The 144,179-nt window shown below is 38.5% G+C and overlaps 1 protein-coding gene across 2 annotated transcripts; it reads left to right on the top strand.

The window, feature by feature from the left end:
• Positions 1 to 18,286: 18,286 nt before the first annotated feature.
• On the top strand, positions 18,287 to 100,792 carry C2H1orf87 (chromosome 2 C1orf87 homolog). 2 transcript variants are annotated; one of them, XM_037827073.1, is made up of 12 exons: positions 18,287 to 18,428; positions 19,473 to 19,605; positions 32,649 to 32,868; positions 50,799 to 50,939; positions 51,639 to 51,899; positions 53,170 to 53,291; positions 59,298 to 59,463; positions 67,331 to 67,428; positions 78,577 to 78,641; positions 87,918 to 87,997; positions 91,291 to 91,495; positions 98,482 to 100,792. In XM_037827073.1, the coding sequence occupies exons 2-12, from the start codon at positions 19,499 to 19,501 to the stop codon at positions 98,640 to 98,642; spliced, it is 1,626 nt and encodes a 541-aa protein (XP_037683001.1). In that variant the 5' UTR covers positions 18,287 to 18,428; positions 19,473 to 19,498; the 3' UTR covers positions 98,643 to 100,792. The 2 variants fall into 2 exon arrangements, with proteins under 2 accessions (XP_037683001.1, XP_037683002.1); XM_037827074.1 differs by lacking the exon at positions 18,287 to 18,428 and adding an exon at positions 18,533 to 18,664.
• Positions 100,793 to 144,179: the final 43,387 nt, after the last annotated feature.

The raw sequence follows: 144,179 nt of genomic DNA on the forward strand, positions 1-144,179 counted from the left end.
ATTTTATGCATGATTGTTATGCATGACTTTTCTGTGAACCCACATCTATATGTCAAAAGCAATTCTACCACACACTCAACAGATTGAATGCAAATTAAAATTTTGATAATATGAATTTTTGGTGAGTATGTAGTACTAGCAGAACTCTCATTCTTTTCTGATAAAAGAATAAAATGGTTGAACTACACTGGAAAACCCTTAGGCTGTATCTGCTGAAGCTAAAGATACATGTACTCTATGATCTGGCAATTTGTTTGATATCTTTATCAAAAGACAAACACAAGAATTCATAGCATCCCCAACTGAAATGTCCATTAATGGTACCAAGGATAAAAAAGAACCCTATAAAGCAACAAGAAGAAACAAACTTTTGCTACAACATGGATGAATCTCATAAACATGATTGAGTTCAAATAAAATAAAGTTCAAAAACAGACAAAACTAACCTTTAGAAGTCAGAACAGCAGTTATCTTTGACTAAGAAGAGGCACTTACAGGATTTCTTGAATTCTGAAATGCTGTTTTCTTGGTCTGTATGCTGGTTTACAGATGTGCATGTACTTGGAAAAATTCATCAATCACTTATGATGCATGCACTTTTCTATGTATAAGTTATATGTAAATAAAAATATATTAAAATAAAACAAAATAAATGAACATGAAAGTAATTTGTAAACAACTTTTAATTACTCAGCTGCAGGAACATGGCAGAGGTTCAACAAATGTTTGGTAAAGATAGAAAGTGGGAAAGAAATATGAAAGGTGGACTGAAAGATTGGTGGAAAGGAAAGGAGAAAGGGAAGGAGAGGCAGACACTGCCAGTATAGCCAGGGATGGATACATTTAGGCAACTTCTGCCCTGCTAGCTATCTGATTCTCTAGCATACCCTGTGCCTAAACAAAAACGATACAACTAAAGCAGTCAAGTGACCCCTAACTACTAGCAACAGGCTCTTCGTCAATCCTTCTAGGTAAGTAATTTTACATCCACTACATAGGTGAGGAAAATGAGGCTTACAGAGGTTAGATTACTGTGCAAGGTCACAGATGTAGTAGGGACTGAAGGAAGGATTTGAATCCATGTCTATGTGCCTAAAGAGACCCTATTAACTGCCACCCTCTACTGTTAATACTGCAGTCAGTAGTTACCTATTTAGACATACGCATTGAAAGGCTACATCAATAACAAGGTCTAAGGCTCTCCCACTTCCCAGACTATTTTCCTGATACTTATCTTTTTTGTCTTTGAAGAACAGTGAAGATGTTACTCAGAAAAAGAAAAGTGATAAAACATAGCAACAACTTGATTTCCTACACAACTCTCTGGAATTGGATCACCAGAAGTGTCTTCAGAATTCCCACTTCAGGTGCAGAAGACAATATGGCTGTAAAACAGTGTTCATACATATTCTGAGAGCTATTCACTAAGAAAAATATTCCTTTGCTGTCAGAACAAATTGAGTTCCTTCCATCCTTGAGAAAGACATCCTTATTCTCAACCTGGCATTTGCTTCAGGTTGATCCGACACCGAGACCATACTGAAAACCCTTCCCTGTAACACATGCAGTCTCTTAAGCATGTCTTGCTTTGAGGCAGCACTCAAGCTTTCATTCAAATCATTTTAACTCTCTGGTATTCAGTTTCCCACTTTTCCAAAAATCTCATTAAAAGGATGTATGTTGCTGTTCACATCCTGGATGATTTTTATGGTCTTATCTCAATTAATCCTCATCTCACCTCTATGGGTAGCTTAATGGTTTCTCACTTTGCGGATGAGGAGAGTGAAGGTCAGAGACGTTAAGGCGTGCGTTCAAGGTCACACAGACGTTAAAGGGCAGAGTCGAATCTGTCAGATACTAGAGGCATGTTTTTCCTTTCTACACATGGCCTAAACCAGGGCCACAGTCATAGGTTGGTGTGAATACACAGAAGCATGAAAAAGAGGGAGGAATGTGAAAAACTATAAAAAATAGACAGAAACAAAAAAGCATAGCTATCTGTGACGAAGTGAAGTACTGAAGTAGTCCATAAAACATTAGTAATTGAATTACGTTATAATCATTATCCAGGTCCATTTTGCAATTATTCACATCCATTTACATGTCCACTAAATAATCAGATCTTTAGTTAGCAACTACTAAATATCAGGCAGTGGATAAGAACTGGAAATTCGGAAGAGATGATTCTCATGGCAGTATGATACCTGCCCTCATGGACCTTACAATCTAAGGAGAAAGAGAAGCAATTGAACTAACAACACAATAAAGTGTGCTGTCTGATGTGAGAGGGAAATGGTGACCCAGGTCATCAAATTGAAAGTCAAATCATGATCAGAGTTTTATTGCCAAGAAAGCATAAAAGTGTGAAATTTATTTTTTATTTAAATCAATATATTATTAAAATAAGTTTAGGACTTGGGTGCATGTTCCTTAATAACTAGAAAACATTTGTTAATATTTTTTTTGGATCATGTTTAATAAATAAAAGATTACTCTAATATGATTTATTACCTGCTTTTGTTTTAGAGTTTTACACTAATCAAGCTCATTGGCATCGCTATAAAGGTCTCTCTGGTCTGATTCCACTTTTCCTATCAAGCAGGATATTGTAGTAGGAACTAGGGCTTTGGAGGCTCAATCCCTGAGTATGAAAATCAAATGTCACTAAATTTTCTAAATTTTTATTTTATGTCCATAAAAAGTCATTGATAAGAGTACCTACCCCTAGTTGTTGTAAGAATGGAGGAAGACAATGTATATGAATGTTCCTTGCTACTTTTATATTAGTCAGAATCTATTTGGTTGTTTAAATGTCAAAAGACTAATTCAACATAGCTTTAGCGATAGTAATATTTATTGACTCCTATGACTGGGAGGGGTGGAATAGATCTCACTTCACCCACTGCTGGATCTAGGGGCTTCACTGATGCAACCTGAGTGCTCTCCATCTCTGCCCTGTGACATTCTGTTGACTTTGTTTTTATCTACTATAAACAGTCTTCACAAGGCTTCCCTTATCCCAGCTACCAACTCAACAGAAAAGAGAGCAGGTCTCTCGCTCCACTTTAGTATATGTACATCTCATGGATCCTTCTTGGTCAGGATCTCATACTGCACCCACCCCTTGAGTCAATTAATGAGACTTGAGTGAGAGAATTATTGCAACAGGCTAGGCCTGGTCTCACTCCACCCTGTGGTCAGAGGGAAGGGTATGCAGGATTAGCAGCCTATCAGAATCCAGTGGAAAGTGTTCTGAGGGAGAAGCAATTCTTCAAAGAAGAGGGCCAATAGTAGAGCATGCTTGAAAGTCAAATCTATAACTACACAATCCACTGCAAACAGTGCATCTAAAGCTAAGATTTGTGAATTTGACAGATACATTGCAATTTTCTAGGCTTATATATTTCACTGCTCTGTGGCTCATTTTCCTTATCTATAAAATAAGACAGCTGTGAGCACTGAATAAAATGATAAACACAGGATGCCTTGTACCTTGGACATGGAATTGATCTGTAAATGGTAGCAATTATTAATTATATTAATCCCCATCTCAAAGACATGGTCACAGGAGCCCAGAGAGGTTATAACTTATCTTTGGTCTTATCTGTTGACTGTCCAATTCAGAGATCACAAAAAAAAGTATAAGTGCCTAGAGGCCTTTACACTTTGGGAATTACAGAAGTGATTGATCAATGATGATACTTGGTCCTGAGGGACAGAGAAGACCACTTTTGGCTGTGCTTAAGGATAATCATATAATAATTTTAATATCTTGTGCTGCATGATGCTTTTATTTTTCAAAGTGTTTCGCATCAATTACATTATTTTACTCTTAAATATCCCTATGAGTCAGGGAAGACATTATCACCATTAGATGTTGTTCTTATAATTGATTTTTTAAAATGCTTTGCTTTTTATAGAGCAAACACAGTCATATCCATTTTTAAACTGTTTCTAATATATTTTTTCAATGAATTCTGGTGCTTAAGTTTCTCTAGCTAAAGATGTCTCTAAATTGAAAACGGCAGATTTCTTTGACAAGTGCTGAGAAAGATGGCTTAGGAAGAAAATCACTAAGTAGGAGAGCTGGAGAATGCACTTTAAATGCAAACAAACGGATTACAAAATCTATGTTTCCCAATGCTGAACTTCCTCAGCAACTCAAGTGAGGAGGAACAAGGGATCTGTGAAGTAGCTAACACCACAAGTTTAGCAGCTGTTCACACAGGTCCCAGGCAATTGCCAAATGAATGCATTTCTCAATGTAAACAGAACCAATGGAAAGTCTGGGCCCCATGAAATCATGAAATCTGCCAGATAACTCCAGTTTCATGAAAATGAGCTCTTACCTTCTTTTCTCATTATACAGAGTAGAAAGTATGATCTTGAATGGAGAGTTGTCATTTAGATAAAGCTTAGAAGTCCCCAATTCTCCCACTCAGCTTGTGCCGGTTTGAATGTATTATGTCCCCTAAAATGCCACTATCTTTAATGCAATCTTGTGTGGGCAGATGTATTAGAGTTGATTAGATTGTAATTCTTTGATTGAGTGTTTCCATGGAGATGTGACCCACCCAACTGTAGGTGATAACTCTGATTGGATGATTTCCATGGATGTGCAGCCCCGCCCATTCAGCTTGGTCCTTGATTAGTTTACTAGAGCACTACATAAGCTCAGAAAGAAGGAGTGAGCTTGCTACAACCAAGAGGGACACTTTGAAGAATGCACAGGAGCTGAGAGAGTAGCTGCAGCTGAGAGACACATTTTGAAGATGGCCGTTGGGAGCTGACACTGTCATTTTGGAGAACGCCATTTTGAAACACAACCTGGGAGCAAGTGGATGCTAGCCACATGCCTTCTGAGCTAATAGAGGTTTTCCTGATGCCAATGGTCATCCTTCAGTGAAGGTACTCTATTGATGCCTTCCTTACCTTGCACATTTTATGGCCTTAAGACTGTAACTTTGTAACCAAATAAACCCGCTTTATAACAGCTAATCCATCTCTGGTGTTTTGCACCCCAGCAGAATTACCAAACCAGAACACAGCTTTATCACTTACTAGCTGTGTGACTTTAGAAAAGTCACTGGGTCTCTGAGTCCTTTTCATATCTGGAAAGTGGAAATAACCAACTGAAGAAGTCAGGTCTTGTCATGAATCCAGTTTTCCTTCATTCTGACTGCATGACAGGTTAATTTTCTGAGTTTTAATTACATTATTTTAACTGCTTATTTTTGAAGATTAAATAACATCAATATGTAAAAAGATATAACACTGTGCCTGACCTATAGCAGAGGGTCAATATTTATAACTTTTTCTTTCCATAGAATGAAATAAACTGCATCTATAGATACTTGAAAGACACATATATAATATATATAATTATATATACACATATATAACTATGGTGATATTTCTTAAAAATAAAAATTTTCAGTTACTTTAAATGTTTATAAATGTATGTGACATATAATATGCAGTATATATTACACATGTTATACTCTGAGTTATTTAAGATTCTTGAATATTCATTTTTGAAAAAAGAGTGCCATTATATAAAGACGGGTAGGATCACTTCTTTCTTCATACAGTAATTATGTATTGAGGATCTCCCATATGCCATTTCCTCACTACACAGAAATGGTCTCTGCACTACGTTTTAGGCAATTTTAACACAGGGTTGCACCTCCCTGGGGAAAGTACCTAGGGATAGTATTTGGGCAATACATAAAAAGTCGACCAGACCTAGCCTCAATAGAATTTAGCCAGGTAAAACAAAACAAACAAAACAAAATGCAAAACAGAAAGCACAAGATCCTAAGTAAAGCAAAAGGACTATATGCAGCAGCTTTGAGGATGAGCTGAAAGATGCCTCCTAAGTCAGAATTTGTGAGAGCTGATTGACAAGAATGAGATCTGAGACAAAGCATCCACCAGATGATGAAAGTTGGTCTTTCCAAGGAGTTTCACCTTTTCTTCTAACATGATCAGTGTGTGCATCTTCAAAAACAAAGCAAGAAGGGCTTAGCTCCCTCCTTGCTCTGGTAGCCAAGAAATTCTTGGCTTGGTCTCTAAAGATAAACAGTTCCTTGTGGGAGCTCTGGCTTCAAAGGCTGGCTAGGTCACTCACCAGTCATATGTCTTTGGGCAAATTGCTTAACACCCAGGCCTCAGTTTTCCCATTGTTAAATGTCAACAGTCATACTCCAGTTCAGTCTTCTCTTCCACCAAGTGAGACCAGCTTTTGGATGAAAGGAGCATTTTGATGTCACCTCCCACCCTAGGATTTTATATGTTTATTGTAAATTCCTGATTTTATCATCAGTCAGTAACCACTTTTAAAAAAAACGGAAACATCCCTGCATAATACGACTCTTGTGGAAATGGTAAAGGAATTGTAACTCACTTATAAAAATCAAGCAGCAAAACTGATTTAGCTGTTGGTTAACTCCAGCCTGGGCTGTGCTTTGCATGGGAAATGAGCTCAGCTTTGAATTCAGCAGATTTTGCTTATTTGGGTGGTGCTTCTAATCGAGGCATTTATATTTTTCCTCAATCACAGGAAAACAAATCGACAGTGGCATATTGCTTTGATATTTCAAACATTTGCTGGATTTCCAGTCCTCCAAAATGTCTTAAACAGAAGCATGAAGCATGAATAGGCCAAACTGGAGAACCAGTATTTATGTGTCTATTCGAACCTTGTAAAGATTTGATCAGCAAATATGCCAATTGATACACCATAATGTTTTACAACTGCAGTTGTCTTGGTCTATAAAATGCATCATAATTCTGAAGGGATTTCTACTTTCTTAGCATTCATTTCTGTTTTACTGCCACCGAGTGGCCTAGATTAGAACTGGCAGTTTTGCTGCTACAGTTTCAGGTTGCAAAAGAAAGCAATACCGTTTTGTTTCAAGTATAGAAGGCAAATGAATAATCCTGATAGGCACCTTCCACTCCATGCTCATTTATTCTGCCTTCTCCCCTCCCACCTCACCACACACACGCAATATTCCAGCCAGAATCCATAAGGCTCTCATATGAATTATAGCCTATGGGAATCCTAGCCTTGTGACCTTAAATAATTCATTCCACTTTCCTGGGCTTCAGTTTTCATTTCCAAAAAGGATATTTGGTGAAATTCCATGTAACGTTCTTTCAAGCTCTAATGATTTTTTGCTATCCACACCCATATGGTATTTCTGATATTTAAACACCATTCCATCTGAAGCAAAGATATAAAATAATATATAATGTACATATTTTGAAGCAAACATTGGTATCTCATTAAAGAGTCCATGGAAGGAAACTGTCTTCATCCCCAATCCTAAGAGGCATCAAGAAGATTGAAAACTAAAAACTACACATGTGCAACCGAATAGAAAACAGAGAAGCATATGTATGTATATATGTTATAAGTTTATAGATAGATTGGATAGATAGATAGATAGATAGATAGATAGATAGATAGATGACAGGGCTTTGGCAAAGAGGCAAACTTGAGTTGAAATCTAGAAACTACTAGCTGGGTGACCTAGGCAAGATATTTACTTCTCTAAAACTCTGTGACTCTGTTTTATAATTAACAAATTGGAAAACAGTAAGGTGTGATGATACAATGAAGTAATACGTAAAGTAAAATAGGGAGGAGTCTTCTACCTCCTTAACCTGTAGTTATACCTCAGACTATGGAGGAAAGAATTCCCACCTCTCTCTCTACCCTTTACTTGTATCTCCCCAAGGGAGGAGCACTTAATGCTAATGACGAAAGCTGACATTTACAGAGCCATGTTTTTACCAAGGGGAGATGACACAATATTGAAAGGGAAACTCTCTTTCACACTTTATATTCTGCTGGTCATCTGGTATATGCTCCTCCTAGCCCTCCAAGTACATGAACTCGGTATAATCTCAATTGGGGGATGTAGAAAAGATCCGAAATCTATTTTTTCCAAAGAGCCCTGATTTTTAATATCTACTGAACACTAATAAAGCTGATATTTTGCCCCTTATTTGATTCCTTGTTCTAAATCTGTCAGATGGAACCCAAAGGAGAGAATTCCAGAAAAGCAGCCTTCTGATAACAAGAAACAAGAAATGGGTATTGTTGAAGAGCAAGAATCAGCCTCTCAGGAGCATTCTGGGTTGACATTGGTAGAGATTATTGTCCTGGACAAGCACACTAGGCTGTCAAGTAGAGCTCCCTTCTTGGAGATTCCAAGAGTAATGAGCAGAGGGAGCAAGAGAAAAATCCCAGCCACAACGTACTGGGCATAAAGAGAGAAGAAAAGTTCCCATTCTACAGAGACTCTGTGGGTTCCTGGAGTTTACAGATAACTCACTAAACACTGATTGTAAGGCAGTAAAGTGATGTTGAGTCCATTAGATAAACAACTTTCAACCGGAAAGAGTATCACCCCCACATGGGCATTTGCAATGGGATGATGTATTTTTTGATTGCCACAATGTCTGGAATGCACTCAGGGCATCTAGTGTTGCTAAATGTCCTGCAATGCTCAAGACAGTCCTTACACAATGATAAACATCCCACACAGACATATGGTCCCACTGAGAAACACAGCACTAACTTGGAGGATGAGACAATTATTCATCCCTTCTTTCACTCTTACATAAACCATTTTCCTAACACCTTTGTGTCAGGCCCTGAGTTGGAATCTATGGATTTCATATTAGAGATACAGCCTACCATGAATTTCAAAGAATCACAGTGGGTAGTCCATGCATTCTCACCAACCCACCACACCGTCCTTTTGTTGTTTTTATTTTTCTTCCCTTGTGTATATGGTAACTGCCCAGGAAGCCACTTGAGGATAGCCTCTTGCCACAGTCAGAGGGGAGGGTGCCCTCCAGGAGAATGTTGATTACCTGCCAATGATGTTGTGGTCCAGAGCTCTCAAAGCATTGAACCCTCAAGAGACTATAACAGAGCTGCATGCTTGATGATTTTCATAGTGCTGAGGCAACAGTGGGCTTCATAAGGAAGTAGAGGAAAATACCCTCTATTTTCCCTTTTGTGTTACACATTGTCATCTGTTCACCAAACAAATGCTTTGTGTCCCTGTGTCAAAGTCTCCACACATTATCTCCTTTATCATCTTTAATAGCTACGTATAGACTTGGGTATGTAGTCATCAATTTCAGGCAAACATTATAATGTCCATCCCTTTTCAGACTCAGTCCTAGATACCCACACAAAACCAGTTTATTATTTTCCTCCAGCCACCCCTCTCCACTCTTGGTAAAAACCTTCACACAACCACTCTCTGAGGCCTGACTCACCAGTTCAGTTCATCAGATACATGTAAATTCCAGTTTAGACTTAAGCTGGAACATTCTTTCCCACTATCTATGAACTGAATCAACTGTATTTCTTACATAAGTTGATAGATAGATGATGTTTAGATATTGGTACGTAGATGATATAGATAGAGATAGGTAGATAGAAGAGAGATATAAATGGATAGATAAATGATAGATGATAGATAGACAGATAGATACGCATACATCCATAGAATATCACATGTAGTGTTTGGCATACACCAGGCTCTTAATTTTAGCTATTATCATTAATATACTTTCCAACAATGGTTTTTATTAATGTCATTTTTTAAATGAAGAAACTGAAGTCACAAAGCATATAGTTTATAGAGATATAATTCAAACTCATCTATGTTTGACTTCTGAGGTCAAATATTTAGGTATACTGAGGTCAAAAAATATATGGTATTTTGAGGCCACATAACAATGGATCCAATATGGGAGAATATGGGTATGTACATTTTGTATATGTTCTCAATTACCTAGGTATGGGTTTCTCTGTCATCACATCCTGACAAGAAGGTGTTCCTCTGGAGCTGTGGTTTATAATATTAGACTGCAACTTGCAGCTGAAGCCAATTGAGGTGTCTGCTGTGTGTCGGCAAAGCTTACATCACACACAAAGTACACCAATTGGTGCTACTCTAGAGATAATAACAGGCATATTACAGAAATAAGTACGTATCTTTCTTTCATTATGTGCTGTGGGTGGATAAACTGTAAACAGCATTTCCTTCATTGGTAAGTGGTAAAGGCAACAGATGGGAAAATTTCTGTTAATAGTATAGTAGAAATCTTACATATCTGTACTTTGTAAATACAACCTTGCTTTGAATCAAGGCAAGTTTTTTAAAAGAATGGGTATGGTTGGACACTACTAGGGCTTATCATTATTCAATCCACCTCTCTTTACAGGCACTTGTAGAGACTGTACTTCCTAACCTCCTTTCTTTTTTTCTTTTTTTTTTAGCTCAGTTTTATTGAAATATATTCACATACCTTACAATCTTCCATAGTATACAATCAACTGTTCACAGTATGATCATATAGTTATGCATTCATCGCCACAATCTATTTCTGAACATTTTCCTTACATCAGAAAGAATCAGAATAAGAATAAAAAATAAAAGTAAAAAAAAGAACACCCAAACCATTCCCCCATCCCACTGTATATGTCATTTAGTTTTTATCCCCATTTTTCTACTCATTCATCCATCCACTAAATAAAGGGAGTGTGATCCACAAGGTTTTCACAATCACACTGTCACACCTTGTAATCTACGTTATTATATAGTCACCTTCAGGAGTCCAGACCACTGGGTTGGAGTTTGGTAGTTTCGGGTATTTCCTTCTAGCTATTCCAATACGTTAAAACCTATGAAGTGTTATCTGTATATTGCATAAGAATGCCCACCAGAGTGACCTCTCGACTCCGTTTGAAATCTCTCAGTCACTGAAACTATTTCGTCTCATTTTGCATCCCCTTTTTGGTCAAGAAGATACTCTCAGTCCCAGGATGCCGGGAGTCATATCCTGTGTTGCCAGGGAGATTTACACCCCTGAGAGTCAGGTCCCATGTAGGGTGGAGGGCAGTGAGTCCTAACTTCCTTTCTTAATAGGTAGGACCATATGACTCATTCTGGTCAATGGGCTGTTAGCAGTTACAATGTGTGTGTTGCTTCTTAGGACAAAGCACTTAGTTCCAGGTGGGTAACTTTCCAGCACTTTCTTCTCTTGCCGCAGCAATCACAGAAGCATGTGTTGAGATGGAGGTGCCATAGGGTCCAGGTAGACCAGATTGTCTCCAAGAGTTGCCCAAATTCACAGCAGAATTTGCATTAATGAAAAATAGGCTTTTATTTTGTTAAGCCACTGAGATTTGTTTCCACAACATACTCTCCTGGCTAACACTATGGGTATGGTAATTTTATTCATGCTATAAAGTAACACATACATCTCTCTGACCTAAAAAAAATAATATATCCAATTTAATCTGGTACTCAAAGATTTCCATAATCTGGCCCAAACCTACTCCCCCAATTTGTCTTCTAACAATCTCCAAATGGAATTAGATGTTTCTTGACCACATCTCAAAATTTCTTACATTTTGTGTCTCTACTTATGTCATTCCCTTTGTAAAAATGTTTTCTCCTCTCTTTTCATATGTCAAATTACTACCTTTTTTTACAGGCCCAATTCATATGCTAGCTCTTCTGTGAATTATTCCCTAATTCCATATTCTGAAGTGATCTCTCTTTCCTTCAAATTTTTACATTTACTTTTTTTTAACTCTTTCTTGTGTTCTTCCTATATTATGATTATTTAGGCACATGTTTAACCTCTCCTGTTGGTAAATCATGAGGGGCATTCAAGTCTGATTCTCGATTGTATCTTCAACAACTTACCATAGTGTCTTAAAATTATGCTCAAAATACACAATAAAAATATTACTGATGCTAATATAGTAAGTTTTATTATAAAATTAATTTAGGTCACTTGGGAGCCCTATCAAGAGGTGTTACTTCTTTCAACCACTTTCTTACTTTTCCCAAAGAGGATGGAGAATTATTCTAATCAGGCCACGCTTAATAATTGATGAAGATGTTGGGTATCCTGCATATACAAGAGAGACCTCCCCCTCTTCCAACCCATGAAGCAGTATCAGGAAATGGAGCAGCATTCCTTTGCCAACAAGCACTCAAGAACTGGGGAGTTTATGACACTTCAGGATTGGTGGCCGGAAGTGAAAAGATTGGGACTGGGAGGAGAGCAACAGTCAACAGCAAGCAGAAGGAGCAGCCTCGCATTAATAGTCATTGAGCACATAGAGTGTGCCAGACACTGTGCTAAGTCATTTACTTATGTTATATTGCTTGTTCTTCCCAAGAACACTAGAGCAGTAGAGAAATGGTATGATTTGGTGGATAGTATACAATAAGCTTTATAGCCAGATTGTAGGTTTTTGCATCCCCTCCCCACCATTAACTAACTGTGTGACTTTGGACAAGACACTTAACTTCTCTCTGACTTAGTTTCCTTGGCTAAAAACAGTACTGTCCACCTTATGGGATTATTATGATAATAAATGTCTGGGTAAATATAAAACACTTAGAACAGTGCCTTTCACATGAGAAGTACACGATGAATATTACTTTGAAGAAAGAATGATATAGTTACTGTTATTATCCTTGCTTTACAGATTAGGATACTGAAGCAAAAATATCACATCCATTGCCCGAGGACACATAGGTAATAAGTGGCAGAGCCAATATCTGAACCCAAGCCTTCTGGCCTCAGAGTCAATGCTCTTAAATACTCATCAGGTTTTCAGAGGGCTTCAGAATCACTGGGCCAAAATGTAAGAAATGCTCATCTCTATTTGGCTGGGTGGTCAAATAAGATAACTCGTGAGTTTCCTATCAACCTAGAGATTCTGTGATTCTCCTTCTAAATCTTAAAACATAAAAGTAGGTAAGGTTACCAATAATCCACGGCAGAGTAAATGAATGACTGGGGTAACCAGAATTATATTGTCATCTGATCTGTCTGTGGTTTAGAATTTTCTATTTTGCAATTATTTTCTAGGGCCTTTTATTACAACCACGTTTATCCAAGCCTCTTTTATAATACTGTAGAGGTTAAAATTATGAGCACAAAAGAAAAAATACAATGCTTTAGAGTCAGACCTGAATTTGAATCATTGCTCTGTCATATATTTCCTGCATGACTTTTGGCAAGTTATTCAACCTCCTATCAAATTACCTGTATTAGGTTCCTGCACCTCATTATTTTGAGGATACTGTCTCTTCCCCACAGCTAAGGGCTCTTAGCAACAGTTTTGTACATAATTCTGCCACCACCTCCCTTCCTCCAATGCAACAACTGATTGGTTCCTATATCTCCCGATCCAAATTAGGAAAACCATAATTTCTTCCCTAGTATTGGCAAATGGGACTAAGAAATTCTAGCTTTTGCTGTTCTCTTGAATGGAAACGATGTAAGTTCATGAACTGTGATTGGCAACTTTCTTTCCTATGGCCTGGTGGATCAGAAGACACTACTGCTTAATGAAAAGAAAGAAGAAATAAAGAAAGGAGCAGAGAAAAAAGTCATAAAAAAAAAAAAAAAGATGCTACTCCATGGTTCCTGATGTTCCAGAGGCCTGGGTACATTTCTGTACTTGGGTTTCATGAGAAACTCCCCTTTTGCTGGAGCTGGCTCTCATGGTGCTTCTGCTATGTACAAACAGGAGCCCTGGGTAAGTCAATACCTCAAGATAAGCTTCCTCATCAGGAAAATGAATTAAATAATATATTCCTCAGAATCATTATTGAAATTAAATGAAGTACCATATGTAAGGGACCTCACACAGTGACTGGTGTATAGTAACCCTTTGATAAATAGTAGCTGTTATCCTTTGTTAAGCTCTACTTACTTATCATAATCACTATTATTATACTATTACCAATTATACAACATATGTTTATTTTCTTTCATTTATTTAGTAGACATTTATGATCACATGCTGTGTTCAAGCACTGTGCTTGGAACTGACTATATGATGAATAAGATATAGTATTTACATCAGCGGAAGCAATAGAGTAGAGGAGAAGGAGATATAAACCAGTAATTACAATTAAAAATGGTAGGTGCTAAAACTGCTTGTTTACTGAAGACAGAAGACCCAATTGCCTGGGGATGTTTGGAATAGAAAGCTTCACAGAGTGGATCACATTTGAGCTGATCTTGAAAGTTAGAAACAGAGCCATGAGGAAGACGTAACAAACAAACAAACAAAAAAACCCCACAAAAACAAACAAAAAAAAAGAAAGCCAACAAAAAATACTAAGCAAAGACATGTAAAAGTTGACAGAAGGTTTGGGAAACCACAGGTGATCGTGCAGCTGGAATATTAGGTGGAGAGAGAAGGAATGGGAGATGAGACTTATGCTGAATAAAGGAGGTCATAATAAAGAATGTGTATATTATCCTAAGGAACTAACCCTAACAGCAGGAAACACAATATACCAAACACTACTCTAAAGCAGTTTATATCTAACTCATTTTATCTTTTCATTACAGTAAATGTTGGTATTATCCATTAGGAAATAAAGTTACAGAAAGGCAAAGTAGCATGCCAAAGTAACATAATACTAAGTGCAAAGCCTGGCTCTGGGCCCCTCAGTCAGGGGGTCTGCTGGTTTAATCACTATGCTACATGATCTTGTGTTTACAAACCCATGAAAGGTTTTAAGGCCAAAGTAACTTGACCATTTGCATTCTATCAGCTTGCCCTTGCTCATCTTTTTACCTGCAATCCTTTATTAGTCAGAAAGATCATCGACTTGGGCCCCATATGTTTCTTGGTGGTGAGAGGCTGAGGGTAATACTACTCCATATTTTCCACAATACAGCTCAGTTTAATATCAATATTTGTCCCTGTCCACCCTCTATTTGGATAGATTTCTCTGCAAAATGCTTCGTTTTGATAGAACTATGACTAAGCTGTTCAAGAGAGCATTTATTTATTGCTCCCTGTTTATTGGACTCACTATACTTTGACTTATCTGGGCAAAAACAACATTAGAGACTTTTTTCTCCCCCTCTTCCTTATTCTGTTTGACGGTGAAAGTAAAACCATGAAGGTTTAGGAGGGGACATTCTTTGGTCCCCTTATTGCAGCTGTTCATCTTTCTTTAGGGAAAAAAGAGAGAGAGAGCTGACTCTATTGAATGGAGATGTTTTTGTGGAATCTTTCTCTGGTGACTCATAATCTAAAGCTGTTGAATCCAAGGAAGGCAGTTTTAGCCACAGTATTTAATCTTATGGAGACATTTATTGCATAGCTTTTTGTTTTTCCTTGTTTAATATAAACCACTGGGGAGATGTTCTGCAGTTCTATCATTTCATAAAGCAGAGTGTGAATTAGAAAATCTCAGATAAGAAAGGGCCACCCCTCTTAAGAATTCTGTCATAGAATCTGCATTCTGTAAGGACATAGAGGCTTAAAACGATGACAATAAAAACATTAGCATTAATAATAATAATAACAATGGCAAACCAATAGCCAAGAAGCAGTGTAGAGTAGTGACTATGAAAGCTACTTCTGGAGTCCCAAGAGCTGGATTTTTATTGCAACTCTGAGTATTCATACCTACATACCATTGAACAAGTTACTTATCCTTTCTAAACCTCAGGTTCCTCACCTATAAAATGAAGATATTAATAGTCTTTTTTCATAAGGCTGATGTGAAGACTAAATGAGATATTAAATGCAAACCTCTTAGCACAGTACATAGTCACAAAATGTTAGCTGCTATTGTTATAAACAAGAATACATTTTATTGGAAGCTTATTACATATCAGAGGCTCTAAATACATTATCTCTAATCCTAGAAACAATCAGACAGGTTAACTATTGTCTCCACCTTACAGATAAGAGAATTAAATTACTTGTTCAATGTCCCTTGGCTAATAAGGGGCAAAGCAGAAGTTCTCTTGGGTCTGAAAAATTTATCAAATTTCATCTGAATACCTTCAAACTGGTAGAAGAACTGACCAATGGAAAACCTTACTTTAATGTCTTTCTGTTTCAAGTTGGCATTTATAGAGTACTGCCTTTAGTAGAATAGCTGATTTGATCAAAATCAATTTACTTCTTCAAGTTCTATCACAGAATTTACAATGGAGCTAAAAATGCCATTCAATCGTCTAACTGTATCTCATATATAAACCATAACAGCGTGAAGTGTAAAAGTCTTGTATTAGTCAGAACTCTTTGGGTAAAGATTAATAAAGCCTATATCAAAATATCTTAAGCAAAGGGGGAATTTATTGACTCCAGTGTTTGAGAAGTCCAGAAACCAGAATCAGGCATAGCTGGATCCAGACTCCTTGCTCTCTTTCCCATCCTCCCAGTGGCTCCATTTTAGCACTGTTTCCCTTAGTTGTCAGGCTTTCCCCCTTTTTTATTGAAAAAAAAAAAAAAAAAAAAAAAAAAAAAAGCCTTATGTGTTGATATAGATAGTTTCCAGAGCCTCAGCAACTTTCATCACAGTTTATTAGCCTCATCAGACAGAAGATATCTTTTTCAGATAAAAAAAAGATATCTGTTTGGTCTCCCTAAGCACAGAGTATTGCTAGTTCTAAAGAAGTAGGATAGTAGCGACACTTTGATTGACAGCCTCTAAAAGGACTCCACAGAATGTCAAAGGGAAGGTTTCCATTCACAGACAGGAAGAATGGGAAAGTGTGCTAAGTAGACAAAACTCCAATAAGTACCATACTCAGTCTATTCAGAAAGAAATGTTAGTGTTTAATTTTTGTTCTATTTTCCTTCATTCACTTATGTAAAAAATTGTTGTGGAACGCTTATTATAATCTAGACCCTGTGCTGAATGTTTAAGAAATACAGAGAAGAAAAAGAGAACAGAATCCTTCAGTAGCATTGTAGTATTAGTTTTCTATGGCTGCTATAAGAAATTACCACAAAGCTGACAGTTTAAAACAACAGAAATTTATTCTTTTACCATTCTGGAGGCCAGAAATCTGAAATCAGTTTCACTGAGCTAAAGTCAAGATGTCAGAGGATGTGCTCCTTCTGGGGGCTCTAAGGAGAATCCACTTCCTTGCTTTTATAGCTTCTAGAGGCTGCTTGCATGCTCTGGCTCACAGTCCCTTCCTTGAATCACTCCAACTTCTTGCTTCCATCATCACATTTCCTACTTCTTCTGTAATCAAATTTCCCTCTGTCTCCTTCTTATAAGGATACTAGTGATTATATGTAGGGCCCATCCAGAAAATCCAAAACAATCTTCCCATTTCAAGATCCTTAACTCAATCACATCAGCAAAGTCCTTTTTGCCATATAAGGTAACATTCACCTGTTCTGGGGATTAGGACATGGACCTCTTGAGGTGTCTCAAGACTACCACAAGTATAGGACAGGTAGGTGTGACAACCCAAGCAAACAAGTGGGCATTCTAGCAGGCTAAAAGAAAGAAAGCACAAATTATACAAAGGATAAAGAAACCACTTTCAGCTTCTGGGATCTGGTTTGGCTTCTTGAAATATAATGATAATAATGATGATAGCAAACATTTACATTGCTTATCATGTGTCATGCGTTGTCCTAAGAGCTTTGCTTATAGAAACTCATTTAATCCTCATATAAGTTCATTTTTATTTTATAGAAGAGGAAACTGAGGCATAAAGATGTTGAGTAACTTGCCAAGATCACGTTGCATTAGCAGATCTAGGATTTGAAACTAGAGAGTCTGACTCCCAAGGGTAGTGCATACTCCTGACCATTGAGATGAATTTGGGATATGCAGATCTATATTCAAATCTTGTCTCTGCCACTTGTCTTGGGTAAATTCCCAACAGCCCAGGCCTCCATTTCTTCAACTCTAAAATAGGAATAAAATCATCTTATGATAATTGCTATGTTGCTCAAATAAGAGAGCATCTTTAAAGAATCTGGCAGACGGATACAAATCCAAACTAGTTATAATTATTACTACATATTTTTTATTTGATTCGGTCACCAACTTCCTTTTCGATCCGTGTTATTTTTCCCCATTTTACAAATGAGAAAACTGAACTAAGGGATAAAGAAGAGATTTACCCAAAGTCATAGAATGGAAGAGTCTGGATTTTTAACTGGCGGTGTAAGATTCCAAATTGTGTGAAAATCTCACAAAGGGGAATAAAGCTTAACAGTGGGATAAGTGTGACCCCACAGGTGAGAGCATGGGCTTCAAGAAAGATGCTCCCAGCTCCTGAGACTGCGCCAAAGCACAGATTTAAGAACACCTCGGCTCTGCTGGCAGCCACGCCCCGGGTACGGGGCCGAGGAAGCCCCGCCTGCCTCCCGGAGGTGGATAGAAACCTGGTCCCCGCCCAGCAACAGTCCTCTGCGTCCTTAACGACCAAGGCCGGAACAGCCTCCGCCCGCTAGTCATGGCCTGTGATTGGCTCGACTCCCGGACTCCAGTCGCTTGCCCCTTGCCCCGACGGGTTTCCCCGGGAGAAGCACCGACCGCACATCTCTGAGCTGCCTGGGTGGGGGAAACGCCGCCTTAGCGGTAAGGCCGCCCTCTATTCTTTACCGGGAAAGGTCGTCCCTGGGCTGACCCGCAGCTGCAGGACAGAGAGGTGACTTGACTATCACAAATTCTGGTCCTTGCAGCTTCCAGGCGGCTTCAAAGAGGTTGCAAGCCCCGCTGGATGGCGCTTCCCTGGCAGAGCTGTTTTAGTGCTGACCACACACCGAGTGAAGCTGGGGTCTTGGGAATGATGGTGGTCTAGCTACCAGACCGCGGTAATGGAAACAGCTCTACCAGTGTCAAATAGCACAGCCTCTCTGGGCCTAGGTTTCCCAATCCGTGCAGCAAGGGTTTGGATTAGACTCATTTCTAAATAGCCTTTTGATCTCTGAAAGGCTCTGAAAAGGAGTGGTCAGCCTGTGGCGAGGTTTGCAGAATTTCTAAGTTTCTGTTGGCATCAGACCTGTTCAAACACCCAGTGTTTATCTGGTTCAGAATCTCAATTTCGTATTCATTGGACTGTGGAGAAACCGCAGAGGGATACAATAAAAATCCCACTTTTCCAGTGTGCAATGCTTCTTTGGACTCATTTTCTCACTGATTTACTCTAAATGCCTGAGAGCAGAACTGGAATTACCCTGTTTGAAAAATGGTGACACTGAGGATCAGAGCTGAATATGGATTGTTTACATGTCCCTCTAAAGCCCTGATTTCCTCTCTGATCTTACAAGAATACAATCTGATGTACTGTAGCACAGGAAGGTAGACTCACCTAATAGATCAGTGCATGGGTTTTGCAGATATTTTAGGGGAGATTCTCAATTCTGCTAATCCCTAGTTTTGAGACTTTAAGTTACATCACTGCATTATGCTTGTCCCTTCAACTGAAAAACAAGAATAATGATAGCAGATAAGAGTATCTTCATGCCTTTATTGAGAGTGTTAAGTGAGATGATGCAGGTAAAGTGCTTCTAGCACCACTTAATTCTGGTATTATTACTGCTATCATTATTGTTGAGATGGTTGCTACAGTCACCTAGTGGAAAATCAAGAGGAATGATTTCTTTATTCTCCACCCCCAAGGATTTGAAGGGATTTTGAGAAGTATCATGTCTTTGGTTTGGAAAACTCCCCATGGATCAGATGCAATGCCTGAGACAGTGGTGAAAATCATTGGAAGTAGACACTTTCGATATCTCGTGGAGAAGCCAAAGATGTAAGTTTGCCATTTGAAAAATATTTGTGCTGCTTGGATGATAATGAGGTTGTTGGTTTTTTTTAACCCAGAAATTTAAATTTTAAAAATGCCATCCAGGGAATATTAAGTCATTAAGATGTATCAGTAGGAGTAAAATAGTGTTGCTAACTTCCAGGCACACTGTTTTCATCTTATAATTCCCCATACTCTTTAATTACTTGAGCTGATTTTCCAAATAGATGGGAAATATGAGCATTGCAACATTTATAAATATTAATGGAGTATTGCTGCTTCTCCTCATCAGGTTTGTAATCTACCACAGGTAGTAATTTCTTTGGGGGAGAGGAGGATTGTTAGACAATTTGCTCTGAATTAGAGAAGTGGGATGAATAATGAATCATAAATTATAAGTTTTTCACTTTCTCTTGTTCTTAGTCAATACTCCTCTAAGCGGGGGCTTGTGAGAGCATAGGTAAGAGGGCTTTCTCCCCTGCCAAGCTCATCACAGTCACATTTGAGGGACACCACTCACATCTGCAAAGACCACTGCATGTTTGGCACAGAAGGTTATGACTAGCTCTTCCTTCCAGAGTTTTGGGGATTCACACAATAAAAAAAGGTGCTAGACCCACCTTTCATACAGTAGGCATTCCATAAATATTAGCTAGTCAATGGTTGCCTTTCGCTTCCAAGATTATTTCCTTAGCTCCTTCCTCTATTTCAGAAACCCACAGACCAAACAAATAGACAAACAAGAAGGACCTGACATCATTGAACATAGGTGCGTAAAGCAGTGGTTACTAAACCTAACTATAATCAGAATCATCTGGGAAGACCTTAAAAATAAAGATTTGGGGTCCAACCTTACTGAATCACAGTCACTGAGGGTGAGGTCATCAGAACCACTGTTAAATGGAGTGTAAGCTTTAGAAGGACGAATTGGTTTTATCTCCCCCCAGCAGTAGTGTCAACCCAGAGATTCTAAAGTGCTATAGTCAGTTAGTACTATCTGCCATGGCACAGGAAGTGGGCTTTGCAGCACATGAGATGCAGCACATGGTATTCCTACAGAGCTAAGATGTGAGTTTGAGTCCTGGTTCTGTGCCTTATTAGCCTTTTGATATTTTGAAATTTAATTACCACTTCTGACCTCAGTTTCTACATCTGTAAAGTAGAGATAAAGCAAAGTAGAGATACTTTGAAATTTAATTACCACTTCTGACGTCAGTTTCTACATCTGTAAAATAGAGATAAAAATAAAGATTTAGGCTAGGCCCAAAATCTTTATTTTTAAGGTCTCCCCAGATGATTCTGATTATAGTTAGGTTTAGTAACCACTGCTTTACGCACCTATGTTCAATGATGTCAGGTCCTTCTTGTTTGTCTATTTGTTTGGTCTGTGGGTTTCTAAAATAGAGGAAGGAGCTAGGGATAGTGTGAGGATCAAATGAGAAAAGTATGCAAAGCACCTTTCCAGTGCCTTGTATATTCAACATGTTTAATAAATGGTTCAGCTATTATTGTTGATGCATACATTTCAAAGGATATAAGATATTTATTGAAAAATCAAATCTCTTTCTATGAAATGCTTGCTATCTTTTTTATATCTATACCTTAAAGGCAGTTCATCTCTGTTTTGTAGATGAGGAAACTAAGACACTGTGATGAGGTAAGTGACTTTCAGGAAACATATATGGTGTTAGTTTGGATGCCACCCTCAGTTCTCCTTCTACCTGGAAGACTATACTGCTATTCTACTATTCCATTCCTTCCTAAGATTGTTTACATAGCCCCTTCTATACCAAACACTCTTTTTCCAGGGATATCAGAATTTAGGTTGTTCCTAAGAGGGAGCAGGGAGGAGTGGAGCAGTCCTTGTCATTTTAATAGAGGGGAAATTTTTTTCCCTTATCTTATAAGAAGGTGCCTCTATTTATTTTCTTTTTTATACTTCAGGAACCAGGACATAAAAGAATACATGAAGTCACCTACTTTAATTGTGAAATAACATAGTTCTATTTCTTCTATTACAGTGTAAAAAAAACTGTATTTTAAAGATATTAAGACAGATTTTTTGTTTCTGTTTTTTATGGAATTGATGTTACCATTGATGGAATGAGTAGGACAATTTAAATATTTTGTTAAAATATCCTTGAATGACCCAAAAATAAATAATTCTCAAAATGCTTCTCGATGCTTAAATGCAGAAAGCTCCACCACTACCATGTCCCAAAATATATATCCCCAAAGCATTTTAGTCATCTTCTACTACACCCTTAGGCCAGGGCTAAGGTGAATCATTTGATCCCATTAGTAAAAATCTAAATAAGAAGCATAAATAAGTAAATACTCAAAAAGGAAGAAGTCTCTAAAAGGGCAACCTGAATTCAAAAGAAAATCACAAATTAAAAATGAGTAAGAAAAACAGATGTTTTGCGGTGTAATCACATTTAGCTCAGATTTCCTAAAAGCCATATTGAAAGATGGAAGTAGTTGTGGATAAATTGGGATGAAAGAGAAAAATATATATATGCATATGTTTATAATCTAAAAGTAAGCCAGGCTGTTTCTACTAACCAAAGCTGGATCAGAAGAACAAGAAAGATTACCTGCTTGAAACAGGTATTCATAAAAAGCATAGTATGCCAGAACTGAAAGTGACCCTAAAGGTGTCGGCCAGCCTCCCATTTTACAGATAAGATAAGGTAACTGAGGCCACAATGGACTTAAAGCAAGCTGCTGAAGTTCCCAGCCAATTTTTAAGAACTAAGATTGGAGTCAAGCTCTCCCTCCATCTTTCCTTGTATATCATGTAAAATTGTTGACAGGTAATGGGAAAATACTCAAAACCTACTTGGTATACATACTTCTCACGAAGAGGATTAATCCACAGGCTGCAAAGAACGAAGCAAGTATCCCCTAGAGTGTGCCATCATCATTTTCCTCTCAGATCACTACAACAGCCTTTCAACCCAGCTCCCCACCTTTGATCTTATTCTCCAGTCCACTCTCTAAAGCCTTGATCTTCAAAGTATAGTCAGTGGACCATCAACATCATTCTCACTTGGGAGCTTGTTAGAAATACAAAATCTCAGGCCTCAAGGCAGACATACTGAGTTAGAATCTGCATTTTAGTCAGATCCCCTGTGATTCATATGTACACTATGATTTGAGAAGCCCTGTTCTCAGGTACAGCCACCAAGATCTTTCTAAAATATAAACTGATCATGTCCCACCACTAAGCACTGCAGATTTACCTGTTTCACGTATGGGCTCCTCTGGCACCATTAGGGATTATTATACTCTGTGATGATTTCCTATGTATTTGTCTGTCACCTCCATTGATCTAAATTTTATATGCACAGCTATATCCTTTGCACCATGCACAAAGTCTTATACATGTTCAGAGCCTAATAAATGAATTAGAGCAACATGATGCTAATAGAAGTGAAGATCCAGAAAGGCAATACTTAGTTGCTTCAAATAAATCCAAGTCTGCAGAAACCTTGCTTTGGATGCCACATTTTGGGAAGAACACTGGCACACTAGAGGATGCCCAGGAGAGGGCATTTTGGAATATCAAGGTTCTGAAACTGTGCCCTGTGAGACGAATTTATAGAGTCTGATTGTGTGTCTCCTGGCACTAGAACTTTGGACACACTGCTATATATTGCTATATCTTCAAGGCCTGGCACTCAATAGGTGCTCAATAAATGTGGAAATTATGTTGATGAAATTCTATATGTGCATTAATTTCTAAAACTTTTAACATTAACATTTTAAGAAGCTTCAACAAACTAAGTATAAATACTTCCAATGAATAAAGGAAGACTCGGGTTTACCATTAGGAAGAATTTTGTAGTGATTAGAGATTCCAAAGTTAAGTGTAGGCACTTGTCAACTTTGTTAATACCATATCTCCACAGTCTTGGACATTTACTGAGTGATCAAGAAATGTCTGTTGAAAGAATGAAAGAAGGTAATAGGTCCTCTTAGGGCAGTGAGTTCTAAATCATTAGAAATGATCAAATGAAGATGGAACAGCATCCATCAAGGACGGTTCTGTCAGGATGCTGTCGGCAGGACTTTTGCACTGGCAGAGAATGGACTTGCTGACCTTCCTTCCAATGCCAAGAGTTAATGACCTAAACCATCACTGTTGGTATAGCACTATTAAGCTCAGGGAAAGCTGACTGAAAGGTTTTAGGAGAGAGTGTAATAAATGTTCATAATAATTTACATTGATATACCAAAAAAATGAGAAATTATGATATTTTTGTGTGTGACTCCACTGAAGCACATATTTTGTCATATTCTAATTCCCCCAAAGCCTATTTTTATAATCAATTCTTTTTTACTTGGCTTGAACTTTTTAAGCACTAACGTTAAAAGCTTTAGAAATTAATGAATTTAAAATTTAAGCATCAACGTCCTTTCCACAGCATTTATTGAGCATCTACTGAGTGCCAGGCCTTGAGGATATAGCAATGTGCTCAAAGTTCTAGTGCCAAAAAACACACTAAAAAACAAACAATTACCTTTCAAGTGGGGATAGGTACAATGAGGAAAAACAGAGGAGGATTATAAGGGCATATCAAGTCACAAGTGTTTTTCCCAGAAGTATCTCCAAGCAAGTGACATTTGAACAGACCATGTAGAGACAAGCAGCCAGAATTATTCAATGAGAGTCCTTATTCAATGAGAATCCTTTCAGGATTCAGTAGTGAGCTGGTTGGCCCATCCCAATGGGTTGGACTCTGCTAAAACCCAACTTTACATAAAACTAGTAGCTTTTTTGTGAGTCCCCTCCCCCAGCAAAAGAAACTACAACTTTCCACAGACCCCAAAGTCTCCAGATACAGGACATTTGTCTTTCCTCAGAAAAGCTACAATTGGAACCTAAGTTTACTACCTGGAGCCCAAGTAGATTTTTAATATAAGGCCACATAATGCTTGCCTTGTAGAAAAGTAGGGCAGTGTCCTTTTTCTGGACCATAGTGCCCAGAGATGAGGGCACCATGTAGCCACTGCTTTCCTGCCCATGAGTTCCAGCCTGCACCAAGTGACACCACAGGTACTCACCTCCATCCTCATGGCTCCACTGACCTACACAGAGAGAATGAATTGTGCAAATACCTGAACAAACAGCACTCCAGGCAGAGGTAAGAGCCAATATAAGGTGTGTTAAAGGAAGTATAAAAAAGCCAATGTTGGGGGAACACAGTGAACAAAGGTGAAAGGGGTTGGAAATGAGATCAGAGTGGTCAACAGAGTTGAGACCTTGAAGGGACGCATGGGTCAGGGTAGGAACTTTGGATTTAGTTCTGTGTAGGATAGGAAGGCATTGGAAAATTGAAAGCAGTGGAGGACATAATCTAATTTATGTTGTTAAAATATATATGAGGCTACTGTGAAGAGGATAAACTGAGAGTGATAAGAATAAAAAGGTAGAGGCCATTTAGGAATCCATTACACTAATCCAGGTGAAAAAAAAAAAGATGGTAGCAATGACAAACTATAGTCCCTATATAAACCCTGTCTAAACTTCATGATTCACAAATTCAAATACCCTACTTATCCTTTTCTTTTCTTTCCTTTTTTGTTTTCTTTTTCTTTTCTTTCTTTCATTCTTTTTTTAAATAACTGACTATAATATTACCTTTGTGTATTGGTTTTCTTGCTACATAATACTTTAATACCCATGAACTCAATATCTCCTTAAAACCAAACAGTATCAGAGCAGACACTATTATTTCCATTTTCAAATGGGTTTATTGTGATGAAGTAAAATACTAAAATCATACTTATCTCATTCTCTTTCCACTACATTATACTGTTTCTTAATCTCCAACCAACAATGGGTTTATTATTATCATAGGCACTATGGGAAGTAAAAATAAGCATGAGATACTGTTCTGGGCATATGTCTCTAGCACAAGACAAAGACATAAAACTTTAAATAAGAGAATATGGCATTATATGAGTAAGTGCCAAATGAATGTTATAGAAAATTGATCCCCACTGATTACAAATATTGAGAGTAGGAAGTAAAAGTTACTTTAGCAAGTGAAATTCCATATTTCAAAAATATTATTAAAGGCAAAAGCAAAATGTTATTTATAATACAATGACAGAAAAAAATAATCCTCTTAATGTATAAAGACCTCTTACAAATCAATAGGAAAAGATGAACAGCACAATTTCAGAAATTGGCAAAAGACCTAGACAGGCAATTCAGCAAAGAAGAAATAAAAATGAATGACAAATATGTAGGAATAAAATTCAACCTGACTTGTAATAAAAGAAATTTAAACAGCAGTGAAATATTTTTTCACCAATCAAATCAGAAATGTTTCTATAGTGGAAAGACCCAGTGTTGATAAGGGTTTAGAGAAAAGAACACTCATATGCTACTGGTTTTTTATGTAAACCTATCAAAAACCTTAAAAGTTCATGTAATTTGGCATAAAATCTACATCCATGAATCAATTCTGTGGAAACAATTATGGATGGATATAATGGTTTCATTTGAAATATGTTCACACCAGTGTATAAGTCTGGATCCCAGTAAGAAACAGATGATACTCTGTTTAGGATTGTTCAAGGAGAACAATATAAAAGGACTTAACTATACACCATACTATACTGCCCTAAATCATAGGTAAATTCTGCAAAATTTTGAAAAAGCTCTTCCTTTTTCATTCTGTTTACTGTGGTTTCTCAAACCTTAGTATACCTAGAAAGACTCACCTAAGATGTTTGCTAATAATACAAATTTTCTCATCCTGTTCTCAGAAATTCCAATGCAATAGGTACAGAGTGATCCAAGTATCTGTTTTATCATCCTGCATGATTATGAAACAGATGATCTGAGGTTCAAAGTTTAGGAATCACTGTCATTTTCTCCAAGAACAAGGTTTTCATCATATATGGAATGCTCTTCCTCCTCTTATTTTCTCTTTGAGCTGTTATTTTATATGTCAATTTCTTCATGGAATCATTTCCAACTCTTTTAAGTAGATTTGGTTTCAAACTCCTCCATGGTCCTGTCCTAGTTTGCCAGGGCTTCTATGACAAATACTATGCAATGAGTTGGCTTAAGCAACAAGAGTTTATTGGCTCATGATTTTAGGGACCAGTGTCCAAAATCAAGGCATCAGTAAAGCCAAGCTTTATCCTCTAGTTGATAGTGTTTTAGCAATGGTTGTCTTCCATCACTTGGCAATATCTCTCTCCTTGTGTCTGTCTTCTGGTTTCTATCTGTGGCTTTCTCTGATTCTGGCTCTACAACTTCTGACTTCCCTGACTGCATCTAAATTTCCTCTCCTTATAAGGCCTCCAGTAATATAGATTAAGACCCACCCTCATTCAGTCTGGCCACACCTTAATGAATAATAACATCTTCAAAAGGTCCTGTTTTTAAAAATGAGTCTACACCCACAGGAACATGGGTTAAGATTAAGAAAATGTCTTTTGAAGGGTACATGGTTCAATCAGCAACAGATCCCATTCCTGTTTTTATATAATTCTGTTTTTGTTTGCAATTATCACACTATCTTATAATATTGTGTTTTAATGTCTGCTTCCCTCCTTGTATGAGATCTTTAAAAACAGCACTGCTTGAAGACCATGGGTAGATTAGATGCAAACGAAGACTTAGAAGGCAGACGAGAATAGCTAAAAGATTCAAGAAAGCTGGTTTAAACCAGATGATATTTATTGGGGTAGTATTGCATATTAAGTGAAGAAAGAAGGTTGCAAAAGATTAGGTATGTTAGAATACCTTTTATGGAAATTAAAAATAAATTGTATCAAAGAACAGTTGCTGATTGAATTGGTTATTAATTTTGCAGGCAAATGGCCCTAATTTGAGAATATATTTTTATTCTGTGAGATTTGTGAATGCCATGAAAAATAAACTTTGATTGTTTTCATTAATGTCAGAATATGACTCAATGTTGTGAAGAATAAAAGAGGCAGGGGGTGGGGGATGTAGTGAATTCCCTGTCCCTGGAACATTAGAAACCAGGACTGAATGGCCACTTAGGTATTCTGCAGAGAAACTTTAGGTCCAGGTTGGAAAATGGATCGGATGTTATTTTTATTCACATTTTAAGAGAGAATCAAATGCCATCATTTAATGATAGATAGTTTGTATATCATGGGTGTGAAATTAATAAGTAATGCAGAGGACAGAGCGTAAGATTTTAGAGCCATAGAGAGCTAGTTAAAAGTCCTAGATCTCCATATTCTCACCTGTTCAATGGTAATAATAATACCTATTTCTCATGAAGTTTAGGATAATCTGAAAGAATTTATATTAATTTATGTATGGTGGCTGATACATGCCGTCATTTAGAACATTTATAATTACAATGTATACTTACAATGTATAATTACAGTGCTGAATAAATGATTCAGGCATACATTTGCGAGTTGGGTTAAAGGACTTTTAAGGTCTTTCTGAAGAACTAAAAATCTATGATAATCATACATGTCCTGAGAAAAAGAAAAAATAATAAACCTCACACTTCATCACAATAACATTTGCTACATTAGCACAGGCTTCACATTTCAGCTTCCCCATGGAGTTTGGTGAGATTTTCAGCTGCACACTCTTCCCAGTCCCATTTTATTTTTTATTTGGTTGTTGTCTTTTTGAAAAAGAAAAGTCTGGTTGTGTTGATTATCTCTTATTACTTTCAAATAAGAGCATGCTTTCATTTACTGAAATTAGATCCCCATTCACTGCTTTGGCACACTCTGGTCTGTCTTCTCCGGGGGGTTAGGGGCTGTTATATGGTGCACAGTTGGAAATTGGTGTCATTGAGTCGATGCCAATGCTGGCAGACCTTTAAGATGGCATCTGGTGACCTTTTTGCTGAGCCCTCTGGGTCCTCCATTTGAGATTTTATGTTCTCAGTAGGAGTGTAATCCAAATCAAATGTGAGATCTAGTAAGTTGGAACTACATAGGAGGTGGGGCAATAGGGGATCCCTACATTGCTTTGGGCAGAAGATGCTACTAGATGCCCTTCCAATGATTTTTTTTCTAAACCTGAGTCTCTGAGCTCTTGTAGAGGGTGGCACTAAAGGGCTGGTTTGCAGGAAGAGCCCAGTGTGAGAGAGGGAACAATTGGACAGTTTTCTCCTCATTTATTTATCATCCTGCAATGCAGTAATCTTCCCTAATTGCTCTAGTTCTTGGATGGCACTAAACTCTTTGCAGCCTCCCTGGGAGCAGCAGCTGAGGTCAGAAGTACATATATGAAGCTAGCTGTGTCTTGCTTCAAGATAGTACTGATGGCACTTTTTCCTTCTTTTGAAATGGCAAATTTCTATTCTCAGTAATGTAGGTAGATAGTACACTAAATAGAAGAAAGAACTGTGAGTTTGTGAACAACATAACAACCAATGTGTGTTGTTGTTTGTGCTAACGACAGACACATGCTGTTTCTCAGCTGGGGAGTCATTTTCATGATAATTTTTAAAGTGCTATGTATTTTTTTAAAAAAACAGCTTTTATTTTGAACAGACTTAACAGATTATTTTTGGTTTTACATCTACTGTGGCTGTTTTAACAGACAGGCAGAAACATTTCCCATTTCTTGGGCAATTCTGTATTGAGACACCCCACAAAAGAATTCTGAAGGTGATTAAAGCAAAGGTAATAATAAATCTCCCTTGCCTTCATCTAGAGGACTTAACTCCCTGCCTCATGACAATTTTTGCCTTAAAATCCTGCATTTCCTGCTAAGGTTGCCTTTTTCTCTACTTTCTGCTCCTCACAAAGTCCAACACTTCCATGTATCCTTTTCTGATTCTACATGGAGTAGGGTGAGTGCTTAGGATCTGAGGTTCTACAATCCAGTAGGCTTTAAATCCTGGCTCTGATACTAAAAAGCTATGTAGACTTCGACAAATCGCTTGATCTCTCTCAGCCTTAATTTCCTCATCCTATAGAGTAAATGGCTTATAGTGTGGCTGTCACAGTTAAATGCTCAATAATGCTATTATTTTTGTAACCCTTGCAGATCACACTTATTTCTCTTTCATACGAGCTTCAAATAACATCGATTCTTTATAGCATTCACTTTTCCATTTATTTATATGCTAATTATGTTTTATATTATTTATGTAAATTTTATACCAATTTATTTTAACACTGTAGAAATATATCCATATATACAGAAAAGTGCACAGCAAAATTACACAGCTCACTGAATTTTCACAAATGTGATTCACCCATGGAACAAACCCCCAGATCAATTAACAGAATAGTAGCAGTATTGCAGAACACCCCCCTCAGGCTCCATTCCAGTCTTTACCTCACCCCCTCTACCAAAGTTAACCACTCTCCTGACTTCTAGAAGCAAGTTTATTCCAGTTTTTAACTTTATAATTTGTGTTATTTTTGGACAGCCAAATGAAATTTAAGTATCTTGAGGGCAGAGACCATATATTATATCTCTTTTTTCTTTGCAAGGACTATTTGTTATATACCTATACTCTTACTCTAGTATCCCATCTTTTCGTGATCATTGAATTGCACTTGTCTGGCAAAGCCCCAGCCATGGATGAGTGCCACCATCTTCCTTCTTTGCCTCTCCACTGGGGCTATTGGGCACTACTAGAGGAGAGCACTGATGTTCCAAACATTTGTGGTCTCCAGCTTTAACTAGCTACTCAGTTGTGTCTGGCCAAACTTAATCCACATCCTTAACACCAAGATATCAGCGAGGCTTGCTTTCTTTCCAAAGACTACAGCATTCTGGTGTTGCTGCTGGCAGTCTTTGGGGGTCCTTGGCTTTCTGGTCACAGAGCAATACCCTCTCTTTCTTCTGTTCTTCCAGTTTTCTGCTAACTTCCTCCTTCTCCCTATGGCCTGCTCTCACCCTGGCTTCCAGTTCTTTTCTTTATAAAGCCTCTAGTAATCCAGATTAAGGCCACCCTGCTTCAGTTAGGCACACCTTAACTTAAAATAACATCTTCAAAAAGGCCAATCTACAATGCAGTCACACCCCCAAGGATGTGAATTAAGATTAAGAACATGTCTAAATTGGGATTTAAAATTCCAACTACCACAACTACCCAGAGGGTTACTTATATGTTCAAATCATTGCCTATGGTTTGGTTTTATTCAAATCAACAAATATTGTAGCAGTTACATTATACTCAGATAATATGACGTGCTTTAAATTGGATCTTTTCCATTGTGTCAGCAATGCAATGATATAAATAAATAATGTAAACAAAGCATTTACAGAATGTCTTCTAGGCATGAGGCATAACTATTTTATTTTTCTCATACAGAAAATTTGGAATATAGTTTTATAAGGTCAATATGATACAATGTAGTATAATACAATGTAATATAATATCTTGACTTCTACCACCGAAAGATACTTAACTGTTAACCCCTGACATACTTACTTTTAGTTTTAATATATATTCTCACATGTAAACACACACATTACATACATGCATTTTAAATAATTGAAATCATTAAAAGTATTCATAACTATTTTAATGGATTCATAACATTCCATCATATGAACATAGAATGAGATAATCAATCCATCTATTACTAGATATTTAGAGTTTCTAATTTTTCTTCGTTTGCATGTTTCCTTTGTAGGCATTCTTAAAAATTGATTTACTAAATTAAATAGTTTGAACAACTTCCTGGCTCTTAATATACATTGTCAGGTCACCCACTTTAAGAATTAGAAGTGCCTTATTATTTTTATTTGCAATCCTTTAGTTATTAAACAAGGTTGAATAATTTTTTGTTTACTGTTTTTATTTCTTTGAATAATTTTTATATCTTTGAAGCATTCCTGTGGAGTTTTTTTCTTTTCTTTTTTTTCTATTTAACACAAAACCTAAATGGAGGACCAATGATGAAAAAAAAGGTCTCAAGGTGAGGCAATTGAGGAAGGACAAAGAGAAGAACTGAGACTGACATGCTAATTTTATTTTCCTCCTTTTCTAACGGGAAAGGCTGAAAATACTGGTTAGGTTTTGTTTTGTTTTGCTGTCAGAATGCAATAAACTGGAAATGGATTGGCTTTTACAATGAGGGTTTATTAGTTCACAAATTTACAGATTCAAGGCCATGAAAATGTTCAATTAGGGCATCAAGAGTAAGATACCTTCTCTGAGTAAAGACCAGTGGCATCTGGGGTTTTCTGTCACATTAGAAGGCACACGGCGATGTCTTCTGGTCTTTCTTTTCCTAGAGTATGGTTCCAAAATGGCTTTCTCCAAAATATCTCTGGGCTTCTGTCTCTCTTAGGTTCTCTTGGCTCCTGCTTGTTTCTTCAGGGGTGTTTCTGTCTAAGCATCTCTCATAGCTTCTCTTGGCTCCTGTGGGCCCTCTTTGCATCTCCCAGGGGCAAACTCTGTGCTTCATCTCTTAGCTTAGCATCTCCAAATGTCTTTTTGTCTGCATCTCCAAGCATCTGGCTGGGTCTGTGTTGGCTCTGAGCACTCTCTCTCTCTCTCCCCCCTAGCTCTTTTATGGATTCCAGTAAACTAATTAAGACCCACCTGAAATGGACAGGGTCACATCTCCATGGATATAATCTAATCAAAAGGTCCCACCCACAATTGGGTGGGTCACACCTCCATGGAGACAACCTAATCAAAAGATCCCACCCATAAGAGGTCTGCCCCCACAAGAGTGGATTAAAAGAACATAGTCCTTGATGGGGTACCTGACAGATTCAAACCAGCACAGGTTTGTAATTAAGAAAAGTGATAACCTTTAGTGTTCAGTTTTGACACTGCCATTACTCACAGTAAGGGTTGTGGGGCAGAAGAGTAGATTATCATTATGAGTATGAGGAAGAGGGTAGGGGAAAGATAAGGGCCAAGAAGATCACAGCCTCTCTATGACCAATGATCTCCAGACAAATACCCAATGTTTACTTGTGCATTCCACCATGCTGAATTACCACTATTCATTCCACCAGACTAACATCTTCCTTTTCTTAGGCCAGCCTAGAGCATGCATAGTCTGCCTTGTGAGTAACGAAATGCAAAACTATTTCTTCACAGCAAGAAGAATGAGAACTTGAAGACAGAAACTCAAACAGCTCTCCAGAAATCAGTGACTGGTAAATCAAGGCAGATGAGCAAAGATCCCTCTGCTCTCATTGATTCCACCCATCACCAAATTGATTATAACCCAGATGCTGTAGGGAAAAGCAAGAACCCAGGAAACAACCAAAAACCCATCCTAACAGGAGCAGCCAGTAGTAGACTTCTGGATGGCAAAGTGAGTGACAAAAAACACCAAAACTTTTCTTGATAATTTGCTAGGAAAATTCTGAGTCAGGATGGAAACACAGTTTCACCCAAACACACACTTTATAAATGGTTATTAATATATTCTGCATAAGATAGAAATTGCAATCAAAGTTTTTCATCCTGAAAAGGAAGTTTAAGGTCATTTTGTATGTTGTATCTTTGCTGACCACCAACTGAATTTGTCAATCTACTGTACCTGTGGCTACTTCACCACAGAAAAATGGCTCAGTGAGATAATAAGTGTCACTGTATATGCAATTTTGGGGTGTGTTTGTGAATGGAGCTGTCTGCTTTAACAGTACAGTAAGAGATCATTCAGTTTCAAAATCCAATGCAAACTTGTCCAGATATCAGAAAAGTATAAGCCCAAAACTCTTTTGATAGAAATATATATCATTGCATTCTAAGAATCAGCCAAACAATCCATAACAAACTAATTTGATAATGATGAATCTAAATGATCAGTAATTTGTAATTAAAAAGCAAGAACAACAGCAATTGAAAGCTAGATCCAAATCAAGACAAACCTTATGATTCATTGATAACAAAGTACCATTTGAAAAAAATTGCTGAAATTGCAATTAAACAGATACATAGAGTAGGAGTTTTGCGTTGCTGCCAAGCATTAAGTGACAGCCAGATATTTTAGTAGAATACTGAATTAGAGTCTGCAGCAAACTCTAACGTAACTATTTTTAGATTATAATTTTAATAGTCCTTACTAAATCACTCGCATATCGGCTAGTGTTTAGTCATATGAGGAAATGAAAGCCTATGGATTTGCGATCTTTTGCCTGTAAGAACTATGGAAAGTTTTGCAATTTGGGAGCAGTTAGCAGGCAACCAATGGACCCTAGATTATACTCTATAAAGTATAGTTGAACTCTGAGGTCCAGAAATAAAAGTGACTTGTCCAAAATGTTAGTGGAACAGCTTAAAGTGGAATTCTGCCTAATCCCTACTTAATGAGTTCTTTCTTCTTGCCCATAGGTGAGTTCTTGAATTTAGGGCCTGGAGGAGCAGGAGTTAAGGAATCTACAGATGTAAAATAACCTATTATGAACTTCTAAAGACCTCTGAATATTTCCCCTAATTTCGACTCTGGCATTAACATATTTGTCATCCTTGTTGTTGCTCTCTTAGGATAAACTTGTCAGTAATATTAGAGTTAGGAAACACTATTATTGATTACTTGCTTTCAGATAAATGTTTTTATTTGCCCCTTGAAATAAACCTTGTGAGGTAGGTGACATTGTTATTTCCAGTCACGAATGACAAAAGTTTGATGGTGTAACCCTATACTACTAAGTGTGGGGATAAGATGTTTATCTAAATTTTCTTTCTGTTTTTCTGTGTTTAAATATTTTATTGATCTTTCAAAATATAAAATATTATATAATCATGTAGAAATCTTGGAAACAGGGGAGAATATAAATAAGAGGAATATAAGGCACAGCTAAAGAAAACTGTTAGCATAGTGAGCTATTCCTTTCCCTTCTTTCCTCGCTGCATAGACATACAGAATGAAATACCCTCCATTATCCTGCTTGATTCAATTCATATCAAGAACTACCCCTTGGCATTAAAAAATTCATCCTAAGCCTCATTGTTTATGGTCTTGTTCTAAGCACTTTACACGTTTTAAATAATTGACTACTTCTAAGCACCCAATAGATAGGAACTCTTATTATCTTCAGTTCATGGATGAGATAACTTAGAAACAGAGAGGTCATAAAGCTGGGAGGTGGCAGAGCCACAATTCAAGCCCCAGCTCTAAGTACTTCATCACCAAACTGTATTCATTCCTTTACATGCCTTTAAAATGATGAATTTAAAAAAAAGCCCTTTTTGATGGACATTTAGGTCATTTCCAGTTTGTCTCCTGTAAGCAGAAATCTGTTTCTTGACACTCCTCCATCAAGATGCCCTTTTCTGCCATGACTGTGCATTAACCATTATGATGGGTAGAAAGTTCGTTGGGTAAAGGGTTCTCGGACCTCATGACAGAGCTGGCTTCTTTGCTAGCTCTGTGGTACCAGGTGGAGATGATTTGCCCTTCCCCTCACAGAGCTCAGTGAGGTTTCTTGTGGGAGCTCAGTAGGGCTAACACCCAGCCACCAAACACAGGAAGGCCTCACGGGATGTGTGAGGCCTGACTAATTAGTTCTGTCTGCTGGGTGTATGATGCTGGCCTGCCAGATGGCAGCCACAGTTGCCTGGTACAGAGACCCTCATTACCACCTTGACTAAGTGGTAAATGGACTCCTGCTGCAGATAAAGAAGCAACTGAAGCAGAACTCCTACTAGGTCCTTATCCCTCACACATAGATGAAAATAAGCTTTCCTGCCTAGGACATAGCAGGCAATCTGGGCTGGCTGAATCTGTTCCAAAAGGTTGCTGGTAAAGATTGAACCATTGTGGGTGAGGATGAGCAAGTGTGAGACTCTTTTCCAAATTACAGATCAAATTTGAAGAGTATGCTCAGTAGGAGGTAAATAAAGCTGGAAAAATTAAGAAAATCAATAGTTTCATGTTATTTGAAATCAGTAAGAGGCCGTAGAAATTTATAAGTACAAACCTTCATTTCATAAATCCAGAATGAGAGGCCAAGAGGTCTTAAATTATTTGTCCAAGTCCCCACAAGAAAAAAGCCTGGGTCCTCTGACTACTGGCCCTACTATCTTTCTGCTTCCAAAATCCACTCCTTAAGGGTAAGTTTTTGAAAATACAAATGGTGTTTATATTGTTTCCCAGAAGCATCCGCTCTGCCTTCTCTCAGAAAATAAAAATGAATGTGTGACTAGCAACAAAGCCAGTAGCACAGTTTCAAAAATAAAATTACAGTGTGCTTTTTGCATCTGGCAACATGAAAATGAAAGTGTTAGTGCTTTAATTTTAATAATCGTGACAGTTGATTAGTACAGTGCATTCTTGTCAAAGCTCTTTTGCATGTTTTATCTCGTTTGTTCTCCACAATAGCCCAGTGAGGTAAGCAGAGGCAGATGTTGTTATCCCCATGTTATTGGTGAGTAGACAGATGCCAAGGACATTTCCACTTGGATGTGCTTGAACAGTTCAGATTCAACATGATCAAAGCAGAACCTTTGATCCTGCGCTTTCTTCTTCCTGTGGTCTGCATCTCACAGAATGACCCCACCACTCTCCTAGTTGCATGAGAAAGAAGCCTGGGCATTGCCTTTCCCCTTTTCTTTCCTCAACTCTTATATCCAGTCAATCACTGAGTCTTTTAAATTCTAACTCCTCCCTGTCTCTCAAAAATGTCGTTTCTTCTGTTTCCTCTGCCATTACCCTTGCCAGACTAGATGATTTCAATTATCTTCAAAGTGGCTTTCCTGTCTCTAAGCTTTCCTCTCTGTTTTGGGCAGCTATTGTAACAGTACTGCTGTGTAACAAATCGTCTCCATATTCATTCATTTACATCAATAACAATTTATTGTCACATTTACCTATGAGCTAAGGTGGCTTTTACTTATCCATTTGGGCTTGGTTGTGGTTGGCTACAGATAGCAGTTTTGGTTTAGGTCTGCTCTGTATTTTCCTTATTTGTTCTAAATCCAGTGGATTCCTCAAGACATGTTCTTCTCATTGTGATGGCCACATTGCAAGAGGATAAGCCAACTCATAAAAGTACATTTCAAATCTTTGTGTCACATCCACTAACATTCCATTAGCCAAAGCAAGTCACATTGCCAAACCCAATAGCAATGGGGTAAGGGGATATTTACCATCTCTTGTAGGAAGAAATTCAAAATCATGTGACAAAAGTCAGGAATTCAAGAAGGGGTAAAAATTTGAGAACAATAATACAATCCACCACCCTGTCCAAACTCTTCTTCATTTTGCAACCATAGGTTACTTTCCAAAGCATGCATTTAATTAAGACTAGTGCCTAGTTTAAACTCTTAAAACCCATTGTTAGATACCATTTCCTTAGTAGAAAGTGTGAACTCCTTGACATGGTTTACCCTTACAGTCTCAACTGTGCTGGTGGTTTGAAGCTGAATGTTCCCCAGAAAAAAACATGTTCTTAAATTTAATCCACTCCTGTGGGTGTGAATTCATTTTAAGTAGGACACCACTGCATGTATCTGCTTGAGCAGCTTAGGAAACCAAAACAGCTGTCTACTCTCCACTTGCCTCCAGTCCCCGTCTTTCATTAATCTGAACTATTGTTCAATTAGAGTTCTGTTCACTTTTATTTCCCATACTTTGCCCATGATATTCCTTTTGTATGAGACGTTCTTCCCTCCTTTCACTTGATTAACTCCTAATCATATTAGGATCTAAACTTAGTTATCAGTTCTGCCAAGAAGCATCATTGTTATCTAAAAGACTAAGTGTATTGCCTTCCCTAATGTTCTTCTAAATCAATCTGTGCATGTCCCATGGTGGTTGTTGTCATACTATAAAATAGGCTGTTTCTTTGACCCCTTCCAAAAGTTTATAATGCCCGTGGGAATGAGAATTGAGTCTTCTTCATTTTTGTTTCCAAAACGCCTCTCTCCATATATATTAATCCAAAAGCATCATCTTACTTAATGGGGAAACACTAGAGGCTTTCCTGTTAAAGTCTGGAAGGAGTCAACAGTACCCACTATTTCCACTGGTTTTTACAGATATGTTGGCAGTATTAGCCAATGCAATTATTACTAGAAAGAAGTTATAGGCCTCATGATTAGAAAGGAAGAAATTATACCAGTTCTATTTTCAGATAAGATTAGATATCAAAAGTCTCAAAACAATTAATGGAAAAATCACTAAAACAGTAAGAAAATTTGTCAAACTAGAAAGCTATAAAATCAATGTACACAAATCAAGGGCATATATGTAAATATATAAAATACACATGTATAATTTATATATATGTATATATAAAAACAAAAACTAGTTAGAAGATAAAGTGGAAGAAAAGTCCACTTGCAATAACAAATAAATAAATGCATAACTAATTAGCTAATAAAAAATTGATTGAATACCTAATACTTAATAAGGAATGTCCTAATATTAATGAGAAAAAATATAAACACTCCTGAAAGACAAAAGAATGAGAAAGCATATTATGTTTTCATACAGAAACTGTGACTATCAAGATGGCAATCCTCCCTGAGGAAATTTATAAATTTAATGTGATTCCAATATAAATAGTATCAAGTTTTGTTTTGTTTTTGTTTTGTTTGGAGCTAACCAAATTGTTTGTAAAGGTAATTTGGGATAACAGAAAAGCAAGAATAGGCAGAAAAACCCTGAAAAGAAGCGCCACGTGAACAGGGGTACCCCTACCAGATCTTAAAACAATAGATGAAAGAGCAATAAAACGGAACAGAAAAATTATTCAGAAATAGATGCAATAGCATATGGTAATGTATGTGATAAAGGCAACATCTCAAATTAGTATGGAAAAGATGGACTTTTTAATAAATCATTGTGGGATAATTGGATGGTGTCTTCATTGCCCAGGGCTGCCATAGCAAAGTACCATAAACTGGGAGGCTTGAAACGATATCAAGTTATTGGCTCACAGTTCTGGGGGCCATAAGTCTGAAATCAAGGTGTCTGCAGGGCCATGCTTCCTCTGAGACCTGTTGGTGAGAATCCTTCCTTGTCTTTCTCAACTTCAGTTGGTTTGCCAACAGTCCTTGGTGCACCTTAATTTGTAGCACTTCAACCTCTGCTTCATCACATGGTTGTCTTGCCCCCGTGTTGAAAATTTCCCCTTGTAAAGACACCAGTCATATTGGATTAGGACTCACCCTAATCAGTTGGCTTCATTCTAACTAATCATATCTTATAAGACCCTCTTTCCAAACAAGGTCACATTCATGGGACAGGGGTTAGGACATAGCTTCTGTGGGGACACAGTTAAAACCATAACAAATAGTGACAGGGCAAAAATGTTAATGTGGGTCTATTCCTAATTTATTATACATATGTATGACATGTATCAGGATATATTTCAAGTGGATCAGAGATTCAAATGTAAAAAATAAAACTTTATAAGTAGCATAAGTAAATATGGCTGATTTTTCTTTATAATCTGGGAGTGAGGAAAACTTTTTAATGTGACTCAAAATACAGATACAATAAGAAAAAAATGTAATGATTTTGGCTGTAAATATGTGGAGAAAACACTGTAAGCAAGGTACATAAACACAAAAGAAACTGGGAAATCTTGAACACATCATAGATAAATCCTTAACATATACAATCTTCTATCTAAAAATAAATAGGCAAAAGGACAATAAGTCACTAGAAAAATGGACAAATTATATGAACAGATGGTTCACTGAAAAAAGAAATGCACATGACCCTTAAACATATCAAAATACCCAACCTTGCTCTTAATAGGAGGCGTGTAAATTAACACTATTCTGAAGTAGAATTTCTCACCTATTAGATTGGCAAAAATTATGAACACTTACAACATACTTTTTTGGAAGGCTGTTAGGAAACAGTTCTTCCATTACATTGCTAAAGGAAATTTAAAATGAAACAACTGCTTTGGAAGGAAATTTGGCAATAATTAGAAAAATTACACATGCATTTATTTCTTACATGAAATTCCCACTTTCAGAAATCTATCCCAAAGATACACTGGGAAATGTTAAAAGACTTATGCAGAAGTTATTCATTGCAACATTATTTGTAATATCAAATGCCTGGAAACAACCTAAACACTCATTAATAAGGGACTGGCCGAATAAACTAAGGTATATCCACATATTGGAATACTATGAAACTGTAAGAAGAAATGAGGAATATCACTATATATTGCTTATATATGTCTATCTATCTACCTCCCTATCTACGTACTTTGTCTATCATCTATCTATCTATTATAGATATATAGGAGTATCACTATATATCATTGTATGGAGTAATCTAAGTTCATATATTATTAATTTAATAAAGGCAAGGTAGAGAAAAATGTATAGATTATGCTACCTGGTGTCTTTCTTTCTATCCATCTCCCTATCTAATCTATCTATCGTCTATCCACAGAGATCAAGGATAGGAGCCATACCTCACTGAATAAATCTTGTTTTGTAAATTTGGCTTTGGAAATATATAAATATTTTATGTAATTATAAAACAAAATTAAATGTTAAAAAAGGCAATTCCTATAAACCAAATACAAAGTAAAATACTTAAATCTGTATTAAATATTTATTGCTGCATTTCAAATTACCCCAAATCTTAGCTTCTTAAAACAGCAAATATGTATTATCTTACACTGTTTCTGAGGGACAAAAATCAAAAGCAGCTTATTGGGGTGATTCTGGGTCAGGGTCTGTGCCACTTTGAGTGTATCATGTCCCCCAAACGCCATTATCTTTGATGTAGTCTTGTGGGGCAGATGTTTTGGTGCTGATTAGATTTGCTTGGAATGTGCCCCACCCAGCTGTGGGTGATGACTCTGATGAGATATTCCCATGGAGGCATGGCCCCACCCGTTCAGGGTGGGCCTTGATCAGTGGAGCCATATAAATGAGCTGACTCAGAGAAGGAACTCAGTGCAGCTGTGAGTGACGTTTTGAAGAGGAGCAAGCTTGCTAGAGAGGAACATCCTGGGAGAAAGCCATTTTGAAACCAGAACTTTGGAGCAGAAGCCAGCCACGTGCCTTCCCAGCTAACAGAGGTTTTCTGAACGCCTTTGGCCATCCTCCAGTGAAGCATTAGCAAACTAGAACAGGGTCTCTCATGAAGTTCCAGTTAAGCTGTCTGCCAGCACTGCAGTCACCTGAAAGCTTGTCCTCCAGGTGGAGGATCTGCTTCCAGCTTCACTCATGTGACAGAGGCCTCAGTATCTTGCTGGCTGCAGGTATCTCAGATCTCTTCATCTGGGCCTCTCCATAGGGCTGTTCATGACAGAGCTTCTAGCTTCTCGCAGAGTGAGTGATCCAAGAGAGAACAAGAGAGAGAGAGAGTGTGTGCAACCAAAATGGAAGACACAGGGTCTTTTATAACCTAATCTTGGAAGTGAAATAGTGCTTCATTTACAGTATTCTACTTTTCACATATGTTAATCCCTATTAAATGTAGGAGGGGAATATACTGGAGGCAGGGGTCTCTGGGGGCCTCTTGGGGATGGGATACCAGATGAACTTGACTGTATATTAATTTGTAGTAAAAAGAAATGGAATAGAACTATTTTAAATGACTTTAAAATATAATGGCTTCAGTGTAGGTCCTTAGTATGCTATATACTCTAAGGAACATACTTTTTGAAAAAAAATCTTAAAACATTTCAGTAATTGTTTTGCTGATGTTAGTCTGTGTGTACAACGTATGATGAAGCAAATGTATCCTCTTATTGTTTGTACTTTGGACTCTTAGTGTAGGAGAAATAAGATATAGCTATAATATTGATGAAAATATATAAAACCTCTATAGTTCTACATTTTAATTGGAAATATGAGTATGAACACTTAAAGAAATGTATTTCCTAATCCTGTCCACTGAAAAAAATTAGAAATAATAACCATCCCAAAAGCAGTTGAGCACCCTCACACCAGTATTGGGTTTCCACAAATTCCAAAGGCTGACTCCAGATTTGAGCCTGGAACATCTGTTTATACTAAAAGCAGTACCTATAGCAAAGACCTCTCAGGTATTGTCAAAAAATGACTCAGGATCTAACTCAAAGAGGTTCCCTCTAACCAAAAATGGGACAATTCAGGTATCAGTAAATATAATAATTGCAATAGTTTGAAACACATCAAATATATTTAAACCCAAAAGCTTACAAGGATTCTTTAAAAAAAACAATCACCTTTGAAGGATGATAGGAACCCAGTCATTATTTAAAATAAATATCAGCACATGGCAGAGTAGGGAGGTGTGGAATTTAGTTAGTCCTCTAGACCAACTAGTAAATAGCTAGGTACAACTAGTAAATACTCTGGAACAATTGTTTGGGGGACATCCATGACTGGACACACATCATAGACCAGTCTGGAAAGGGTGGAATGGCTGAGATCTCAGCATAGAACTGTAAGTAAAGCCCTTGCATGGGTTGTGCCCCTCCTCCATTGGCATGTCTCTACCAGGAGCAAGGGAAGGTAGCTCAACCAAGCTACAATTGAAGTTTTAATTAACAATTGTGGACTACTGAAAACAAGCTACGAGGACAGATAAACCCGGAGCATGGAGGAAAGGAAACCTGAGGTTTTTCCCAGCAAAAAGGAGGCTGTGTGATGGGAAAAAAATAAAATAAAATAAAGATGGGGGCTTTTGGTTTTGGCTGAGCTCAGAATACTGGAAAGGGCTGTTCCCTAAGCAAAGTGGCACAAAGAACTGGGCACCAACTCCAGCTCCTGACTGGCAAAAGTGGGGGGCTGAGGACTGGTTTTAAAAAGGAGATTTTTTTCTTTTTTTTTTTCTCTCATTCTAAATAGCTCATTAGAGAAAGCTTCCGGTATTTTCATTTATCAGCATTGACCCAGGCAAGGGTGGAATTAAGATAGTTCGAAAGTCAAAGGAAGAAGTAAAGTTAAGGAGATAATTCCATAAAGGGAATGACTTCTCTAAGAAAAGGAGGGGCAGGGCTCAACTCAAGTGGCTTCTCTCCCTCAGAGAATTCAGACCTCAGGGCCTGGGAAAAAGAAAAATAAACAGCTTAAGCTTGGCTTCTGACTCACACAAGGTCCCTGACAGGGACAGAGTCTGCTGAGAATTAAAGGGACTGCACCTCTTAAAGCCAGTGGGATGCTGCAGGCTGACAAGTGCCACCTGATGGACAGGATAGGAAAAGCACAGAGTCTAGAGGCCTCACAGGAAAAGTCTGACAACCTGCTGCATCTCATCCTCAGGGAAACCTGATACTGAATGTAGCCTCCTCTTGACATCTGGGTCCCTCTGGTCTGGGAAAATCTGATTGGGGTAATCAAGGAAATCAGATATCTAGATAACAAAAAATTACTAGTCATACTAGGGAAAACAAGGATATGGCCCAGACAAAGGAACAAACTTACACTTCAAATGAGATACAGAAGTTGAAATAACTGATTAAGGATGTTCAAACAAATATGTTAAAGCAATTCAAAAATCAATGAGTTGAAGGAAGATATGACAAAAGAGATGGACATAAAGAAGACATTGGACAAACAAACGGAAGAACACAAAAGTTTGAAAACACAATTGGCAGAAGTTATGGGAATGAAAGGCACAATAGAAGAGATGTAAAACACAATAGAGACATAAAATAGCAAATTTGAAGAGGCAGAAGAAAGAATTAATGAACTAGAGGACAGGACATCTGAAATCCTGCACACAAAAGAACAGGTAGGGAAAAGAATTGAAAAATATGATTATGGTTTCAGGGAATTAAATAACAACATGAAGTGCATGAATATACGTGTCATGGGTGTTCCAGTTTGCTAATGCTGCCAGAATGCAAAACACCAGAAATGGATCAGCTTTTATAAAAGGGGTTTATTTGGTTACAAAGTTACAGTTTTAAGGCCATACAGTGTCCAAGGTAAGTTATCAACAATCAGGTACCTTCACTGGAGGATGGCCAATGGCATCTGGAAAGCCTCTGTTAGCTGGGAAGGCACATGGCTGGCATGTGCTCCAAAGTTCTGGTTTCAAAATGGCTTTCTCTCAGGATATCTCTCTCTAGGCTGCAGTTCCTCAAAAATGTCACTCTTAGTTGCTCTTGGGGTGTTTGTCCTCTCTTAGCTTCTCCAGAGCAAGAGTCTGCTTTCAACGGCCATCTTCAAACTGTCTCTCATCTGCAGCTACCCTCTCAGCTTCTGTGCATTCTTCAAAGTGTCCCTCTTGGCTGTAGCAAGCTCGCTCCTTCTGTCTGAGGTTATATAGTGCTCTAGTAAAATAATCAAGGCCCATGCTGAATGGGCAGGGCCACACCTCCATGGAAATTATCCAGTGAAAGATCTCGCCCACAGTTGAGTGATCACAACTCCACGGAAACATCCAATCAAAAGTCTGCAACCCAATCAACACCAATATGTTTCCTGCCCACACAAGACTGCATCAAAGATAATGGCATTTTGGGGGACATAATACATCCAAACCAGCACAATGGGTGTTCCAGAAGAATAAGAGGAGGGAAAGGGGGCAGAAAGAATAATGGAGGAAATTATCACTGAAAATTTCCTATCTCTTATGAAAGACATAATATTACAGATACAAGAAGTGCAGTGCACCCCAGACAGAAGAGATCCTAATAGACCTACTTCAAGACAGTTGATAATCAGATTATCAAATGTCAAAGACAAAGAGGTAATTCTGAAAGCAGCAAGAGAAAATCAATCCATCACATACAAGGGAAGCTTGGTAAGACTATGTGCGCACTTCTCAGTAGAAACCATGGAGGCAAGAAGGCAGTGGTATGATATATTTAAGATACTGAAAGAGAACTGCCAACCAAGAATTCTATATCCAGCAAATGTGTCCTTCAAAAATGAAGGAGAGTTTAAAATATTTTCAGACAAACAGACACTGAGAGAGTTTGTGAACAAGAGACCTGCTCTGCAAGCAATACTAAAGGGAGCACTATGGGCAGATAGAAAAAGACAGGAAAGGGAGATCTGGAGAAGAGTGTAGAATTGAATAACTATCAGTAAGGGTAAAAAGAGAAACAAAAAAATTAAAAATAAAATAAGATATAACATATAAAATCCAAAAGACAAAATGGTAGGCAGTAAACATTACATTGAGTGAAATTAGCCAGAAAGAAAAGGACAAATACCATATATCTCACTAATGTGAACTAACATTAGTGAGCAAACTTTGAGAGTTAAAGTTGAGAACGCAGGCTATCAGGAGATAGAAAGAGTGTAGAGATTGGGTATTTGATGCAGAAGGAGTACAGAATGTTCACCAGGATTAATTGTCTAGAACCAGAAATGGATAGCACATTACTGGGTGATGGTAGCACAATACTGTAAGTACTCTGAACAAAGATGAATGTGGGTACAGTTGAAAGAGAAAGGCTGGGAGTATGTATGACTCCAGAAGGAAAGATAGAAGATAAAGACTGGGATTGTATAACTTAGGGAAACCTAGAGTGGACAATGATGGTGATTAAATGGACAACTATAAGAATGATTTTACATGAGGGAGAACAAAGAATGTCAACATTGAAAAGTGTTGAAAATTGGATGGTATGGGGGAAAATACAATCAATGCAAACTAGAGTCTATAGTTAACAGTAACATATAATATGCTTCCATTAATTATTAACAAAGACAATATAACAAAGCTAAATATCTATAAGTGGAGGATATAAGGGAGTGGTATGGGATTCTTCATGGTGTTGTCTGACCTTTTCATTGGATTTTATTTTATATTTTCTTTTATCTTTTTTTTTTTAATTCATGTTTTTCCTCCTCTTCCTCTTTGTGGAAGAAATGGAAATGTCCTCATATAGATTGTGGTGGTGAATGCATAACTATGTGATTATACCAGGAATCATTTATTATTTACTTAAGATGGATTGTATGATGTGTGAATAAAATAAAACTGTTTAACAAATAAACAGAGGGAAACAAGTGCTGTAGAAAATGTGGAGAGAGGAATGCAACTTTTCACTGTTGGTGGGAAAGTGGAATCGTGCAGCCCATCTGGAGGGCAGTGTGATGGTTCCACAGGAAGCTAAGTATGGGGTTGGCATATGGTCCTGCAACCCTGTTACTAGTTATGTACTTGAAAGAACTGAGAGCAGGGACACAAATGGACATTTGCACTCGGGTGTTTATGACAGCAGTGTTCATGATTTTCAATGGATGGAGGTGGCATAAGGGTACATCAACTGATAAATGGAATGGTGAACTGTGGTGTATGCATACAATGAAATATTGAGTGGCAGCAAAAAGGAATGAAGTTGTGAGGTGTGCAAATAGGTGAAAAGACCTTGAGGACAGTATGCTGAGTTAAATAAACCAGAAACAAAAAGACAAATATTATAATGCCTCACTAATGAGGACTAACTATTATGTGCAAACTCTGAGAATTGAATCTAAGAGCATAGGCTATCAGGGGAAGGCTTATTGTAAAGGTTCCTTGACTGTAAGCTATTACAACAGTCACACCTATTCATGAGCTATAATGGTTATTTCTAAATTCTGAGATACTGAGCTATTTGTATAACCTGGTCAGTCCCTGGAACTTCAGGTATCTGTGTGACACCTGAGACTCAGAGCCAGAGTTTGGCAGCTATGAATATCAGCATTACCCCATACAGCAACTGTTAAGGAAGTTGCAAAAGAGATCAGACTTCAGTTAGAGCTATGAATGAAATGGAGTTTGTTAGGACTAAGGTAAATCAGAGTAAAGGATGATATTGACTGTGTTTTAAAACTTCAACTTCTGTTTGAGACCAAAGGAAGAGATGTCAATTTGGTGCAAAATCTATATTTTCTGTAGCATACTGTATAATTTAACTTGTATGGTCAGTTCATTGAAACAACATAATTACATGAAATGTTGAATAGGGAGTGAGATCTGGTTGGTTTGTACAGGTTAGTCTGAAGCCCCAGTACATCCCAGAGTAATTTGGGCAGAGAATAAAATGTATTTGCAAAGCCCCCTTGAAGGCCTGGGGAAAAATGTGGAAATATTAAACTTCCCCACCTGGGGAATTTCTGATATTCTCGCAAGAATTGGGGACTACCAGCTTAGTAGCCTGAGCCCTCGATCTTGGGGATTGCCCTTATGAAGCTTGTTATTGCAAAGGACAGACTAAGTGTACTTATAATTAAGCATAATAGTCACCCTAGAGAACCTCTTTTGTTGCTCAGATGTGGCCTCTCTCTCTAAGCCAACTCTGCAGGTCTCCCCACTACATGGGACATGACTCCCAGGGGTGTAACTCTTCCTAGCAATGTGGGACCTGATTCCTGGAGATGAGCCTGGACCCAGCATCATAGGTTTGAGAAAGCTTTCTGGACAAAAAGAGGGGAGAGAAATGAAACAAAATAATGTTTCAGTGGCTGGGAGATTTCAAATAGAGTTGAGAGGTCATTCTGGAGCTTATTCTTATGCTTGATACAGACATCTCTTTTAGTTTTTAGTGTATTAGAGTAGCTAGAAAGAAATACCTGAAACTGTTGAACTGTAATCCAGTATCCTTGATTCTTGAAGATAATTGTGTGACTATATAGCTTATATGGTGTGACTGTGTAATTGTGAAAACCTTGTGGCTCACATTCCCTTAATCCAGTGTATGGACAGATGAGTAGAAAAATGGGGATGAAAAGTAAATGAATAATGGAGGGGAAGAGGGGTATGGGATGTTTTTGGTGTTCTATTTTACTTTTATTTTTATTCTTATTTTTGCCTTTATTTTTTGGAGTAATGAAAGTATTCAGAAATTGATTGTGGTGATGAATGCTCAACTATATGATGATATTGTGAATAACTGTACACTGGGTGATTGTATGTATGTGAATATATCTCAGTAAAAGTTCACAAAAATATATAAACAAATAGTGAAATATTGGTACAAATGAAACACAGAAATCAAACACCAATTTAGTAACCATTCTTTGAGTGTTGTAACTTGCAAATATTGGAAGTATAAAAAAGTCTTCAAAGATTACTTATAAATAAAACAGTTTTTAAGTGGTTACATTGTAGAAGGAAAAGTGAATACAACAAACTGTCTTGATATTGTGCAATGGATAGCTGTGGCTTGGGAGAAAATTTACAGAGACTAGATCAAATGCAGATTTGAAAAATTTCTGGTTTTCAAACAACTTAGATCAAGGTACCAATTATTTTAGGTAAACACCACAAAACTATCTTTGCTTGAAGTCATTTTGGGCTATTGTGTCTTCCCCCAAAGTATTTTGTGATTCAAAGTAAAGCAAATGAGAGAAACCTTTCTTTATTCATGAATCAAAGTCAGCCTTGTCTCTAGTCTGGGAGTCAGCAGTGTAGGAGACAGTTTCCACCCACAAGGAGTTCATGTTCTGTTGGAGGGAGGCACACAAAAAATAACAAATAAATCATAATACAGTCTTAAAATTTACTAAATATTTTATATACATCATAGGGCTCATTTTTTCACAACATTTCTAAATATACTTTCCCCTTTCCATCAGCAAGGACATAATATTTAGTCCATGAAGTCAAAGCCCCAATATCTATGAAGCCAAGAATCACGCTGCCTTATTGTCCTGGGTCTGTGTGTACTGCCAAGATAAAGATACTAAATAACCTTTGTTGTTTAAATGAGAGTAAAGGAGGCTAAAGTACACCTTGGCTCTCCTGGAATAAAGTATTGATAATTGCTACTTTAGAACACCCTAATATAGAAATGTATACATTCTTAGAGGCAGAAAATTATTTATATGTGGCTGAAAATGGAAATATTTTATGTTGCAAACAACTTGCTAAGAAACATTCTGCTGGGTACAAGATGTCTGCAGCATGTCTGAACTACCTGACCAAATATTTTGCAGAGTAAAATTGCTCTACTTATCTTAGGGTAGTAACAAAGAGCAGGGCTTGAATCTTGTCTGCAGAATTTACTAAGGAATAAATTTTGGACGAGTCTGATCTAGTCATTGCTCTATTGAAAACGTTTCCATGGTTCCCCATTGCTCCCAGGATAAAGCACAAGCACCAACGAGACTTACAGAGTCATTCACCCCCTTTCTCCTGCCTCCCTCCCCAGACTTTTCTTTTTGATCTTCCCACCACTTAAACTATGAACTATTTTTAATGCTCTGAAAGCATCCACCTCTCTCTTATATACATATATGCCTTTGGGGTTTTCTATATCCAGTTCCTGTAATCTTTCTTTCCTTCTCATACTCCCTCCCCACTCTTTAGCTCATCCAAACCTAAATCTAACTCATCTTTCAAGCCTACATTTCCATGTCATTGCTTCCAGAAGGCCTTACCCAACTGCCAAGTCCTAGCTAGGTAAATGTCTGGAGTGTTCCAATAGTGGCCCTTATCACCCCCAATTATACTTTTGTGGTCACTTGTACCTCCCACTATTTGCAAGCACTGTGAGAGCAGCCACCGGATCTGTGTTGTTCACTGTAGTGCCTAGCACAGTGCCTGGCCCAGACTAGGCAAGCCATAAATATTTGTTAAATGAATGAATGAAGTTCTGCAAGTCTCAGCTTTCCAAATGTTGGAAAAAAAAAAAAAAGAAAGAAAAAAAAATGGAGTTAATACTGCCTGCCTCATGGGGTTGCTGTAAGGATTAAACTGAATGCTGTAAGCAAAGCCCTCAGTTAGTGACCTGTAAAGAGTATATTCCCCATAAATAACTCTTGTTATTTTTATACATATTCTTGAATTCTCTGTCACCCTAACCGTTCTCAGCTCACTCTAGGGAGCTTCTTGATTTTTCGTTAAAATATTTACTGACTGTAAAGCATCGACAGGTTGCTATCTGTAGTTATGTGTTATGCAAGGTGACCGTCAATTGAGTACAGTCCCTGGGTATTCAGTGAGTCCTCCTAATCATCTCTCCTTTCAATTACCTATTAAAAATAACCACGCTCAAGGGCAAGAGGGAATGGGATTTTATTGATCCTTGTTTCATCATTCATTTTGCTATAACCTTTAATAACATTGCTCTTGGGGTATAATATTTTGGGCTTTTTAATATCTTGTATTCCATTTTTGTCAAGGTTCACAACTGCCTTTGCTGACCTCTCTAAATGTGCTAATTACAGCCTGAGTATGCCTTTATGTGTAAAAAGAACATTATGTTTGCTGTTTTAGTTTGCTAATGCTGCGGAATGCAAAACACCAGAGATGGATTGGCTTTTATAGAAAGGGGGTTTATTTGGCTATACAGTTACAGTCTTAAGGCCATAAAGTGTCCAAGGTAACACATCAGTAATCGAGTACCTTCACTGGAGGATGGCCAATGGAGTCCAGAAAACCTCTGTTAGCTGGGAAGGCACATGGCTGGCGTCTGCTCCAAAGTTCTGGTTTCAAAATGGCTTTCTCCCAGGATGTTCCTCTCTAGCAAGCTTGCTCCTCTTCAAAACGTGACTCACAGCTCTTCCAGAAACTCCCCATTATCCATTTAAAAAGCCGTTCCAACATGTTCGGTATTTGCAAACTCAGCAGCAAAAGCACCCCACTCTCGGTACCAAAATCTGTTCTAGTTTGCTAATGCTGCAGAATGCAAAACACCAGAGATGGACTGGCTTTTATAAAAAGGGGGTTTATTTGGCTATACAGTTACAGTCTTAAGGACATAAAGTGTCCAAGGTAACACATCAGTAATCCGGTACCTTCACTGGAGGATGGCAAATGGCGTCCGGAAAACCTCTGTTAGCTGGGAAGGCACGTGGCTGGCGTCTGCTCCAAAGCTCTGGTTTCAAAATGGCTTTCTCCCGGGATGTTCCTCTCTAGCAAGCTTGCTCCTCTTCAAACCATCACTCACAGCTGCACTCCGTTCAGTCTCTTTGAGTCAGCATGTTTTATATGGCTCCACTGATCAAGGCCCATCCTGAATGGGTGGGGTCACACCTCCATAGGAGTATCCCACCGAAGTCACCACCCACAGCTGGGTGGGGCACATTCCAAGCAAATCTAACCAACACCAAAACGTCTGTCCCACAAGACCACAAAGATAATGGCATTTGGGGGACACAATACATTCAGACCGGCATATTTGCCTTCAAACACCTTATGTTCTACTGAGGTTTTTTTTTTTTCTGCAGGTCTCAAGCACCTCCTTTCTTGCAAAAATTAAACAGCATCTAATTATTAATATTTTGTAGAACATGTGTTTTGGGGATTAAAGTAAGCTGGGGTTCATCAAGAACTGGAAATGTGTTTTAGAATATTAGTCGACTCATTCATATTTTCCCTTCTTTCTTCCTTGTCTCTTCCCTTTACTGCCCCTTGCTCACATTTGTATTTGTTTCTTTAAGATTCCAAATCAGGCAAATGTTCATTGCAGCTCTGTACCAACTGGAGACCAGTCCCTCTCCTACATCCATGGTCTCCCCAGGAGAAACATTAAAGACTGGTCCTTGGAATGGATGGTGAGGGGCAGCTCTGATGTACATGAGGTGTGTATACTGAGTTGTTGAGATGTTTTCTATTGTGGATGGAGGGGCATTATTTGTTAACTGTATATTTTGTTGTGAACCAGGTCATAGGACAGTCTGAGGATGGACTGATGGACACCCAATTTCTCTCCTGAGCTCTAGATACATCCAGCCAGCTCTCCAGGAAGCTTTCCCTGGGGAGCCCTCAAGCAAAGTCCATATGTCTCAACTGAACCCCTCACCTTCCTCCTACCTTCCTCCTTTTCAAGGGTTCCTGTTGTGGGGAAGAGCCACCATACTCCCAGTTACCTCCACAAGAGCTGGGCATCATCCTCAATCTGCCCCTACTCCAACCCTAAATCCCTAGAGCCAATGGGTCTCTATGATCTGTTATTCCAGGTTCTCATAAAATTGTAAGTTATTTTTAAAAGACAGATGATACACAATACCTTTTAACAGTACCTTTTAACAGAATAGGTACTCTGAAATAGTTTTCTCTCTTTCTTCCCCTTAAGGAAAAGAAAGACTGAGACACTACACTAGTGAATACACCCAGATTCAATACTTACCTTCAGGTGTTACTGGCTTGCTCTGTTTTAGGCCAGGCCTGAAAGGGGATGGTCTAATACCTGCCCCACTGCCCCTCTGCATCTTTGCATTGGCCTTCTGACATCGTGTTTTAGAGCCATGTTGAATTTTTCTTTCCATTGATTATGTCAGGATTTTGGTCAGAGGCCAAGTGAAACAAGAGAAGACACTTTTCTTCTGACCCTTGTCAGAAGAGAACTCAAATCACAACCTTTGAGTTCCAGCTTATTAGACAAACTTCAGAAAGAGCTGAAGATCCTGGACCCTATCTCTTCAGGATCTCTTCTCCAATCTCAGCTGAGCCGTCTCCTCTTGAGGCATGAAGTTCCTCTGCAGTTACCGACAATCAAGATTCTTTGCCAGAGATTTTCTAAGAGAGACACTCCTGAAATGGTATGGCTGTCTCGCTGTTTTATATGTGGAATCTTTTGTTTGTCTTCCTTGTACCCACTCAAGTAGCAGAATTAAGAAGTTGGCTTCTTTTTTGAAAATAATTTCTGCTAATGGTCCCTAAGATAAAAGCCTATTTATATTCATATGTGGGGAAAAAAGGGCATTCTCATGATTTAGTAATACAATAAATGCAAATTATCTGGGCCTAGAATTTAGTAGGTGCTCAAATAAATGTTAGTTTTCTCCCTTGCCTGTCTCTACTCTGCCAGAATCAAATTATTTTTATATCTATGAGAAACATTTAGCAATACGGTGTTAACTTTCAATTTATTAGTACAACCTGTGTGAATCTTCAGTTCAATCAGATTGTCTGGCTTGAAACCTAATTTATATTAGGGACCCTATCTAGCTTCCATCCCACCCCTACTGCTATTAACCCCCACTACCCTAGAAATATTTGCCCTCCAAAGTCCCCTGGTTGTCATCCAGTCCAATAATGGAAATGGATGACATTCCTTCAGTCCTTTCCTGTGTAAAACAAAGGTCTTGTGATTTTCCACTGAGGCCAACAAGGTCTTGACCCCAAATAAATTGAATATTTCTAAGTACATAATATATTATGCATGTGTGCATAATAAATATATATGTTTGATAAACGATAGATGATATAGATAGATGATGGATAGATAGATAGATAGATAGATAGATAGACAGATAGATAGATGATTGATAGATAGACAGACAGGCTAGGTTAAGTTATGCTGCAGTAACAAACAACCCCAAAGTCTCAGTGACTTAAAACAACAAAAGTTTATTTTTCATACACATTTCATTTTCATAATGAGTCAGCCATGGATCCTTCTCAGCACTGTCATTATCTTAGCTCAAGGACCCAAGCTAATGAAGTGGACACTCTGGAGCATTTGTGGTCGTGATAGCAGAGAGTAAAAAAGGGGGCTCTGGAGGGTTTCATGGAAGTTTAATCCTTAACCCAGAAGCAGCACACAGCACTTCTGCTCATAACCCATTGGCCAAAGCTGGTCACATGCCCCTAACCACAAGGCAACTGGGAAGTACAATCCTACCTTTAATCCAGAAAGGAGAATAATTGGAGTATTTGGTAAATGGCACAAATAATTACCATACTATATTTTCAAGCGGGTTTAAAACTTTTAATGATAAAAATTTTCAAAATACATCTACTACAGCAGACCTCTTTCCAGTATGTGTTAATTAAATGAGGATGTTCTGTTTTGCATTTAATTTTCAGGTGAATTATGGAAAGCTACTCTGGTTTTTGAAAGTTGCAGCTTCAGGTGACCCACAGCAAAGCAAAACAGCTATGGACAGTGACCCGAAGAAAACTCAGAGCCACAGAGATCAGAGCCAAAGGTACTTTTTTCCCTTTCTGTGGGCATATTGTCCCTCAGCTTGTAGGGTTGACAAGGATATTGGAAGTCATTTACTCTAAACCCATATCCAATTCAGAATTGTTTTGCTCTCCACCAACACTTGGCTTATGCTTAGGGTTTTCTTTCTCCCTTGTTTGCAGGCCTGCATAGAAAGTTATTTGCAGTGATTGTGTATGTTTCTTAATTCAAACATGTATCTTTTTAGGAGGTTGCCATGTAAAAACCTCATTATTAAATAAGAAATGATCATGTGCTGGTGCAGAGCTCATCAATTAAAGTCTGATTCCAGAAATAAATTCAGTCAGTGAACTCCTGGGTTACAGACACTAGCAAAGAAAGGTTTGAGGTACAAGAATCAATAATCCCTTCATATAATCTCAAGAGAAAGAAATGACTCCAAGTCAAAATAGTATGTAAGGAATATCATTAGAGATGAGACACAGTAAAGCATGATATTCTCCATGTTTATCAAGAGAAGTGACAAAGTACAGTGGTTGGGAGCACAGCCACTATCCCAGATGCTAGGCTCATCTTGTATCTCTGTCACTTTGTGGCTGTGTGACCTTGGGCATATCACTTAATTTCTCTGTGCTTCTATTCTCCAACTGTGAAATGGGGATAACAGTAATTGATTTCACTTCATTTATTTCTTTGTGAGGTAAATGAGTTCATAATGCAAAGTTCGCATATGTAGTTAGTGTTATATAAGTGTTTATTCTTATTTTAAAATATCCTTCCCAAAGGCACTCATTTCAGTTACAAATAATGTGGCATAATGATTAAGAGCCCTAGCATGTTATTTCCTTCACTCTAGGAAAAATGCAAGGTTTCCTGTAAAAATGCTGGAAAGGGCTAAATGTTGGACTTGATTTCCTTCAACAGTGTTTCCCTTTTGACTGTGATACCAAATTCAACAAACATTCATTGGACATCACTGCTTATCAGGCATACTTTGCTGGCCACAGTGAATTCAGAGGTTGTTAAGGACCATTCTCTCCCTCAAGGGCTCATATTCCAAAGAAAATATACTACCATATGGGTAGGCTGGTCAAATACACCTCTGGGAACAATTGTCCTTCTAAGAGTCATAAAGATCTAGAAATTTTTGGTAACCAGCACCAACCTCCATGTAATAGAAATGAAATTTTGGCCCTGAGAGGAGATAGACCTTGCACTAGCATGCATGGCCACTTGTTGGCAGATTTGAGTTGTATAGTCCTGGTTAGAGACCTTTCCTGACCCCTAGACTAGGTTAAATCTCTTTGCTATGTGGTCCCAAAATTCTTACCCTTCATAAAAATCATTGTACTTGTAATTGCTTCTTTGAATTTAAGGATAGCAATGGTGTCTCTGGTGGTTTGGAACTCTATGTACACGAGAAAATTCTGTGAGTGTAAGGCTATTGTAATTAGGACCTTTTGATGAGGTTATTTCAGTTACAGTGTGGCTCAGGGTGAGTGTTAGTCTTCTTAGTGGAGTCCTTTATGAGAGAATAAAATTCAGACAAAAAGAGAGAAAGCCACAGAAGCAAGTATCTGAAAGCATTAAAACCCAGAATAGAAGGGAGAGAACTGCAGACACTGCCACACCCTTTGCCATGTGGCAGAGGACCCAAGGATTGCTGGCAGCCGGTGTTTGGGAAGAAAGCATCACCTTGATGATGACTTGATTTAGACATTCTCACAGCCTCAAACTGCAAGCAAATAAATTCCTGTCATTTAAAGCCTACCCATTTCATGGTATTCTGTTTGAGCAGCTTTGGAAACTAAAACACATTTTGTACCAGGAGAATGGGGTACTTCTATCGCAAATACCAAAAAAAAAAAAAAAAAAAAAAAATGTGTAAATGGCTTTGGAATTGGATAATGGGTAGAGGCTGGAGGACTTGTGAGGTGTTTGATAGAAAAGGCTTAGATTGCTTTGAAGGGACTGTTGGTAGAAATATGGATGCTAAAGATATTTCTCATGAGTCCTTAGAGATGATGAATGTGTTATTGGAAACTGGAAAAAAGGCTACCTTTGTTTTAAAGTGGCAGAGAACTTGGCAAAATTGAGTTCTGACGTCAGGTGGAAGGCAGAACTTGAGAGTGATGAAGTGGGGTATTTAGCTCAGGAGATTTCCAAGCTGAGTTGGAAAGGGCAGCCTGGTTTCTCCTTGCAGCTTATAGTAAAATGTGAGAGGAAAGGGATAGCTGAAAAATAACTCCTGGGAACAAAGAAACAGAAATTGATGGCTTGAAAAATTCTGAAATTCCAGAAAGCAAGTCCCCGAAGAATAGTGCTCCATATAAGGGCTCAACGGATCATGGAACCAGTCAGCCATTTCAGAAGTCAAGAATGGAAATGCAGTTATCCAGGAAGGACGTGTAAAAAGTTCTTTTGTCTTATGGCTTGGACCCCTGTGTACTGCATCCAAAACCAACAAGTTTTTTTGTGAGAGCTGTGTGAGTAGAACCACTGTGGACTAAAAGAGACAGAAAAGGGACAGACAGAAGGAAAACATGACTTCAAAGGGAGAACCACGGAAGGTGAGGTCTGGAGCGAACACATCTTCCCAAACCAAGAGAGAGGACCCACTCGTGTGTGGAAAGGTTAAATATGCCCTAGCACTTGGAGAGGGCGGGCCTTCCACCCCACTTTTCAGGAAGAGTGTTACCACCCCAGTTTTCTTAGATACCTGGAGGATTGCAGAGAGTCTGGCTGCCACCCCAGTACTTGAGGGTAAAGACTTCACTCCAGTATTCTGGGAGAACAGCACCTCAGTATTTGGGTAAAGCAAGGCCACTGCACAAGCACTTGGAAAGGGTGGGGCTGTGGCTCCATCAGGCCCATAGGACAAGCATCATTGCTTAGATGACTCTCAGACCTTGAAATCTAATGGAGTATGCCATACAGCATTTTAGAACTGTTTGGGACCCGTGACCACTGTCTACAAAATGGAAGGGATAAGTGCCCCAGGACAGACCACACCTATAATCGATTTTGATGAGACTTTGAACTAAACTTTGTTTCTGAAATAATTAAGGCTTTTGGATATTATATGATGGAATGAATGTATTTTGCATATGGATAAAAACATTTTGGGGGGGGTCCAGAAGATGGAGTGTGGTGGTTTGGTACTGTATGTACCCCAGAAAATCATGTTTTTATAGTTAATCCATTCCTGGGGGTGCAAACCTATTGTAAGTAAGACCTTTTGAAGAAGGTGTTTCAGTTAAGGTGTGGCCAAGGGTGGTCATAATCCTCTTGCTGGAGTCCTTTATAAGAGAATGAAATTCAGACAAAGAGAGAGAGAGCCACGGAAGCAAAAAGCTGAAAGCAACAATACCCAGAAGAGATGGGAGACACCAGCAGATGCCACCATGTGGCAGATGACCCAAAGATCATCAGCGGTCAGTCTCTAGGAAGAAAGCATCTCCTTGGTGATGCCCTGATTTGAACACTCTTGTGGCCTCAAATGTAAGTGAATAAATCCCCATGATTTAAAGCCAACCCATTTCATGGTACTGCTTTGAGCAGCCTAGAAACTAAAACAGTGTCTGTTCTTGAGGCTACGAATAGTATCTGTTCCTGGCTAGCTCCTTGTCTTGCATGGTTCTAGCATAGTTTCTGGCACATGGAAGAAGCTCATAAATTTAATTGGTACCTCCAATTATCTAATAGAGCTTGCATCACATCACTTGCTAATACATCTGGATGTCTGCTCTAAGAAAACGTGCACAAAGGGATCATTTTCAGCTCATCAGAGAACACAATACAAACCAGACAGTGTGTTTGCAGAAGTGCAGGATTGATGGCCTGTAGTGAATCCAGGCTTTTTGTTAAGTAATGTGTTGCTCAGGAAAATGCCCTCCTTTCGTTCTGCCCTTTAATGGGGCAACTCTGTGATGTTCAAAAAGGTTTCAGCATTGCAAGTGGTAGCAGGAGTGGCAACAGCTTTCATCACGTAAGTTGAACCAGATGAAATAAACTCTTGCAGCAGGCCTTCTAAGAAATTCCAATAGCTGCAGAAAGTGGGTTCCATGTAACACCTGCCTATTCAGTACTCGGTGTAGGGAGTTGGGAGCCAAAGCCTGATTAACTCCTATTGCAGGAACTGCCATTTCAACGAAGGAAAAAAGGAAGGATGACTTCTGATTCAAATCAGAGTCATCTGATTGGCAGGGCCTGGGTCATGTGCCCTAGCTGCAGAAAGGCTGGTAAAGCAAATATCTGGTAAAGCAAATATTTTTCTCTGCTAGCATGGAAGGCAGACTCTGCTTCCTGAGCTGGGGATTCCCTGAACATGGGAATGGGGTACAGAAGCTGGGAGACCAAAACAAAGACAAATGTACACTGCTTCTTTCTTCTACCAAACTTTTGGAAAATATTATGTATTATTAAGTATAATTTGAGGCCAAAGTTAGAGCAAGGGTCACAAAGCAAAAAGAAGATGACTTTTAGAAAGATTATTTTTTTCTAAAATAATCAAGTCCAGGTATTGTACAAGATTCCTGGGAAATAATAAGGAATAAAACAGACACAACCCGCATTTCAAGGAGTAGTCTATTTAGGGAAGTCAGACATCAAACAACAACTAAGGAAATAAAAAATACCATTGCATTTTGAGTTAGAGTTATTAAAGAAAAGATGCTATGAAAGAGTATATATCAAGCAGGCATGTGCTGGAGCTGGATCCTGAAGCCAATTATGAGTATCTCTTCCCAACTCTGTGTTTAGTGGTGTCACGCTGGTAGCTTGAAATTGACCACGAAGGGAGTATTTTTCACCATGAAAATTGGTAAATGCTACAAATTAGGATTTTTTTCTGGGAGAAGTGGCTATTAAAGATTTACCAACACACCACTGAAGGAAAACTGATTTGAAAACTGGGTGGAGGAGGAGGATGGGGGCATGTTGCAAATGGTTCCTCTTGGGGAATTGGCATTTAAATTGAGACAGTGGAAATCAGGAAAAGCTTCACAGAGGAAGAGACATTTCACCTGGATCTGGAGGAACAAATAAACTTGAAGGTTAAATAAACTCAAACTAATTTTGTAAAATAAATAATTACAATATTTTATCACTCAATTGTTTTTCACCTGTTATTTAAAATAACAGTACTCAGTAGATAAGCAATCTTAATAGCTACATGCATTCATATACCAGATGGTAAGTAAGTAATTCCTCCCCGAACACTTCTGGGTTTTCAGACATAAAGAGCAGAGCCAAGGATAATGCAGAAAATTCACCTAGTTCAGGTCTCTTCCTCAAATTATACAAAAAAAAATGCATAATGTATAACAGGATATATACCAAATGGGTCAGAAATTCAAATGTAAAAATTAAAATTGTGCAAGTAGTACAAATAAACATGGGTGATTTCCTCTATAATCTGGGAATGGGGAAATTTTTCTTAACTATGACTCAAAATGCAGATATCATAAGAAAAAAGTAATAATGTTGACTGTACATATGTGGGCAAAAACACTAAGTAAAGAACACAAGCACATGACAAACTAGGGAAAAATTCTGCAATTTATGTCATAGACAAATATATCCCTAATATATTATGGCCAGATCTGTTTTGCTTCATGGCAACAGACACATTTTGGAAATTTGATTTGCCATAAAAAATTATCTGGGCTTAAGAAAAGTAATACCAAGCAGATGAAATAAACTACTAAGATCACTTCTAATTTTTCTCTCAACCTAGAGGAAAAGAGCTGAAAAGATGGATTTTGAATTTTGATCCATAATTTAGTCAAATTAGTTGATACCTCCCAAAGAGACCATAGAACTTGCTAGAATTGAATAGATTTGAGTCAGTCTGTGAAATCTTCAAATGTGGTCCAATAACCAGTTTACAGAGATTTAGATGACCTTACTAGGAGGTGGGTTCTCTGGTCACACAGTGAGTATCAGGGATGAAAGGCATGGCATGTATACACACAACTGCTTTGAGTGAACAGTCTTTCCTTGCCTTTCTCCAACCCAACCCAATCAGTAATTCACCTCAAGACTCCAGTTCGCAGTTAGACACGAATAAGAGCCTGTCAGAGATTTTGAAGATGGTACTAAGGACAACCAATGGCAAACTCAACATAGAGAACCTCAACTTGAGTTTTCGAAAAGAAGATCGCTCCTTCTCTGGCTGCCTCCCTCTACCCAAGGTAATCAAAATTAGATTTCAGATTTGTTCTGCTCACGCTACTCCAGGGCCTGGGCTTATAGTAATAAGGCACAGTTCTGATCTCTATTCAGTCTGTGGATTACATTACACAATTGTTTATTTTCTGTGTCCTAGAGGAGAAAAACAAAATTGGAAAGGAGCTGTGAAATGTGCAGAAGTACAGTTACTCTTGGTGTTGGGCTGTTTTATGTTGACAATAGAGAATATGACAATAGCCAAATAATATTTCGCAATAGACAATATTTTTCCAAAGCCAAATGTTGATTTCTCATGCACTCTCCCAACTTCCAGTAAGGTCAAAATGTGGTGTCTCATTCATTAAGACCAAATTTTAGGGAGTGATGTAATTTATTTCTGAGAGAAATTAGCATGCTGTTTGGAGCATTAATTGACAACACAGATGTATTTCATGGAAGAGGATCCAGAACAATGTTAATTCATGGATCTTCTTAACTAAACAAATCCGTGTCATGAGGCTACCCTGGATACAGATGACATAATAATTACCATTATTATTATGGCTCCATTAGCACCACCTCACTGCTACCATCCTTTAATGAGTCCTTACTAAGTTCCAAGAGCTCTGTTAAATTATTTATCTGCATTATCTCATTTAACACTTACAAATTAATTACTTGCAAAATACTACAAAGTCCAGCTAGGTACTTTTATTCAATACTATCTAATAAATGAAAAGGCTAAATATCAGAGAGGCCAATTGAATCATTCAAGAGCCACAGCTAGCAAATGGTAGAGCCAAGAATCAAAGCACAGGAGAGTACTGGAAATTGAGGAGCCAGAATTGGAACTCCATTTAGGTAGAAGATATCTGAAAGATTCCATTAAGCCCAGTATAAAAGAGTTAGATTCCAGGGGAGTGGAAATGACTGGAAAGAAAGAATGGAAGGAAGGAAGGAAGGAAGGAAGGGAGGAAGGGAGTTTTTTAGGAAAGATTTAAAAATCCTTTCATCTAAGTAGACAGGCATTGAAGTTGAGATCAGAGAATTTAAAAGAAGTTGATGTGTTACTAAAGAAGAAAGGGCAGGATATGCTGAAAGTGGGCTCTTATTTTAGGGCAAAATTTCTTTCTCTGTGTTTTCATGTATTCGATCAACTACGCAAAGATAAATCTCATGTTAAATGTCTGTGTTCATATAAGTATTACACATGCAAGTATATTTCACTAGAAATAGTTGGAACACTACAGAAAATTCCATACAAAGTAAGTGGCCTTTACTATGTTCATGAGAAGATGGGTAGAAATAGTATAAGAAGCAGAAATTCTTTGTTAGATTGAAAACCACATAATACCACTTGTGAAGCTTGAATGTTCTCACATGATACTTATAGAGTGTCACATAAACAAGCTGAAAATTAAAAATTAAAATACTTTTACTTAAAATCTTTGAATTGCAGAATTTTCATCTGGAAAAACAAGGTTTCAAATATCTATCTCCTGTAGCTGTTTGAAGGATTAAACAAGATAAAGTATGTGAAGGCACTTAGCACAGGGTCTGAAATATGAAACACTCAGTATATATTAGATTTCTTTCCTTCTTATGAAAAAAAATAATGTTTGGTGAAATTCTCACTTCAAAGCAGCCTAAGGAAGAAGGATCTTTCCCAGGGTCAAATGATGGCCACATCAAGCACTTGCTGTCAGACCAGGATCAAAGATTCCTCCTCCTAACAGCTAGCTCTGAAAGCTTAACTTTCTGGTTTATATCCAAGGAAATGGGACACATTTTCCTTGAAGCTGGTCTGTCTTTGTGAGGTACATGACATCTCTTAAGAATCTGTAACAAACTTAAACTATATAGCAGTTGTAGAAGGTACGTGAAATAGAATTCTGATTCCCCAGAAAGTGAGGCAAATTGAGTCCCAAAGGACCTGGACACAGGAAACAAAAGCAGCCACACTCAACTTCCTTGCTCCTGGACACAAGTCTTCAGAGTGGACTGGGGGAAGACTATGTCTGAACTGGAAGGGTTCTTCTTTTTGACCAATGTTCTTTATGTTTTTGGAGAAGGGGCAAGAGAATCACAGACCTCTTTGAGACTCTCATGAAAGCTATGCATGCTCTCCCCAGAAAAAAACAAAAGTACATCTGCACAACCACATTTCAGAGGGTTCACAGATCACCTGTGGTTTCCCGGACAAATAAATGCAGCCTTAAAGGATAATCTAGAGATCTTGTCATTCAACTTTATGAAATTTTGAGCATTCACAAAAAACAGTATACAGTGGTACCTCAGTCCTAGTTGTTAATTGGTTCCAGAAAGTGCAATGAGTATCAAAAATGACAAGTACCAAACAAATTTTTCCCATAAGGAACAATATAAATAAATTTAATGCATTCCCAAATTCAAGACAATATGTAAAAAGATATGGTTGTATATCATTACTTTACATGAGAAATAAACCTAAAATTAATAAATACTTAGAGTAAATAAAATAAAAACTTCACTTTACCTGTACTGAGAAGAGTCCATGGCCTAATGGGATGGTGGGAAGAGAGTGGTGAGGAGGAGAAGTTACATGGAGCGTTGCTTGGAAGGAGAGTCCCCCTCTAATAGAACATTGGGCACTTGCACTTCAGGTGTCCTTTCTCTTTTCTGCCTTTTTTCAATGTGCACCACAGGCTCTGACATGCTCTCTGTCGCCTTCACTAAAAACTTATCCAATGAGGACTGCTTCTGTCTTCTTTTCAGAATTCCTCAAAAATGTGACATTCTTTGGTCATTCAATAAATTCACATTTCTGCTTGTTAGAGATTTGTCCGGATGGTGCTTCTCCACAAAGTTTTGAACTTCTGCCCATTTTGCACACATTTCTTTTATCAAGGAACTGGGGACATCCTCCATATCTCCTCCTCACCTGAAGAATTCTCTTCAGCCACCTCTTGTTGCTGCTCCTTCTGCAGTTTCTGGAGCTCCTCAGTGCTGAGCTCTCCATGATGTTCCTCCACTAACTCAACATCAGACTTTTTTATTGCTTCTTTGTTCTTGATGGTGGAGACCATTGTTCTAGGCACACTGTATTCCTTAGCAAGATCAATAATGCAAATACCACTCTCAAATTTGCCTACTATTTCTTTCTTTCTTTTTTTTTTTCCCTCAATGGTTGTGCAGAGTAATTTTCTTTTCTGCTTAGCGCTCTCACTGCTCATTTTCTTAGGACCCACGATGAGAAAAAAAAGTGCAAAAATACACAAAATGACCACAGAAGCTAAGATAAGACTGCAAGGAGATGTGCCTAGGGCAAGATCTACTGCGTGACTAATGTGCAGCACTTTGTTTTGGCTGGAAAGGGTAATGAGTCATGAGGTAACCGATGCTTGTGCGTTGAGTACCAAACAAACGATGAGTACCACAACAAAATTTTTGCATCAAAATGCATCAGGTACCAAATTTGACAAGTTTTAAGGCAGTCGGGTACCAAGTTACCACTGTAGTTACGCATCAAATATCTTCATCATATCCTGTTCCTCATGGCATGGATGTGTTGCAGCAATGGTTTCTGGCAGAACTGCTGAGTCAATGAGGATCCACATACAGTTATCACTAACTACCCTGGTCATTACCAAAGTCAGGCATAGATGCAACAGGTCTGTAGAACTAAGATGTTCCCAAGTACGCAGGCTCAATTTAATATAATTCATATTCTTCACCTCTTGAATTTGCCCTTGTTCTACTTCATATCATGAACCCCTCCCAAATTACTCCCAGATCTTCCTCCCTGGGGGAGCTAGCTAGAATACAGGTTGCTCTACTTCTAATTACTCTTTGCTTCATTTACATTTAGCTTCCTCATTGTCACCAGGAGGGAGACCTGTCACTGAGATATCCAGGATTTGTGAATGTGATGTTCAGTCTTGACCATAACCTCAGCTGTTTGTGGCAGGACTCCAGCTGTGGCCCTGGTTTGCTTGGTGAACTGGAATTGCAGTTTGGTAGTCTCCTTTAGCATATTTAGTTTTTCTGTATCTACATACTCTTCCCTAAATTTATAAAATTATTTCTACTAACTTTCTCCTCCAAAACAAAAGCCATGCTTCTGATCAATATGGCATGTCTAATCTAGTCTTGCATTTGACACAATAATCACCCACTGAGCTCTTGGCCCTGTGATAGGCACTGAGGAAAAAAAGATTATTATTATTTCCTTTCCTGCATTCTCCCAGAACTCAGGCATAAGATGACATTTTAAGCATGCCATCACAGTATTGTGTGACAAATGCAATGTTGGCAGCAGCCTTGAACGCAGAGAAGGAAAACCAACCTAGCCTAGGCTGAAGGCTCTTCAGAGGAGATGATGCAAAAACTAAATCTTAGAGGAAAGGCAAAGAATGGGGGGAAGGGATGAGGGGAGAAGAGACCCAAAATGTGTTCTAGGTAAAAGGAATGATGGAATGGTGCTGGATGAGAGAGACTGTGACAAATTCAGGGAACTCTGAGTCATTCATTAAGCGGGACACGGTGTTGGGAGTGGGGAGGGATACAGCTCAAGTTGATACTGGAATGGAAAGTAGGAACCAGTTTATGAATGGTCTTGCAAAGAAGTGTAAACTCTAACATGAAGCCCTTAAGGAATCATTGAAGGATACTAAACAAGTGGATGACACAATCCAATTTAAAATTAGAAAAGAGCATTCTAATAAAATTTGGAGAATCAGTTAGAGGCAGGATAAATTTGGAGGTAAAGAGACACGTTAGAAGGCATTTCCAGTAATCCAGGCAAGAAGTGATGAGGGTTTAAATGAAGGCAGTTATAGTTGGGATGGATACATTGAGGAAGTAGAAAAGCAGTTCTGGGTGGCTATTAATCAGATGTGGGCCCTCAATTAGGAATCAAGAATGACTCTCAAGATTTTGGGTTTAACAATGTATTTGTCAGGGTTCTCCAGAGAAACAGAACCAACAGGATGCATGTGTATATAAATATTAAGATATTTATTACGGGCATTGGTTCACACAACCATGGGGTTTGGCAGGTCTGAATTTCATAGGGCAGACCGCAAGTTGGTAACTGATGAGAATGACATTGAATTCCCCAGGGAAGCCGTTGACTGAAATAGAGGTAGAAATTCTCCTTTCTGACTGCTGAAATCTTCAGTTCTTGCTGTAAGGCTTCCAATTGAGTGAATGAGGAGACTCCTCTCCTTGCTGAAGGCAATCTCCTCTATTGATTGTAGATGTAATCAACTGTGGATGTAATCAAAGGACTAATGATATAAATCCATCTATGAAATACCTTCACAGTAACAATCGACTGGACCAAACAACTGGACACCATAACCTAGCCAAGTTGACACATGAAATTAATCATTACAGGCAGCTGGGTATATGGTGGTGCCATTCCCTGAGACATGAAACAGAGAGGAGTGGTTTGGAGGGGATGAGGAAGGGATGATGAGTTCAGTTCTTAACATGTTTGATCTGGGTAAAGAAATTTAAGCTAAATAATGATTCCCGAGTCATCAATTTGGAGTTGAAGTCATGGAAGCAGATAGGATTACCCAAGGACAGAATGCAGGGTAAAAAGAGAAGAAGGCTGAGGAGGACACTAATGGTTATGTAGTGGATAGATGAAGAGAAGCCCACAAACAAGGCCAAAAATAAGCCAAAAGAGGCATGGAAGTAGTGGTCATGAAAACCAAAAAACAAGAGAGTCTGTATAAGGACCATGTGATCAGCTGTGAAAAGTGCTCATTAAATGTAAAAACATGGAGGTTACTAGTGACTTAGTAAGATCAATTGAAGTAGAGTGATGGGCTAAAATGCAAATGGAGGCATAAATGAGTCCTCAGTGGAAGTTGAGACAGTGTCTGTGCACAACTCTTTCAAGGAACATTTTGGGGAAATGAAGTATTTGTTTCAATTTTCATTTTTTTCGATAGCAAAAATATCATTTTATTTACTTTAGGTTAAAAAATATCCTCATTAAACAGAAGGAACTGCACATAATTTGACTTTTTCTTATTAACCAAAGGTTTTTATGAATATTCATGCTTTAAAGGATTTTATGATAAACAAGGACCTTTGTTCCTCCACTGATTAATGCTCAATTGCTAGACATTTCTGGTAAATGTTTCCACTGCCTCTTTTATAACTGTCAGCAGTCATTTCTCAACAGCTATCAATCAATCTGCTTCTAGGAACCCTGATGTACTATTTCTAATTTGCTGTTCGTTATAGCCTAGAGCAAAACACAGTGTTGCCAGAAACAGAAAGCTAACTATGTTTCTAAAATAACCTCTTAATATTGGTGTATGAAAATACATCATTATGCTCTAATTAGGAGGACAATTCAATTTATGGAGTAAAATGTGACCAATGCCTACCTCTCTAAGATTATTTTTTGCCATCCTCCACCATTTGCACTCCACTCTTCAGTGACTTCAACTCATTCATTCATTCACTCCCACATTCGAATACCCATGTATTCATTTAACCATCACTTATTGATCCTTTATATTCCAGCACTATGCTAGGTAATGGTGTCAGGAAAATGATTCAAACAGAATCCCAGCCTTTAATAAGCCACTGTCTTGTAGAGAAGCTCAACAAATAAACAGAAATTTACTGCCCAGATTGCTAAGAGATATAAAGTATTACAGCAGAATGGACAAATTATGTAGATTCTAAAAAGCACCATGCTCTTTCTCACCCATTGCTTGCATGTGCTTTTTCCTCTGCCTGGAATTCTCCCCACCCCTTGTTCTTCCAAATAATTCTTATTCATCTTTCAGATTCTAAATCAATCTCTTTTTTTCCTCTTTTAAACTTTCTTGGCATTATTCCTCCACACCTGGTAAGTAACATGCACAGAATTCGAATCCAGACATTTTGAACTTCCTCTCAAAATAATACTATTTGGTATAGCTAAATACTGAACTAGCCATTTTTCTCTTTATTTGTCCCTTCCTCACTCTTGCTCTCACTGTCTCTCTCTCCAACCTTTCTCCTTTTCTTCATTTCAAAAAAATATTAATCAAATGCCTCCTAAGACCCAGTCACTATTCTAATTATATTTCTTATATAATGCTCACAGAATCCTGGGAAGTAGACAGTACTATCCTCATTTAGTAAATGAAGTAATTGGCATAGAAAGGTTAAATAACTTCCCAAGGTCATACAAATCACGAGCAGGGGATGCGGTTTTAATAAAGTCTGTTTGATTTCAAAGTCTATGCTAAACTCAGAATACATGCTATTACGTCACTTAAAGTTCAGTGCACTTGAATCTAAAATCATCCACCCACTAACCTGAGAATGGGACTAGTTTTTCAGCCAGACTCAGAAAATGTTAAGTACATGGGAAACTGCAGTGACAACCGATTCATTCATCCAACAAATTTTTGTGGAGCATCTGGTTTCTATAGAAATCCCACTATTTTTTAACTACATGACATTGAGAAAGTCATTTTCTCTCCGTTGTTTCCTCAGATATAAAATATAAATAGCATTATTTACCCTACTAACACCACAGGCTTATTTTATAAATCAAAGAGGATGATAAAAAGTATTTTGCAATTTACCTATGTAATGAAGGGTAGATAATACCCGGGCCTTGACCACCCATCCAATGGCTGATAAAAACATTAGACCATCATTTCAAAGTTCAGTGGCTTTTGAGTAATGGGTGATGCCTCTGTGTCAACTAAGTAAAAATTTGATATTGATCATGATCTTTCAGTTGTGCAGTCTTGTCCTCAATGCTATCCCAATGGTAGAATGCATTCCTGAGTATTAAATTATTGTCAAAATCATATAGGTTCTTATATTGGAGGAAAAAAATGTCTCAATTTCACTCTATTGAAACTTTGAATCCTTTCTTATTTGCAGGTCAGGGCTGTATGTGGGAAACATGGGCTGCATCTCACGTTGAGCCTGCTGGAAACATTGCTTAACCATCAAGATTTGGGTTACCAAGATGAAATAAAGTATGTTGACATTTGATTCACATAGTCCTCTATTAAGATACCAAACACTGGGCTCTGTCTTTAGGGCACTACTACAAATTTGGTGTGTGAAGCATCTATTCCATTACATGAAAGCTCAGTTAAGGAATGTTTGCTTATCTTAAGACCTAACAGTATTTTTGGCCCTGGAAAGATGAAACCGGAAACTTCCACTTTCATCCATTATGGATGATCAAGGACCAGATTTACCCTTCCACCTTAACCAACTAAAAAAATAAAGCAAAATATGAAACACTTGTTTTCAGACATTAGACATCAGGTAGCACAGAATAGTGATCCCTGTGAGAAGGAAAACAAATTAGATGAGCCCTATAATTGCTCCAGATCACTGCACAGGAAGGATGCATCCAAATAGAACCTAGCAGACTCCCTGACTTGAGGATACTGAGTTCAGAGTGAATTGGGGGTTATGAGTTTAGAATTCAAGGAAACCGAGGAAGCTCGAGTTCACAGTATGGAGTAGCAGAGAGTAGAAAGATCCCTAGAGGAATCTCTCTGGAGATCTGCAGGGAGTTGTCCTTGTGCCTTCATATGAGTACTGACTACTTATTAATTTAAGAAAACCACCCAAGGCCAGGGAAATAAACACTGAAAGAAAGAGGTGAAACAGTTCTCAGATCTCACAAACGACTGGGAATAGTTCATGTTTTTACTAGCCAAAGGGGAAGACATCCTAAAACATGTGACATTGGGTAGAATCCTCAGAAGGGTATTACCTAGTAGTAGGGCCAAATTCTCCCTAAATAAAACTAAGCAAATCTTAAAAATCCTAATAAAACTTCTAAACGATCAAAACACGTCCAAGAATCTTAGCCACCTTCCAGAATAGAGTCCCCAAATTTCTAAAAGAATTTTTAAAACTTGAGCAATCAACATGTAAATTTTCTGGCATGTGTACCAAAATTACCAAGCATGAAAAAAATGGAAAATATGACCCATAATAAGGAGAAAAATCAACCAATAAAAGCAGACTCAAAAATAGCACAGACAACAGAATTAGTAAGTTAGCAATTATAAATATACTTCACATGTTCAAGAAGGTATAAGAAAGCATGAGCATAAGAAGAAAAGATATAGAAGACATTTAAAAAGATCCAGATGAAACTTTTAGAGAGGAAAAATACAATGCCTGTTCCCCAAAACCTATAATCCCAGTCTAATCATTAGAGAAACATCAGACAAATCCCAAAAGAGACATTCTACAAAACACCTAAACAGAACTACTCAAAACTGTCAACATTATCAAAAACAAGGAAATTCTGAGAAACTATCATAGCCAAGAGGAGCTTAAGGAGACATGATGACTGTATGTAATATGATACCTGGGATGATATCTTGGACCTACATGAGTAAATGGAGAGTACTGGAAATGGGAAATATGTGGGTGATTATAAAAGATTTTTCTGATTTTCAAATTTTTTTAAAAGATAATTTTTTAAAGCAGAAATACAAACAGTGCTTGACAACAATAGCACACAGTCTGGGATTGGAAATTAAAGCACATTGTGACAAGGCTCTTATACTATAAATGAAGTAGTATAATTTTACTTGTAGGAGAAACTTAAAGTTAAAAACAGCAATAAAGAGATAAAATGGAGACATAAAAACAATCCAAAAGAAGACAAAAATAAAGCAATAGGGAATAAAGGATTGATGAGGCAAACAAAAAATAAATACAAAGATGGTAGATTTAGACTCAACCATATCAATGATCACCTTAAGTAAAAATGGTCCAAATGCACCATTAAGAAGCAGAGATTCTCAAACTTCCTTTTTTATAAAAGTAAGACCCAGATAAATGTATCTACAATAAGCTCTTTTAAAATATAAAGACATAGGCTAAAAATTAAAGGGTGGAAAAATATATACCACAATAGCATTAATGAAAAGAAAGCTGGAGTGGTTGCATCAATATCAGACAAAGTAGATTTCAATGCAAGGTATATTGCCAGAAAGTCAGTTCATCAAAAGGACATAAAAATCAAGTGTTTATGCCCTAAATAACAGAGCTTCAAAATAAATGAAGCAAAAAATGTAGAACTGAAATGAGAAATAGACAAACTCTCAATTATAGCTAGAGAAATTAACAACCTTCTGTCAGTAATTAATAGAACAAGTAGACAGAAAATCAGTAAGAATGTAGAAAACTTGAACTACACTATTAAACACCATGACTAAGTGACAATTATGGAACACTCCACCCAACAACAACAGAATACAGATTATTTTCAAGTGTGCATGGAATATTTAAAAGATCAACCGTATTCTGCCATAAAGACAAATATCAGTAAATTTAAAAGGTTCGAAATATTGAAATCAAAGTATGTTCTCTGACCACAATAGAATTAAATTGTAAATCAATAACAGAAAAAAATCCAGGAAATCCCCAAATCTTTGGAAACTAAACAATACACTTCTAAATAACCCATGGCCAAAGAATAAATGGCAGAGGAAATTAGAAAATATTTTGAACTGAAGGAAAATTAAAACACAACATATCAGTCATCCTTTGTTTATCTTTCCTACATTTCATATCAATGTATGAGTAAATCCTTTAACTCTATCTTCAGAATGTTTCTAGAATCTGATCACTTCTCATCACCTTTATTGTTACTAGCTGCAAGTCCAAGCCACGATTATCTTTCTCCCAGATTACCGTCATAACCCCCTAACTGGACTCTGGCTCTATCCTTGTGCCCCTAGTTTATCCTCAATACACATCAACTACAGTGATCTATTAAAACTAAACCAGATCATGTCACTGCCCTGCTCAAAACCCTGAAGAGTTCCTTTTACACTAAGAAAAAAAGGCAAAGCCCTTATAAAAGGTTCTACATGAACTGCACCCACCATCAATTCTCTGCGTCCGTCTACAATTCTCTTTGTTCATTCTGTCCTTTTACACTAGGTTCCCTGTTCTTCCTCACATTCACCTTAGTGCCCATGTTTTGAATGTTTGAATGTTTCCTCCACCCTTCCCAAAAATGCTCTTTCCCAGGATACAGTTATGCTAACTCCCTCACCCTCTTCAAGTTCTTGATCAAATGTCACCTTCTCAGTACGGCCTACATTAACCAGAATACTTAAAGTTGTAATGCCTCCCCTTAACCTGCTTTCCTTTTCCTTTCTTCTGTACACGTACCAACTTTTTATGTTTTTATGATAAGTAATGCTTTACTTATCATTATGTGTGTTGTTATTATCTGTTTTTCCCTGAAAGACTATGGACTGTAGTGCCATTGGGAGGACAGGATCTTTGTTTTAGTCACTGATATATCCCTATGTCTAGAGCACTGCCTGGCACATAGTAGGTGCTCAATAAATATTTATGGAATAGAGCTGAATTAGGGGAGATACAGAGTCTCAGAATATTCTGAGATACAGACACCTGAATTCTACCCAGTCCCTGCCTCTTGGAAGAGTTGAAGGAGACTTTTCCTAACCACCCCAATAAAACCATGTTCTTTGGGTGTATTCTCTCATAGCATTTTATTTCCTAGCACTTATCATTATTTTTAATTATATATTTATTTGCATGATTTATTAGTGTAATGTCTACATGGTAAACTCCATGCTGGCAAGGACCATCACTTTTTCCTCATACTATGTTCCTAATATCTAGCCAGGTACTCGGCACATGGTGGGTACACAATAAATAGTTGATGGATTAATTTATCCATTCATTTAAAGAATATGTATTGAGTGCCTAATATACACTAAGCACTATTCTAGGCACTGAACATATAGACATGAATCAAACAAAGCCCCTTCTTCCATGGAACTTGTATTCTAGTGGAAGAAAAACAACAAATAAACTAAAATATATGACATATCACATGGTGATAAGAGCAATACAGAAAAATAAAGAAGGTTAAAGATTATGGGGAGGGCCAACTGATGAATAAATGAGATTAGGAGATTGAGCCCAGCCAGTGACTTTCTACTGGACCAGGTTTGGACATAGAAGTTTCCCTTCCTTGAAACCTTGGGGGTAGGAAGACTGAGGTAGATGAGCAGGAAAAGCAGAAAAGAAAGCTAGGAGCTGAATAGAAAACCTAGAAACCAAAATTGAGAGTCCCAACCTAAAGGAAGAAAAAGCAAGTGTAAAAGCCCACATTACACCTGGCACATAATAGAGGTTCAATAGGTATCTATTGAGTAAAAGCTGAGACCCAGAATAAGATTCCAGGAATCAGGGATATGAGAATAAGTGTGAATGGCGGAGTAAATGAAATTAGGCTACCTATTATGATTACAGTATTCTCAACCTACCAAAATTTTATGTGCAGATAAGAGAAACAGATTTCTTTATTAACCTGTCTTTGACCTTTGAATGTTTAGGGCATCAAAACTATGAGAACCAGTGAAGGATTGCACTTATAAGAGATAAATCTGTCTCATCCTTAAGCAGCCATTGGCTAATGCTTCTTCAGTTGAATTAAACCCATTCTGTTAAGAGCTTTGTATGCAAACCTATATCCTTAAGAGATTAAAGATGCAATTTAGGCACACATTTTAGGAGCTGAATGCACGAATCATTATTTTAGTACATATTGTCCATTAATCTGCTGTTCAATTGGGAACCCATTTGGAATGTGGCTGCTTGCTAATTAGCAGGATTCTAGTGCTGAGCTGCTTCCTGATTAAATGTCCTTTAGAATCAATAAAACATCAGGAGGGATTATGGTGATGTGGGATTAGCCCCATCTAACCAAATAAAATGAATTGTGTTCTCTTCTTAAACTGTCACGTTGCAAGAGCTGATGACAGGAGTAATTTTGCAAACCCTGTTGCAAAGTTTGTTTTGTATTTTTTTTAACATTGAGATTTTGTTTTTTGCCATTTGCCTACCAATTAGCAGAAACATTAGTGAATGACTGCCAGAGTAAGGTGATTTTGAGAAAGACTTGATTACGATTTCAAATCTCTACTCTTAATCACTCTCATGTAAAATGAATTCAGGTTTTGTTGGATGGAAATTATTTTCCCTGTTCTTGGCCAGGAACATGTAAGTCAGAATTAGCATTTAATGTTTCTGTGCGACTTTGCAATAAGTGGCAATTAAGGAGGGCAGAGAGAGAACAGGAGGCAAACTAATACTCTAAAATTGTATTGGCAAAATTAAGCGCTTCAAACCCAGTTTAAAACACATGCATACAAGGCATGTGTTGGGAGAGGGGATAAATAATGAATCTGCTTTGGAAGCTTCATGAATAGAGGGGAGCAATTGACACAGCCACAAGTAGGACTTATCATACACATCTGGCCCATTATTGAGAGAGCAATTAGGTTGAAAAGGACTCACTTGCTAATCCCAGGAACAACCAGAGGATTTTAGGAGATAAAGGAAACATGAGGTGTCTGATTCAGCAATTGCTTTTTAATGGGAATAGGAAAATGTTAGGCAGCAAGTGATTAGAGATGTGGTGTGGATCTGCCCATTGGTTGGGTCTTAGAACCCAGACCTGGCCTTTCAGAGTTCATTAATTCCAGTCTTGTCTTCAGAATCCCATAATTCATATACCGTACAGATTCTAACAACAATAATATTATTATTGTTAATAAAGTTATTATTTTTAAATAGTCAACAATAGTATAGTCCAGGCAACATTCTCTATAAGTATTAACTATTTTAATCCTAGCAACTGCCCCAAGAGGTAAGTACATTTATTTTTCAAATGAGGAAACAGAGATACAGAAGAACAGTGAGGGCTAAGACCAAAAGTAATTGACAGAACCAGGATTCAAATGTAGGTTCTCTTACTCTGTAGTCTTGGCTCATAATTGCTATACTATACCACCATTCAAACAAGTCCTACAAAACTCAGTTAAGAAGCATGCAGGAGAGTGGGTAGACACAGGGACTTTGGGCACATCACCTGAGTTCCAAGACTAGCACCAACCTTGGGTTTGGTCCTGAACACAGTTCTGGATTTGAAGAACTCAGTACCTCCTGCCCTCTCCTACAGAACTCCAACAGAGGTGTGGGGTACAGATATAGAAGGGAGATACTTTTAATCTGTAGGAGCAGTTATGATCTAAAGCCCAAGGCATGGAGACAACTTCTTACCATGTTAGGTGTTCCACCACTCTTGCAGCCTCCTTTGGAGGGGGATAGCAGCTCAGGCTCTGGAATCACATAGAGCTATGTGAAATCTGGCTCTGAAATGTACTGGCTTTGGGAACTTGGACAATTTACTAAAATCTCTTAACCTTGATTTTCTTATCTGTCAAATGGGAAAAGGATCCTCTTGTCTGGACCAGAGAGTTTATTGCTTGTGTATCAGGTAAGGGCTATGCTTCTCACAGCTAATTGAAAAATGTGAGGAATACAACTTAGGCTACATGGATATGAAGGTGAACACATAGGAAAATGGTGCACTTGAATGAGCATTCCAGCAGTGGGATTAAATAAAATTATCAAAGTAAACTACTTTTTCAAGTGATAAGGGGATTAATACATGTGCACTGAATATATCCCAGGCACTGGGCTACATAGTCTACATGGGTGAGCTCAATTCATACTCTCAACTTTTTTATACCTACTCGGCAAATGAGTAAACTGAGGTTCAGAGGTATTAAGTAAATTGCCCCAAAAGTTGGGCTTCTTAGAATCTTATTTGTCCCTAAAGACTAACTGCCTCCCCTGTAGTCTCCTTCCTATCTGCCTTCTCTTTCTAGCATATTCTGTGCCCCTCAGCTGAGGTACAGGATTACAGGATCCTGGGGTGAATGGCTACAGTTATTAAACTCTTCAAATCCAGAAGTGTATCCAGGGCTTAACCCATGGTTCTGGCAGTCTGAACATTGCTGGTGTTGGTCAGCACTCTTCTATTGTGTGTCTCAGCTGAGCTTTGTGGAACTTGTACGAACTTGTACAGGTGAGAGATGAAAAAGAATGTTTCAGACAAAAGGAGCAGGATGTGCCAAAACAACAAGGCAAAAGAAAGCATAGCAAGTTTAGAGAACGACAGCCTGTTGATTACGGCTGGAGCATACACATTATGAAGTGGAGGAAGGCAGTGGACTTGGAAGGTGAGCAATGGCACACCTGTTGATTTAAGCCTGCATAAAGCTCATAGAGAAACAAACGTGACACCTGAAAACAGCTTCATCAAGGTTACAAGAGTGTTTCAATAAAATAATCCCATACTTTGTGGGCTTTGGTTTTTACCTATTTATTTATTTTACATATTTGGATATTTGTAAAAAATTGGCATCTTCCTGACAGCCCTTGACTAAAACTCATATGAACAAAGAGACAAAAAAAATTCCATATCAGTGACAAAAACCGACTAATAGTCATTCTAGAGTCAGGATCTAGAAGGAATCTCCACTCACTCTAAATAAATGGAACTTGGGAAAATCACTGAGTTTCCCACCCCAAGCTTTGCCCTACCTGCCTGCAAGAATGGTGGATGACAGAGGATACTTTGTTCCTCCACCAGAGCCTTTATCGAAGGTGGATACCAAGTCTTAACCAACCAGAAAAGTAAACAGGTTTTTCTTTCTGTATCAGTTTGTATATGTACCCCTCCCTTCTCCTTCCCCTTCCCTAAGGATATGCACACATATACTTACTCACACTACATTTTATTCCCATTCATAGAGTGCAACTCCCAGAAATGACAGAGCAGAAAGTTGAGGTGAGAGAGATGAGAAGGGTAAAAGTTGACTATGGTATTTTTATATTCTGGTTGAAGTATAAGTCCTGAAAATAAAATAGTGTGGATTGGAGCAGAGAGAGGGAGACTCCTGTAGTTGTATATGCCAAGGAGTGTATAGATTATGATATATTACACCAATTTAGGGTGTTCGATATCCAGCAAGTTTGGGGAGAAAATCCCATCACTGTCCAACTGAGGTGCACTAGGCAAGTGCCTGAAAGGTGCTAGGAATCGGTGGGAATTGACATCCTGACCTTTGACTGAAAGTCTAAGTGAAAAATAAGCATAGCTAATGGGAATCTATGCAGCTTGATTGTTGGGTTGTACTGAATCTGAACAGATCCTCATTTAAAGATGAACAAAGAGAAAAGAAACAATATATGAGGAATTTACAAATATTTTAAATATGTGAAACATAAAAAAGGAAAGCACAGTCCTGCAGAATCCATAGATTAACAAACCTTTGAAAATGATTTATCCTAAAAACTGAAAAAAAATTAGAAAACATTATTGATGCTCTTGGTAGGATACTAGAAGCCATGTTCTCTACCAAAATGAATCAAAATTTATAAACATAGTGAGAAAAAAAGGATATAAAAATGACATTTAACAGACACAAGAAGTGAACAAGAATAAATTAGAAAGAACTTGGGGAATATAGACTGTTTCCAAGAAACTAAAATTTCTATAGCAGAATTAAGAATCAGGAAGCAAAAAAAAAAAAGAACACTAAAGAATATTTAGTATATAATGTTAAACTTGAAACACTCCCACAAAATCTAGAGGACAACAACAGAGAAGAAGATGAGAAAGGATAATAGATATAGAATAATAAGAAGAGAGATACACCCTAAGGGTCCTTGGTATTACAGAGTAAGAAGCTAGAAAAATTGGAATAGAGGTAAAATCAAAAGTCACAAATATAGGAACTTTCCAGAGCTGAGAAAAAAGATACAACCCTCTAAGCGCAGATTGGAAAGACTCACTATGATCTAGGCTTAATTAAGAAATTTTTCCACATCCGTTTTGACTTTTGTATTTTAAAGACAAACAAAATTATTCAAAGATTCAGGCCAAAACCAAAACAAACTAAACTAAAGAAACGAAAAAAATTAATTACAGCAGAACAAAAACTAAACTAACTTCAGACTTGTACAATAATAAATGTTAGAAGATACTGAAGCTGTGCCAATATAATTTCAAAAGGAGACAAATGTAACTGAAGCCAAATTATATTACATTCATATATAAGGCTATCTCACTTAAGGTATAAGAGGGCAGGATCTGGATTCAGACAGTTAGGGTTTAAATCCCAGCTGCTCTAGTGATCTGTGTGTTCTTGAGCAATCACCTTCATAGAGTAATTGGCTCAATTAAATGAGATAATGCACATAAAGCTCTCAGAACACTCACCAAATGCCTTTTTAACTTGATAAATTCAGTTGAAGTTAAAATTTGAACTCGGGTCTATCTGAGTCTAGATTCAAGCTCACAAATATTTTCCATTAGTCCAGAGTCCCTGACTGATTTGACTAGGAGTTGGGAGTCCACTTTTCTAATTAGAATTATAGTGGTTGTTATACCAACTAGAATCCATTCCCATTCTTTGAAGGTCCCGAAGTAATGTAGAAGACTATGGAAAAAGGAAAGTATTTTACTAGAAGGATCTTAGGGTTTTTATGGGACACATAAGTCCCATACACCATTCAAATAAGGTATTGCCCAAGTTCAATAATTAGGCAGTCTTCCCATAGTCTCCCTCCCTTACTATGAGCACATCATCAGAAAGGGGCAGGATAGTTTCTGATGCCATTTGGTCCAGAATAGTTCAGTTTATATTCTAAGAGAACACTATGTGGTATGTCCTAATTGTACTCTGAAAAATAAATATTATATAATGTTTACATATGAATGGATTCTGGGGATTTTGTTGCTGCTGTTTATTTTTTTTGTTTTTTTTTTTTTAAATGAAAGGGTCAGAGAATGCTGTGAGCATAAGCCTGGCCCTTCTAAAAAGACCTGGAAAGAAATTGCAGAAAGTGTAGAAGATAACAATTGGTTCTGTTACAGTTCATTTCCAGATCCATGCTAATATCAGATCTTTATGTGGTTAATAATATTCCCTGAAAGTGATACTTCTCTACATCTCTCATCTGCAGAAGAACTCTTCTGACTCTGTAAGATCATGTATAGAAGTCATGTACAGGAGAACTTTTATGATGAATAAGCAAAATAAACTGGTTGCATATTTATTGAATTGCTTTTATTTAAAGAAAATAAAATCATATGAAATTAAAATTCTTCTAGAAAACCCAGGATATATACCACAGCTTCCTCTATTTTTGCTTAACTTCTGATGGGTAGGAAGAAAAAAAATCTGCTTACAGTTTGATTGCTGTCAACAGAAACTGCCTTTTGCTAATATAAGCAAAATATATATATATATATATATATATATTTTGAAAGGATATGTGGTAGCTTATAGAATTGGGGAAAAGTAAAAATTTAGGAAGGACCAAAACCAGAAACTTATGGGGCTGGGGGTGGGGGATGAGTGGTTAAGATTAATCGGACAAGGTGGATCACATCTTTGGCTAAGGAAGGGTATGGGACTTGGATTTTACTCCCACCCACACTGAATCCAAAAGGAAACTGGAGTGTTATTACCAGAAGAATGAAGGATGGATTCATTGGACTGATTTCCACTATGAAAGCTTTGCTAAAGTATTTTTAAGCTTTAAATTACTCCCTAATTTTCACGTGCAGACATATTGCCCAACACCAGTTATGCCTGAGTTCACCAAATACTGTCTATTGGCACTCAGCAATCATATCCACCCCTTCTAAATTGTTTTCTGTGTTGCAATATTTCCCATCATTTGGAAAGCTGAAAAAATACATTTCTCAGACTCCCTTGACACTGAGATTCAGGAACTGATTTAGGTTCTATCAATGAGATGCAATTGCATGAGATTTGGAAGGCAGAAAGCAGGGCAGGAACAGAGGCATTTTATTATTTATTTCCTTCAGTTAGAGTGACTCCAGCCCCTGGCAGGCATTAGTTGTCCAGTGGCCAGAAAGCACCTTTGACCATCTAGTCACTTGTTTCATGGTTAGGGGCAACTGAGACATCAGCCAAAGTTTCCTGCAAGTCCCTGATCTCCAGACCACATCTGTGAAGGCCTGATCTGAAGGCCTGCGGCAGCCCCAATCTCCATTTCCCCAGCCCTTGTAATAATTTTGCATGCACCTAACTCCCCATATTAATCGAAATATCTAACATAGTTTCTGTTTCCTGGACTGAACATGGAATTATGCAGATCTCAAAAAGCTCCCTCAATATCAACTTCTTGGTATAAACATTCTTCCAGGGCAATGTTATTGGTGATCAATATTGTTTTTTTTCAACATTAAAACTATTCTGTTTCCTTTCCTTGGACAGATGGCAGAATTTTGTTGAGTTGTTGAGTAAAGCTTCCTCTGACTTGTCATCTGATTTGCTTACAGGTGAGTTTAGTTATTTTGTTGCTCTAGGCATTTGTTGCAAGACACAGAAAATGGCTTAGCAAACAATTCCTCCTATAAAATCATGGACTCTTGAGAGATCTCCCATTTCTTGTAAGTCTTGTTTGTTATGCTGCTTAACTTGAGTGGTTTGCTTGTTAGGTTTCATCTCATTCCTCCATAAAATGTAAATGACTCACAAATGAAGCAAAAATAGTAGTGAGAATTGACTTAAAGGCTATTATTTTAGTCCAATTGAGTCATAAAAGGTATAGTTCTCCAAGTTTCATTTTATCATGAGGCATTCTCTAGTGGTAGCCCATTATGATTAATGCAGCACCTTTACAGAAGTTGATATTATTTATTAGAATTTCAGTTGCACAATCCCTTAGATTTAGGAATCCCATTGCTAGGTATTTACCCTACTGTTACTGTTACTTTAAACACACACGCAAAAAACTCTCCAAGATTTATACATAAATCACTAAACCTATGTTTAGTGTAGCATTTTTTTTGGGGGGGGGGGGTAAATGTTTCTAAAAATTAGAATCAATGAGAGGGTCCTTCAATGTTACATCCAATTGATAAAGATTTAGTCAGCTGTAAAATAAAATGGATGGACTGTTACAGGAAGATTTCCAAGACATATTATTAAGTGAAAGTATAAAGATGTATTGGACAAAATATTTAGTAATTTGAAGTTTAAATATGACAGGTGAAAAAATATGCATTTTTATATTAGTCTGCTGTTGCAATTTCTCTGTTTACTACATCCATCAACCATTTAATGATTACCCTTTGAATCAAAATATAAAGTACTGATGGGGTGGGGATTGTACCAGTCTTATCAAGATAGAAAAGTGGAAACCTTGCTAGATGTTTCAAACAAAGGAGATTTACTACAAGAGATTGATTATACAAGTGTTGGAAGACTAAATGAGCAAAAAATGTATGGTGAAGTAACTCAGAGATTAGTAACTGTAGAAAACAGATACCATCTCTAAGGCAGCAGGACATAGGAAAAGTGGTACTATTATCAAAATTTAGGAGCGTGGTGTTACTACACAGCTGGTTCCAGGATCTCTGTAAGGATGGCAAGCAGCTGGAAAAAGGATTTCTGAGGCACTGCCACACAGCTGTTATTGAACCTCTAAAGGAGAACCACACAGGAATCAAATCTCTACGGAGATGGCTGGTGCTTGGATCTTTGACAAAGTACTATATGGTCAATGCTGGGACTACTAAACAGGTGTCATGTGACTGGTCATCTGACCTGTGAGGTTTCACACATGGCTAGTATTTGAAATGTATTTGAAATGTATAACAGTTGTTATATTGTAAGTTGTTATAGTGTTATATTGTAAGTTTCAGTAATGGAAATAACTAAAGTTGTGTAACCATGACCCATGACATTCTTTGAAATTTGTTCTCTAACTGCTCGTTAAATCATACTTTGAAAGTTATCACTGTTAAGTATATGTGTTAAAGTTCACAATAAAAAATGCATTAAAATAAAATAAAATAAGGTAAAATAAAATAAAATAAAATAAATGAATGCAAAATAAAGTCATCTTCAACAAATAAAAAATTAAAGGAACTTGTCATCAGTAGACCCATACTAAAATATATATTAAAGGGAGTTCTTCATGCTGAAGGAAAATGATCGTACATGAAGCATAAGAACCTGGAAAGGACTGAAGAACAAAGGAAATGGTAAATCTGAATGAATACTGACGGACAAAAAAAATAAAAACAACCACCACCACCACCTTGGGATTTGAAATGTATGTGAATTAAAATGCAGGCAACAATTTTAAACAAAAAACAAAAAACAGAGGGGTGGATAGCATTCAAGTGTTCCAAGAACATTTCTTTTTGGAAGTGGTAAAAGTACTAATTTGTATTAGTCTTTGATGAGTCAAGGATGCTTGTTTCAATCTCTAGGTTAAACCTAAAAGAATATTTGAAGAATGTATTTCTGGTAAAATAATAGAAGAAAATGGAGTAATGAAAAGAATACTTGATTATTCCAAAAGGCAGCAAGAAATGAGAGGAAAAAAATAAAATATTATAGGTGAGATAAAGAGAAAAACAGTAAAATGCAGTCTTCAATCCAACTATATCAAAAGTTGTATAAAATGGAAAACAATCTAATTTAAAAATGCAAAAGTTTTAGGCTAAGAAAACAAGAACCAGAGTAGGTTGCTAACAAAGCTACACCTTAAATGTAAGAACATCAAAAAGTTGAAAGTAAAATGAGGAAAAAAAGTATACCGTGCAAACAACTTACCAAAAGAAAGCTGGTGTAAGCATACTACCATCAGATCAAATAGACTTTAAGGTAAGCAACATTACTAGAGATAAAGAAGAATATTTCATAATGAATAAGGGTCACTGTACCAGGGAATAATAGCAATTCTAAATTTGTACACCCAGTAATGTAACCTCAATGTACATAATGCTAAACTGGCAGAAGTAAAAGGAAAAATAGACAAATCTTAAACCTTATTGTGAGATTTTAATAAATCTCATTAAGTAACTCATTAGAACAGACAGACATAAAATCAATAAGATTTGAACAACATAATTACAAGAAAGGCTATAATTGGCCATTCTCAAGGACATAGATCCAAATAATAGCAAAATATGATACCGACATGGCTAACAAATATTTGTAAAGATGCTAAACTCCATTTGTTATCAGGGAAATGCATATTAAAACCAAAAGGAAATAACAGTACACATCCATCAAAATGCCTAAAATTCAAAAGCCTAAAAATATCAAGGCTAGGATGTAGAGCAACTGGAATTTTCATATGCTTTTAATAGGAGTGTTAATTGGTACAACTTCCTTGAAAAATTATATTTGCTTTCTACTAAAGTTGAATATATACCTGCCCTATAACTCAGTTATTCTATTTCTAGGAGTATATCTAATATATATGTATGCCAAAGGATGTGTTTAAAAAAATAGACCATTTTAACACCATTTGCAGTAGCCCCAAACTGGAAGAACACAAATGTCTGTCAATAGTAGGCTGGATAAGAAAGTTATGGAATATCCATACAATGGAAAGCTATACAACCAAGGGATTGAAGGAACTACTGCTCCACTCAACACCATAAATGAATCTCACCAACGTAGCATGCAGAAGAGTATATATTAAATGATTCCTTTTATATAAATTTCAAAACCAGGAAAAAGTAACCTATGGTGATAGAAGCCAGGACAGTAGTTACTGTAGAAGAGGAGGGTGGAATGTGATTAGGAAAGGATGAAAGTGGGGCTTCCAGGATTCTTCAAGACCTCTATTTCTTATTTCAAGTGACTGCTCCTGGATGTGTTCAATTTGTGAAAGTTCATCACGTTGGGTCTTTATGATTTGTTCATTTGTGTTTGTGAATGTGTTATTACACATTAAAAAACTACCATGTTTCAGGCACTTTATATATTTTAATCTCTGGTCTTCAGAATAACCCAATTAGATTATATTAATATCCCAAATTTACTTTGGCTTTACCAAGACTCAGAGAGAGTGAATAATTCCTCTCTTATCACAAAGCTAGAAAACGGTGGTGTCTGGATTTGAATTCTGTTCTTATTCCATTGCCTTTCCATTACACCAGGCTGCCTTCCTGCCCTCTTTGTCTATTAGCAATTTTTTCCTTCATCTTTCTAGAAGAGGTCAGCCAGTTCTCCCTTCATTTGTGGTGTGTATGATAGGGGACAGTCTGAGCACAGCCTGCCACCTTTTCTTGTGACCCACAAATAAACCTTGAGGTAGGGTTATGGGATAACCGTGGGCTGACTCCCTTCTGGGGAATGCCTTGAGGTAAAACATATCTCCTAGCAGATAGTGGCCTGCCTGGCAGCACATTCCTTTCCCATTTTCCCCAAGCATATGAGAGGGTCTGACTAAATTATGTCCATTTTATGGTACCTGGTTTGCCACCCTGGTGTATTTGTCCCTGGTGGAGAGGGAGCAGGATCCTTCCACTATGGCACAAGGCGGTGTGCATGGACCATCTGCCTGCTTTGGCCATAGATTGAGACCCACTGGCCATGGGAGACCTATGCCTACTACTGAGGCTGACCTTTGCTCTGTCTCTTCTCTATGTGAGTAAACATTGTTCTATATGGTGCCAGAGTTGTGCTTTTGCTGGTGACCCCAACACATGCAAACCCTAGGACTGCTGTTTCTGTTGCCAGGCATTTGCTACCCTCCATAATGTGGACTTCTCCCCTGGAGGTGGTAACAGGTGTCTCTCTCTTCTGACCAGCAGTTTGGCACCTATGGTCTTAGGGCTAAAGTGGTATTTAGCAAAAGTGAAGTATCCCCTCAACTTGGAAACTCTTCTCTTTGGAGCTTATGAGTGACAGAGAAAGAGAAAGGGACACAGAAAGTAAGGAGTAGAGCCACCACTGTGACTGTTGATGGGGGAAATGAGAGGGAATGAGGATAGTCCCAGAGTTTCATTGAACCCCTCACACATTTCTTGAAGGCCTATCATTGAAGATAACACAGAAGAATGGCAAAGAGTTTGGCTTCCTTTTTATTAAGGAAAAGAATCTTTAGTAATTATTAGTTAGGACTGCTTATACTGCAAGGACAGAAGAAGCAACTCAATTGGCTTAAACAATAAAGAGATTTTGGCTTATTTAACTAAAAGTCCAGCAGCAAGGGTTGCAGGTATGGTTTGATCTAGGTGTTCAAATGTTAAGACCAGAGATCTACTTTCTTTGTGGTTCTTTTCTCTGCTTTACCTGGTGTTGGCATTCCCTCTGCAATAGCAAAATAGCTATGGCAGCTACAGTCACCATATCTTCATATTGTTGTCTTTTGGTAGGCCCTTCTCCAGAAAGTGAAAACTTTACTTAGAAATTGTAGCAAATATAGCCTCTCATCTCAGAAGCTCAGATTGAGTTTTATGGCCACCTTTGCACCAATGACTGTGACTGTAGTGCATGATACCCTGATAGGCTTTAACTAATTAGAAACCAAATTTGGAGTTGGAGCTGGGGTCAATTCTACCAAATCACAGTGCTGGGATGGGGGGAAGTGGTCCCCACAAAGCAAAATCTGTTGCTATCCCCAGAAGGTGATAATGAAGGAGATAATCACCGGATGGGGAATGAATGCTGGGATGTCAAAAGAAAAAAAAATCAACTTCAGTCAGATGGTGTGGTGTGTGAAACATTTTAGCTCAGTGAACACTTAGTCTTGTCTTTTCATTCTGCTTCAGCTAGACTCTTCTCTCAGCCAGTATTTGAATGCACCAAACACCCCAGCATCTAGGCCCCTGCCCTTACTGTGGCCTTTGCATGAAACACTCCCAGATATTTGCACGGCTTGATCCCTTATTTCTTTGTTCAGGGCTCAATTCAAATGTTACTTCTTCAGTGAGTCCTTCTGTGAATTCCCCATCTAAAACAGCAATTGCCATTGCTTTCCACCCCCATAATCGGCTTTAGTTGTGTTAAGGGCACTTTTCGCTGTCTGACATTATTTTATGTATCTATTTGTTTGCCTTCACCATTGGAATGCACACTCCGTAAGAAGAGATTCTGTTTCTTGCTCATTGTTATATCACAGTGGCTGGAAGAGTACCTCACATGCAGTAGGTATTTAACAAATGCTTATTGAGTGAATGAATGCGACAGTGTTTCATATCTGGAGGGTATTATCAGGGTTTGCTTGATACCATTCCTGAGACTCCCAGACCTGACCCTACCTCTGTTATCTTAAGCAGGTAACTGACCCTCTCATTGCCTCGGTTTCCCCGTCTGTTAAATGAGGATAATTTCTATCTCACAGAGTTCCTCTTTAGATTAAGCGAGAAAATATGTGGGAAATGTCTGGCATATAATCAATATTTAACATATATTAGTTTCCTTCTTACAAAACCTTCATTCAGTAGGTCCAGTGAGGCCAGAAGGCTTTATTTAAATCATTTGCTTTCCACCCTTTAGAATCACCTAGGGAGTTTTTAAAAAGTACTAATCTGGGTTCCCACCCCCAGAAATCTGATTTAATTGGTAGGTGTGAGGACTGAGCACTGGTTATTTTTAAAGCTCCCCAGGTGGGCACCAAAGGCCACTGATCTCAAGTCATTAGTTGGAGTGGACGGGAAGGCTGGCTGTTTAACTATCAGAACCCACTGGAAGCTCTGTAAAATCCGACCCTTCCAACACCTGGAAATCTCTTGAAGGCAGTTTGGCTTATTTCCTCCAGTACAAATCTTCAATTGGCAGACTTGACAGATGGTTATTATCTATCCTTCCTGCTGCGTTAGAAAGAAAAAAATATTAGCTCTGCCTCGGTTAGGTTTCTCAAATAATTTTTACATGTGCAAACCATTACTTTTTATATGCTTATAAGTATTAGGAAGGGGAAAGGGAAGCTTAAAAGGTACCAGGTAGACTAGTATGCATATTCTCCTAATGGAACTTTTGAAGTTCAGACAGTAAAGAAGAACTGGGCTGGGACAAGATCTAAGTTCTAGATCCTAAAAGGGATAATGAATGTGAACAGTGCCCAACAAAATGTCTGGCACATTTTAATTAATCTTAGGCCCTCTTCTCTGAGGAAACTACAGTGGTTTAAGGTCACATAATAATAGTAACAACAAACTACAATATCTTATACTGAGCATTTTCTCTGTAAAGTATTTTGTGTAGGTAATTTCATTTTATCTCAAAGGCATTGTTGGAAACGCTGATATCCCGTTTTCACAAATGACAAATTTAGGGTCCAAAAGCTTGCAGCTGGTGAAGGGAAGAATCAGGATTAAATTCGGATCTGTTTGACATCAAATTTCATCTTCCTGCCCTATGCTATACTGTTTCTAGACTCCCTTTAACACTCAAACTCTGATTCTGAAAAACCTTGAAGCTTTTTCACCTGCAATAAACAAAGATTTTCTTTAATATACAGGGCTAAATAAGTGGGGGCTAATGCTGCCAAGTGATGACATGTTCCCATGACAACTTAAATCTTAAGCAAATTCAATAAGATCTGCTCAGAAGGGCTGCCCTAACTGCCTGCCATCATGATCCACATCTGTACTCTATATGGCATCTGAGGAGGATAAAGAAATGCAGGGGAAAAAATCCCTCCTCTCCAAGAGCCTGAAATGGGAATTGGGGAAACAGAACTTCCATATGAAGTGACTTTATTTTCAAACTCCAGATTAGAGCACATAGTCATTCAGTTATTCAACAACCATGCATTAAGTACTTACTCTATGCTGATGCTGGGGATGCAGAAAACATTTTGAAATCACACTATCTCCCTTGAGAAAATGAGGGAGAAGATGCATAAAGATTCAGAGGGGTAATGTTAAAAGTCTGTCTAACAAAAGGCTTTTTAATCTGATATATGCATTTATTTACATGAGCATCCTTGCATAGATAACATTGCTAGTTAACGTTTATTGAGCATTTGCTATGTTCCAGGCACAGTCAAGGCTCATTGTTCACAGTAGTGGTGTTCTTTCAAGTTGCGATAAACACTAAATTAATGAATACTGAACCATTGTTCCTAGTGGAAATACAGGGGAAATATGAGCCTCTGATTTGTCAACCAATCAATACATAACCTTGTTTTATCTGTGTTTCTTTTTAAAGGCACCTTGTGCAACATATATGTTGTTGATTCGTTAACATTGAACTCATGGCCAATATCACTATAACACATGCCTGAACAAAGCTTACCTGACAGGTATATTTTCACATCACAGCTTTCTTGCACTTAGGAACACTAGACAGCACTTCAGCACTATGTGTGGTGGGCATGTTAAACCACACAATCACCAAGAAAAAGCACAAAAATGAAAAACATGGCACTAAATACACTGCAGAAAGGACACTTGTTTACAATATGAGAGCTGAAACAGGAAGGCAGAGCACTGCCCTGTTCAACTGCAGCTGGGAATGTGTCTATCTGACAACTCAAATTTTTTGTTGCTTTGCACATGTCCACGAATGACTGCAAGAGAACCGTGAGTATTGATTTGGGGGTTACAAATAAATTTTAGAGAGTAGGCAAATTCACAAATACAGAATCCCTGAATAATGAGGATTCACTGTACTTGCTTTACATTTTCAGAATAACCCATAGGTGTCATTTTCCCTATTTTACAGATGAGGAAACTGAGGCACAGAAAGGGAAACTAATTTGCTCAAGGCCATGTAATTAAGGAGAGGGCCCAACATGTCAAACCCAAGACATCTGGCTTCAGAACCTCCACTCTCAACCATTGTTACACTGCCTCCCAATACTTTTTGTTTAAAATATATTAATTGAATCATTTTTATTGAAAATAGTGAGAACAATTCAGAAGTAAATATATATTTGTTAATTGCATATTTGAATTAGTCACTGAATATTGAAGCCAAGGGTCTCAGAAGTCTATGCTGTGTGGTTCTCACAGAGATTTGTAAAGTAAATAAATAAGTAGCCAAGTCTGATCAAAGGTGCTGAGTAAGAAATGAAAGGTACTGTCAATAAGCCTTAGAGGATTTCAGCAGAAAGTCTTCATGTCTTTTTCCTGCTTCCTGAGGAAACAGCTTCCATTCGTGGTGACAGCAACTTGGAATAAGTAGAACCTGGGAAGCAGAATTCGTCATGTCTGGGATGCCGCAGATGCCTCATCCCCCTCCAGAGCCTCTGACCATTAAAAGGAACAAGGAAGGGACAAGAGAAAGAAAGTTTGCACCTGATCCTTTAGGCTCTAACCTGAGTGGAGAGATGGGCAGAAGTGCCTGCTTCTCTGTTTAGAAGCAGGACCATGGGAAGAGGCCTCTGCCTACCCCATAAACTCTAAAAGCCTCGCTGATTCAAGACCTCTCTACAGACCGTTGTTTCTGCTTACCTGGAACTCCACACAGCCACCACCATGACCTCTTCCTAGATAACTGCTATTCATCCTTCAGGTCACCAGTTTAAGTGTCACTTCCTCCAAGATGGATCTCCCAGCACTCCCACCCCTGCCTCAAAATACATTTAAGTATGTTCTTGTTTCCCTGTATTTCCTTTGCTGTATTAATGATAGCTTGTAATTAAATAATAATTTGGAGTAATCATTTAACATTTCCTCCCCTCTATGAGCTCCATTAGGGTGTCAACCACATCTTTCTTATTTTTATCCACCAGTGTATCTTCATCACCATCAGTGCAACCACAGAACAGAGCCTCAATATCTTCTTTACCTGGATACACATATGTGTTAAACAAAGAAACCAAAGTAAACCCTTCCATTATTTTCTTTCTTATTCAGGAAAGAATGGAAAGGAAGTCCCTGCCACTCCAGTGAAGCCTGAAGTTCCTGAGATGTCTCAAAGCACAACTAAACATATGGTATGCACCTGAAGTATACAGGGCTTGGGGAAGGTCTTCACAGATCCTTGGCCTTCTGTTCTCTGATGCAGGATGGGGCCCTCCCCTCTGGGAGTTTAGTTCTCACCCAGCCCCTCTATGTCTGACTTGTTTGACTTTGAGACTCTCCTCAAGTAGAAAACAGAGGTAGAGGAAGCCCTAGAGTGTTGGTCAGTTCCTATCCTAGCTGGTGTGCAGAAACCCCTTGCCACCACTTGGTGATGGGCTTGCCACCTGCCCCGAGAAATTGGACTTGTACCATCTGTCAGTTGTCCTTCCAAAGCTCATGAACAATCAACCAACAGTAATCAAAATAAAAGGTGGGTATGAGTCCTATTTTAATGTAAGTCCAGCTTCCAGAAACTAATGGTGACATTTTCCCCAGACATCATATTTCAAAATGCAATGGGTCCTTTGATTAAAAAAAAAATCTGGCAAGAAATTAAAATCCATTTTAATATTCCTAGCACTTAGCCAGGAGAAAATGCAGACAGAATTGAAAAACAGCCTAAGTTTTTCTGTTGTTGTTTTTAAATACTCGGATTAGAACATAATTCATCTTAAAATGACGGGAGGCCTCTTCATGCGCTTCACACTTAGAAATATTTTAGAAAATAGTATCCATTTTGGCAAGCCTCTTGCCATGTAAGAAACAACAGCAAATGCTTTTCTCCTTGAGTGTTAAGTCTGTTGTGAATAAGATTATAAGAAATACACTTTGCTCTTTTTTTGCCTCTTGTTTGAGGATTTTACTGCAACTCTGAAATAACTGATTCTCCTCACATTCCTGTATAAGCAGCATTCATTGTTCCACTTTTTTAGAAAGGGGAATTGAAGCACAGGTTTGATAAAGCAAATTCCTGATGGTCCCATAGAAAATCATTCATACATTCACTTATTCATTCTGTAAGCATGTCTTAAGATCTTTACTATATGTCAGCCACTAACTAGACCTTGGAGATAAATAAATGACTATCTCACCAGCCCAGCCTCCAGATCTCAGGTGAAAGAGACAGGGGAAAAAAACAGACAATTACTATACCCAGTGATAAGTGCTGTGATAGCCAAAGGGGCTACAAAGAATAGCCCCTCACCAGCCGGGGCTGTCAGGGAAGGCTCCCACAAGAAGGGATGTATGAGCTGTGTCATGAAGGATCAGTAGAAGCTCAAATAATCAAGGAACAGTGGACAAGGTTTTTGTAACAGGGGGAAAAGCATGTATGAAAGCATAAAGGCATAAAACAGCTTCATTTAATTCCTGAAAATGCAATGGTTTTATGTGGCTGGAGACAAAGATACAAGACTGAAAGAAGATAAGACTAGAGGAAGAATCAAGAATGAAAACATGAAAGGGTTTCATGTGTCAAACAAGGAATTCGGACATAGTGGGACCAAAACATTGTAGCAGGAGTGAGTGAGTGAGTGGGTGGGTGAGTGAGTGAGTGAGTGAATGAGTGAGTTAAATCTAATTCAGGTCCAAGCAAATTTCCTTTCCATTACCTTTAGTGGTTAAAGAGAGTGATGTGCTGTCTGCAGAAACATAAAGCTATTTAAAATGAATTTCTCAGAACCAAGGGCAGCTTTGAATTCTCTAATCATACACCAAAGATTTTGCACATGTACATTTATTTGGACAGACTGTCTAAAGCTTTCATCAGATTTCCAAAGAAGTCCAAAGCTCTTAAAAAGTATAAGAAACAATATTCTAATTTACTTTATGGTAACTTTCTGCTTTTCGACAAATTGATTTTATTAAAATAGATTTATTTTATATTAATCCCTTAAAACTCACTGATGACTAATTGTGCATATTGGTGCAATTTCATATAGCATTCAATTATTTCATACAAAATAATTCTCATTTCTCAGCATCAGCTAATACACGTTCATTAACAAACTAAAAATTTGTCTCCTTGTTGCAATTACTATTCTTTAGGGCTATGAGATTTTCACAGATTGTATGTGAGAAGTTTGAGACAAAGGTACAAATTTGGAGAAATTCAGGCATTTGAAAGTTTGGGGTACACAGATGGTATACAAAATTTAGGGTCATAATTTTATTGTGCCATAGTTAGGAACATTTGGATTCCAATGAACAGAACCAACTCTACTAGCTTAACTTATTGGAAGGATAGAAGGGCATATTATGTCACTTAAGGACAGAAATGCAAGAATGAACTAGAACCAGCGAGGAAGATCATTAGAGCTTCCTGCTTCTTTTCTCTTCTCTGCTGTCAGCTTCATCTGACATCAATCTCTCTTGGCAGACCAGCTTTATCTTAGCTCCACATAGTAGAGTTCCAGTCTCTCACACAGAATGATCTCTGTTTCTGTATCTCTGTTATTACCTCTCATAAATATTTCTAAAATCCTGAGCAATGGACCTCTTGGCCCATTTTGCATTAGATGGCCAGTCTTGAAGCATGCAATTAGAACATGGCAGTTTTGTCTATAACCATATGGATTGTCAGGAGGGGAAATTCCTGGAAAAACAGGGCTGGGCAGATCAAACAATAGAAGCCCATTCTCTCTACATGGTAGTTAGCGTAATGCCTTATATGGCACTGCTGGGACTCAGTTACCTATTTATTCCAAAAACATCTATTGCTCCTCTATTATATACTGGGCATGGGGTTTGGTCAACAGAATGAGTTTGGCATAACTCTACCCATGATTCTAGTCTCATGTCTTCCATTAACTGTGTGCTCTTGGTGAGTCACTTCCATCCTCTGGGCCTTGGCTTCCTTTTGTTAAACAAAGAGGTCAGACAGAACCAGAGACGCTTTTTGATCCTTTTTAATGGGCCATGAGCCTAAGATAATATTACTATTGTTTCAATCAGTCCTTGGCAAGAACCTAACACTCATGATCCAAAGGTTTTCCTACGAAGAAGTTATAAGCATTGCCTGAAGCCCTTCCCCTATGGATCTCACTGTTACAAAGCAGAGTCAATAGAACATTATGAAAAGCCTCAGTCATATACAAAAACCTTTGCTCTGTGCAAGTCAGAACTGAAAAATGAATAAAAGTCATGAGTTCACCCTTCTCTTAAAAAAAAAAAAAAAAAAAAAACAACTCAGCATAGTAGTTTATATCCAGCAAGACTTGGCAGATGTCCTGTGGCACTGAGGATTTGAAACTCATCCTCCTAGGTTTACAAATCCAGACCTTGCAATAAATCTTGCTAGTTGTATATCCTCATCTTTGGCCAAACGGCTGGAGAAGCTCTGAGTGGTGAATGTGTTGCCAGTGAGATACTTGTGTTTTTTTGGTAGAAAACTCCAGAAGAGCTGCAGCCGGAAATCTCTTCTGCTGAGACTTTGGTCCCAAAAGATCCTCTGAGCTCTCTGAAGATCAGGCCAGTCTCCCAGCCTTTTGTGACTCCAGTCATGAAGGACGAGTCTGAAGAATGCGAGACATGGATAGACAGGTTCAGGAAGCTGGAAAATGCACTCTACCTGTGTGACCTGAGCAACACAGGTGAAGTATGAAGCTTAAAACTAACATTCCTTTCCATTCATGTTCTAGTCTAAAAGTGGAAATATCATTTACTTTCACTTATTGAATAAATACAATTTGTATGTAAACCATGTGCCTAGAACTGTACTAAGAACAATTGGGAAATGCAAAGATAAATCAGATATGAATCTTCCTACCAGGTTGCTTACAGTCTCTTTGTGTTTTCAATTCTTCCTCCACTTTGATGCCAGAGTCTGATCCATGATTTACTCTTGTAATTCCCCTAATTAAAACATTAAAATATTTGGGGGCTTCCTACTGCTAACGGGATGAACTACAAACTCCTTAGCAAGGAAGTCTGGCCACCTGATCGGTTCTTTTGTTATGATTCTCTCAACATATCCTATCTAGTCATAATAATTGACTTTCCTCACACTTACCTCGCTTTCTCATGTATCTATGACTTTTCTCACCCTATGCCCTCTATCGGAGCTGTCTGCTTCTCCTCTGCCTACTCTAACCCTTGCCAACTCCCATCTTGTGCACTGGCTAATTAATGCTACACATCTTTTGGATTTGAACCCAAGCACTGTATCTTTGAGACTTCACTGATTTTCCAGACAGATCTAGGCCAATCTTCATCTGGACTCTCATGGTTCTTTAACTTCTATTATCAAATATGTATTTTTTTTACTTGGGTGTAAAAAATATACTGTGTTCCTTTTTAGTCCCCGGCACCTTGTACAATTATATTCAACATTTTTTGAATAAATGAATGAATGTACATAAATAACCAAACCCAAGATGAAAAGTGATAAATGCCATTAGAGTGTGCTATGTGAGCATTCAGACAAAGGAAAATTTCTTCCTTGAAAGGTGATGGGTAAGGCAATAACCATGTTAAATTAATCATTAAAGATAAAATGCAGTTTGTACATAAAGAAATGAAATAGAAGGGCCTTTTAGGCAAAGGTGCACAGTTAGCTAAGGTAAGTGTTACGTGTGACACTCAATGTAAGGAGTTTGGTTTGGATAGAATATAGGGGCTATTAAGAATAATATTAAAAGATGATAGTAATTTACAGTGGAATCAGATCTTGGAAGATTTAAATGCCAGACCAGGGAATTTGAACTTAATTCCAAAGATGGTGAGTAGCACTGAGATTTTCTATGACGAGACATGGCATGACTAAGTTGCACTTCAGAAAAATCCTTAAATGGCTGTTTGCAGAATGGAGGAGAAATTGGAAGCAGAGAAAGGAGGCTACTGCAACTTCCAAATGAGAGAGAATGCTGTCCAGACCTAGGTCAGAGACTTGGAGAATAGAGAACAGAAGACAGATAAAAAAGTACATGGACTGAAATTGTTGTATTCAATCAGATACTGTGGTCCATGAAGAGTTAGTATAACATTCTCTCTCTTAACACTCTCCAGAAGTAAACATATAGCAATACCAATGTCTTTCTTTTCACTTCCTGTATGTTTTTGTTTTTGTCTTATTTTGTTTTGTTCTGGATTTCCAAAGTAACTTAATTTTAAACCTCATGAAATATAACTACTATACAAGATCCACAGTCTTTTAATAATTACACCAAAGAGAGAGAAAATCTAAAATTTTGAATGAAAAAAAGTCACCTAGATGAATCAGAAAATTATTTATTAAAATCTGTTGTGAGAATAGCACTATGCTTAAGGCTGGATCAGGAGGGAAACCAGAAAGACAGACATGAACTCTAGCCCCAAGCAGCTTACAGTAGCTTTTAGATAAGATACAGAAACTGGCAAAAGTTCAACACCAGTTTTTTTTAAAAAGGCAGTTGATAATAAAGTATTATAATTGACACAAATGAGTGTCAACAAGTCTAAAGGAAAAGAGAGAAGAGATGAAAGGACATTCGCTGTCTAATGTGGGCTGGAGTATTGACAGAGGGCTTCATGAAAGAAGGGTAACTTGAGATGAGCCTCAAAGAGAGGTAGACTTTGGATAATTGGGCAGGGCATTCCAGGTGTGAATCCATCTTCTGCAACAGCTAGTACATCCAACAGGAATGTACATGATGGGCAAGCAAAAGAGTGAGCAAGGCAGGACTGGAAGTTCCTGTTGGATTGGATAGGAAAGTTGAGACCATACTGTGTGACTCTTGAGGGCTAGAAAAAGACTCTGCTCTCTATCCAATGTCCACCAAAGGTTCAACCAGAGGAGAACATCGTGAGAGCTGAGATGGATTATTTAGGAGAGATACTGGAGGGAAGGGATCAAGAGGCCATTGAAATAACTCTGGGTCTAGGTATTCATGCCAGAACTATGACAGTGACGATGTGGTTACAAACAAAAACAAAACAAAACAAAACAAACAACAAAAAAAACGAGTAGATAGAAAAAACATTTCTAAAGAAACTCTGGGTTGTGATGATGGATCATAAACTCACTTGCTAAGAAACTCCTGAAAGACAAGGAACTTTCTCATAATCCTGAACTGTTGAGGAAGAATGGAGTTTTGTTGACTTTGGAGGCAGAGTCTGTCACATTTGGAATGGCTTTCTCATGGCCCGTTCACTATTTATGCCTGTTTTCTTGGTTTCTATGAAATTCATTTGTTCTTCAACAGCCAAAGAATGTGTCATCCAGATCTGGGAACATCTACAACTGTCTTTAATGAAGGAAAAGGATTAACTGAGGTCATATTGTTGGTTTATTCACCACAGTATTTATTTAGCAGACCACCATGGCCTCATTCTAGATGCTGAGGAGATGATACTTTGCCCACTGGTGAATCATCGTTCTTTATTATGTGTGAGGAGATACGTAGGCCAGGGCATTCTTCATCCAGGGGGAAGGCAGACCATCCATCATCAATCAGTGTTTCTGGGAACCTATTTTGTGCATATTCTCTAATGGGAGTTGTCAAAAATGTATCCCTGAGGAGAAGGAATAAGGAATAACTATGAATAACTGGTCATATTTTCTAAAGAAAGAAAGATTGTTAGGATAAATATTTGGGTTAATAATGGATTCAAAATTTGCCTAGTGAACTAAAATCAAGACAGAAAATATTTTAGAGTTCAAGGATGCAGAATGCAACAAGACCCCTAAAGGACCTTTTCTTCATGGGCTCTGGACTTTACATGCACTGTGTATCAACATATGCTGAAGGTATTCATATTCTTATTTACAGAGGAGAAAGCAAAGCTCAAAGTAATAAAGTAGTAGCCAGGAGAAAGTTGAGCAATAATTCAAACCCAGTTCTGTTTGACCTCCCACTACACCAAGCATTCATGACGTATTAGAAGGAACATGAGGTTCTGCTTGTTTGCTTTATGGTGTGTTTTTAAATCAGGAGATTTAAATATAAGTCCAGGCTCCACTGACTGCTGTGTCCTGAAGGCTGGTCACTTATATTCTCCAAGCCTGTTTCTCATCTATTAAATAGGATTGATAATAATAAACATACCTCCCAGATTTGAGAAAGGATCAAATGAGATAAGGATTTGAAAGTTCTCTGTAGACTATAAAATAAAGTGGATGTTAAAGAGGTTCCTGTTATTATTGTTTTTATTTTGGTTCTGGTGGGAGAGGGACAGGTTTTACAACACTAAATGGATTGTAAGGGTTATTTTATGCAGCTGTTCTGGGCATCCCCTAATGACAGTAAATTGGACAGATATAAATTTAAGTCAATGGGCTTATGTTTAACACTAGGAAGGCTCTAATGGTAAAGCTTAGAGAGTTGAAAATACATCCCAGTTGTGATTCCTAGGTGTATTTTTAACATTACTTTTAATTTTTAATTGGAATATAAACTAAATGTATTTAATAAAATAAACATGCATTTTAAATAACATTGATGACATAATTATTACAAATACCCTGTAATAATAATATCTGCCATTGATAAGTGCCTACTAGTACTGATCACTGTGCTAAGTATTTGTCCCTATTTCTCAGTTGAGGAAACTGAAGTTCAAAAAGTTAAAGTAACTTCCCAAGGTCTTACAGTCAGAAATGTAATCCAAAGCCTATGACTGACATTTCCAAAGGCAAAGTATGGGAAATGTCCAGAGGGAGCATACCCAGGTAGGACTTAGAGCAGCCACCCAATCCAGAGAACTTCAAAGATGCACCTGGCCAATTTATATGGAAGAAAGGACCAATATTCTAGTAAGAGAGAGAGACAGTAAACAAGCCTGAACAGAAGAGGACGGAGGGGAATGGAGTGGAGTGGAATGGTGGGAAGGAAAAGGGAGGGAAGAGCAGGGGAGGGGAGAAGAAGAGAGAGTGGCACGGCATGGTGGCATGGAATGGAAAATGGGAAGGAAAAGAAGGGGAGGGGAGGGGAAGGGAGGAGAAGGGGAAAAGGAAGGGGAAGGGTAACTTACCATCCTATGCCTCAGTTGCTCCCTCTGTAAAATGGGTTGTTGTGAGGATTAAATGAGTTAAATATTGGCAAAATACTTGAAGGCAGTAACTGAAACATATTAAATTTTATGTAAGTATTGTCATTATTGTTGTTGCATTATACTTAGTTCTCTGCAGATCTTATCTCCCCAACTGGCTGGGGAGCTTCCTGGTATAACAGACCACTTCTCTAAATCCTCTATATTCCCCCAACCACAGTATTTTTTTTTTTTTTTTGTATTTTTTAAACTACCCAGTTTATTTTGAAAACAACCTTTTCTGATATATAACCAAATAAATTTGAAATTACAGTTATCTCAAAGTACAAAGAAATTACCTGTATTCCCCTATAAATGAAACATTGATTAAAAACAACACTTAACATATTATTTAAGAACTTCAACATAATACAATTGTCTTTCTCCAGCTTTTTAAAATATTTTTTCCCATTTAAGTCAAAATGTAATACTTGACGTTGGGTTATATGTGCATATAAAACAGACATATTTGTCAAAGTTAGTATAAGATGAAACCACATACAGTGTCCTTTCTGAATATAATTAAATTTTCAGAGACAAGGTAGTCCAAATGGGAGCAAACAGCTGACTTCCTCATGAAGTAAACTAGATAAACAAAAATTAAGAATAATAGCTAAAGATTTATTCCATAAATCATTCTCTTTCCTATCCTTCTAATACACAAGTGTGCACTCTGGGTATGTGTGACTCAAGATACTTGCAATCAAAACTGTGAACTCCTATGACTACGGGTATCTGATTCAATAAAAAGCCCTGGGGTAAAAAGAGAGATAGTATAGGAAAATAGAGGACATTTGTCCATCAATTTATACATTATCAACTTAATAAAGAGGTAGATTTATTAAAAGTCTTGATGAGCTCAGATATTGACTTGGGCCTGAAAGTGGTGTTTCAATTACTTATTAAGATCATAATTAAGCATATTAGAATGCTAGTCATCACTGGAGTAGTACTTTAAGATTAAACATTGGAAAGAAATGATTGTTAAAAAACACACACAAAATACATTTTATGGTTCTACTATTTTGTTTCTTCCACTATTTTAGTAATTGGGGCAAGATAAGAGGTCCAATTTGTTTGAAACCATTTAATGTACCCCATAAACTGTCAAAGATTTTTTATTCTTCTGCCAAGCACAACACTGATTTCCATCTACAATTATTTTAAGATAAATAAGCAATAAGTCAATTGAAAAAAAAAGTTGTGGTCTTGAGCTACGAAATGTTACAATTTTAACATTCTGATTGACTGGAAAACCTAGAATATCACTGTAAAGATGTTGATCATTGTTGGATCATGAATGGATGCAGCTTTACTGTGACTTCTCCAAAAATGCTTTGCATCACCTAACTCACTGCTGGTACTCAGTCTCAAAGCTGGAGTCATTCCCATTATAGGGATCTTCAATAATTTGTTTTTGTGGATCAAAGCTCCCAAGTAGTTCAATTTTCACTTCTCAGTTTTTAATGTCACTATTTTTTTAATTCAAATCTCTCAGATTGCTTTCATCCATACATAGTATATAATCAAATGTGGCAAAGTCTTCTTGGTAACCTGCTGGGCAACGTGATTCATAGGAATATCATACTTCATCATGCAATTTTGCCCTCGATAATCAGGAGGATTTCCTATCTCATAAGTGGATGTTGCTGCACTGTCTATCCTCCAATTATCTGAAATATTTTGATCAATTACAAGTTTTCTGAAAACTGCTTCTGCAATGGGTGATCTACAAATGTTACCTGGGCATACAAACAGCACCGACTTGGGCAGCTGCACTGCCAACTTCTCAGGAACAAAGAGCAGCAGAGTGAGCCCAACCATAGTATTTGATACATATAAGCCCACAACTGGGTGCTTATGAATGAATTATTGTCTTTGCTGATGCCATGCTCTACATTTAAACTCCTCTTTCCAACCATGAAAATCTACCTAGAGTGAACATAGGAAAAAGGCAGTGTTCTAAAGCATATTGGCATAGGTATACATAAAATGTGTGGGTACCAGAGGATATCCTGTGATGACAAGCAACACCATCTCTATTCCATAGATTCAGATTCTGAGCCACAAGAAGTTAGATGATTTACCTATGATCACATAACAAGCTGGAGAAAGTCACAGGAAATAAATTTCAAGAAATGCATAAAAATGAACTTTTGAATCCTGCAAGTTAGGAACATGTTTGGATATTTCAACAAGATGAAAATAAACCAGAACAATTAGGAATTGTTTATTGCATGCACCCCGCTTGTTTCAAAAACAGGCCTTTTAAAGTTTTATGGCTACAAAGAACACACTTAAATTGCTTTAGAATTTATTAGATTTCTTTAGATTTTATTGCACTCCATCTCCACACTCGCTCAAACCATCCCCAAATCCTCCTGAAATCTATAACACATAATCTAGGACTGTAATTTTTTAGGGCATCACTTGATTTGTAACAAGCTTAATTTTTTGAAATATTCGCATTTTAATGTTTGCTGGAAGCCACTCAAGCCAATACATTTTTTTCTCTTTTTGTTTTCTCCTTCCTCTTTTAAAAAAATCTTCCACTCACCCAACCCAATCACAGGAGTCCTGGAGAAGGAACGAGCCAGACGCCTCATTCACAACTACAATCTCATTTACAACCTGTCCCTGAGCCCTCGGAAAATCGACCAGGCCTTGCGGAGATTCCGTTCGAGAGAAAATATGCTCTTGGAACCAGCTCTGCGGTACTTAAAGGAGCTATAATAACAAGCCCATATTGTGAGAACAGATGTTTCCCTATCTCCCCTTTTACTGAGACACGTGTTTCTCCCTCAGCATTGGAGGCATTGTCAGAGTCGGGAATGATGCAGCTATTGTTGGACTTGGTTTCTGGCTGCAATGCTCACTTATGAGCACTTCAAAGTGATCAGGGAAAACTAGGTTTTCTCCTCCAATGTGGCAGGAACACAATTACTTCAAATCCCCTTCTGCTCTAATAAGGTTTATTATTATTATTACCATTACATGATTTATTCTACTTTGCTGATAATAAGGTATTTCTGCAAACCTAGCAACTCCATATACTAAAAAACATGCTAGATGTTGTCAACTCCCAAAGTGCCTGGCATGTAGTATGCCTAAATACATTGTATTTGGATAAGTAAATACTTTTCCTAGTCACCATTTTAGGGGGGATTTCCACATTAAAAGGGAAATAATAGTATTAACCTACATAACCTCCAAGTGAGGTTTTCTGAACAAGTCCAGTGTTTTCTCCAGTATAAAACTAGACTGCATTACACTCTCTCCAGGGATACTTTCCAAGAGTACTGGATAGGAGTTTTCAGGAGGGACTCCTGTGACAAAGGATTCTGGGAAGAAGTAACATCCTCTTGCTCCCTCTAGGCAGAAAAACCAATGAAACATCTGCCAGCTTCCACAGTTCTTCTATCCTTAACATCTTCCCCAACTTTGCACCTCCCACACAACAAACACTTATACTCACATCACACCACACAGGTAGCATGAGCTCATTTGAGGAACACTGGCCTGAGGTTTCAGAGACAAAGGTGTTCCCAGCACCAGCACTACCCTGGGTGTCCTGGAAACTGATTTTCAAATCAGTGTGGAAAACAGGAAGAAGTTAAGTCAAGGGAAAAATCAAAAAGCAAATCCTCTGAGCACCCCCTAATGTTTTATATAGTCAGGTGCCTCATGAAATCTTACAAATAAAACCTTAGGAACAAAGCAGTTTGGATCTGCTGAAATAGATGATCTCTAAGGGTGTTCTAGTTCTGACATTATTATGAAATCCTTGAGTTACCCAGAAAAGTACCTCTTGTGGCAGACTGACCACCTCCCCATCATCTTAGAACCATGGAACGGCAAGGTGCATTTTAGGTCAAAGGCATAAGCAAACAGACATGGCTTTTTCATGCTATCAAAATGCCAAGTGAGAAAAATTAGAATATTAGATCAAACAACTTAATATGCATTGTACAACTATGATCTTCTGGGAACTTGACATATTTTGTTTCATCCAACCCTGACAACTCTATAAGGCATGTTTTATGGCCCCATTTTACAGATGAGGAAACAGAGGCTCAAAGAAGTAAGCAAGACATTGGGTTGTGCCAGTTAATAAATGACAGGAGGGACAGGGCCTTCTGGAAAGCACCAGTGAATTGGATGTAAGATCTAAGAAGGCTCTGGTGGACCCTACATGTCTGCAAATGAATTAGGGAGAGAAGTGGGGTAAAGGGAGGCCCTGGATATGAAGTTGGGGTTCTTAGACTAAATTATGAGGTCCTGAAGGGTAATGATTTTACATTGTTTATTTCTTTACATCCAACATCTAGTTTAGTTTCAGATATGTAACTTCAGTACCCACCATGTTACACAACCAGAGGGGATGCCATTTACATAGAATGCAGCATAAACGGTGTCCTTAGAGATGGTATATAACCTGTACACAGATAGTGTGGTCTGAATGAATACTTCTATTGGTGGGGTAACCATAGCCAGATCTGAATCCACGGTTACCATTCTTCATGCACATACTTCCACAGAGAGTAGAAAAAGCAGAGGCTTTAAAAAGCAGCCAAAATCCAGTTCTGACACTTAGTAGGTGGCAATCTTGGCAAATCGCTTACTTTCCCTAAGCTTCAGTTTCTTCATTTCTAAAACAGGAGCAATCATACCTATTTCTCAGGATTGTTATAAACACTGAAAGCAATGTCATTTGGACAGTTCCTTGCAAGTGGTAGAAATGCATCTTTCCTATGTCCCTTCTACAGCTATTCAGCATTCAAGAGGCCTGAGAAAATTTTTTGAACAATTGTTTCTGTGAAATGGCTTAGGGAGGTCAGGTTTCTACTACAGCAAAAAAAAAAAAAAAAAAAAAAAAAAGATTTTGAGATGTATCTGTCTTCTAGAGTAAAGTGAGAATTGCCCTTGGATCATGCCCTGTCTGGACATGCCCTGCCTGGAATTCTCCTCTGCTTTCCCCAAGATGTCACTGTGTGTGTGTGAGTGTGTGTATGTGTGTTTGTACATTCATTTGCAAGATTGGCACATTGCTGAAGTAAATGTTCATCACTTTTTTTCTCTGAGTAAACATTAAAAGAACCACAATTCAACTTAAGTCATAGAGAAAAGCTTAGATTTCAAGGTGACAATGTGACAGTAGATGTTAAGCGAGGCCTGGCCATGAGGCAAACCCTTGGATGGACACAAATAGGACAATGTCATTAAGTTATTAGTATCTATGATTGGAATATCATTATGACCTTCATGCTGGTAATTCTCTGTGGTTTGCTTATGGGAAATCCTCTTATATTCCTCTGTCCTTTCTCTCAAATCAGTGGTGTTTTGTTTGCTCCCCATTGCTTGTGTCATTGTGAACTACTAATAAACACTGGGTGGAGAAAGCACGGTGTCTGTGGTCTTGACCAGTTTTTTCCTAGAACCTTTCTAAATAAGGGTCTGAATGCAGTGGTCTGGTTAACCTCTAGTACATCCTGGAGAAGCCTGGTGTGAACTGAGGCTGCCCCACCTTTCTAAAAGCCCCAGCCTTTCAGGAGGGAAAGAGCACTGAAGCATAACCAGAGGCTGGATCTCACCAACCGTGCAGGCAACTTCTCACTGTGTTACTCTAACCAAATCACTTCACCTTTCTGAGTCTGAAAATACACTACCTAATCCATGGATTCATTCATATAAAAGGAGATAATATGTACCAAGCACCAGCATTGTGCCTGGCAAAGAGATATGCTCCATGAGGGAAAACTAGTTTGTTATCTTATTCTTATGCAATATTTCATTTTATCCCATTCAGTGGGACAAATCTTTAAGTCCCTTTTCCAGAATAGACACCTTCCCTGGCCCACTAACTGTGAAGTCCTCAAGGACAGATACTATGTCTTCCATATTCCTATTCCTCATTCTCTCATCTGCACTTGCTCCTCACTATAAACCAACTAGGTTGTCATTAGCTACCCCATTGTGCAGATGAGAAACGGAGGCTTGGGTGGTAGATATACTTGCCTAAGGGTTATGGCTAGAAAGTAACTGTAAGGGTTAGAACCCAGTCCTGCACAACTCCAAAGTCCAACAGTGCTGTGTAGGTCACAGTTAGAACCAGTAGCCTGCAGATTTCTCTTTAGTATGTATGGTCTGTCTCCCCAGCTAGTCTGGAGATAACTGCAAGCCAGGACCAATGTCTTCCTCATCTTTATTCCCAGCACAGAGCCCAGATTCACCGCTGAGTGAGCACCTGGTAAATGGCTGTTGAATGGAGCCCCTGCACGAACACTGTGAAAACCCAGCAGCTTTTTGCCCTCTTCTGGCTCTGCCTGCTTCATCACAGCCTTCTGGTGACTGGGATAAAGGATGTTTTCAGGCCTCTTTGGCATGTGTGTTCACACAACCAGAAGCACAACTATAGAGATGGCGCCCTCCAAAGAGTTTGCTAAGTGCTCACTGACTCTTCAGAGGAATTTCCCGAGATCATTAAGAGAAACAATAACAAGATTTGATATTCTAATTGGGTCAGAAATTGGACAGCTTTGGAGCTGGCCAGAGAACTGTGAAGCTCTGAAAACAAATGCTCGCCTTTCTTCTCTCCCTCTCCTCACTCCCCCCTCTTGTAAGAGCCTTTCAGCTACAGTTCCAATGCTCCTTAGCAACAAAGGCAGGGTTCCCAGAGAGGGGGAGCCTCAGGAATGCCAGTCGTTCCTCTGATTAGCATTCAGGGGCCCTCATCTGCCTGCACAGTTGGCCACGGGACTGTGCAAAAGGCAAAGTGGCTTGGGGGAGGCCCAACATTTAGCATGGTTTGTTGGGAAATGGGAAGCCTCCACAAAGAGTTTCCAAACAAAAGGCATCAATATTATTTGTGGAGCCATCAGACTGCCTGGGGCACAATATGGCTCTGGCTTGGCCAAATGCTCTCTCTCCAGGTTCTGTGTGAAAGCTTGGTGGGGCAGCCCCAGACAAATCTTGGCTCTGAATGCCAGTGCATTGGAAGTTCTCCCTTCTGCTCCTCTCTCATCTGTCCATTCGCTCCTCAGACTCAGTTTATCCAGGTTGGCCAATGGGCAGGCTCCCAGAGGTGGTGGTAGATGCTCGAAGGAAGGGGGTTGACAGAGGGTAAATGGTCAGATGGTAGTACAATCATGAACAGATGGTGCTGCTGGGAATGGATTCCAAACAAATGCACAGGCAGATTGAGCTTTGACAAAGGCCAATGGAGACTTGTCTAGTGGAGAGCAATTGGCAATTTGTACCCAGCCCTCGCTCAAAACATACAACCCACTTTACTACACCACCTCTACAATTACATGTGGGAGACACCTACCCAGGTTCAGTCTCACCAGAATTCCAAAGTACTGATAGGCCAATACATGAAAGATTCCAACAAGCAAGGCTATTTCCCAAAATTCTGGTAGAACCAACCATAAGCAGAGTTTCCTTTTGCCTCTCTGTGCTTGAACACCTTCAGGGATTGGGTTCTTATCACTTGTCATCTTTTCCTCTCTAGACAACTGTAACTTCTGCTTCTAAAATCTGTCTCTTTTTTGATACATTTTCTATACCCTGCTTTATGGCCAAAGAAAGTGTTAAGTTTGATCAATCATTGCAACAACTGCACTAGACTTGTGCATGGCCCTTCTAGGCATCAAGGATAAAAAGAAGAAAACCTTGCTCTCTCCTCAAGAACTGACTCAAGTTGAAGGGTGGAAGGTGTGGTAACAGACATTTAAGAAAGTAAAAGAATAATTGTGTGTGTGTATGTGTGTGTGTGTGTGTGTGTGTTAACCTCTTTCACAGATTGAGCCAGGAAATGAAGGCACAACAGAAGGAGTGCATATCTCCACTTTAGTGAATAAATGAGAGCTGACTGGAGAAGACACTTGTGTTGAACCTGGAGTGATGAGTTGGGTTTTACCAAATGATGTGGGGGAATAATCTTCCCAGGAAAAGGAAAGAGCATGCACAAGTCACATCTAATCTCTTTTCTACCTGACAGGTTTTTTGGTTTTTTCTTTTAAGATTGACCATCCTCTCCCCCTAATATCCCCATCCCAAACACACACTCTAGGTTGTATGTACTGTTCCTTCTTCACCCCCATGAGCCAGGAGTTGGGATCTTCTCATCATGGGTGCTGTCCCCTAGAGAGTATTGAACACAGGACTCCAGGGGTGCTGACTCTTCAGAAGAACATACTCTGAAAGTATGTTCTGCCTCTACTTATTATCAGACTATTCCCAGGTGAGTGGGACTTTTAACTCTGATAGTCACAAGACTGGAAATTTAAATTCTCTGTTTACTGATTAATGACTGCCAACAACTGAAAGTGTGAGTCTGAAACTGTTGGGCAACTTCACACTTTCCACTCACTTTCTACATCCTAACTCAGAGTGGTGGGAATTCTGGGTCTCCTCTGTGGCATATTGCATTGTTTTTCAAAATAATTAGTGTACAAAATTTGTTTCCTCTCCCTAGGGGATGACATTTCCCCACCTCATTGATGTCAGACTTGGTCTGTGTGCTGGTTTGAAGCTGTTATGTACCCCAGAAGAGCCATGATCTTTTAACCCAATTTTGTTGAGTAGTGTTTCCATGGATATGTGACTCACCTAACTGTGGGTGATAACTCTGATTAAATTATTTCCATGGGAAGTGTGGCCCCTGCCCATTCAGGGTGGGTCTTATTAGTTCACTGGTGTATTTAAGAGAGCTCAGAGCCAACACAGCCACTGAAACTTGGAGACTTTTGGAGATGCAGACAGAAGGATGTTTAGAGATTCCAAGCTAAGAGACTAAGTCCAGAGTTTGCCCCAGAGAAGCTAAGAGGACCCCCAGATGCTTAAAGGGAAACGTCCTGGAAGAACAAGCAAGGACACACAGGAGCTGAGCAGGAAGAGCTAAGAGAAACCCAGAGACATTTTGGAGAAAGCCATTTGGAAACACAAACCAGGAGCAAACACCAGCTATGTGCCTTACCAGCTGACAGGTGTTCTGGACACAACTGGCCGTTCTTCAGTGAAGGTATCCTCTTGCTGATGCCTTAGTTTGGACACTTTTATGGCCTTAGAACTGTAAAACTGTCACTGAATAAATCCTCTTTATAAAAGCCAATCTATTTCTGGTATTTTGCATAACAGCAGCATTAGCAAATTGGAACAGCCTGTGACTTGTAATTCCTGTATCATTGGGAGAATTGTCCTCCCACCAGCTAAATCCCCAAAACCCAGAGGCAAAAGCCTCTTCAAGAACATCAACCAGATGCGTCCCCTTTTCCCATAAAGTTGAAACCCCACTCTTTTAAACTTAGTCACTTACTTTGGTCAATAAAATTTGGTAGAAGTAACATATCATTATTACCAGTAGCTTTAAAGTATATTGTGTGGTTCTTCCATATTTTGTTTTTCTCCACCATAAGCCAGCACTGTCTCTGGTAGCAGTCTAGGATCTAGAGTGAAAACAATGTGAAGCAGTACAGAAGACAGCATATCATGGACATATAACAAATAAAAATAAACCTTTGAAAATGAACAAAAATTGAGCCACTAACAAATTGAGATTATTACCATGGCATAACTTGGCCCAAATTTACTGATGTACCCTAGGAGGTAAGAGCTAAAGGGATATAACTCCCAGCAAGAGCTCTTAGAAATATGCAGTAGAGAACTGCATATCCAGACTTTTCTGGTTTTCTGTCTCCAACTCAGTCCTGCTGCCTTTCCTTGAGACACTATGGCAAAGATAGCTTTCCTCCAAAATTTGTGCTCCCCCTTCCACAGTGGGGAATTGAAGATGGAAAGTAGCTGTCCAGCAAGGACTATACCTCTTTATATCTAGACATAATTTTTGACTAGTTCTCACCAGTGGGATGTTAAATTAAGTAATATATGTTTCTTGTTGGACAGATATTTTAAGAAGTGACTGTGCATTATCTCTTTATCTGTCCATGCTCTTAATGACTAAAGCCATTCTGCCTCTACTTACTTTCAGAAAGCTACAGATCTGTGTTTCTCAGAGTATGTTCCTGGAACACTAAGTCTAGGTGATGCTCCATCACACAGGTGTTCCATGATCAAGTAAGTTTGGGAAGCACCATAAGCTATATCCCTTCCTCCTTGGTAAGTCTCAACACCCAATCCAATTAAAACAAAACAAGAGTATCCTTGTTCAATCCAAATGTATTTGACCATGGTACTTTTTATTTTCAAATAACATTTTAACATGCCTCAGAACTATAAAAGACTCTTTAGGAAATGCTGTCATAGGTGAAGTTACAACACTGTAAGTCTTCCAAGACACCTTCCACATTCATTTTTCAGCAAATACATATCAAACATATACAATGCTCCAGGTCCTCTGCTGCCAAAGTTATCAGATCATGTCTAAGACCTGGCCTATAGGAGGAATTAAAAAAATAGTTTTGAATAAATTAAAGAAGTATTACAAAACTAAATACATGATTGTCCATTATTCATTAAACACAGACCAAAGTGTAGCTTGACCAATCTCTGGCTAGAAGTAAGAATTTCATTGCTCTCTTTTGCCTCACTCAGCTCTCTTGCCTCATTTACCACTATTTCTGTCTTTATTTCAGCCACAGAGATCATTCCCTATTTCCTAAAGGTATCGTGCATGTTTGGGTCCTTTTGCATTTGCACATGCAATTTTCTCTTCCTGCAATAAACTTTTCATTCACTTTTAACTGCTGAATTCCCTTTTTATTCCCCAAGATCAAAATCATATGTCCCTTACTATATAAAACTTTCCATAACCCAAATTATGATCTACACCATGCATTTTTAACTTCATATGTGTGCTCCCTTGAAAAAAACAGACCACTCCAATTAAGCATTTTGACCTCAGAATATTCCCTCTAGGGCTGACCATGATTAACAACACTTCTTACTTTTTCCTTAATGTTGGAACCACCTGCCCTCAAATCCAGCATGTGGGAGAGAGTGAAGGAACAGAAAGGCAGATAGGAGTGGTATTTTGCTCCTCATCTGTGCCAGAAATTGGAAGAGGAATAAAGAGAGTGTTAGGGAAATAGATTTGGGTCCAACCAAAATAAAAAGGCATATCAGCACTCAGAACTGATGAACAATGAATTGGCCTTCCTATCCTCCCTCAGAAGCAGTCAAGATAGATGAAAATCTGAGTGATGGGAAGGATGAGTGGTCCCTTCCAAGTACAGGATTCTATGAATAATGGAATATTTAGATTATAAAAGATCCAAGGAAGTTCTCTAGGGCTTAGCCTCCTTATTCCACAGACAGAAAGGGAGAAGGAAGGCACTACTACCCCTAGATTGTATTATTTTCCTCCGCTGTTTTGAATCCATCATCATGCTTACAATCACTTATTTACTCACTACCTTCCCAGTTGACATGAGGTCCATGAGGCTGTGTCTAACTGGACCCCTGCTGTTACCCAGCCAGACCTAGTAAAAAGTTCAGTGCACAATGGCAGCCTGAGATCCAAACTACACTCTGCCTCTGGAAGGAGTGTTTTGGAGCTCATTATTCCCCCAACCCTGGGCAGACTGATTTCTGACTGGGTAAGCTATGGAAGATTATGCATTGTCCAGAGTACATTTCTATGTATGCCCTCTATTCCAAAGGAAAAATGCATAAGAACATGCCAGGAAGAGGGTGAGGAAAGACAGATGTAATTGGAAAAGAATGGTGACCATTTTGCCGATGAAAATGCTGAGACCCTAGGAAGTTCTCTGGTTTTGATAAAGGTATAGGAGGAGCATAGACAGAGATGAGAGCCTGCCTTCCCTCTGCAAAGTTCTTAGTGACTGTTCTTGACAAACTGGCCCAGTTTCACTCCATCCTGGCTTATTATCCAGTTGCCAGCAGCAGAACTGCCTCATTCCAAGAACCAGACTAGCAGGATGAAAAGACCTCTGTTCCCACACACCAATGCACCTTGAAATTGGTTTCCTATTGCCTCATACCAAGATTCACTGCACCCAAGGGTGGGGGGGACTCTCAATATTGAGCACATGCTGCAGGCCAGGTTTCCACGTTATGAATGAAGAAGCTGAGGCTCAGAGGTTCAACAAAAGAGTGGTAGAGCCATCATCCAAACACAGGTCTACTCAGCCCCAAAGCTTGTGATGACTCTACCCCAGGCTACTTGGAGATGCCAATAATGGTGCAGCTTCTTTCTGGGGTTTCTAATTACCCTGGACCTCTTGTGTCTGGGAAGGGAAAAGAGGAGCTCAGCTCTGCCTCAGTTACTTCTTTTTTATACAACAAGTATTTACTGAGCACCTACTATGTGTCAGGCCTCAGTGAACAGTTTGAATGGATTTTCTAAGATATGTATGGACTTCCTAGATAATGCTGTTGCACAAATATCACTCACTAACTTGGACTTCTATAAAATATTGACACTCATGTGAAATTAGTCTGTCTGTTGCTTCTTTTTCTGGTACTTAAGAGGTCAGAAAATTCATGTCCATTCTTATCTTCTTCTCTTCTCAGCTTAATCCCACTCACTCTGAAAATGCTACTTAACCAATACTATGGTTTCCCTCAGCCTTTTTTGGGAGCCTGATGAGGCATTAGAAACTTATATGGATAGCTTCGTCAATTGTTGATCTGAGGGCATCACAAATAACCTTAAGCATATACAACATGGATGCTTTAGCAGGAAGCATTTGCCATTCTTATCATCCATCGATTAATTCTTTCACTCATCAGTTCAACAAATGTTTACAGACACCCCATAGTGCTTGGTGCTGTGCTGGGTACAAGGATACAGACATGAGTAACTCAAAATCTGTATTGAAGGCAGGCACAAAAGCCGTTGAATACAACAATGTGCAAGTGCAATGTGAGAGGGAAGACAAGAGTGCTCAGACACAACAGAGGCGCACATGGCTCAGCCCCATGACAGGAGTGTGGCTGTGGTCAGAGAAGGCTTCTTGGAGTATTTATGACTGAGCTTAGTCCTGGTGGAGGAGAACCAATTGGCCAAAACAACCGTGGGGATGGAATGGGTTATATGGGAAACAGGGATGAGTTTTCAGAGTAGGCTAAACAAGAAGAGCAAAGCCCCTAAGATAAGAACCCACCTCTGTTCTGGGAACTGCCCTTTATATATATATATACCTAAAGAATTATGCCCAAGATAAAAGTGGTAGGAGGAGAGACTGGAGAAAGTAGGCTCTTGAAGGACCTTGATGCCCTGCCTAAGACCCTAGACTCCATAGGAAGGGCAAAGAAGAGCTAACCTAGGTGAGTGATGTGATCAAATCTGTGTTTTGATTTCTTTGGGACCACCTTGGGGGAACAGCTCCAAGAAGCAAGACTAGAGGCAGGTAAAATGTCATTACATATTGTGATGGTTAATTTCATGTGTCAACTTGGCTAAGTTATGTTGTCTAGTTGTTTGGTTAAGCAAGCACCAGCTTGGTTGTTACCGCATGAGTATGTCATAGATGGATTTGCATCTCTAATCAGTTGCTTGCACATTAAGCTGATTGCATCTACAATCAACAAAAGAGATTGCCTTCCACAGTGTGGGGAATCTCCTCATCTAATCAGATGAAAGTCTTAAAAGCCAGAACTGGGGATGTCAGAAGTCTTAAAGAAGAATTTCTGTCTCTACCTCAACCATTCACCTTCCTCTGGGGAATTCACCTTTATCAGAATTTCCAGCTTTTGGCCTGCCCCACAGAATTCAGACTTGCCAACTCCCATAGCCACATGAGCCAATTCTTATAATAAATCTCTTTGTGTATACATATATATTTCCTGTCCTTTATGTTTCTCTGGAGAACCCTGACTAATACACATACTATTTGTGTAACTTGGGTAAGTAATTCAATCTCCCAAATATCAGGTTCTTCATTGTAAAGTACACTTAAAAGTACTTACTTTGCATGATCATCCTAAGGGCTAGATAGAAGGTATGGAAAGCAACACACAAAGTGTATAACACTAAACAGGTCTCATAAAATGGTATCAATGTATTTTATAATCTTCATATTCTGTAATAACCTGATCACAAAGACAAAGGAACTTAAAATGAGAACAGCCTCTCTTAGGAAGGGCATGAGGGATGATGCCATCAGCATAACAGCTTCAAGGGAGCCATTGATGCTGACACACACATGGGTAAATAATTTATGTGTTGGGACCATTTTTTAAAAGCCCCATTATTATTCCTACTCCCTGCCTCACAGTGACGCTGGTAGTCGCAGTGCATTAGTTAATTTCATGGCCCGGTGGTGAATCGTACAATATTTCATCCTCCTAATTCAAAATATTCTTTCCAAGTGGCTCCAACTTCACAAATAAATAATTCCTGTTTGAAAATGGAGTTTTCCCATCTGCCCAGCCCATTTTCCATCTGTTCCCACAAGCTCATGGCAGGACTGAGCTGGGTCTTGAAACCCTGTTGATTAGTACTGATTTTAGAAGGAATGACTCTCCCATATGGATTGTGCACTAGTGATAAAGAATAGTTTCCACTGTTATTAGTTACTGTGTTTAGGGGACAGTTTCAGAGATATGAAAGTGAATAAAAAAATACATGCAGATAGAAGAAACAGAGAGAAAACACATTGACTGAGCTCCCACTATGTGCTTGGCATCCTTCTAGGCTCAGTACACACAGTATAACCATCACCTTATTTGATCATTGCAACAACCAAATGAGTAGTTGTGACTATGTGCTTCTGACAGATGAAGAAACTGAGAGTCAGAGAAGCAAAAATTTGCCTAAATTCACATAATTTGTAAATAAGGGAGTTGGGATTAATTCCAAAATTGAGGCTTTTTCCATAATACCAGAGAAATTCAAAAGGGTACTGTGCTTTTTTAATGGAAAGTATATTGACCAGAAGAATTGTGATTTTGTTTCTTTCAGTAATTATGTCATGATATAATAGAAGAGAACCTCATGAAGTAAAGGCGATCTATTTTCAGGTCCTTACAATGGTATGGAGCTGGACAGAGGAAGAGAGCCATCTCTCAATAGGATCAGAATACAGAGTCATATCTTAGAAAGAATAGTGGATTATGAGTTATGAAATTTGGACTTATATCCTAATCCACAATTTATCATCTGAATGACAAGGACAAATCATTTGACTCTCTAGGTCCAAGCTCACTGATGTGACCTTGGTCAAGTGATGCAATTTCTCTGTGCCTTGGTTTCCTCCTCTATATAATGGGATTAACAATACTAATTTCATAGGGTGGTTGTGAAGATGAAATGAGAATACACAAAGTTCTAAACAGGACCTGGGACATAGAAGCCAGATTAAAAATGTTATTTATTGCTATTATTATCATCACCGTCATCATCATTATCATCCCCAAACCACTGTCCTCCTGGCCTACCGCGTGTGTGCATTTCCACCAACAGAGAGTAGCACCAGGGAGGGTAAGGAAGGCACTGCTGTCATCTAGTGGATGGATACCAGGGATGCTGCAAGGCAGCCTCCAATGCCCAGGAAAGCTTCGCCACAACAAAGAATTATTCAGCCCAAAATATCAATAGTGCCAAGGTTAGGAAACTCTGCAGTAGAGTCATTCCTCTGGATTTAAATCCCAAACAATAAGGTCAAGTTTTAATAACAGACTTGAGGTCTAACCTAAATTATAGATTCATAGAAAGTTAATCTTAGAAAAGACTTTTGAGATGGTCTCTTCCAGATACCTGTTTTACTAAAAGTAAAACTCAGAGGGATAGGGATTTGCCTTTCCCCTCTACCAACCAGTGGTAAAAGTGGTCTCTTTGTTTCTTCTGTCCTTCAGTCTTGCCCCTTGAAAGCTCACATCCCCAGATTGATTAGAGAGACCCAATGTCACCAGGTTACTAAGGGAGAGAGCTAAAATTGTGACCCACATTTCCTGGTTCAGTGGCTGAGAAGCTCAAGTAGGGGAGAGGTCAGTGTAGCTCCAGCCACTTGCATTCCACTGACTAGGGTTCCATATCTCTTGACCCCTCAGACATCCACAGACAGAGCCTGGCACAGAAGAGGATGGTACACATAAAACAGTAAATAGTGAAAAGCACTGGGCCTGGAATCAGAAAGCTAGGGCTGAACCCTTGCTTCCCGACACTTTCTGTGTTTTTGGCCAATCATATGAAGCATAGAACCTTGGACTACTAGCACTAACAGCGTCTTTAGAAATTACCTGGGAACATTCAGGGCCCAAAGTTTGTTCATTTTGTTCATTCTCTCCCTCTCTCTCTCTCTCTCTCTCTCTCTCTCTCTCTCTCTCTCTCTCTCTCTCACCCTCTCTGTCTCTCCCCCTTACTCCCTCCCTCCCTCTCTCAGTCTGAAATTCTCACTTATAAAATAATGGTAATAAAATGTATTTACTTCATAGAACTGTTTGTAAGATTAAGTGAGATCAAAAATACACATGTGAGATGTTATTAATGGTTAAGATTAAGACTTTGGAGCCAGGCAGGCTGAGTTCAAATCCTGGCTTTGCCAATTACTAGCTGTGTGACCTTGGGGAAAGCACTTAACTGTACTGTTAAGTACAGTTTCCTCATCTCCAAAAGGGGCCCAGTAATATTATTATAGAATATGTAAAATGTTATATTATTATCTACTTTGTACAACAGTTGTAAAAATTTAATGAATTAACACATATCAACATACCTCAGTGCCTGGATCATAGCAAGTTTTATGCAGTGTTAGCTATTATTGCAACTAACCATCTTTTTGACCTTCCTGTTATTCCTTGTAAAACCTAGGAGCCAACCAAATATAGTTCTCCTAACTAAATCGTGGAACTCTACAATAGCCAACAAGAAGAAGTCAAGTTTCCTCTACCAAACCTAGTGATGCCCTCTGACTGCCAAATCTCTGTTTCAGGATAAGGAGGCAACAGCTCCCTCTGCTGCCCAAAACTGAAACAGCGCTATCGTTCCCTCTGATATCTTCATTAACATTCTGTCCTTTCTGCCCTGCCAATCTTGCCTCCTGAAAATGTGCTTCCCAGACTGATGGCGTTGCTTCTATGCACTAACATCATCAGCGAGGCATTTCCCTAAGCAGCTGACTCATGACTTTGTTTTTTAATCAAAAGGAACCATTCTTCTAGGCTCTAGTTTGAATCTGAATAGCTACCTGTTCTCCAGTACACATTAGGAAGCAACACTCGGAGTCTTAGAAAGTAAAGAGGGCATTCTCCATACCTTGAGAGGAGTGGAATTGGAGCTTTATAACAAATTTTCCAATCTACCAATCACTTTGTAGTGTGGCTTTTTCAAGGTAAACACATTCATATTATCAAACAGATGGGAAAAACGACAAATCACCACAAACTCTCCTTTTGCATTTCTGGCTCTTCAGAAAACTTCAGATCCCAGATTCAGAGGTAGGGCAGCAATCTTTTTACCCAGATGGACCCTGCACAAAATGGGTGTCCTTATTTCCTTAGGAAGGACACTAGCATTCATTGAAAACCTACCATGCTAAACATTGTGTGAGTATATCCCCTTCAGTCCTCACAACAGCCTTGTGATCTACCATGTATCATCCCTTCCTGTTATTCCTTGTAAAACCTAGGAGCCAACCAAATATAGTTCTCCAAAGTAAATCATGGAACTTTACACGTGGAACTGAGGCCCTGAGAGGTTAGGTAATATGAGCCTGAGGCCATGTGACTTGTAAGTGCCAGAGCCAAGGATTTGAGTTCAACTCTTGTTGACTCCAAATCCCAGACTCTTTCCACTATACCATGCTTCCTCCCAGAGACTCAAACTCATTAAGGGAAAGCTATGGACTGCAGATTGGAGAGAGAATACCAGAAGCGCTCAGAAAGGAGGAGTCGTTCATGTGTGGTTTTGAGAAAGGGGCTTCCCCTATGCCTCCATTTGCAGGGAGCCCTGAAGAGCCTGAGGTGGGGCACCCCTTTAAGCCTCTCCAGGAAGGACCCTCACTCATTCTGCAGCTGTTGTGAATAAGGAAAATCTTCAAAATTATGGTGTCTACTGGAAAAGTCTACCAAACATTAAAGGAAGAAATAATACCCATGCTATACAAACTCTTCCAGAATATGGAAGAGGAAGAAGCACTGCCCAACTCACTTTTCTGAGATTACCTGGACATGCAAACCAAAGAGATAATAAGCAAATAAACCAACAGACCAATATCCCTCATGAACATAGACTCAAAAATCCTTAACAAAATACTAGCAAACCAAATCCAACAATATATAAAAAGGATAATTCCAATTGGGATTTATCCTGGGAATGCAAGGCTGGTTCAACTTTTGAGAACAAATTGGTACAATTCTTGTCAACTGACTAAAGGAGAAAAAACATATGATCACCTCAATAGGCACAACCTGATATTCTCCAGATGAGAATCCTGAGGCAGAGCATAGGGAAAAGTCATGCACAGTATCACAAATTTATGATAAATCCAGATTTAGAATCCAGCTTTCTAGACACCAGTGTTCTGTGGGGCAATCACCTCATGCTAGGAGCCAGAGTAGTCCTTAAATTCTAGAGGGACTATGGTAGACTGAATTAGGTATCCCTCAAAAGACATGTTCTAAATCTTAATCTGCATTCCTGCAGTTGTGAGTCCACTTATAAATAATATCTTTCAAACCTGTTATTTTTGTGGCCCAACTGTACCAGGGTGGGATTTAATCCACATTACTGGAGTCCTTTATAAGCAGAAGAAATTCAAACACAGGGAGTCAGGGAAGACCAGGTAGGAAAAAGCCAGAAATCAGCAGAAATGAGAAGAGCAGACACAAGGAGAGAAAGATCGTCATGTAATGGGAGGTGGAGATGCAAGCCTAGGAACCCCAAGGAATGCAGCAAGCTAGCACCAGAATGTGGGAGCCTTTGGGGAGAAAGCATGGCCTTGCTGAGGGTTTGATTTTGGACTTCTGGCCTGTGAAACCATGAGCTAATAAATGCTTGTTGTTCAAGCCAACCCAGTGTGTGACATTTGTCATAGCAGCTGGACAAACCACAGAAGGGCATAACCCAGAGGCTTCATTCACAGATCTCAGATGGTTGTACCTGAAGTGAGAAAATGGGAACAAGTTCTCACTCACGTAGGACTAGAACATACCTGAGGTTCAAAATATATAGGCATAGAATCAAGGGAGTATCAGGGTGATCAGGAAGGATTATGTACTACTACAACCTTCCAAAAGAGATGGACATTGTAACTGTTGAATATGTGATACAAGAAACCCAATTCATAATTTGAGGCATACAAGTCAGTAATATTCCCTCTGAAAGTTTTCAAAAATCACAGACTTTTCATCAAGACAGAAAAAAAAAAAAGCTACAAACACTTTGGTATAACTGAAATGATGGGGACTATTCAATCCCAGCATCTCTATGGCTGGGGTGCATCTCAGCCACCTCACAATGTTTGTTCTTGTCAATACCCTACATCAAACCATTTGGTACATACTTTCTGACTCTTCTTTAGAAATTTGATAACTTGGTCACAGTCATGAAACGCAGTTTCTTTACTCTTGGTTCTAAGTATTTGTCAAAATCAAAGTGTCTCTTTTGTCTCTGGGTAAATTCTCAGTGGTTCTGTCTCCTGGGAAACCCTCAAAACTGCTTCATAGCTGTCAACAAGGTAAACATGTCTCAGGGCAATATTCAGGGACAAACCACGTCAGCCCCAATATCTTCAAGGTGAAGCTGAAATAGAATGCCTCTACTTCATGCATTTCCTTTATTATTAGCTGTTTTAAGTTGGCTCAAATTGTTTTTGAGCTTTCCAGTTTAAACGGTACTTAGATACTTAGTGCCCACTATTTATCTCTTATCTACAATTTACAGACAAGGAAACTGGATGTTAGAGGGGTGGGGTAACTCTGAAACCCATGAGCTTGGACCATCTGCAGGGGACACAGAGATATATGACACCCACCCTTGAGGAAGGCACCGTCTCATTGGTGGCATCAGGCAAATATGCAAATAATTACTTATTTAATGAGTTTCTACCATGTGCCACGCACTGAGCTAAACATTTTCTCTCTTCAGTATTTCATTTAATCCACAAAGACACCCTATGGAGTAGGTATGCTTATCCCCATTTCACAAAGGGAGGAGATGAAGCAGGAAGAGGTTATTTAACAAGTCCAAAGCTAAACATAACTAATAAGTGGCCGACTTGGGACATGAACTCTGGCCGAGGCCCATAACCACTGCATTTGGCTGCATCTCAGAAAGTCAAGTATGGTGAAAGAGGTGCATACTGAGTGCTTCAGGGGTTAATGGTGCAGTGGGAATGGGGGCTTTTAGGAAAGGGCTATGTGTTTTGAAAAGTGATCGTATTTGCTTGGGGAAAGTATCAGAGAAGTTTACATGGCAATGGAGATGTGTCTTGCATGATGGACAGGACTGCAAAAGGTAGAGATAAGAGACATATAGGCAAAGCCATTAACAAAGGAAGTGTGCTTTGTATGCAGTTGATAATAATCCTGTTTGAAGGGAGGGAACTGGGCTTTCAGTGTGTGGTGTTTTACAATAAATTTGAATGGAAGTTTGATTTCATTTAATTCTTTAAATAAATTACAGTCAAGATTATTCTTGTAAAGAACATCTTTCCTGCACTCAAGAAACTTACAGTCTGCTGGGAAGATAACCAATTAAAGAAGCAATATGGGCACAAGAGTAAGTTCTATGTCAAGGGAAGCACTAGGTGGTCCTGCAAACTCAGACTTAAAGAAAGGCACGCTAGAGGGAATGGTGCCAAAGCTGAGAACTGAGGGCTATGTGGATGTTACTCCTTCCTCCCCGGAAGGACGGTGTTCTGGGTAGGGGAGACAGTTTGTGTGAAGGCCCAGACACGGGACAGACCATTGCTCATTTGGGAGGCTGCAGGTGTTGCATACAGCAGAAGAGAAGAGAGCAGGTGGGAATCTATAACATGTGAGGCCAGAGGGACGTACGGGAGGTCAGTTCATGATGAGACTGTGTGCCGTGTTAAAGAGAGTCAATGGTAGGGTGCTCTGGCCCTGTGCGGGCACGGGCTGGCATCCCATTGCAGTCAGCAAATCAATTATGCCCTCCACCAACTTTGGCCTTGTGTATTTAGAATGCATGGAGCTAGCCTGCCAAACATCTGCTCTCGCTATGAAGCATGCCATGGTAACCATTGCACTCCTGTGCGTCAGCGCCACCAGGATTGGTAATAATCACAAGTGTCAAAAACGAGAGAGAAAAGAGAAGGAAAGCTGTGCGAAATCCAGCGGCAAGATGATTGAGCTGGCAGCTCCGCACTGGGGCCCCTGCCAGCTGCACCTTCTGCTGCCCCTGTTGGGGGCAGGGGAATTGATGCTGCGCTGGCCTCAGCTCTGCTCCTTCTGTTGATCCCTCTCCCTGTATTATTCATTCACTGCTTCAACTGACATTGCCTTGCCTTTGCCAGAACAACATATGTGCCCCCACGTCATTGTGTGTGATAGATAAACCTGCCAGCAGCTCACCAGACCCAGGGGCCCTCTGGGTGAGGACCCCGCATCGACACAGGCAGACAGCATGGTGTCCTGGCAGGGGCACAGCTCTGAAGACAGACAGACCTGGCTTGGGATCTCAGCGTCACAACTTCATAGACTTGAGACATGGGGCAAATCTTTTAACCTCTCCGAAACCCCCTTTCCTCATTTGTAAAATAAAGGTAGGAAAGCTTACCTCCTAGGGCTGTTAGGGTCTTAGAAGTAATGAATGAGAGATGGCAAAACGTTTTTCACAGAATGAAAGTGTTCAAGATTAGCTACTACTATCTTTTTGTTAAATTGAGCTCTCAAAAAAATAAAATTCTAGGCACTATTTTGAGCACCTTATTCAAATTATTGACTCTCCACAATAACTCTATGAAATAGACATCATTACCTCCATTTTACACATAAGAGAACTGAAACTGTGACTTGTCTGTCATGGAGCTAGTTAGTAGCTGACAGCCCAGACCATGAATTCAGGGCTCGTACTGTTCAAACCATGCTGCCTTCCACAAGTGCAAACTTCTTCATATGTTGAGCTGAAATCTCTCTCTTGGTAAGTATTATCCATAGGTCCCGGTTCTGCTGCTAGAGCCACATACAATAAACCTATTCCTTATTCCAAGTGCAAGCCCTTCAGAAATGTGGAGACAACTCTCATCACCCCCAAATCTTTTCTCCAAGCTAAAAGGTCCCAAGTCCCTCAGCCAGTTCTCAGACAGTTGGATTTCCAGTACTCTTACCAGCCCAGCCTCTTTCCCCAGGATACCCTCCAAGGTGGGCGATGCCTCTCTCAAAAGTGGTCTCAGAACCCAACACCACGCGCTTAGACGCCGGGGTGGAGTTTTTATCTTCCCTTTCCTTGCAGCGTTACTGCATCAAGGGGCCAAAGTCTCTAACGCACCCGGATTGCTTCCCAGTCTTTCCGTGGACCCTGTTTGCTTTGCCGGGAGTACAGCAGCATGGGCTCAGGCGCCCTCTTGTGTAACAGGAGAGAAAAGTGAGGGAAATGAACACAGCATCAGGGAAGAAGAGAGCAAGCAGGCCAATAATCTCTTCTATTAAAAAAAAAAAATGCCCACCCATCCCCTCCTGCATGACTGCTGTATGTTTTTGTTTCTGGCTTGAATGTCAGCGATTGTGAGATAGAGATTATCTTTCAGGCAAGCCTGACTTCTCAATCAGGAAAGAAAGAGGCAATTGTGTAGCCCTCTTCCCCTGCCTTTGACAAAATCTCAACCATCACAGCATTCTTTCAGCTATGCTAAAGATAAAAGGAGAAGGGGCATGGCCATGCCCCAGTCTTAGCTTTTAATGTGGAGAGAGACTCCCTCCCACCTTTGCCCCATATGGCTAGGGAGGTGAGAGGAGTACTAATCAGTAGGGGATATGGTGACAAGGAAAGGGACAGCTGAGGCAATACGGAAAAATAATTAAGAGCAAACCTGAGGTAAAAAAAATAAAAAAATTCCTCAAGTTGGCTCTCACAGTTGCAGAAATACCCACCACCAGTCCCACTCTTCTGTCGTTAAAATGTAAACAGCATTATCTGGGAGGGTTTGCCCAGTAAATCAAGCAACCATTCCTTTCTCTACCAAAAATTCTGAGGTCCTTGGACGAGTAATTTCTCATCCTCTAGGCAAAGTGATGTCACGCTCCCTTCAGTACTAATATTCGATGAGTTCTAACATAAAATCTTCACCAGATTGATTTTGGCCATCTAGCAGAATCCTGAGAGATGGGGCCATGGCTTTCACAATGAAATAAAAAATATAGAACATATTTCACAGACTGAGAACTATATTTATGAACTCATCAAATATTTATTGAGCACCTAATGTACTCAGCAGTGTTCAGCAGATGTACTCAACAGTTGGCACCATGGTTTGCTTCCTTCGTGGTAACAGATCAGTCTTCAACAAACCAAAAACGAGTGAAACGTGGAGTATCTTTATTGCCATCATTTCCTATCCCTACAACCAAGGGAGTTTACGTGTAGAAATCAAACTCAGGAATTTGAGTTGTCTTATCCCTCACACACAGGGTTATGTGACTTCAGCTTTCCTAGATTAAAACTTTTCCATAGTTTTTAAATTCTATGAACATACCATGAAACATGGAGCTACACCCTCAGATGGAGCAGCTGGGACAGGCATGGGCCCATTGCAAAGACACAAGCACAGAATCACCATCTGGTACACCTGTGTGCCCTGACCCCTTAGTTGGGTCCTCACGCTGTCTGCCACGCCCACGGCTCCATCCTCAGACTGGTGCTGTTGCTGTCCGTGAAACCACACAAACTACACTTGTCCACACAGCTGGGGTGATGCACAGACCTGGGGCGCCTCGTGGCTCTGTTGGGGCTCCACCTCAGAATATGTGGAATGAGCACCCACAACAGCTCCCCCATTCAGGCTGCCCCCCTTCCCCATCTCTCTTCCCTGGGACTTGGGCTCCGGGGCTCTCTTCCCTGCCTGCTGGCCTCTGCTAAGAGGGCCCAGTTACTTATTCATTGGGAAGAACCAGGATCAAGAGGGGAGGAAAGTGATGTGGGGATGACAGGACAGAAAAGAGATGAAAGTGAGAAGAATAACAAGGGAGAGGAGAAAGGATTGGTGAAGAAACTGAGTTACGAAACAATTCCAAGTATCTCGATTGGGATCATCTGATTCCAATCAAAAAGATCTCATCTGTTTGACAACTTTGTAAGAGATCTTTGTGAACAAATTCTTCTGGGGATGAAAGAGGGGCAGGCACCACAAACTTTTTTTGAGAGCTATAGTATTGGTTTGGAATAAGCCGTTTTTTACTCATCTCTGTTTTCTTTAATTCATAATCTGCAGATGGTGCTTTTAGTGCTGAGTTACCTTATTACTTGCAGTTCACATTCCACTTGTTCAGAAAAGTAGAGAATGTTTCTTGCAATGCAAGCTTCACAGGGCCACAACCTGGGAGCTTGCTGGGGATGAGGGGCCATTAAGTTCTGGCCAGGCATGTAGAACAGCCCAATATATGTTGAAAAAGTAGAGTCCTTGATCTTGATCTTGAAACAAATGATTTGGATTTCAGATTAATAAAAAACACTAATGTAACAGCATTTACTACAAAAGAAGGCCAACACTTCAATCCTTAAAAATAGTACATTTCAGCACAATCCCACCATCTCTACACCCAATGCAGCCCGTTTCTTCTCATGAGGTAGGAACATGAAATTTGCCTCCTCACTAAGACACAGGAGGCAGAAGCTTTACTGAGTGTGTTTTCCATCTTATTCAAAATTAAAGCCCAGAAAGCCCAGCCTTGCTCACAGATACGTACCCAGAGATGGCACACACAAAGGCAGGTCTAGCCTGCAGGAGGCAGATAACAAGGCAGGTGCAGGCAAGCAGAGTGCGGTCACAGTCTGGAAGGGAAACGCCAGCCCACAGAATGCCTTGATAACAGAATCCCCATCCCTGCTATTTGTGGTGAGCCATGAAAATGCAGCTTAAGGGTTATTTACTCCCTTAAAGAATAGGGCAAGTTTTAAAAACCCATCTTCTTCCAGCAGATAGGCTCATGCTTTGCCAAGCTCTGTTAAACACTGACTCATTGGAAAGGAGCAGCCCTTTCCAAAGAGGAAATTGGATGTGTATTTGTGTAAACCTCCTCAAAGAGGTTTGCATAAACCCCTTGTGATTACATGGCCTGGAGATTTGTTCCTGGCTTTGTGGCTCCTCCAGCAAGAGCTTTCTTTAGCGGTTATCTCAGCTCATTCTCAAAACTTGTGTAAGCTTTTGTATCTGGAGTTCTCAACCTAAACTATAAAACTACATCTGCTCAAAGGCTGGCTGGTTCACAGCTGGAGGCCAAGGGCACATTTCAGTGAGAGGGGAAAAAAGGGAATGCTTGAATATACATTGTAGATGCAAAATGATTGGTTTGGGGAGTAGTTTTGCCTGAGGAGTTTAGATTTCCTTAATCTAAATAACTTGTCCCTTTTAACCACCCACTATCAACAACTGGCTGAGACATAAAGGTCGTTACTTCACAATGCAGAAACCATCACCCAGAAAGTAAAAAATTCAAATTAGAGGTGTCTGGTTTGGTAAGATGGATGAAAATATAATTTATATACTTACCTTTTGCATCTAAAGTGAATTCAGCCCAAATTGGTCAGTCTGTGAAGACAATTAGCCTTCGTCTGTCCCATTGCCACCCACCTTTCTGCAAGGATGTTTCTACAAAGAAATCCAACTGTTTTATCAGCCTCACTTGCATTTTTTTCCTAGTAAAACCATCTAGCAGCTTTGTTACATATTCACATTTTAAAACATTTAGATAAATCATTAAGCAAAAGCAGTACAATGAAGTGGAGTCAAACAGAACTAATTGTGTTTAGTTTCCAGTTTCCAGTTCTGTAGCTTACCATTTCATGACTTCAGTTTCTTCTGAACAGCAGGAAGGGTAGGAATAAAAATATTTACTTCATAGGGTTAATGTGATGATTAAATGAACAAATAAACATATTTAAAGTACCTCAAATGTAATAAGTCTTCCACAAATTTCTCCATGAAAGTCTGTAAGTAAAGGATGCCCAGGAATAGCTTTAGCAAGGGGTAGATGGCGAAGTAGGAGGAAAATGCTGTAATAAAAGGTTGAGACAACATCATAAGAAAACTAGGCTGAGCTTATATATCACCAGGCTGAGGATCAGACTTGGTCATCATTACTTCCATCTACCACCATCTTGCTCCTGGACCAGCTAATGATTGGACAATTGAGGGTCTGTGATATATATCAGAGGGTAGCATCAGATCATTAACATCACAACTCTTCCAAAATATATTAACATTGGCATACACCAAAGACATGAGAGACATGGGAGCTTATTCGTGATTTCACAACTTAACAAACACAAAATCATGACACCCCAAGAACATCCGAATTCACATATACCCTTACGCCACAATACCAAGCTCATGTTGGCTCACTGCTGCCATTCTAATGATTCCCAAAGGCAGATGCTGATCCCAGGACAACAACGTAGCAGGCACAGGAAAGAGATGTTTGGGGAAGCCCATGCTGCTGACCAGACAGAAGCTGGGTCCACTCTGACAGTAGTTGGACACTCACTGTACCTCTTATGTTCTGTGTTCTTTCTGTCAAACATAATGAATCCCTTCTGATGTCAGTAGTATGAAGGTGGAGTAGCTTGGGGTTCTGAACTCTGCTCTTCTCTCTCAACATTCACTTTCTAGTTGATTTCATCCAGTTCTGTGGCTTTATATACAGCCTACGTCCTGATGACTCCCAATTTTATTTCCAGCTTGGCCGTCTCCTCTGAATTTCAGGTATCCAACTTCCTACTCAGCATCTTCACTTGGATGTCTAAGAGCCATCTCAAATTTAACAAGTCTGTGAATAACATACTTTACCCTGTTGTGGACAAGGACTGTGGTTAATTGTACAAATATAAGAATATTCTTACATGAATTAGAACAAATGTATGTCACTATTATAAGGTGTTAATAATAGGGTAGTATTTGGGGAAAAATACAACCAATGCAAACTAGGGACTAGAGTTAACAGTAAGATTGTGATATTCTTTTATCAATTGTAACAAAGATACTATACCAATGATAAGTCTCAGTAGGGGGGGTTTTCTTTTTGGAGCAATGAGAATGTTCTCAAATTGATTGTGGTGATGAATGCACAACTCTGTGATTATACTGACAGCCACTGATTGTACACTTTGGATAAACTGTGTGGTGTGTGAATAAAACTGCTTTTAAATAAATAAATAAAAGTAGTTATCGTCTTTAAAAAACCCTTAAAATTTTTGACAAGTCCAAAACTAAACTCCTAAGTCCCCACTACCATTACCACCCCAAACCTGTTCCCCACATAGTCTTTCCTCTTTAAGAAAATGACAACTCAGTTGCTCAAGCAAAAACCTCACTACAATTCTTGGCTCCTCTATTTTTCATACACTCCATATTCAAGCTATCAGCAAATCCAAAAGCTCTCAAACTCTCAAAATATATTCTTAATATGATATATTCTTGTCACTTTCCAACTATTGCTCTGCTCTAAACTTCCATCATCTCTCACCTTGATTATTACAATAGACTGTCAACTCATCCTCTGCTTCAGTCCTGCACACACATTCCCATGCAGACTTATGTTTTAAAGTCAAATAATATAACTTCTCTGCTCAAAACCCTCTGTCTAAGTTTGCCAGTGCTGCTATGACAAATACCACAGACTGGTTGGCTTAAACAACAGGAATTTATTGTCTCATAGTTTTGGAGCAAGTGCCTGCAAGATCTTGCTTTCTCTGAAGTCTGTAGCATTCTGGTGGTGGTTTGCCAGTAATCCATAATGAAATTACTACCTCCATCACATGGTCATCCCTCTTTCAGTCTCCTACTCTCTCCTACTCAGTGTCCAAATTTCCTTTGCTTATAAGGACTACAATTATATTGAATTAAGGCCCATCCTGATTCATTTTGACTTTACCTTAACTAATAACAACTTCAAATATTCTATTTACAAATAGGTTCACATCGAAAGGACTGGGAGATAGGATTGAACATGTCTTTGTGGGAGACATGATTCAATCCATAACACCCTCCAGTGGTTTCCCATTGCATTAGAATAAAAAGTAAAACCTTTGCCCTCACTCAAATATTGCTGACTTGATCAGGCTGTAAACTTTTCATTAAGCAAACTCATGATATGGAATATCCATCCACACTGCTCAGAAGAAATGAAATTAATCAAATATTTAGATCAGGACTGTAGCAGATATTTGTCCAATTGGTGGCCACCCATGAACTTCAGAAATATTTCCTATATTTGGGGAACTCCCCATATTATCCATGCCATCTCGCCAAGGCAGAAGCCAGAACTCAATTTTCCAGCCTCTCTTGCAACAAGAACATAGCCATGTGACCAAGTTCTGCCCATTCGTTGTAGTTTTGCAAGATTTTCATTCACAACATAAGAGTGAGGAAGCAGGCACTGGCTGAATTCATTTCAGGAGTGGGCATAAGAATGGTGATGATGAGCTCCCATGGACATCAGCTGCCAGAGGTCCCAGTGGTAGTGCTCACTTGCTCAACCTCTGCACTGCCAGTGCTCAGTAAAGGTGAGATTGCACCTATAGGCGGTCTCAAGGTGTGATTGTTATTCTGACTGTGTAACCTCCAGGCCCTGTTCTCTAGTCAGCCTGGAGGTTCCTCAACTTATTTAATATGCTTTCATACATTTTGCTTAAACCAGCTCAAATGGGTTCTTTGTTTTGCCATGAGCAATCCTGATTGATTAGTGCCCAAACTTCTCAGCACCTTGAATGATTTAGGAAAAAGCAAAGATTCCTCTTGTGCTTTCAGAAAGAGACACATTTTGGATCCAAATAGACATAAATTGTCATCAATAGTCCCTGCTTTCAATTATCTATGTATCAAAACAGCTTAAACTGTATTTTTGTTTTATAAATCCATATAAATTTGAATGTATAAAGTGTATTTGTACTAAGAATGTACAACTTTATCTGTTTATTTTTTCAAGTGAAATCTTAAGTTGCAACCTGGCATCTAACCATGTTCAAATGAAAATTTTGAAAGATGGCTTGCTTATAGATGAGAAAACTGAGCCCAGAGAAAGTCATATTTCTAGGACCTTACAGATATTCATAGACAGATCCCAGGTTAGGCTCAAACTTCCTAACTCCCAATTCCACATATTTTCTACTTCAGGATAGTGTTTCATCAGTTTTCACTCATTGGAGCCATTTGCAGTTCATTGAAAGAAACTAACCAATAAATAGCACAATATTCCGAAGTCAAATGATTGCAAAGATCTAGAATGAACTTTTCTCAGATCGATGGGGTAATTGACCTGTTTAAACACCACACAATAGAGCCAAATGTCATACACTTATAAACTTGTGAAATACAGTAGCAATATTGTATTCTCTATCACTAGACATTGAGCTATACTGTTTACTTGGCCTGTTGCAATATCTACTGTCAACTCAGCAACATCAGTTGCATTAATATTCAGCTATGACTGTGTAAATGTTCACTGTTGAGTCGAGTAGTTTACTATGATTATTTTTCCATTCTTAAATCAATTTTTTGTCCTTCTAGATTAATAATTACCTCTTTTCCTATTTGTTTAGTTTTCCATATCATCAGCTCCAATTCTTCCTGACTCTATAAAAGAATTGTAAATCAACTCTGAATTGTATTCTCCACAAGATCAAATATATCACATAAGCCATCAGATTTTTTCCCTGGATACATACCTAGTATAGCTCTCCTCTTCCACCACCTGTCTAGAATGTTTGTTTTCAGTCCTGCTGACATCCTGGGCTTTTCTTTGCTGTCTTGCGGTAGGGTCCCAACATCATGATCATGTACATTATAGGTTTCTGTCTTTCCAGATTCACCCCACTGACTCACTGGAACATATCCTACAGTAACTTCCTGGGCAGGAATTCTTGTGAGGTGATGTCTTAGTTTGCCAATCTGCTATAATAAATACCAAATGGTTACTTGGCCTAACAACAGGAATAAATAAATAGTAATTTATTGGAACTTAGTTTGGAAACCTAGAAGCCCAAAATTAAAGCATCAGCAAGGCAAATTCTTTCTCTACGAATGTAGCATTCTAGAGCTGGCTTGTCACAATCCTTGGGATTCCTTGGCTTGCATCTCTGCCTCTCATCACATAGAGATCTTTCTCTCCTGTGTCTGCTCTTCCAGTTTCTTCAGACTTCTGGTTTCTTCCTATTTGGGCTTCTCTGACTCCCTGTATTCCCTTCCTTCAAAGAGCATAATGTTTTTGAGGTTGTTCCAGTTTGCTAACGCTGCCATTATGTAAAATACCAGAAATGGATTGGCTTTTATAAAGGGGATTTATTTGGTTACACAGTTACAGTCTTAAGGCTATAAAGCGTCCAAGGTAAGTCATCAACAATCAGGTACCTTCACTAAAGAAAGGCCATTGGCATCTGGAAAACCTCTGTTAGCTGGGAAGGTGCATGGCTGGCATCCGCTTGCTCTCAGGTTGTGTTTCAAAATGGTGTTCTCCAAAATGTTGCTCTTGGGGCATTTTGTTCTCTCTTAGCTGCAGCTCCTCTTCAAAATGTTACTCTCAGTTTCTCTGAGGTCCTTCGTCTGTGAACTCCTTTATGCGACTCCAACGATACAATTAACACCCACCCTGAATGGGTGGCGTAACACCTCCATGGAAATTGTCCAATCAAATGTTTCACTCAGTTGAGTCACATCTTCATGGAAACACTCAATCAAAGAATTACAATCTAATCAACACTAATACATCTGCCCACACAAGACTGCATCAAAGAGCATGGAGTTTGGGGGGACATAACACATCCAAACCGGCACAGAAATTTTGTAGCATGTACCAAACTTCATTCGTTTTTATCACAAAGTAACATTCCATTGTATGAATGTGCTACATTTTTTAACCATCTACCAGTTGATGGACATTTGGGTTATTTCTGTTTTGGGGTTATTATCAATAATGCTACCGTGAACATTCGTGTACCAGTTTTTGTGTGAACATATGTCCTCTTTTCTCTTGAGCATGTACTTATGGGTAGAAGTGCTGGTTCATATGAAACATTTTGAGGAACTGCCAAACTATTTTCTAAAGTAGCTGCACAATTTTACATTCCCACCAGCAATGTGTGAGGGTTCCATTTTCTCCACATCCTCACCAGTATTTTTGTCTGTCATTTTGATTATAGCCTTCCTAGTCAGTGTGAAGTAGTAAATTATTGTGGTTTTCATTTGCATTTACCTGATGACTAATTATATTGAGAATTTTTCATGTGTTTATTGGCCATTCATATCTCTTCTTTGGAGAACTGTCTATTCAAGTCCTTTTCCCATTTTTAATTGGGTTATTTGTCTTTTTATTAATAAATTATGAGTTATTTGTGGGTACAAGTTCTTATCATATATGCTTGCAAATATTTTCTCCCCTTTTGTGGGTTGTCTTTTCACTTTCTTGGTGATATCATTTGAAGCACAAAATTTTTATTTTGATGAAATCCAATGTATCCATTTCTTTTCTTTTATCCCTTATCCTTTAGGTGTTGTCTCTAAGAAATCATTGCCTATCTCAAGGTCATAAAGATTTACTCCCATACTTTTTTCTAAGAGTTGTATAGTTTTAGTTCTTAAATTTCAGTTTATGATCAATTTGGAGTTATTTTTGTATATGGTATGGGGTAGAATACTTTCAGTTGTTTCTAATCATACCTTTTTATAACACCTTGTTTTGATTTGATGGAAACAGTATCTTCTCTTAGTCTCCCTGAAGATATTGGTGTTATTTTTTAAGTTTTCTTTCCTCCCTGTATAGTCTCTGTTTTCTCAACTTTCCATTTGTGCACTGTTAAGTTTGGTCCATGGTTTACTTACACTGTTTGTGTAGTGTTGTTCCATGGATTTTTTTAAATTTTCATTCTGTTACCATAAAGATCTGAGGGTCGGGAAGTCTGAAAGCACCCAGCTGGGGTGTCTCATTTGGTTTTAGTCAAACAGTGCTGTGAGCAGGAGCAGCAACTGGGGGCTGGCCAGGCATTGCTCCCCTTCATGTGGTCTTAGGGCCTCTCCGCGTGATTTCTCCACACGAGCTAGCTTAGCAGCCTCGCGGTGGCAGGACGTCTTACATGACGCTCAGGGCTAAAGGACAGACATACCAAGGGCCAAGCAGAAGCAGCCTCGCCTTTCATGTCCTAGCCTCAGAAGTCCCTAAGCGCTAATTCTGCTGTGCTCTACTATTTGACCAGTTACCAAATTCAGGAGGGGACATACAGAACACACCTCTCAGTGGAAGAAGAGGTAAATAATTTGAAGACGTGCTTTAAACTTGCTACATTCCATTGAAAACTATCTCTTTTTTCCTTGTTTATTTTTATGAAGAAGAGATTAGAAACAGCTGTCATTCAGGTGATGAATACAAGCTGCCAGCCTTTGAAACAGAAGGTAAAGTGGTAAAGTTGATGTTAATTAGCATTTAGAAAACCTGTACACTGTATCACACCGTGACAAGGGAAGTCTGTTGTTCCTTTCAAATTAATAAAATTAGTTTGGATAGAAGGACATATAGCCAGAGAAAGGAAGGAAGGAAGGAAGGAAGGAAGGAAGGAAGGAAGGAAGGAAGGAAGGAAGGAAAGAAGGAAGGAAGGAAGGAAGGGAGAAAGAATATAATATAAACAAAGAACACCCAAATCATCACATACCCCTACCCCCTCCCATTATATATTTATTCATTTTTTGTCTTTTTTTTGTTACTCTTATATCCATGCACTGGATAAAGTGAGTGTCAGTCACCAAGTTTTCACAACTTAACGGTCACCCCATAAAAGCTAAATAGTTATATCAGCATCAAGAATCAAAGTTACTGAATTACAGTTCAGCTGCTTCAAGTACTTCCTTCTATCTGTTCTAATACACTCAAAACTAAAAAGGAATGTCTATATAATGCATAAGAATAACCTCCAGAATGATCTCTTCACTCTATTTGAAATCTCCCAGCGACTGAAACTTTATGTTGTTTTATTTCTCTTTCCCCTTTTGGACAAGAAGGCTTTCTCAAACACATAATGCCAGGGCCAGACCCATCCCCAAGAGTCATGTCCCACGTAGGGGGAAGGTAATGAGTTTATCTGCAGAGTTTTATAGCCAGAAATTTGAACATTCAAAAAGCAGTCCTCTGGTCTTTCTAAAATATTAATTCATATGCATAAATTCATATGTAACATTAGGTGGAAGCCTGAGTTTTTTACATTCAGGAGCATACAATAATCTCAAGCTCATATGAGACATTCAATATAAATTTTCATATAACCACCCCAGGGCTGACACACAAAATGGCTCTGCATGAATTGACTTTTTTCTTTTTTACATTTTACTTGAAAATAATTTCAAACTTACAGAAAAGTTGTAATAATGATAGTACATAGAACGCACATAATACCCTTTACCCATTTTCACCTACTGTTAACATTTTGCCTCATCTGCTTCATCATTTGAGCACTTCCTCTCTCTCTCTCTCTCTTTCTTTCTCTCCCATATGTACGTCCATGTATATCTTTACGTATGTATATGCACACTACTTTTCTGAACCCTTTGATATGAAAGTTCCATAGGTCATTATGTATGCAACTTTACTCTCAAGTAGTGCAATGATGAAAGTGTGTATGTGTGTGTATATGCATTATGTCCTTTTTTTTTTTTTACAGAAAATTATAATATCTACCATCTATTAAGCATTTACTATAAAGTGCATTTTCTATGTGCTAAGCAGTTTGTTGCTTCCAACTTTAAAAAATGTTTTGATCAACATTGGGCAAACACAATTATTGTTCCTTTCCACCTGTTCTCATAGCAACTTTATTTCCTTGCATAATTTTTTACTAAAACATTTGCAGATGACTTGTTTCCTTCTTGTTTTTATCTCTGAGCCTCTCTAGCTGATGTGGGACATTTCTATTTATTATAAGTCCTGCCTTTGCTTCAAGTATAAGATGACAGTGACATAACATATATTTTCCCAAAGATGCATTCCTGAGTTCCACCATCATCCTACAGTGTGGTGTGTTCCGAGTTCTCAAATCCAAGAGGTAATTTTAGACATTCTCATCTTCACCCACCTGCATGGTAAGGCAGTTACCAAATGTCACCATTTCTCTATCTGCAGGATTCCCTGACTTTTCATCTTTTTTCTCTCTCTTATTATGACTAATTCCTCATCTAAATTCTGGTCAGTTCATACCTAGCTCATTGCTAGTTTCTTTTTTCTTTTTCTCTTTATTAGGGAAGTTGTGGGTTTACAACAATCATGCATATAATACAGGAATCCCATATAGCACCCCATCACTAACACCCTGCATTGGCATGGAACACTTGCTACCATTGATGATAGCACATTTCTACAATTGTACTGTTCACTATAGTCCATGATGTTCTATACTAGCTTTCTGAGGAACCACCAACTATCTTCCACAGAGGCTGCCACATTTTACATTGCCATCAGCAATAAATGAGTGCTCCTAGTCTGCTGCATCCTTTCCAACATTTGTTATTTTCCAGTTTTAAAAAATAACAGCCATTCTAATGGGTGTGACACGGTATCTCATTGTGGTTTTGAAATGCATTTCCCTGATGGCTAATGATGTTGAGCATCTTTTTATGTGCTTTCTGGCCATTTGTTTATCTCTTTTTGAGACATATCTGTTCAAGTCATTTCCCCATTTTTAATTGAGTTGTTTGTCTTTTTGTTGTTGAGGATTTCTTTACATATTCTGGATCTTTATCTGATACGTGGTTTCCAAATATTTTCTCTCCTTGTGTAGGTTGCTATTTTAGTTTATTGATAAAGTCCTTTGAGGTGCAAAAGTTTTTCAATTTAATGAGGTCCTATTTATCTGTTTTTTCTTTTGTTGCTTTTGCTTTTGGTCTAAGTAATCATTGCATAATACAAGGTCCTGAGAATGCTTTCCCATGTTTTCTTCTAGGCGTTTGTTAAGTCTGTTATATTTAGGTCTTTGATCCATTTTGAGTTGATTTTTCTATAAGGTATGAAGCAGGAGTCCTCCTTTTTTTTTTTTTTTTTTGTTTGTTTGTTTGTTATTATTATACTTTTTCAAGATGACTTTATCTATTCAGGGACCCTTAGTCTTCCATATAGATTTGATGATTGGCTTTTCCATTTCTAAAAAGAATTCCTGGAATTTTTAATGGGATTGCATTGAATCTATAAATTGCTTTGGGTAGTATTGACATCTAAACAATATTTACTCTTCCAATCCACGACCATGGAATGTACTTCAATTTATTCTGGTCTTCTTTTATTTCCTTTAGCAATGTTTCATAGTTTTCTGTGTAGAAGTCCTTTACATCTTGGTTAGATTTATTCCTAGATATTTGATTCTTTTTGGTGGCTATAGTGAATGGATGTTTTTTCTTGATTTCTTCTTCCAATTTGTTCATTTGCTTGTGTATAGAAACACTACTGATTTGGGGGTATTGATATTGTACCATGTCACTTTCATGAATTCATTTATTATCTCTAGGAGTTTTATTGTGGATTTTTCAGGATTTTCTGTATGTAGGATCATATCATCTTCAAATAGGGAAAGTTTTACTTCTTCCTTTCCAATTTGCATGCCTTTTAGGTCTTTTTCTTGCCTAATTACTCTGGAAAGAACTTTGATTAAAATGCTGAATTACAGTGATGATGTGGACATCCTTGTCTAGTTCCTGATCTTGGAGGGAAAGTTTTCTATGTTTTTTCCATTAAGTAGGATGTTAGCTATGGGCTTTTCACATATGCCTTTAATCATGTTGAGGAACTTTCCTTCTATTCCTAGTGTTCTAAGTGTTTTTATCAAGAAGGGGTGCTGGATTTTGTCAAATGCCTTTTCTGCACCAATTGAGAAGATCATGTGGTTTTGTTTAATTCATTCTGTTAATGTGGTACATTACATTAATTGATTTTCTTATGTTGAGCCAGCCTTGCTACCAGGGATAAATCCCACTTGATCATGATGTATAATTCTTTTAATATACTATTGGATTAGGTTTACTAGTATTTGGTTGGGGATTTTTGTGTCTGTATTCATAAGAGATAGTGGTCTGTAGTTTTCTTTTCCTGTGCTACCTTTATCTGGCTTTGGTATGAGATGATGGCCTCATTGAATGAATTGGGTAGTGTTTCCTCCTGTTCAATTTTTTGGAAGAGTTTTAGCAAAATTGGAGTTAAGTCTTCTTGGAATGTTTGGTAGAATTCCCCTGTGAAGCCATCTGGTATTGGAGTTTTCTTTTTTGGGGGGGTTTTGATTACTGATTCAAAGTCTTTAATAGTAATTGGTTTGTTGAGATCATCTATTTCTTCTTGAGTCAATGTAGGCATTTTGTGTATTTTTAAGAATTTGTTCTTCTAGGTTACTTAATTTATAGGTATCCTCTTAGAGTCCATTTTAGTTCAGTGGGGTCAGTAGTAAGAACTCCCTTTTCATTTCTGATTTTTGTTATTTGATTCCTCGCTCTCTTTTTATTTGTCAGTAGAGATAAAGGTTTGTCAATTTTACTGATCTTTTCACAGAAACAACTTTTGGTTTTGTTGATTCTTTCTATTGTATTTTTTGTTTTCTTTTTCATTTATTTCTGCTCTAATCTTTGTTATTTCCTTCCTTCTGCTCACTTTGGGTTTAGTTTGCTCTTCTTTCTCTAGTTCTTCCAGTTTTGAGGTTAGGTCTCAGATTTAAAAATCCTTCTTCTTGTTTTAGTTTCATAGGCTCTCTAAAGCAAATACCATAAATGGTTCAGCTTGAACAATGGGAGTTTATTAGCTTTCAGTTTTGAGGCCAAGGAAATGTCCAAATCAATGCATCATCATGGTGATTCTTTTTTCCAAAAACCGGTTGCTAGCAATCCTTGGATCTTTTGCCATATGCTGATCTCTCCTCCTGGGTTTTGTTGCTTTCAACTTCTTGCTGCTATGGCTCTCTCTCTGTCTCTCTCTCTGTCTCTGTCTCTGTCTCTGTCTCTCTCTCATTTATCCCTTTTATAAAGGACTCCAATAAAGGATTAAGACCCATCCAGAATGAGGTGGTCATACCTTAACTGAAGTAGCCTTGAGAATCAAAAGTACCTTAACTAAAGTAGCTTGAGAATCAAGATTTTCCTTACAATTGGTTTACACCCACAGGAATGGATTAGATTTAAGAACATATTTTTCTGGGGTACATGCAGCTTCAAATCACCACACTTCTTTTTTAATGTGGGCATTTAGAGCTAGAAATTTCCCTCTCAGCTCTTCCTTTGCTGCATGTCATACATTTTTGTATGTTGTACTTTTTCATTTTCATCCACCTTAAGATATTTCCCGATTTCACTTCTGATTTCCTCTTTAACCCATTGGTTGTTTAAGAGTATGATGATTAACGTGCACATGTTTGTGAATTTTCCATTTCCCTCTCTGTTGTTGACCTCTAGCTTCATTCTACAGTAGTTGGAGAATATATTGTATGATTTCAATTTTTTTTTAATTTATTGAGACTCGCTTTGTGACCTAATATATGGTCTATTCTGGAGAATGATCCTTGTGCACTCAAGAAGAATGTGTATTCTGCTTTTGTTGAGTGAAGTGTTCTGTATATGTCTGTTAGGTATAGTTGGTTTAGGGTATCATTCAAGTATTGTATTTTCTTATTGATCTTCTGACTGTCCATTTTTTTTTCGCACATTATATTTTCAAAAATAAAATATATCTTAATTTCAATAGAGAAAATATTTAATTTTCTTTTCACAAAATCAGTATTGATTTAGCATTACATTCTACCTTTAATATGCAAATTTTAAGTTGATTTGCTGAGCAACTAAATAACAGTAAAACAAATATATTTTAAGATAAATTATCTATATTTTAAGATAAGCATTCAAGGGAAATGCTTACATTCACCATTGGAATACTATCAAAGAACAACTTTTTTGCTTTACCTGTGAGGCCTACTCTGATGATAATTTTAAGTTTCTAGCTCCTGGACTTTCACCTTTGAAAACAACAGATTATGCCTTTGAGGCAGATTTAATCAATCCATTCTTCCTTCCTTTTGTGAATGAGCTCAGATAGTAGAATTATTTTGCTAATGCATTATTATTTCCCTTTAAACCTGTTATTCATTGATGTCCTATAATCTAATTATTTAACTGAGCAGGCCCTATTTAGCAAAATACCTTGTCAGGATAATGGAATATAAATCATCTGATAATGGGGCAATGTCTAGAATACTATTTTTGTATGGCCATTGAAATATCATAACTTCATGGTTCTACAAACTCACCAACTTATACTTGTCTTACATGAAATCTTCTTCAGTTTTGTAATTATAAGAATTCCCAAAGTGGTAAAGGTGATCTAATGAAGCAAGAGTAAAGGAACAATTAATTCTGATGAATTCTTATCACACTATAATTAATTATTTGTAAACATTTGTTTAAATCCCTGTTTCCTGCTAGTCCAGGAGCCTACCTTTGTTTTTAATTTAAAGAGAATTAATAATTTATTTCCATCCATTATTCTATTAATATAGAACCATCAATTTCCCCCTTGAAATCTGTCAGTATTTGCTTCATATATTTTGGGGGTCTACTGCTTAAGGTGTGTACATGTCTATAATTGTTACATCTGCTTGTTGAATTGTCACCTTTATCAGTATATAGGCCATATAGGGCCATCCTTTTCCTTCATAACAGTTTTTTACTTGGAGTCTTTATTATCTGATATTAGTATGGCTATCCCAGCTCTCTTTTGGTTATTACTTGCATGACATTTTTTTCTCATTCTTTCACTTCCAACCTACTTGTCTCTCTGAATTTAAGGTGAGTCTCTTACAGAGAACATATAGTTGAGTGATGGTTTTTTATACATTTTGCCAATCTCTGCCTTTTGACTGGAGAGTTTATTCCATTTACATTCAAAGTCACTATTTATAATACAGGACTTTCCTCTGCCATTTTGTTATTTAGCCTTTGTAAGCTTCATACATTTTTATATCCCTCACTTCTTCTCTTATTGCCTACTTTCATATTTATTTGTTTTGTGTGTGTGTGTGTGTTGTGCCATATTGGGTGCCTTCTCATTTCTATCTGGATATATTTTTTATTTATTATTCTTGTGGTTGCCATGGGGTTAATATTTAACAACCTAAATATATAACAATCATATTTTCTTTGATCCAACTTAACTTCAATAGCATACAAATATAATTTTCCTATATCCATCTGTCCCCCCACCTTTTCTTGTACTTGTTACCACTTGTATCTTTGTATATTGTATGTCCAAAACCCAGATCTACAATTACTTTTTATAAATTTTCATTTTAGCACTTGTAGGAAGAAGTGGAGATACATAGCAAACAATGCAATAAAGTAATACTGGCATTTATAATTACCCAAATGGTTACCTTTACCAAAGGTCTTTATTTCTTTATGCTGCTTTGAACCTCTGTATAGTGTCCTTTCCTTTTCATTTGAAGAACTTCTTTTAACATTGCAGGTTAATGGTGATGAACTCCCTCAACTTTGGTTTATCTGGGAATGTCTTAATCTCTCTCTCATTTTTGAAAGAGATTCTTGCCAGATATGAAATTCTTGTCTGGCAGTTGTTTACTTTCAGTACTTTAAGAATTTCAACCCACTGCCTTATTGCCTACATGGTTTCCAATGAGAAACTGGCACTCAATCTAATTGGGACTTACTTGTATTTAACACATTGCTTTTCTCTTGAAGCTTTCAGAACTCTCTCCTTTTCCTTTCACTCAATAGTGTGATCAGTATATCATAGAGTTTATTTTTATTCATGTTTATCCTATTTTGTGTTCTCTGAACTTCTTGATAGTGCACATTCATGTCTTTCACTATGATTGGGAAGGTGTCTGTCATTTGTCCTTTGACTATTCATTCTGCCCCTTTATCTTTCTTCTACTTCTGGGACTCCCATAATGTACACATAATTGCACTTGATTGTGTCAGAGATTTCTTAGGCTATTTTCTTTTATCTTTCTGCTACTTAGCCTGACTCATTTAAAGTGTCTTGTCTTCAAGTTCACTGATTCTTTCTTCTGCCAGCAAAATCTGCTCTTGAAATCCTCCTGGGCATTTTTTAAATTTCATTTATTTGGGTCTGCAACTCCAGTACTTCTGTTTGGTTCTTTTTAACATTTCTATCTCTTTACTAAGACTCTCATATTCCTTGTTCACTGTTTTCCTGGTATCCTTTAGCTCTATGACTGTATTTTCCCTCATCTTCTTGAGCATTTTTAAGATCATTTTTATAGGTTTTTTTTGGTATGCACACTTTCTGGACTTCTTCATTGGTGTTTTCTGGATTTTTATCCTCTCACTTTGGGTAAGCCATAGTTTCCTATTTCTTTGTTTGTTGTATACTCTTTTGTTGCACAGTGTACATTTTAATATATAAAATATTAATTCAGGGATTTATTCCTTGAGATGTCTGTTTCTTGATTTTGTAACCAGCTGGTGATGACAGATTTTCTTGAACTTCAGCCCTCCTATCAGGAATACCTGCACAAGGTGAATGCAGTGTGCAACGTTTTCTCCATCTTTCGGTGCCTTTGTCTTGTCCAGGGCTTTTCTTGTTAATTGCTTTGGAGTTCCCCTGTTTACAAGAATTTGGTTGCCCCCTCTGTGTCCCAGGAGACAGACCTCCCTCTCCTGGGTGATTGAAGCCAGCAGGCCTTAACCTCAGACCTGTGCATCTCCATTGATTTTACCCTCCTCTTGTCTCAAGCTGCTTTTGCCTGGAGGGCAAATTCTAGGAGGAAAGGCACCACAGAGAGGACTTTCCCAAGCCAGTCTTTCCCAGTCAAAACAGGTCCAGGGACCGGGTGCATGCCAGCATCAAAGTGCCCTGGGGAGAGGATCAGGAAGGCTCCAAGAGTTTCTCTGACAACTCCCCAAAGTTGAGCTTTCCTGGCCTGCCTAGCAAATACAGCCTTCAACTAACTGTACCCTGTAGTCCTGAGGAAACAAAACATCTTAAATTTCCACTGCCTCACCTCTGTCCAGGGCAGGTTAAAAAACAATGTCTGTCATTGCCTTTGTCCAGGTAGGTTGGAATAAAGGCTGCCCTCAGAGCCAGGCCCCCAGCAATCCAAAGTCACTAATCAAAAGCCATGATCACTTGTTGTCTATACCTACCTCTGGTCTTGGGGAATAGGATTTTTACATTCCTTTCTGTCACCAGCAAGCTAGCCAGGAGCTGGGCCCCATGGAGGCCTGCCGTGAGAGTGGACGATGGGCACTGGTAGCTGCTGTGCAGAGACAGCAATTTTCTGTTCTTTACCATAATTTATCAGCCTATTCCTTCCACTCTTTCCTGGAGGCCTTACAGTGTTCCTCTGGCCTCTGGAGTTCAAAATAGTTTTTTCAGACAGTAGCTGCCTGATTAATAGTTGTGGTGGAACGACTGAGTCCTGGAGCTCCCTACTCCACCATCTTCCCCACAGTCACAATATATCCTTTTTCATAATTTTCCTTGTGACATCTCCTTAGTCTCTGTTATTGTGGAACATTTCCCCAGCCTTCCTTTTTCTTTGAAAGCACTGATGTTTTGAAGAGTACGGCAATCCCCCCTCTTCCCTCTTTTAAATATAACATTCCTCATGTTGGGTTTATCTGCTGTTACCTTTTGCTTAGGTTTAGTTTATGTGTTCCAAGACAGAATACTAAATAGACAATGTTGTATTATTGTCTGGTTATCAAACTCAGAGGCATAGGAGGTCCATTTGCCCCTCATTGGTGACATTGATTATTATTACTTGGTCAAAGTGCTTATTACAGTTTCTCCACTATACATTTGTTATTTTTTTCCTCTGCAAGTAAAAGGCAAGCAGTAGAGTGACACTTAAAGATTATGAAAATAACCTGCTCCTTATCAAAATTTTCCCTTAGATTTGGCATACATTGATGATTCTTTCCCAACTTGTCTTTATGATGATGATTGTGTTGGTTTGAATGTATTGTGTCCCCCAAATGCCATTATCTTTGTGGTCTTGTGTGGGGCAGACGTTTTTGGTGCTCGTTAGATTTGCTTGGAATGTGCCCCACTCAGCTGTGGGTAATGATCATTTTGATGAGCTGTTCCCATGGAGGCATGGCCCCACCCATTCGGGGTGGGCCTTGATCAGTGGAGCTATATAAATGAGCTGACTCAGAGAGAGGAAACTCAGAGAGTGCATCTGGGAGTGATGTTTGGAAGAGGAGCAAGCTTGCTAGAGAGGAACATCCTGGGAGAAAGCCATTTTGAGGCCAGAGCTTTGGAGCAGACGCCAGCTGCCTTCCTAGCTAGCAGAGGTTTTCTGGACACCATTGGCCATCCTCCGGTGAAGGTACCCAATTGCTGATGTGTTACCTTGGACGCTTTGTGGCCTTAAGACTGTAACTGTGTAGTGAAATAAACCCCCGTTTTATAAAAGCCTATCCATCTCTGTGTTTTGCATTCTGCAGCATTAGCAAACGATATTTCAAAATGATTTTCCAGCTCCAACCCTCCCTCACATTTACCAGTTGGCATTCAGCATTCTACTGTAAGCAAGAGCCCTCCCTTCTCCCATTTCTTTATTTCTTTATCTATTGATTTTTGACTCAGACTCATCAATTCCTATTCTTAGTCATCTATAATTTGTTACTGCTCTTAATTATTTGGTCTTCAAATTGTCCTAGGTCTGGTCAGTGGGAGCCTATTCAATCTGGTCCTGTGACAAGTTCCCTTTTTATTTTATTTTATTTTTTTAGAATTTTCTTATGTTCTGGAATGACAAAATGTTCCAGGCTCAACTTATATACACCCTGACCCAGTCCTGGAATCAGTTGTTTCTCCAGAGTTCATTGATTCCATTAAAAGGAGAATGGCAGGAGAGACCAACATCTGGGTACTAAGCATGTTCATTGCTACTGGGTGGACAGAGATGGGAAATACATGCATTTATGTACATACATACATACACACACACATACAAATATACAAATACGCAAGTGTTTGTGTGTGTGTATTAGAAATCATGATCCCAAACTGACACTTCTAAGTCTAATCCATCTCAACAGGATTCTTTCATGCCTTCTCCAATTCTGTATTTTTATGTATCTTTCTTCAACAGTACATCAAAATATTTACTCATTGGCTCAATCCTGTATTTCTTTTAAATAGCTTAAAATTTTCTACCGCAAAGAAACAAAAACTGCTAAAAAGACGTTAGGATTTGTTTGTATTCTCCCCCACCCACCTCACCCAAGATTGAAGTATATAGTTAAATATTGTGTTCTTACACTACTTAGATTAGTTATTTCTCTTTTTTGCTACTTTCAGTGGGGTTATTTTATTCATTTGGAATAAAGATGCGCTCATTTGTTTGCTCTTTATTGTTTTTTTATGTCCTGTCATCTATTATCTGCTATTGTCTCCTCTTCTATTCTTATTGTCCTTTTTTTAAAAATGTTGTTCTCATAGTAGTGGAGTTTTGGGGAACATACATGAACACGTGTATTTAATCCACAATGTTACTGAAACCAAAGTTATTTTTAAACTTACAAATCAAATTGCATTTGCTTCTGTCAGAATAGGCTTAGTTGTGCTGCAATAACAAACAATCTTAACATTTCTATGGTATTTAAAATACTTTAGATTTCATTTCTCATCTACTCTACATGTACTTTGTGGGTCAGGTGGGTTATCATATTCACTCAAGGAGCGATCTAGGCTGATGATGAAGCCAGTTTGACATGTTCTTCCATAAATACCAAGGTAGGAGAAAAGGAATGTGATAAATAAGGCACTGACCCTTAAAACTTTTGTTTTCAAAAGTGACACATATCACATGTGCACACATTCATTGGCCATGTCTAACTTCAAATCAGGCTGAAAATTGTAATCCTACTGTGTGAATAGAGGAAGACAGCCAGAATATTTGTAAACAGACCTATTGGCTACCCCAATATTCCTTGTGAAAAACCCTATAATGGCTTCCTGTCACTCCTAGACTAAAACCCATACTTCTTACTATGGCCTACACATTCCTACATGACCTGACCCGACTACTACTCCAAGCTCATCTTCTACTACTCTCCTGCATTGAATGCACTCTTGCTACACTGGTCTTCTTGCTATTTTTCAAGCTCATCAAGTTTTTACCACATCAGAAACTATTTGCACATGCTTTTCCCCCATCTGGAATGCTTTCCCCAAGAATTCACCTGGCCTACTGCCTCAGTTCATTTACTTCTCTATCCTAAATGCCACATCCTCACACACACTGTTGTCTCTCTTTGTCAATTTACTCTACTTATTTTTTTCATAGAAAAATTATCACTGCCCAAAATCATATATCCATTTGTTACTTTATAGTTTTGTTGTTTTCCTCTGGAATGAAGGCAGTCTGTTATTGCTGTACCTACCTCTTTCACTACCATAGCCCCAGAGCCTAGAACAGTGTCTAGAATAGAGAACATGCTCAAATATATTTTTGAAAGAGTAAATAAATGCTCCCTCATTTCAGCACTAGACCATAAACTCCATTAAGAGAGGTGCTGGTGCTGGGAGCTTAGTAAGCACGCAAGTTGAGAATGTGTCCAGATTCTGACATATAAATGCAATCACTTATAAATGTTTTGGCTGTGTTTACATATGACTTGTTATATCATTTGTGCTCTCTCACTAAGAAGAAAGGCTGGACAGACCAGAGGAGAGCTTCTTCTGACCCTTTTTAGGATTTCACCATGAATGCACCTTAACCATTTTCATGCAAACCAAAGATAGGCATTGGAGGGACCATGCCTTGTTTACTACTATATATCCCCAGTGCCTGGGTACACTGGAAGGGACCTAGTGTACAGTAGATCTCCATATATATTTGTTGGATGGATGAATACATGAATATATGGTGAGTCCCAATTTATATTCACTCTACATTGATTGAGCACCTGTATGTGTAATACACAGTGCTAGATACTAAGGACTTAGAAATGTAAAGGACTAGTGGGCCCTGATTTTCTTTGCTATTGACTTCTCTAGTTCTTCCTGGCTCCCTAAGCAGCAACGCCTCCCTTCTAAGAAGGGTTCTTCCTAATGCCCGTCCCAGCTGTCCTCACTGCCTCCAATACCAATTAGACAACGTCTGATAGTGTTACCGGGCATTCTGCATGTTGACATCTGGATTTCCCATCCCTAACAAGTCCCATGCCTCCTCTTGAATCTGCCATTGCTAAGCACCAGCTGATGATTGCCCAGGCAGAAGCCATCTGCCGGTTATTAAGAAAAGTTAAATAAGCAAAGGAGCTCCAGGGAAGTTTAGCAAAAAGAGCACCATATGCATAGAGAATTGGCAACCACTTGGCCCCTCTGATACAAGGTTCATTATGGTTATGTTAAGCAGACTTCACTCAGGATTATTCAGCTTATTAGCCCACAGGAAGCCCTTCTAATAATGCTTGCCTTCATGCTCCTTCCTAGTACAAAGGAAGCCCCACGGTACTTCATTATATATTTCTGGCATTCACTCTGTCTGAATCACAGTCTCATTAGGGATAAGGATAGAACTGGTTAAGGGCATCAATTCAGTTCAATGTGTAAATTAATTATTGAACTTTATTAAGTAGTCAATGGGTAAACAAAATGGACACCATCCCTGATCTCGTGGCAATTATAATTGATTGGTCAAAGTCAAGGTCTGGATGACAGATATTTTAGGTAAGATGGGAGAGCCAATCCAAGGTTGTTCTCAAAAGGCAATGGGATCAAAACCAAGAAAATCAAAACAAATACTTAAAAGATGAGACAAAGCTAAAATTCATAGCAAAGAATAGAAGTCAGCTGGGTATTGAATGGGAAAAGGGAAAAGTCAGTAGAGAAGTCAGTACGGTCGTGGGTAATTAATAGGAGTAGAGCTGAGACTCTCAGCACTTATATTTAATGGATTTATAGTTTTGGTGGACAGAGGTCAGAATGTTTTTTTAGGAAATAGGGTAGACTCACATGTTCATTCATTCAATACCTGTTAATCAGCTATTATGTACTAGATCTTAAGGTATCTGATCCAAGAGATAGAGAGATAAATTAGACCTAAGCTCAATTATGAGGTTCTTTCAGGCTTACATGAGAGATAAGGACCCCATACACTAAACATTAAGATACTCAGAGAAGACTGTTTCAGTTATCTGAAGCAAATAGATGTTTTAATGTGAAGGACCTTTAGAGAAATGTCATAGAAAGTTGTTGGAGAACTATTTCAAACTTAGAACAATAGGGAAGATGGCATTTTCCTGGGTCTCGAAGGCAAATGGGAATTTGACATTCAAACATGCAGTCATGAGAAACATTATAGATGAATAAAAAGGAATTGTAAAGTAGTATGATATAGTGGTAAAGAACAAGAACATTGGGGTTAGAATGACCAGGTTCAAATCTTGGCCCTGCTACAGAGCAGCTGAGTGACCTTGGGCAAGTTATTTAACTGCTCCATGCCTCAACTGCCTCAACAGGTGTGGAGATTGTTTCCAAAATGGCAGCAACAATCTCTACCATACTCCTTACAAAGTGACTTGGCCATTTCTCCCATCAAGAGGAAGAGTCTATTTCCCCTCATCTTCAGTTTGAGCTGACTACTCGCTTTGACCAATAGAATATGGCAAAAGTGATGCTGTGCCAGGTCAGGCTATGGCTTCAAGAAGCCTTATCACTTCCGGTTTTGCCCTCTTGGAAGCCAACCACTGTGGAAAGAAACTCAAGCTAGACGAATGATGGTTGACCACACGGAAAGAAAGGCCATGTGGAGGAGAACCTGCTGGCCAACAGCCAGCATCAAGGCCCCATCCCCATGAAGGAGATCATCTTAAATATCCCAGCCTCAATCCATCAGCTCCATGTGGTTCCAGTAGAGCAGCATCACATGGAACTGAGAATAATATACTTGCTAAGCTCTCCAAAAGTCTTGACCCACAGAATTGTGAGCAATGCAATGGCCATTGTTTTAAGCCACTGAGTTTTGGGGTGTTTTAGATACCTGCTAAAGCTGGTAAACAGCAGAGCTGTCAAACCCACTTTATATGTATCTCACTGCCACAAAAGTGGCAAGGTTTGGTTAGCAAACTGGATACAACTGCATGTATTCCATGTATACAGAGTTCAATGTAAGAGGGATTTACACATCCAATGAAAAAGCTGGTGTGGGGGGACAAAGGTGAGGGAAGTCAACACTGAAAACTCAGCTTGAAGAACTCAAATATGTGGTTCTAAAGAGTTCACTAGAAAGTTGATGTATTATCAAGATTTCCGGGAAGCTCCCACAATTATGTGGGCTGTGGCAACAAAGCAAGCAGTCTGAAGAGCTTGCAGGACAAGGAGGATTGCTTATCTGCCCTTGCTTACGGTGGCAACTGATTCTGGAAAATAATAACCTCTCCCTTCCTTCCACCTTTCAAATCTCCTACTGGTCTGCTCATTGGAAAACTCTAACTGGAACCATATAGGATAGAGATACAGGGAAATGGAGCCTCTGGCTTCTTAAAGTCCTTAGAAGGTGTGCTAGTGATGCTAGATAGTTCATTAAATGTTAAGAGAGTATTTTATTCTCCTGTTCAGGTCCTGAATTGGACTGTCCTCTCACCCCCAAAAGTCTAGACAGGTAATATGATACGGAATGACAACAAGGAGGAGAGGACTGGTATAGACAAGAATATAAGTGGGATATTCCCCTACTTCTCCCATGAAAGTGGTAGCTCAGGCAATAGCAGCAGTCCTAGGGAAGAACTGAGAGTATGGAGTAGACTTCTCCCAGGTGACTGAAGCCATTAAGTAAAGACCCTGGCAAGAAGACTACAGCAAAGGAAGAACCAAAAGGCTTCCAGAAACAGGAGATCAAGGACTCCCACTATAGAGATTAGAACCTGTCCTCTCTAATCCTAGTGATTGGGAGTAACTGGGGTTTATTCATTACAGTACTGGTTTGGAGACATTCACAGCCTGTAGACTTAATGTCAATTATTGTTATTCACTTAATCATTCCACAAACATTTCCTGAACTCCTACCATGAACTGGGATTATACAGTTTCTGCCCTCAAGCAGAAAATTGAGATAAACAAATACACGTACACGTGTGTGTGTATATATATGTATATATACAATAAAACCTATACATCCTAAAAAATAAGCACTATAATGATATATAAATACTAAAATAACTTAATAGGTTGTAGGTG

This window comes from Choloepus didactylus, chromosome 2 (genome assembly GCF_015220235.1).
Source record: "Choloepus didactylus isolate mChoDid1 chromosome 2, mChoDid1.pri, whole genome shotgun sequence".
In the NCBI taxonomy this organism is placed as follows: Eukaryota; Metazoa; Chordata; class Mammalia; order Pilosa; family Megalonychidae; genus Choloepus; species Choloepus didactylus.

Coding starts and splice junctions, on each gene's coding strand:
- C2H1orf87 (XM_037827073.1), top strand. CDS start 19,499: ATGTCTTTGGTTTGGAAAACTCCCCATGGATCAGATGCAATGCCTGAG. Junction 50,940..51,638: donor GCAGCTCTGATGTACATGAG/GTGTGTATACTG, acceptor TGATTATGTCAG/GATTTTGGTCAGAGGCCAAG. Junction 53,292..59,297: donor CACAGAGATCAGAGCCAAAG/GTACTTTTTTCC, acceptor CAACCCAATCAG/TAATTCACCTCAAGACTCCA.